The sequence below is a fragment of the Melanostigma gelatinosum genome (genome assembly GCF_949748355.1).
Source record: "Melanostigma gelatinosum genome assembly, chromosome: 8".
Lineage (NCBI taxonomy): Eukaryota > Metazoa > Chordata > Actinopteri > Perciformes > Zoarcidae > Melanostigma > Melanostigma gelatinosum.
The window spans coordinates 13514870-13638594 of NC_136641.1; the positions used below are offsets into that span (position 1 = coordinate 13514870).

General features: G+C 46.1%; 1 protein-coding gene across 4 annotated transcripts; it reads right to left on the reverse strand.

Annotated features, from left to right (window-relative positions):
- Positions 1-1369: 1369 nt before the first annotated feature.
- On the reverse strand, positions 1370-89702 carry rerea (arginine-glutamic acid dipeptide (RE) repeats a). 4 transcript variants are annotated; one of them, XM_079273830.1, is made up of 22 exons: positions 89469-89702; positions 71273-71771; positions 63020-63090; positions 37894-37999; positions 36234-36330; positions 34622-34726; positions 29548-29596; positions 28924-29048; positions 27808-27907; positions 27026-27124; positions 19455-19535; positions 9724-9886; positions 9519-9611; positions 8775-8974; positions 8372-8533; positions 8162-8275; positions 6698-8067; positions 5825-6047; positions 5008-5731; positions 3815-3985; positions 3518-3698; positions 1370-3439 (listed from the first exon to the last, which is right to left on the reverse strand). In XM_079273830.1, the coding sequence occupies exons 2-22, from the start codon at positions 71625-71627 to the stop codon at positions 3406-3408; spliced, it is 4623 nt and encodes a 1540-aa protein (XP_079129956.1). In that variant the 5' UTR covers positions 71628-71771; positions 89469-89702; the 3' UTR covers positions 1370-3405. The 4 variants fall into 4 exon arrangements, with proteins under 4 accessions (XP_079129956.1, XP_079129955.1, XP_079129957.1 ...); XM_079273829.1 differs by having other exon boundaries at positions 3815-3988; XM_079273831.1 differs by lacking the exons at positions 34622-34726; positions 36234-36330; positions 37894-37999; ... (1 more) ...; positions 71273-71771; positions 89469-89702 and adding an exon at positions 32310-32614 and having other exon boundaries at positions 3815-3988.
- Positions 89703-123725: the final 34023 nt, after the last annotated feature.

Consider the following 123725-nt stretch of genomic DNA (forward strand, 5'->3'; position numbering starts at 1 on the left):
GTCTGCACCAAACTGATGAATAACACTGGGAGAATACCACACACACAAAATACATTTAGTATCACGTCTCCTTTATATCTAATTCAGACACTGGATGAGGAATTCCACCCACAGCAGATTTGCTTTCTGTGCCAACACAGCTCATGTTGAGATAAACAGGGCAACAGCAGAGCTGAAGGAACACAGCTGCCTTCCGACTGAATGCACTAATAGCATGTAGGCTCCGCTCTGCCACCGAGCATCACTCTCTGCAGCAGGCAGAGCCAGTGGAGCGAAAGAAAAGACGGGAGGATGGAGGAGATGATGAGGCTATATGTCCGAGACCTGCTGCAACCGATACAATAACACTGCGAGAGCAGCACGAGACATATTGCTATTCAGACAGAGGGAGCGGATTCTTTGAGACCATGTATCCTGTGTGCCTGCCTGAGGGGTACACACGGTATTATGAAAGGGATTCGAGTTGACACAAGTCACAGTCGCTCCATCGCTGGTGTGGAGGAGGAGGAGGAGGAGGAGGAGGGGAGATGAATTATTCAACCAGCCGGCGCTGCTCGGCTCTGACGTCTTGTTGTGTCTTATGGGGAGGTGAAGTGAGCCGGCGACAACAGGCAGCACCTCCTCACAAGGCGGCCGTCACATGACAGCCCCAGGATGGAGCATCCAAGGAACCTTGATTTTCCCGAGGACGGGGCATCATTTCAGAGAGCAGCAGTAGAATAATAGCTCCCTCTCAAAATGACAGCCATCACTGCGGCACACCATCACAGATTGCTGGTCTATCACTCCCCCACACGCAGGATGAAATGACAGCCCTGCCCTGCTGATAGCAAGGCATCTCAGCCTGAGTAAGTGTTCCTCCTGGCTTAGCCTGGCTTTGATGTTATTATACCGAAGCAGTGCAATATTCGGCTCTGAGATTTACTACCTGCTGCTGGGGAGATCTCCTAAAGCTCGGTGTTTGTGAAACGGAGGAAATAGAAAGCTGAAATAAAATAAGAAACAGGGAATGCTTGATCTGCTCTGCAACACATTTCAACCGTCAAGCAAAAAACTATTATTCAAAATGTAGGAAGGAGTATTATCAAAACAGACCGAGCATCAGCTCCCCGCTCAGCGTGAGATTTACATTTCACATATGAAAACAAAGAAATTGGGGGAATCGAGGGTGTTTTGTTTCGTTCTTTGGCGTTCAGCGAATGAGCAGAGTAATCAAAATAGTTTACCCTTGAAACAGGATTATTGTGTCTCACGGCTAATGGGATTCAGCAGTCTGCTCTACCTCAGCATACAAACACGCAGTCAGAGAAGGAAATACGATGCATCAGAAGGCACGAAAAAAGAAATCAAGTCGCTTCTTGTGGTGTAACTTAGTCGTTTATTTTAATTCCACAAATTTTTCAAAAAAATTACAAAATACTCAAATGGAGAGAACACAGGACTCACAATTTTTCTTATTATTTCTACTTTGTTTACATTGTGTCATCCCATGGCGACTACTCATATATACAATAAGCTTCAAGATACCAGTATATATATAAATCTTAGCAGTCAGAATTTACATTCTGCTATTGCCGCTTTGAAACAAGAAGCTAAACCATTGACAACACTTAACATCAAAGGTTTTGGACACAAAAAGAGGGAGTAAAAGGCGAGGGAATCGTCAGGAAAACGAGGCAAAGATGATGAGGAGTACGTCGTCAGAAGAGAGACAGGAGGCGGGAGATGGCAAGACAAAATGGCGGGTTCTCGTCTGAGACTTTTTTGGGGGATATTTAAAAAGGGGGCATGAGTTTGATGTTGTTTGCAAGTGTTTAAATGTAAATTATAGTGCTCCAAGGGAAGATATGGTCACTTTTAAATGCAAGTACAGTTTCTTCATTTGGTTAAAAGAATTTTTTTTTTAAAAGCCACGGTTGTGTAAATGTCCATGACGGTCAAACAGTCTTAGTGCATGGAACGAAAGCGGAACTCATCATGACTAGAGCTAAAAAAAACAAAACGTGGGCTCATGTGCACTGGTATGACAGGTCAACACAACTTGTAACAGTCAGTGGCACACACACACACACCACTCCTGAGGCCCAGGAGTGTGTGTGTGTGTATCCCCAAAGAACCAAGGCATACAAAAACATTGTGAGGAAAACACACAGACGCTCACACACACACACATCGTCGACCCCCCCCCCACTCTAGTGTCACAGTGAACATTATTACAGCCTAGCTGGAGGATGACTCAGTCGGACATGAGCCCTGCAACAAACATTTTGGTGACTGCACCAGCTGGCGAAAAGAGGACAACCACATCACAGCTAGCACCGAGTCACAAGCATTCACACGTTTAAAACAATCCTGAAGTCCCGTTAGCCTCCTGACATCGTGAACAAAGTTAAAACCCAGGTCCTGGTTATTTAAAAACAAAAACCAGCAACTTGAAATTTTAAATTTCTTCAGTTCAGCCAAATGTGTTTTTGGCGTCCACATGTTTAAAATGATAATTAAAAATCATCCTCTGTCAAAACAAAAGAAAGTAATGAAATATAGATCTTTAAGTGAAAGCATGAAACCAATCGAGTGGAGCTCAAGGAAACTCTCTCAGTGCAAACTTCTGTTTCCTCTTTAGTCCACGGCTTCGGCGACGGCCGTGTCGCCTCTTCAAGTGTTTCAAATCATGAACTCAACGCCTTGAGTTGACACATTCTGGCAACCTGCTGCGTGTCAAAGGTGTGTGGATGAATGGATGTGGGCGTGACAGGTTTATGGTTTACATAGTTCATGTGGGACTAAATCTAACACAGCGACGTCAGAAGAACGTTACAACTGAACCACGACTCTCTCAGAAACTGCTCATATAATGCCATGGGGCTCCCCTCTGAAACAAGGGATAATGCTTCAAAACAATTATATTGGAGGTTGAAACGACTTGGTTTGGAGTCCACACCTAGTAATAATAATAATTATAATAATAATTATATGTTTATATATACTATTTACAGACTCAAAAAATGCCATGCTGTAGCTTTTCTCAAAATTATGAAAAACCTCCTACAATGTATTAAAATAAATGTCGAGTTTAAGATAGCACTTGTTATTTTTCCATAAACGGCTTGACCGGTCTTGTCCTTTTTTTTTTTCTTGTTTGTTGATAAGCACAGTGTCTTGTTCTAGCACCTACAAAAAAAATGTCAGGGAAGCTTGTCATGCAGGAGTCTTGAGGACGTTGTCACTACTGGCTAAATACCAAAGAAAGTCAATGTCTTGAAAAATAATAGCTAAAAAAAAACAAATGTCAGAAGAATTCTCAGACGATCCACTTGGCATTTTCCGTTCCTTCAAAACTGAATGAACAACTCTGTAACAACTTCCTGTGTCCTGCACCCGTCAGTCGCTGCCTCCCATGGCTGGTTACAGCTGCTTGTCACTCTCCTTCTTCAGCCGGCTGAAACACAAACGACAACGTATTAACATCGCATTTTATCTTCATGTTATTTAGCCCAACGTCTGTTGTTTATCTGACCTGTAGTAGTCCTCCTGGCCAGGCATGGGTCCTCCGTGCATGTGATGGTGTCCGTGGAGCCACTGCTGCTCCATGGCCAGCCTCTGGAGCTCAGCAGACTGGGCATGCATGGCCTGAAGCTGGTGGGCTGCGGACATTTGCGGTGGAAGACCTCCTTGTAGTTCTCGCGGGTATGGAGTACCTGGAGGAAGGCAGACGCACAAATGATTGGATCGTGGGATCTGGCAGAGCTCGGATTGATAGATCGGATGCGATGTTGCCGGTAATGAGAGACGATATATTGGCAGGAGAGCCTACCGAAAACCGGGTGGCGAAGCATCTCGTGTTCTTGCGGATGCTGGCCGAGGAGAGCGTTGTGGATGCCGCCGTGCGGGTAAGGGAAGCGAGCCAGGTGAGGGCCTCCTCCAAGGGGATCTAATGCCAGGGGATGGCCCCCGGAGCCTGGAGGACACACAAGACATTCGCCACCTTCTGGCGGTCAGAGTCTTAGGTTCAGGGTACACTCATTTTACGACGTCACAGACAGCGCATGCCACAGGCAACAGTGATACACAGCATAATATAATGTTACTGCTCTCAAGGTTGACCAAAAGAGTGCAGGGACGACTTCACTATATTTATCCACAGTACAGCATCTGCTGGCTCTGCCAGACGATTAATGAGGACACAATATGCTTAAATCCAGACTCGTATGTGAGTGTCGTACATTACTACAGAGACAAAATACGAGGTGGAATTTCAGATCATATGGTGAAGATGTTAATCTAGAAAAGATGGAAAAGGAATTATCATTAATTCAAAGTCCCTTCTGTTCACTCTGCACTGTTATGAGAGAAGTATCACATATCAGATGTATCATTGTATGTACAGACAACTTGATTCAAATGAATGCACAGGATACATGACAAATATTAATCTCCTTAAAACTTACACTTCAAAGTTCTTACTGTACATTATTTAACTTGCACATAACACATCAGGTGACCCTAATTATTAAGCAATTAATCCGTGGAGTGCCCCAAGGTTCTATACTTGGGCCTTTGGTATTTTTGAATTATACTATAATATTGACATTTACCAACGTTTTATATAAAGATATTTTTCTTATCTTTGTGCTGATAATACAGATCTCCCTTTCCGTGTAAAAATGTTTCAGTAAAAAATATCACACAACATCAGAAGTACACAATAAAACATTCAGAAAATGAAAAATCTTAACATTACTTTCCAATTTGCAAACTCTATTTACCAAATAAATTTAGGACAAAGCGACAGCATGTAGTTTTCCCAAAATTCATGTTTTAGAGTACAACCCTTAACGTTTATCAATTGATAATTAATATATATATATATATATATATATATATATATATATATATATATATATATATATATATATATATATATATATCGTTGTTCAATATGTTGTGTTATTTTAAGTGGTACAAAGGCATTTGCATGTATGTAGTATACACAGGGCTTCTCTGTACCTTGGTGAAGAGGATCTTGCTGGTGGAGGTGGAGATGGGAGTGAATATGCGAGTGCTGGTGGTGGTGCGGCGTGACGTTGAACATCTGCAGACGGGCGATGGGATCGTTGGCCATTGTGGCCATCCTCTCAGCATGGAGTCTCTCTGCAGCCAACCTCTCTGGGTAGCTCATTTCTGCCCGCAGGTGGGGCCCAGCAGCGAGGGCCAGCCGCTCACGCTCTAATGGGTTCAGGCCCGGATGGAAGGCGGCGAAAGGGTGATGGCCGCCCATGTGGGGCAGCGTGATGGCCCCATGCCGGGCAAAGTGCTCCATGGGGTTTGTGGAAGGGTGAAGTGTGTCCATCTCTGGAGGCTTAATCTCAAAACCAGGTTTCATCCTTTCCCTCAGCTCCCTCTCACGAATCTCCCTCTCTCGCATCTCCCGTTCTCGCAGCTCGCGCTCCCGCATGGCCGGGTCGGCATTGTACAAGCTGGGCATGTGATAGGCTAGCAGCGGGTCTCCGGGGTTGAGGGACACGAAGAACGGGTGGTTTCGGTTGCTGGGGGACATGACGTGGGGTCGGGCGTACTCGCTGAGGGTCCGCAGGGCAGGGGTGTCGGGGCCGATGTACGGAGGCACAGCTGCGATAGTAGTGGGTGGGCCGTCATAATGTTGACGCATGTGGGCGTGGCCAGCCATCTGAGCTTCACACATCCTGACCTCATGAGAGGAACTGGAGGCTTTCTGTGAGGAGACGATCGCCATGTTAAGTGAGATTTTAACAAAGCAAAAAATGAACCACTGGCAGACAAAAGGGAGACAAACAAAAGCACTTACCGCAGCTCGTTCGGCATCTCTTTCTCGTTCCCGCTCTCGTTCCCGCTCTCTTTCCCTTTCCCTCTCTCTCTCCTTCTCTTCCCTTAGTTTCTGCTCCGCTTCCCTCTTGGCTTTCTCCAGAGCTTCCTCTCGCTTCTTGGCCAGTTTAGACGAAGCCAGTGGCGTGAAGTAGTAATCTGTCCTGGCACACGAGTTGTAACCCCGGTCCAGGTGCTTGTAGAACCTGTGGTCATGGTAAAAAGATACAAAATTCAATATTTACTGATTCAATATTAAAATAGAAAGGATGTTACAGTTCATGAATTCATTCTTGTTACAAACAAAACAAATGAGGCTTGAGAGACATTCATGTTTGAGTCAGCCTGTGAAATGGCAGGATAATGTCCCATTAGAAGAACAGACAGCTTATTTTATTACCTAACACTGGTCCATTATTCACAAGGAAACAAACTCCCTTGGCAATCACTTTTGCTGCTATGTTGAGTATGTATTAAAACCCTCATTGCTATTCATTGGCAGTCTGAGAGCCACTTAAGCACAAGGCAGATACTCATATTCAGATGCCTCAGTTCACTCACATCTCCCTGCTCTCCATCTCCGATAATTCCTCGCCATGAGTGCCTCAGAGCTCAGGGCTAATTGTGGCTTTGGATGCCCGTTTTGCTGAGGGCATTTGATTTGTTGTTTACATCAAAGCCTTAAAATCTGAAGGCAGAGACTCTTTGTTGTTGGATGTGTTTGAGAGCTGATCAGCATCCCCAGACAAGACAGTAAGCAGCTCAACAGACAACTGATAAATAACAGCTTGCGCAGGTGTATGCTTTCCCCTTTTTACGGAAATGTTTGGGTAGAAATTGGTGTTTGCAGACATACCGTGCGGACTGGCTGGCGTGGCTGGGCGTATTGACAATGGTAGGCTCCGGGGAGGGGCTTCTCTGAGGGGGCGGCGGGCTCTCCGGCTCTTCCGTCTCGTCCAGAGGCTCCTCTTTGATTTGTACAGGTGGGAGTACTGGGCCCTGGCCGGCACAAGTGACAGAGGCAGGCAGCGGCATGGAGATGGAGGAGGGTGGCGCGGAGGAAGATGGAAGCTGAATGCCAGGCATAGACGAGGATGGGGGAGGGCCGGTCGGAGGTAGAACTGTATTGAAAGGGTGAGACGAGAACGGCGGCTGCGGTGGCCCGTTGGAGTGTGAGGCTGCTGCGGAGGGAGGCAGAGGAGGAGCCGGAGGAGCTTGGTGGCTGGCTGACAGTGGGATGCTCTGGGACTGAGTGAGAACTGGAGGCTGCGCTGGGGGAGGCTGGAGCTGCTGCCCCTGAGGCATGAGCTGTAGGGGAGGCGGGTGTGCTGATGGAGGATGGTGTGTGGATAAAGAGCTGAGGGGCTTGAGGGCAGGTGGCGGCGGCAGGTTTGAAGGCATCTGAGGGAATGGAGGTGCTGACGCGTGCGGTGGGTGTTTGTGGGACTGTGGGTTGGGCATCTGAGGGATGGGTGTGGTTGGCGGGGGCTTGATGTGAGGCATGGACATTGGGGCAGGGGGAAGGGGCTGCTCTCTGGGAGGCTGGCCACTCTGAACAGATGACTGGGATTGGGAAGGAGGAGTGTGCGGCCTTTGCTGTGACTGGCCACAGAGTGGCAGGGGCGGGACCTGAGACTGACCCATTGGGAAGCCCTGAAGGGGCATGGAGAGAGGGTGAGGCATGTGTGGGGGCCCAGGCTGCAGCGGATGTGGCAAGGGAGGCATCGGCCCATGATGCGAGCTGGGTAACGATTGAGGTGGGACTGGGGGGCCAGGAGGCGGAGCCTGAGTCAAAGGTGAATGTGGAGAGGAGAGCCTTTGAGGGTGGAGGGATGCTCCTGACTGGATAAGAGACATAGTGCTTGCCAGGGGCAGAGGCTGGGGAGGTAGAGAGGTGGAGGCCGCTGTGGGGGAGACCTGTGGGGGCAATGAGGGGGCTGAGGTTGTAGGCGGAGGCGGTGCAGAGGAGGCGGATGAGGTGCCTGGCTGACACTGGATGACTGGAGGGTGCTGGCTCTGCAGGAGCTGCTGCTGCTGGGCGGACGAGTCTGAGTCGCTCTCGTTGTCGCGGGGGCTGGGGATGCTCGGGGAGGAGCTTCGGTTGTCCTGGTCAATGTCTTTAGGATCGCTACTGAGCTCCTCGTTGATGCTGCGCCCATCAGAGCTCTCACCCTCGCCCTCTCCTTCCCCTTCGCATTCTGAGGGCGAGTCTGGCCGACTCAGCTCCTGAGGGAAAGCGGGGAGAGAGCGATGAGTATCATAACACAAGAGCATTCCATTGAAACACATCCGAACAGAAAAACAAAGAACCCAGACTCACTTGTGTCTTGGACTTTTTGGCGCTGGCCCTCTCGGGCTCCTCTGTGTCCGAAGCTCCCTTCTCTCGCTGCCGTTTGACACTCTTCATAGGTGAAGGAGCCTCCTCTTTAATCTTCTGTGGAGCCAAAAGCAGCAGAGCCATTAGGGTACATTTCACAGAGATACGTGCACAGAAAAGCAAACGTTTACGAGCAGTCTATGCTGCATTTACCTTGCTGGGCTTCTTCATGGAGTCCGTCTTGCTGTCTGTGCTGTCAGTACTTGCTGCGCTGGGAGAGGTGCGTCCGCTGGAGCGCAAGTCCTCGTTGGTAGGCGAGGTTCTGCCATCAGGACTGGCTGTCTGCTTCTTACGACCACTACGTAGCGTCGACATCTGATATAAACAAACAGAGTCAACATGAATCATGGCTAATATTGACTGAAGATGGTCCAAATCCTACTTTCTCTAAACATTTGTATAAAGCAATATTTCTGAAACAATGAATGTCACAACTCTCGCTGCACTACTTGTCTAGAGATGATAAGCTTTTTGCTTTGTGGTCTGGCTCAAGGGATAACTTTGAAGCTATGATTCCTGAGGGTGAAAATAGAGGGATAGATGAGAGTATGCGCACCGAGCCTCTGTTCCGTCGGGTCCTCATGCTATGCTTCCCGCTGAGTCCATCCTCTTCCTCTTTGACAGGTTTGAACATAAATGGCGGCGGGTCCACGGGCTTCTCGATGGGGGGCAGCTCACCGTACTTCTTGAAGTGAATGCGGCAGTCTGTGCACAGCAAGATGTTCTCCCGACCCCCGTGGTGCCAGTCCTTGGAGGCTGAGGAAAGCCATTTACAGTTGTGAAATAGCACATTCTCACAGGCAGTGAGAAGTACAAACACAGACATGATCTCAGAACTACAATAATATTGTTGAACACAGAGAATGCCATTAAGTAACTGTGTAGTTTAACATCTAATGAGATAGATATTACTTTTCATGAATCAATGATAACGTGGGACTCTGTCCTCCGCTAAATACTGCATTTACATTTTCAGTAGTGTACGAATAAGGTCTATAAGGGTTAAGTTATTAGCCACCCTGGTTGAGATGGCAGTAACCTAAGTGTGATCAGATGGGAGCGCGGCACTGGGAGCCAGCTGTGTGGATAGAGGGGTAAGGATAATGAGGTGGCCAGAGTGAACGCGCTGTGGGCTCGTGTCTGATTTGATCAAATTTGTCCCGACATCTTCTGATGGCCATCTGTCACACACAGTGCTGGGCGTGTGCACACCCGCACTGATCCTAATCAAGACAGGAATACCAAGGCGAGTCCATACGACCAGTACGAGTGACTGTAAGCGTGGAGCGTGACGACTCACTGGTAGTGAAACAGTGGCGGCAGGCGTAGCCCTTCAGCTCCTGTTCGCTGTCTTCACTGTCAAAGTCATCTTCACTGGCTGAGCTGAGGTCCACTGGAAGAGAGAGAAAAGAAAAAACAACACATTTCACGTGAATCCCTCCAACACCAGAACATATCAGGTCATCTCTCGTCTGGCTTCCATGGACGAGGTCAAATATACGTACAGAACTCGCTGGAGGGGGGGCGTGAGGGAGTGTTGACAGGAGTTGAAGCGGTTCGCGTCTTGATGCGACGGAAGACGGGCTGGCGGCGGTGTCTGCGGTGGGCTCGACAACTGGTTGCCTCGGGGGTCTTCTTCCAATAGTAGTAGAAGGTAATGAGCTCCCCCTGAAATGACAAAGAAAGGAAAATTCCGTTAAAACGGGACAAATATATCGCAAGAACACAAACGGGAGGAAGAACGAGGGGGAGGCATCACTTTAACTGCAAAGAGGTGTCTGAATTAAAAAGGTAAATGTATCCAAGTTGCTGGAAATAGTCACTGTGAAATATCTGCCGTTAGGTTGAATACAATATGCGGAAAATGCACATCAGCAGTCAGCGAAGCGTTTCATAGTGAAAGGCCGTGGAGTGGGCAAATCCATGCCAGGATTTGTGTCTGGCCGGGCATGTTTATGCTGTGGCCCTGTCTGTCCCGGGATTAGGCGAGGAGGCTCACTGAATGCAGGGATATTAGGATCAGTGCATTGGTGGCTGCCTGGGTGGCAGGAGCTTGAATGGGAACAAAAGAACATGTCAGGCAGAGCTTTGGCGCTACAAATAGGGAGTGAAATGGCTCCTCGCCCCTTCACTGGAAGAGTCAATTGAACTTTAATCAAACATTCGGAGGGGCGCGCTTGCCAGAGAGCGAGGCGGGTAAATCCGGTGTCCAAAAGGCCGCCAGGAAATCAATACCCAACTGAAACATTAACACACGCAATCATGGATCAGAAAGCACTTTGCTGACGCAGCGGGTGCATATTAACTGCCGCTTTCCGGCCACACTCATAATACACAAGCCGTGGAAATTGACGACAGGAGACGGGCACCGTTATGTAGTTTCCTGTGGGGCTTTGTCGCCGTTCTCCCTCACCCGTGGACCCTCACTTGTTGGCGGTCCTACGTCGGCTCTATAACAAATTCATGAAGGTGTGGTGCGATTGTCGGGGCGAGCAGTAAGTCACCTGTAATCTTCACAGCCCAGAGGGCACCCATCCACTGTCTGAGGTCTGTTAAACTGCTGTTCAAGACAGCTCCCAGGGTTTAATGGCTATCGATTGTTTTCCTTCGGCTGAGAAACTTGACATAAATTAGTCAGTGCATTGCGCTCTATAAATGCGTTAACATCAACAACTTAACATCTTCTCTCAAAATGTTCCAAAACAAACAAATGGCAGGAAAGGATATGATGAAATGGTGCACGAAGTGGCTATAAAAAGCTCTTTTAACAATAAGAGAAAATAAAATTGAGTCACGGCCAGTGATTTCAAAAAGTACAATATTCTGGTATAAACAGAAACATAAAAGGTAACTGCAGCTTTAATTTAGTATCTCATGAAATACAAAACTACTCGAGGCGAGTTGGTTTCTTTTTGTTTGCTGTGAGAAAACAAAGGTCAGGGATTGGCCAGTGTTTGCTCCTTGATCCCAAATGAGTATCTGACATTGAGGAACGAGTCAAGTCTTTCTCAAACACGGCTTTGATTGGCAGAAACAGCTCGACTCTGGGGGCTTAGGCTTGGTTAATAACATCTCCCTTCATGTGGTTCTTAGGGGGAAATTCATATCTCCCAGTGGCCGTAGGAGTCCGTCTTATCGGGCGAAGCAGTGTTGGGAACATTTACTGAGAGTAGCTGAGCTCGATGAAACCCTCTCAAATTTCAGGGTAAATTAAGGTGCTTGCGCCGTGTTATGGCAAAGCCAGCGCTCCAGAGCAAAACTGTCCCAAGCCCCACAGCTTGTGCCAGGGCTTTTTAAACGGTTGCAGATGAGCACATCTGGAGTACTGGGAACGATTCCACATGTGGAAGCTCAGCAGGGACAAATCAGTAGAACTCCTTTAAAATACAAAACAAAAACAGTCGGAGGAAGAAGGAAAGATTAACCATCTATTTCTGGAACATTTAAAGTCTATTATAATATTAATAATTTAGTTTTCCGCCATGGTTATGCCAAGAAACAGAGCAGCTAATGATATTAGATGATGATATAAAAAAAAAGCTCTATTACGTTGCCATGCGTTTGAGCTTCTATTTCAGGCTTGCAACAGAACTTTCTCGTCGTTTCCTGCCTCTTCAGCCTGGCCGGCCACATGGGCAGGCAGGGCGCAGGTGCTAACTGAGGGAAGGCAGGCGTCCTGATGTGAAATCTAATTGAAATGCGCAGATCAAAAGTGTCGAGTGGTGCCGAGCGCTGGCTCTGCTCTGCGCTTAATGACTGTTCTCAGCAGTGCCTCTCTGCCTCATCGCTGCAGGCTGACAACTGCGCGGCCTCAACAATAGCTTGGCCGACACAGGGAAAGGTCACCCTGCCTCTCCATCACTTACACTGTGTCAAGCACCGCTACATTGGGCTAGGGGCTAATGAAAACATTAGCCTGGGCTTTTGAATGGGAATTAACAGGTGCACCGATGAGCTGGTAGAGCCGGGTGCAAAATGGAAAGGTGAAAACTAAAAAGGAGCAGCTTTTATTAATTAATTCACTTGAGTTGAAAAGTCACTGCTGGTAAAAATAAATAATAAAAGCAAGAAGCAATGTGCTCTGGCCTGCCATTAAAATGCTTACGGTACTATAAAGAAAGCTAACTTTTTGTAATGCTTGAAAATATATTTTACTTTAACAGTTCATGAATGCATATTCTGAATACAGTCACACTGACAAAGTGTTGCTGAAGATTGAAGACTTTCAATGTGCGGTGGAGTGATGTCTACAGATGAACATGAGCATGGGATGTGGTAGAGAGAGGCTTTGTGCTGTAGATTAATGTCAAAGAGAGATTGACAGATTACATCTCTCAGCCCGCCTGCACTTCAAATGTGGTTCCCCGGAAGTCGCACATGTCCGACCTCTCACACAGACTGTGTACGTTTCTCTATCCAAGTCACTTTGTCATGCTGCCAAATGCCCACAGCAACACTTTAGCTTTCATCACCTTGTGTTTCTTTCCCACGATTAGGTGTTTAGCCGGCGAGTTTTTATGTACCGGTACTTATTGAGGCTGCAGAGCAAAGTTGGCGTTTCTAAATAAAATGAAGATGACAGTAAAACGGAAAACGTTCCACGAACCTGCATCTCAAAACAGCTCAGCGGTATTCGCTAGAAATTCATGGAAATACCTGAAACATAAAACTCGATAGGCCCTGGCCTCCGCACCGTAATTTCCCCCCCCAAGTGCTGTGAATCACTGAGAAGCGGTACAGAGTGTGCTGCCGCTCCGCACTACATGAGATAGTGACAACATAAGCTCAGTATTATTTGGCCTTTTAGACTGCTTCCATCTGCAGGAGCTTTCTTGCCAGTGGATTATCCGACAAGGAAAGGGCTTACCCTCCTATCACGACACTCAGGGCTACCATTCCAGTTATTGCCACTTAAAATGCTCGTCTACATACGTGTGGGTGTGTGTGTGTATGAGAGAGAAATTGTCGAAGGGTTCAAGATTATGGAAAGCAATGTCAACCATCCGTAAGAAACAAGTTCTTCATCATTTGTGCTCTTCTTCTAGTTATTGTAATAAGCATAAATTAATTAAAAAATAACCTGAACTCTAGAGTAATAGCTGAAAATTGTATTTTAAGTCCTCTGCTAGCATATAAATACAGTTTTAATATTTATCTATATAGATATAAATTAAGTTAGGAGGTTAAAGTGCATTTTAACCTCATTCAAATAAAATTTGATTTCATTAATGGCTTTGTGCACTTTGTAACAGAAGTCAACAGGTTTTGTACTCTGTCACTGAGTCGTAAACCGTATGTTCCCGTTTGTGAGGTTTAGACCGAATAAGGTTAACCGTGAAACCTCCGTGGACCACAGTTAAATTGCGTGTGGGAGTGCCGGTCGAGGCTGAGTGGGAGTGCAGGATCCTCCGCCGGGCTCGGTGGTCCTGTGTGCCGCCAGGGCTGAGAGGGTGAGGGCTAAACTTGTGTATTTACACCCTCATCCCCTCTCAGGCCCAGGCCTGAACAGATGGTTTCTGTTTTTCCTGGCAGATTTGTGACAGAGCCACAAAAGGCCCCTGCTTTGACACGAAGCCAAACGGTTAAGGCCGTTACTGGCAAGAGCAAGGAGGACAGAACAGGGGAGAGTTGAGGAGGGGGAGGGCCGAGTGTGCAGAGGAGAGCCGAGAGGGAGGCCGAAAGAGCCAGTAGAGGATAACAATGGACAATAGACATTGAATCAAACCACAACCCTTCCTGAAAAAAAAGAAAAAAGAAAAACCTCTGCAAATAAAAATCTCTGCTTAAAACTTAAGGCTCTTTAGCGGCAGCGCGCAGGGAGCATGTGATGTCTGGGTTCTGCTGGCTGATAGTGAGTCGTGTAAACATCCATTAGTGCAGCGTGAACCTGTGCTCCCTCCTACTTCCTCCACAGTCTGCAGCCGGAGGAGGGAGGACCGCTTCCCGATTAATTTCTCTGAGCTAAATCAAACCGTGGTTTAATTATGTATGAGCTTGACCCCTGGACTTGGTATTCTTCGCCGGCCATGACAGCTTGTACAGTGTATCGTTTCACTGAGTGTTTGACCGTAACTGTACGGGGCAACTCTGTACACGCTAATGTGGTGAAATAGGTCAGATTGGTGTTGGCGATGCCTGCTGGGCCATGTGACTCGTCCCAAAGTGGAAAAAAGCACACGCCTCCTTATCTTGAGTCTTTTGACATTAATATGTTGAACCATAAATTAATGTTATCTTTATATGATACAGATGACATAAAAATATTCAGTGGGAACTTGGAATATAAAAAATTATTCCAAGGTCTCAGGTGAATACCAGGTCACATTAAAATGATTTTCTCTGCTCTCTTTGGACTTTAGAGAGTTTTGGCGACTGAATAGTGAAAGGGCCTTGGCTGGTGGAGCAGAGTGCATGTGAAAGGCGGTTAAATGGACAGCCGTTCCCTGCTGCGCGGCGCCTTTCTGCTGGAGAATGACTGAATAAGCTCTGCTTTCACAGGTCAGGGATGCACATGCTGAAGAATCAGCACTCGTGTTTCTCCTGCTGTAAGCGCTTTTGCCAATGAAACCAGATTGGATGGCAACAGTGCCTTTTTTTTTTTTTTTTTTCCTTGCTGGAGGGCCGATCCTGCGTGTTCGGCTGATAAGCTAGTCCCTCAAAAACCACGACGTGAAGCTTACCAGAGAACTCAATTACACAGGGAGCTCCGGCTCTCCGTGCTCCATCTATTCGGCTGAAAAAAAGAAAAATGGGAGAGATTTTGCACCACACTCCGCCGCGCTAAATTGCCTGTGGTCTACTAAAAGAACATCAATACGCGCTGGTTGAGCTTCCATCCGCCGACAGCGATTCCATTGCCTGAACAAGTCATATCATTTACCAAACACCAAAGCTGTTCTGTCACACTACTGACAGCTGCTGCCAACTGGACCAGGCCCCTGTAGTTTGTAGCTGGTTTAATTAGTGTTTGAACCAAAGTATTTATAATCACAGTCATCCCCAAGGTTCTGGCTGCTGAGCTAAGGACATGGCAATGAATTCAATTTGACGTTTGTACAGATTGTACCGGGGCAAACATCTGCTGCGAGGTTGTGTTGAGAACACTGTTCTCCTGTTGGCCATCCTGTAAATGACAGGGCCTGTGGGGGGGGGGGGGGGGGGGAGATCAAGATGCTGCAAGAGCCGCTCAGCACATCACCGCCTGGTTAGTCTGAGTGTCGACACAAGCAGGGCAGCGTTTTTTAAAAACCAGACACACAGCTCAGGTCAGCCATATGCCCACAGCTCCTGGAAATCATGAGCGTGCTCGACAGGCACAGGGATGTTGTGCTTCACCTGCCACAGAAAATCACAAGAGGCTGCTAAATAAAGACACAAATGCTACTGAGAATAGCAGCTATATATTTATATTTGTTTTTATGATTGCTGCTACTTGCCCAGCTGTTGGAATCAAACTGTTCGCCATCGGAGGACACTTGTTTGACTTGTGACGTCAACAAAGACCAAAAACACACTGGAACTGCAACTGTTTTTTCCACCTGCCATAAACAAAGCAGGAACCAGCAGCACGAAAGTGTTGCTGTGAATCATTTTAATGTTTGAATTGTTCCTGTCCCGTAACTTTGCATGACTTGCAGCTGATGTTTTGCTGTGAAAAATGTGCCGAATGTTTCACTTAAAAACGGCAGCAGATTCATACAAACAAACTTAAAAAAATAATAATAATAATAAATGAATGTCTAAATTCTTCACTAATTTAAAAAGTAAGACAAAATCACAATTAGTTAAGTGTTTTGGTGCTAATGCAAATTCTATGCGGGTAACTTGAATAGTTAAACATGAAGAGAATAATGGAGCCTGGAGGTAAACATGAACTGATACACGTTCATACACACAGCGAGCCTTTGTTCTCTGCCTGTAAATTATTTTCCATTTCTTCATCTACTTTATTCGATTATAGTTGCTCTGCGTTCTAACGCGAAACATTTTTATGACCCATAAATACACAACACACCGATATCTGACTCTAAAGTAAACAAACGAGTTGTATTTTCATGCAATTTATAACTCTCTCATTGGCCACAAAGACAAGCTGTACTGAACACAGTGGCATGAACTGATTTTTTCAGTGTTTTATGTAATTCCCAAAATGGTTAAATAATAGCTTCTTATTTGCAAGTGAACTGCAGTACTTTATTCCACCAATAAAACGGTTTGGGCTCAGTCCTGTATGGAAATAAGGCAACACTTCCTAATTTGCTCTCATTTCCGACGGTCAATTTCTCCGTTCGGCTGCACAGCAAACACAGCTCGAGCCGATACAAATCTGCTCGGCAAATACTTTGCTGTTGATATCCTCTGTGCCCTTCTTGTGAAAACCCCTCCAGTGAAAAATATCAAGAGCAGAGTTATCTGCGAGCTGCCAGTTCAGCATATTTAGTTGTTTAAACACTGGAAGCAGCGAGCTCATGTTCCATGACGTCCCTCCCTTGAGTGAAGCAAATGGTGGCAGCGAAGCTAGTTGCAGACGGTCAGGCGACACACCCACTGCCCCCCCCTCTCCGGGCCTTTATGTGACTTTATATAAAGCATTCCTGAGTGCTAGTCGGGCCCGGTGTGTTTACACAGCGCTGGGTACTGGGTGTTTGAGCCGCGCTGGCACTTCAGGGGCAGCGCGGCTAATAAGGGCGAGCAGGAGGAACAGTGAGGGGCAGACACGCTGCACTGGACCTTCTACACTCCGGCTCCACAACCAGGACTTAGGGCAGTAACTCCCTCATTTCTGCAACATGCTTCTTCGTCTTTATACTGGAGATAATTGGAAAATCTTTGTTGTTTTCGAAGGACGTAAAATAGATAGGATTTGGGAATGAGCAGGTAGAAAAATGAAATGAGCTTTCCTCGGGTACTGACTCGCTCAGATAAGTCGTTCAGCACAAAAGCAAGTTCAATCATCAGCAAAAGAGTATTTTTTTCCCTGTGCGACGACAACCCAGGCTGTTTAGTGTCTCTATTGAGCTCACGCCCCATGTTGCCCCTTCTCCTCTCATCACGGCTACCCTCCCCATGCTCTCCCAGTCATTTTCCTCTCTTTTCATATGTTTAAAGGGCAGTTTATTTTCCATTTGTAGGGGGGGAAATGAATCTCTCTGCTCTGTGGTGTGGTGGCAGGCCTAGATCCTGGAGGAGGTCTATTACCTCTCCTGCCAAGTAGACTCCCCCTCCAGGTTGAATTACATTAATACCTCCTTTATAGCCAATCAACTGGACGAGTCGTATATTTCAAAACCAGTGAAAATAATTGAAGAAACCTCTGCGAGGGGGAAACCGTGTTCATACACTTTAATCTCTTATTCAAGAGGTTCAAATTGGTTTGGAGGAATAAAAAAACGTAGCACAAAAGGAGGTGACACCGAAGAGCTCCCGAGTAAAAATATAACATGATATTTAGGGAGTGTTTGAGGAGCAGGGCCGACACATCCTCAGCTCACAGCAGACAAGGAAATGAAGTTGTGGGAAGTATGACAAACACCTTTGATGTCTGTGTCAGCACTGCATCGGCACACTTCCAGCAGGAGCAGCCTCGCAGAAACGGCACGGTCTGCGCGGCTTTGTGAATCAAAACGCATATCTAAGAATAATTTTGCAGCTAAGTCAAAAGGTGTGGAGGACTTTGAAGCAACATGTGCATGTACAGCATGTTCCCGTTATTGACAGTTATAGTGGAGATCAAAAATAAAGCACTTCTCAGGCTCTTACAGTTCTACTTGTGCAGATATAATGAGACAAATTAAAAAGACAAACATTAAGTCTATGTGGTTGCTATGTTTTGTTTTCAACATAATCACATTTAATAAGGTTGACTGTTGTTTTTTTCCTTGTTAGTCCAGGATTCGACTCAGTTGTACCATGAAGAAAGTCACAGTTGTGCAGTAATGATTAACACATTCACACACACACACACACACACACACACACACACACACACACACACACACACACACACACACACACACACACACACACACACACACACACACACACACACACACACACACACACACACACACACACACACACACACACACACACACACACACACACACACACGGGAAAGTCCCATGTACATAAACACAATTACAACAGTTCCTCAAAGCACGGCACATTAAATCACTTTGACTCCTTTAATCAAAGGTATTTGGTCAGTTATCTTAAAACCACCAAGAAAGAAGAAGCACAATGCAACAACACACTCTATAATTGAATCCTGACAATAGTTAAGGCACAATAATCTGTGCTTCAAATGCAAACAGAAGAGCACAAATGTGGAACCTAATTCCAGGTAATTTACAATGACAGCAACTTATTAATAGTGTTACTGTTGAAGGCTTGTTGACACCAGTGATGTCAGCAAACAAAGGAGCCTGCATTTTTAGCTATGATCAGCTGAGAAAGAAAGAGCAGATTTTACATCTGGATTTATGTATGTGAATATATCTTTATTTTTTATGATAAAATAAATAATTGATTGGGCCTTCAAGAGAAAGGCATGTGTCCCCAAATTTGCCACTTTGAGCCACAAACTAAAATAGTTTCCAAAAAGAGATTTCCTGTTTGTTGTACACTTAAAAAGCTCCCACTGTAACCTGCTTTTTAATCCTTGAGGAAGCCATTGTGATGCACTTTGGAGTCAACTAAAAGTTGGAAAAAATGTAAAAAATAAAATGTGAAAAATAAAAAATCGAGTGCTGCTATAACACTTTAGCACAAACATGAGCTCATGCAGGCCAGAGACGTGCTGTAAACACAGTGGCTCACGTCACATCTGCACAACTTGTTTACTACTTACTCACTAACACAGGGAGCTAATTAATGTGCAGCTTGTAAGGTTTCAGTGGTGAAGTCTGTAAAGTACATTTAGCCTTTTCTGTTCTCAGGTATAACAAGATGTATTCTTTTTATTTTTTCAGACAGCCTGAAGGGAGATCTGATAATACTGCAGCACAGTTGTTGGCAGGCAGCACTTACTTCTTATCAATCAGAGCTCTGGTTAAAAACCAGCCATGCTCAAAATATCACACCAACAATGTTTCACTGCTCCTGTTTTCCATTAGTTACGAGCAAACCACACGCAGCTCATTTGAGATGTTTCAGTGCTATTAAACAAATAACACACACACACACACACACACACTGAGAAAAGTTCAACAGCACAGAGAGCTTTAACTCGTCTTACCGTTTCTTTGTTGGGCAGCAGCTCTTTTCGGATCCTGAAGAAGTTTTTGCCAAACTGTCTCAACCCTTTAATGAAGCGCTTCTGCAATTTTTCACAGAGGAGGAAAGAGAGAGAGAGAAAAAGAGGCCAGTTAGTATCTGTGAAGTCAGCTCAACTGTAACCGCATGAAGTTACACGCTCACCCCACGACAAAGAAAAGCATTGCTTTCATTCTGTTAGTCTGTGGTCAGGGAGGTTTGATGTGTATCTATAAATCTCTGTCGCCGTTTAAACTCAAGCCATGTCAGAGCAAAACAAGAGAGGAAATGACAAGTAAGGCTCGTCAGCTCATGTGGAGAGAAAATACAGTTTAAAAAAAAAAATCTGATCTAATATGAGATAACGGTTGACAGTGTCCACGTTGAATGTTTTGTGAGTGAATAGTGAAAAGTTTAAAGTCAAAGCCTAAACTAGCGAGTTGTAAAGCAGGAAAATGCCTCACTGTGCATGGTGGTTATATTTCAATTTTTTAACAGCATAGAAAACATGACACAATTTAAAACCAACAAATATAGCCTCGCCTGAGTGAATGGAGATGAACGGCATGATGACAGATATTGCTACTTCATAACACCGGATTCAATCTGACGTGAAAACTCAATGTGATCACACCACCTCGCGTCAATGACCACAAAAACAACAGCAGAAACAGATAAAATACGACAAAAGATGACCAACCTAAATGCATTTCTTCTCCTTTAAGAGCCACCGACCGCGAGCCATGGAAAGAGCGGAGGCTGAAAACATTCATAACCAGCGAAGCAGACAACCAGCAGATTTACTTTCTTGTTCCAGAGGCGAGCGCCGCTCCTCAGTGATCTCAGCCAACCGTTTCCACCAAGTAACTCCAGCGAAAAGCGGGGAAAAGTCCTCCGGGAGCACTGCGCGAATCTCCACGTCCAGCCACAGGTAAGAAGGACAAATTAGGGGGAAAATCCACAATGTCTCCAACGGTACATTGTCCCTTTTTTCCTCCTTTTCTTTTACAAGCAAGAAATAGCTTGTCACTCTCTGCTCTTCCACTACAAAGGGGAAGGCTTTACATGTGATCTTTCTGCAAGAGAGCCTCTGGTTCGCAGCAGGCTGGAAAACCCGGAGTGGATCCTGAGCTTCATGTGAGAGTCGGACACGACGGCGCACATTTCAGCGCGTTCTGGATCCTCTAACACTGCACGGGGGGGGCGGGGGGGGGCGGGGGCACTCAGAGGCACAAACTCAACTAGCAGCCAGCCTGAGAGGGAGGCAGGCTGAGAGGATTTGTGTGGACAACGTTCTCGGACATGGTGGAAGGAGACAAGCGAGAGGGAAAACTAGACATGGAGTCTCTCTCCCCAGGGTTGGGAGTTCATTTTCCATGGCATGCACGTTATGTAACCAGAGATTGTTTACACGCCGAGAGTTTTGGTGGGGAACAAACGGCAAAAATTTACAGAAGCAAAACACTGCTGTCATTATGGAGGGGGACATTACAGGCGAGAAAGACAGACCTATCTCAACAACAGGAAGGAATGACCATTATCTCCATTACGCAAACAAACTCAATAGTCTCGAGCTTTAGGGTCTAACGGTGTAATTGTGAGGGACACAATGTAAAAGCATAAGTCTGAGTTAAACCAGACTAAATAGTCAAACGTGACCCGACCACAAGCTAGATGTGACGGAGGTGACAGCCTCATCAGTGACATAATACAGCAGTTCATTTGCATTAATCAGACTGAAGGTGTAGCGGTTGATTAGCCAGTAGATGGAGCCGTCTCCAACACGAGCTCTACCCCCCCCCCCCCCCCCCCACTCCCCAACAACCTCCACCCATCTCCAACCACTGGAGGGGTTCAGAGCAGATTACCGTTTGGACTGTCAGTCAAACTGCCACACATGACCAGTGAGAACGCCACGGCAGAGAGGATCAACATCACGGGGGGTGATGACAAAACTAGGTCAATATTTACTTGAACTATTAGCTTTGTTTGTGTGCAAGATTTCAAGGAGGATGCAACAAAATGTGAATCATACTGAAGCAGTTAGTCCCGAGTACGACACATTTTGACAATGTGTCTTTAGCAGCCGTGAGGTTAAAGTGCTGCGTCTCAGCGTCGGCAGTAAAGGTGAGTACGTATTCTCACAAGAGGAAGGCCTTTGATTTCTTTCACACAGAGCAGGATTCTGCTGACTGAACCGAGTGCGATTGAGATTGAGATTACCTTCCTCGCAGTGACTGCAGGCCTGCTCAATAACTAGATCTGCCCATGCAGCCTGTGTGTCTGTCCTAATTATGTCACCTTAATTATGTTCCCCAACTGTACTATGTCTGTCCGTCCGCCCGTCTCCACAGAGGAGCCGTGTGCATGCTCCCCTCCCCTCTCCCTCTTCTGCTCCCCTCTCTCCCTCCTCCCTTCCGTTTTCTTTCTCTCGCTGGTTCCCTCCTCCCCTCTCTGCACATCGGCTCCAGTTTAAGGCTCCATTTCAGCTGCCTGGGCTCACTGCTCTCCAGCCCGGCTAATAAATCATCCGCCAATCTGCTCCCTGAATCGCTCTGCCCCTGCTCCGATTGCTCCAGCCCTCCGTTGCTAGGCAACACAGCGGTGGAGGAGGGGCTGAGAGTGTGCGAGGGAGAGGAAGAGAAAGGGGGGAGGGGGGGGAGGGGGCTTGGTGGAAGCGCTACTAAATGGCCATCCGCTGTGTAGAAACAACAGGCTTCTCTCTCCGAGTGTGTTCCAGAGAGCTGGCGCTTTTCACCCGCCCAGAGTTTCCTTTAGGAGACTAACAGAGCGCTATTGTGAGGCCGGAGAGGAGACATATAAAAGGGAGGAGGAGGAGAAGAAGAAAAAAAAAAAAAAAGGATTCAATAGGCCATTGTTGTGTGTGCGCACTTCCTGCTTGAGAGTCGATTGTTGGGAGTTGTAAAACCGGTTGAGATAATGCAGACATATGCACAAAGATGGTATCGCGATGACCAACGGGTGGCGCAGGCGTACACACACACGGGACATAATTGCTGCTAAATGTCATTCCACGACAACACTGACGCAAGACTGTCCAACCGCAAACAAAGCCACTTCCACTCAATATGGAGTCATTATACTTGACTTGTTGTTAAAAGATGACCTTTCAGAGCCTGCCATGTATAAACTCGGAGGGCCGAGGACAATCGGCCGGCGAGCCGAAAAACCAAAAGGAAAAAAAAAAAACACCCCCACACACACTGCTGTCTGCTCTGAAATATCAGTTAGTAATAAGATTGGCCACGGCGTGCAGAGAGGAAATCACAACATGCTAGAAGAAGAGTGGGGGAGACCGCAGCGGCAGACACTAGACTACCCACGTCCTCTTTGCACTGACACTACACATGAAGACAAACAAAATGCATGCAGACGTCAAAGGAGATATATACGCTTTGATAAGAAAACAAGACAATACTTTGCATTCACCATATACCGGTATATAAAAACACAAAGATCTTCTGCCAACTTTCAGCAGGCAGAGTAACGTCCTCTGCTGCTTTGCGCTTGCACCGACACAAAAGGTGACAGGAAATTCCAGCACACACCCATCCTGCTATTTGGTGACTAAACAACCCTAAAAAGCATTGATGGCGCTGCACCTTAAGGGTGGAAGAACAAACTGTTGACACTAAATCTCTACCGCTGCGGACGGAGCTCCCGCTGCAGACGAGAACAGCTGGAGTAAAGCTGCTCATCTAACTTTAATATAATCTGCAGCCTGCAGCGGGGGATGCGAGGCGACATGTCGTGTTTCATCCGCCCGCGGTGGTTTTGGTTGAGCAGTGTGTCTTAGGCCCGTAGGCTTTTGTCCGACCACTGGGGGGCCGCTACTCTCTGCCTCGCCCTCGTCTCCCTCCCTCCCTCCCTCCCACCTCTGTGCTGTCGGCGGCCTGCTCCACTCATCCATCAGCTGAAGACACAGCCGGAGATGAGCCGCGCCACGGCGCAGCTGGCTGAGGAATAGATCGGCCGCCATAGATCGACCGCCCTGTCTCTGACATGGCGACGCACAGAGAGACCGCTGCTGCTTTACGTTGTTTGTGTGGCACCTCCTGTTGGCCGATGCATTATTAGCACCACTTATTTACAAATCGGGGATGACAGCAGCTTCATGAGAGGAGACAATTTCATGATATCGAGTTTGCTTTGATGACCTTCACCCCGTCTGCGGGTAGGGAAGGTACAGAGGAGTATTTAAATACATAACTTATCGAATAAAACCGATGCATCTAATACTGTTGAGATTTAGGCAAATGATAGCTTGAGATCGCTGAAGGTGGGACAACAGACAGAACCAATGCGTCTGAGGCTAGGTGAGAATTTAAGGTTGAATATTTGCGTGAGATACAAGATATAATGTAGTTGTTGTATAAGTATATACATGATATTGTATATTTCCATTTTTTTATTCCTGTCATAAAACTTACAATAAAGAATCAGTGTCGTGGAAACTGAGGTGGATGAGTTAGGGTTAAAACGACATCTGTGTGTATAATATAAGACATTTTACAATTATAGAATGAATTAAAAAGAATGGATTTTTCATAAAAAGTATACAATACGTAACAATAGCGATGCCTGTGTCGTTTTTTGGTTTTTCATTGCAGTCTGTTCCACAGATAAATGATCCCAAAAACTTGATCCGCCACTTTAAGGATTCTACAATCTTTGATCCACAACTTTATTAATAACGTGAAACGTGTGCAAGCATTTAACCTAAACCATGTATCAGAGTGTCCACAGGAGTCCCCTAAAACTGTTCATTTATAATCTGTAAGAGGATTCATTTTAATTATCGAATAAGATGATTATCATATCCTGTCAGCTAATTGTGCTGTCATGCTGTTCAACAAGTGCTTATGTAGACAGGAGAACGTCTCAGAGCTGTAACAGTATTGCTATAATAAAGCATCAGCGGAGAAACATTGAACGGCAACAAACAGAAACAAACCGTCTGCTTTTCACTTCAAGTGCTTTTTGTTCCCGTTTTCAAATTGTTGCTGCTGAGGAAATCACACAAAAGAGACGGGAAGAGAGTGGGCAGTAAGCACCGAGCTTGCTTCTGATAAAACACAAAGAAGTGGTGTGATGTGATTACACATCTCAGACTTCAGAAACAACAGAGAGACTATTCCACGTCTGACTGTCTGCCCTCAATAACAGATTGCATTCCCCTTTTCTCTGTGATTAAATCAACCACTGCTCTACCCTCAACAGCTGCAAGGAGGTGAGACACAAACGGGAGAGTTTTCTGCTGAAATGGTGCTCGTTTTATATTTAAATCACTTGAGATTTTCCTCTGCTGTAATCTATAGTTATCACTTTACTGATCCATAAAACATGTTGAGTGGTGCTCACATCAAGGGGATGGATTTTCCATTTCTTAAAAGTCGTAATGATACTCTCACAGTTAGAAGGGGTCGCCTGTAACGCATCTCACTGAAGGGAAAGTCTTTTGTGAGCCGGCGAGAAGACAATCTAATTGAAACAAACACTCCTTCGCGTCGTCACTTCCTCCATCACAGCAGTGAAACGTCTTACAAATGATCATGGCGGTGGTCTTATGTCTCTGTGGGAGGTGTGTGGGGGCAAATTATAAATATTTTCAGACAGTTAGGGAGCTGCAACGAGGTGCAGGATTATGTGCTTCATGGCAGCAGCTGCAAATGGAGAGAGAAGAAGAGCGGTGGAGCGGGGCGAGAGAAGTCAAAGGGGCAAGTGACCCTGCAGACAGGCTGATTCTGTCATTTCAGCTCCGCCGCTGTCACTTTTATTCACATCTCTAAAGGAATGCAGGGGTGGGGTGAAAAAGGAGCAGGAAGGGATAATGAAGCTCGTCCTGGAGGGGATGAGAGGGACGAGGAGAGGCAGAAGGGGAAGGGGGTGATGAATAAGTGAAGAGCAGCGGGGCTGGTTTCCGTGAATGTGTCAAGGCTGGAGCTGCATTTACACCTGTCCCTCAAGGCTGCGGCGCTGAAAAGGCACAACTGGCGATCAGATCAGTGGGAGAGACGTGTCCTTGGCCGGCCAGAGTCAAGCTGCTGCTTCTCCGGGCTGTGCTGACCGCCTCCACCCGCCGACACGAGACATGTCATTTGTATACATTTGCTATGTTGTGGTAAACAGGCTAGACCAATGAATCCACCAGGCCAGTGTATCGACAGTGTATACCGTTTGTTGGCCGATAATTGACAAGAAATTCGATCACAGAAATGCTAAACTAGGTTGAAAGTCATTTAGATACTGACTGTAAAATGTCCCCATCAGTATGTAACATGGGCACAATTCTATAGAAAAACAAATGCGAGGGATCTGCATCAAGACTGCCGATATAGAGTTATTAGATTTTTCCACACATCAATAGTACCGGTAAATCATTACAGATGAATAACTCTGTAAAGCAACATTTTTCTCTCATTAAAAAGAGCCAGAAGTGAATTTCTGAAGCGACTGCTTCGCTGTCTGAATCGAGTTACAGCTCCTACTGTTGAGCCCCGACTGTGCTTCTTTGACAAGTGGTGTGTGTGTGTGTGTGTGTGTGTGTGTTAGACCTCCCATCAACACCCCTGGTCTCGCTCTGATCGTCTTCACACAGCAGTTGAGCTTGGCGCCAGCAAGCGAACACAAATGAAGGCGAACTCATAACTAGTCCACAAAAGGACGGCTGACTTAATTCGTTGTGATTGGCGGCGGTCTTGAGCTCTGGCTTTATTCAAATGTACCCATCATGTTCAATTAACAGACAAATACACCCATTCACTTCCAGTGGATCCGAGAGGCTGATTCAAAGCTGAGCAAAACACTGCCGAGCTTCAGCATTACCAAACAATATCAAAGTGGGGAAAATAAAAGGAAGATTCACAGGAGGAAAAACTAACAGAAGACTTTTAGTGATGGAGCCTTGTGTTTTCCTAAGATCTTCAGTCAGATCAGTCGGTTGTATTATGTTTAAAAGGGAGTGCGTGTGTGCACAAACATGTAGCGCAGTGTGTCATAAAGCATCGAGGCAAAAGCCGCAGCTCTGGGTTGTTTTGACACGGTGTTATTCCTCCTTCCTACCTGTTCATGCCGTGCCGTTTGAACAGGGAGAAGGGCTGCCATTTTCTGATTCGAGCCATTCAACAGCTGTGGTGAAAATCCACATCTAAATTCAAATGGCGGCGAACATTACCAGCCCTCAATCTTTTTCCCTTTGCAGACTTCCACACTCAGGGTTTATTCTGCGGGTGATAAACAGGATGCAGCTGCTCTTGGCCCTCGGAGGGGCTGGAAACTGACGAGTGTTTTTTTTACCGATGCCTTGTGAGCCCCGTTTTAACTCTCTCTCAACAGCTCCCTCTAAAGACACGAAGCAAGCTCTGACCGACGGCAGGTACCCACACAAGAAACACTGCCATCAACTACACAATACCCTGAAATAACTGAAACCCTAGCTGTTGTGTGCGCCGACTTGTATCTTTGAAATAATCATTTTCCAAGCAGGATGTCTTTGTTAATGCATTTCCAAAATGAGAAGCCCAGTGCGCTTACCACTTCATCCTCAGACCAGCACTTCTCTATCAGTTTGGGAACGGGCTTCTTCACCAGACGCTGGAGAGCTTTCCCTGCATCGTAGCTGCTCTCGTGAAGCTGAGGACGATCACAACAACATGTCAGCTCATAATTCACACACATACAGTAATTAAATAATTTACTAAGGTGCCACAAGAGGGACATTTTGAGCTGATTTGTATTGCAAAAACAGATTTTTTACATGGAAGAGTGGCTGCACCTTGTGCGAGAGATTTTAGAGCATCAGAGGAAATTCTGTGCAAAGAAACAGAGAGCCCACCTGGACATAAACAAAACTGCGACAAAGGCAATCGGCGTGCAGCTTTAAGCCCTGTGTCACATTCGATTGGGTGAAACAGGCAGCGCTGGAGCTCTTCCTCTGAGAATAAACAAGCATCACTCATTGGAATTGCAAATAGAGAGGAAGGTCGAGAGACAACGACCTGCCCGCTATGTTAATTTTCCAGTTTATAGAGTCGGAATATAAATGCCCTGTTTATGATGATTGTAATCTCCTTCTTGTGCTTGATTCCTCTGTATTCATTGTCAATGTGACAGACAAATCTGTCATTACGCCTAATGTATTGTAAACCTCTGAGGGTGGGTTCACCCGCGGGGGCTACTCTACTGGCTCAGGGGCCGTGTCGTTGCCCATCACTGCAGAGCTGCACCGAAGCTCGTGTAACAGTGGAGTCACTGCGATGGTTGTTTCTACTACGTGAACTTGGATTTAGTGTTTAGACCTGTTCATGGCTACTTACAGTGTTAAGTGCGTTTAGTGTCGTGTCATCTCGAGAGGCTGCTAAACACCCGTCTTCTGTTGAGCCTCCGTCGCACATCCCTGCAAAGGCAGCCATGCTCCTGTGGACACAAGACGTAAAACAGTCACATACACATGATGACAGAGCTGGTTCTGTACCTCTTAACTGACTTCAATGTCCATGTAGGGTTTCTCTTCTTCTTTTTCAATCATGTCTCATATCAGGCATTTTAGAGATGAAAAAAAGGGAGCAAATATATCTTTTAGAGATCCCGGATCATGTTTATTTTGCGGCCGATACTAACTGCCGATCGTTGATGATCCATATTGACAGATACAGCTGGTCTACACGGCTCCAGACTACAGAGTTTAACGCTCTGAAGTCAGTTAAACTATCACAAATTCTAAATGTTGTACTTTTACTTTGTTATAGTAAATTTCTATGCTTTTTTCTCTCCATAAAAACACAATTCAAATGATAAGGAAATAAAAGATTGTATTTTTATTGATTAAAACAAATCTTGTTAGTAGTTTAATGATGTATTATATTCTGCTTAGAGCTCGTGTTAGGAAGTTAAACAGCTCATAATTCATCTCTAATCTCTATTTATGTTGTTTTAAAAACATCTCCTTCAAGCTGGATTTAGTTTCTCTGAACACTACATTTTACGAGTTTACACATGAACACAACGATAAGCTATAATTGACCTTCTCCCAATACTCATTTTCACTGAACAGAGCCTGAACGCATCGTGCTACTAGCTCTCCTGTCGATCTAAACACAGACCGGCGACTAGAAAAGCATAAACGATGAATATTGGCGGATAACGATCGTCAGTAAAGCTGCGGTACCAACGTTAAACTGTGTAACTATGCCACTGCGGTCCTGCAGACGTGTTTATTGCTGATGATGAGTCTTTGACACCCTGATATTTGAGAGCACTGAATTTGAAGCACGCTTTGAGCAATACGGCGAGGGCAAAGCGACAGTGTGGGGTTACATCTTTTTGAAATAACTATCTTTAACCTCAGTGGTGATAGTTTTCCCTTGAACTTGTAGGTGAGACCTTGCAGCCCGGCCACATCTGAACCCCGGTCTCTCTCTCTCTGGGCTCACCTTGCGGCTCTGAGGTACATGAGAAGATCACAGTCATTGACCCCCGGCATCCAGACCAGCTCCTCGTTCTCGGTCACGGCCTGGCCACCGGGAGAAGGGAAAGGCTGCAGCTCGGGGAGCTTGGCCTAATTAGGTCCAGGGAGAAGGACAGATGGTGTCACACTACAAATAGCAAGCAAGCTTGAACAAAATATCAGCTTTCAACCCCGCTGTCAGACTGTTCACCGAGTGGCGGGGTGGGGACAAGTTATAGCCACAATGATTGAATATCTTAACACAACACAGAACTGCAGGACTCGGATGACTTGCTTTTTTTTATAAAGATAAAGCAGATCCTCCCCGGTAATATAAATAACTTACTGTAGTTTGTTGTTTCAAAGTAGTCACAGTTATTACACAAAGCTACAGCAGTTTCACGACAGCTCGGGCTGGCAGATGCAAACACTACAGTAAATTATCATGCAAACTTTATGTAAACTTTTATGTAAATGACACTTGTCCCGTTTAAAAGGATCTTGATTCCACCAGGGTTTACTGAAGAAAGTGTCATATATTCTATACATATTCACAATTGCTGTTTTATATTTAGGTACAGTTTTAGATGTGTGCTGTGCAATGACTCACTTGGTGACTGGGTCCCACTCGGATTTCCCCTTGTGTGCTGTTTAGTCGCCTGAGAAAAGGACAAAGAGCAGATTGAAACAAAACATTTACTTGGCAACATTTCAAAGCTGGCTGAAGGAAATCTGTCGGCATTGTGCCCGATGAATCGGCTGAACAACTGCACGCGAACTACAAAGTCACAACCGGGTGTCACGACCGACTGGAGCTTCGAAAGAACAATGTCAGAAAGTAACAATACGAGACCCGGGCGAGATCACAACACAGAGCGAGGGGGACGAGGGCTGCGTTCTCTATCGGGGACGTCTTCACATGTGTGAGAGAAAAACGTACACGATGTCTTATTCTGACACGCAAATAAAGCTTTCAGGAGAATATTATTGGGTCGGCTGCTCACTGCACAGCAAGCTGAGCGGAGCACATTTACAGGTCTGATATTGTGGATGCAGCAATAAAACAGAATCCCCTAACAGGAGGAGGAGATGGGGGTGTTGGGGGGGCTCTTGATATGCAGGGGCGAGCGCCTCTGCAACGGCTGCCGGTACAAATGTCGGTAGCCATGGCAACTGCAATTTAATAATAGTGTTTCCGAATCTCCAGCTGCAGCGGATTAAAGGAAATGACAAGATGTTCCCTTTGAAAAGCCTTTCCCTCTGTTGCCTAGGTAACAGCGCCAATTCCTCATACAGGCGAGCGCCGGGGCGGCCCAGAACCTGTCAGCGTGATTTGCACCCGGAGAAGCTCGCACTCCATCACGGAGACCCGGAGGGAACCCGAGAGGCCTCGGCCCTCTGGTCTCTTTACTGCCGTCCAACCACAGAACACTGTGACGGCTGCACGGCTGACCCAGCCCCCCCCCTCCGTAAACAGAGCTCCGCCTCCTCTCAGACATCAGAGGAGGAACCCTTGCTGTTGTGAACTATGGCTGACAGAAGCACCGGCACAGACGGTATGTATCGGCACAGGCCAAAGAAAGCAAACTGAATTTCAGCTGCAGCAAACGAGCCCGGGCGAGCCGGGATCGTCTGCTGCTCCATCATTTTGTTACAAACATTCTCAGCAAATAAAGACAAACTCTATGTAAAGCAACCAGAATTTAGCAGACTGAAAACCCACAGCGATGAATTGCGCTGATAAAGGTAAAATATGGTAGTTTCCTGCATCATCAGCACTTCAGATTAGATTCCTTAAGGTTTGATAACGATTTCACAACACTCCGTACTTCAAGCAGTGTTTTTGTGCCATTATTACGCTGAAAGTTTAGAAATCGCTTACTAGTGGCATCGCAGAACTAACAACTATTTCTTTGGATATATTAGAGACGAACGAATTATGAAACACAGAAATGCAAACCCTGCTTTTTAAAAACAAAGAATGTCTATACATGCGGAATGCATGTAGTCTGCTAATGAGAATCTGGTTTGTGTTCCTGCTGAGAAGAACTTGTACGAATGTGTCCCTGACAGCGTGCAGTCGGGCCAGGTCTGTTTGGCAGGAGGCTGTAAGGAAGACAAACGAGGACCTGTGCACCAGAGTGAGAACGGCGTCTTGAGGACCGTCATGTTTTTGACTCAGGCAAATCCTGAGAGCAGACGGTCGACATTCAGATGGAATGCAGCACGGGTCCTGAGAGAGGAGGCAGAATACAGATGTATCGCAGCAGGAAGCTCGAAGGAGTTTCCATTATGACTGCAGGTAGACCTGAACAGAAACAGCCAGCAGAAAGCACCAACACACATGTGGTGCATTCAACAATATGGCTGTGTAAGTAATATATGTTCAGCATATGTTTTAATGTCTTGCAGACAAATCTGGAAAAAATTTAACTCAGAACCTAGTGTTTTCTGATTCATAATGTAGATGCGAAAGGCAAACATCAAGCACTACATTACAGTTATTAGTATTAATACTGACTTCTTGTAATAATGTTTTCTCTCTCTCTAATAAACACAAAGGCTGTTGCCGAGCACAACAAACAATGTGAAACGTGCCCGGTTGTTTCAAGCAACTTCAGATCTATCTCAGCCTTAGCACACAGTGCTGCCAAATAATTACAGGCCTACTTATTAAACCCAAACAACAACAACAACGTGACAGTCTGGTCAACTGTGTGTGTGCAATCAAGGATAGCCCCGCCCCCTCCATCAATTCCAGCCAATCACGGCGCGAGACTGTGGCACACTGACATAATTGCCGCACAGCAAAAACAGACTCAACTTGATGGTATTTAACTAGCATGACGCGCAGCGTGTACACATCGCAGCTGGTCGCAAAGTTGCTCGAGCTTTGTGTGCAACAGCAGCACTGCTCCGTGCGCCATGTCGTCCCGGCTTGTAAACAGGAGCTGCAAAATGGAGCCAGGGCAACGTTAGCCTACACGGTGTCGTCTAACCGTCATATAAGCATACTTCGTGCACGTGCATTCGCCTGGTACCAGCGGTCTGCATCGCAAACAATGAGTTTATCTGGACTTTGAAGGCAACACATACGTAACGGTGCGATACAACGGCGTTTCCATTGTTGCAGCGCGAACGCGTAACGGTGTATGAGCTCTGTAATGACAGCCGGTACCGATTCTCCTTCTACTGGTGCACGCTCGCTGTCACGCTCCCCCCCCCCCACCCGACACAAACACAGCCGGCTAACACAACGATAGCGATGTGGAGTCCGCAAACATCACACGGGCAGGCATGCGGACTCGTGAAAACGAGACAACACTCGCGCGGGCGACTGAGAACGGCACGAGAATATGATCGCAGACCTACCTCCGGGGACTGAACAAATCGTCCATTTCTGACATCGAGCCCTAAAGGTTGGGTGGTGACACTGTGTGTGTAGGATGCTCGTTGAGATTCACTCCCCCTCTCCCACCTATTTCTAGGTGCTCAAAATGGAGAACCACGCATTCGCTCCGGAGAGGTATTCACTGAGCTTGTGCTGTGACCTCAGCCTGCGCGCACAGCGTCGCAAGCTCGGCTCGCTCCTCTACAGACACTACTGAGCATGTGCTGCGACCTCACACAAGCTCACACAGGCGCGCGGAGGCAGACAGGCACGCATGCAGGATACGGAATTCATCTCTCCTCGTATATCTACGCCATAATAAACGAGTGAAATTGCAAGGCTGCAGACAGCCCGCTCAGAATACCAAACGAGCGGAGCGGAGGAGGGAGGAGGGAGCGGAAGACTGAACGGGGCCCTGAAGGAGGGGGTTCCCAACTGGCAACCCTCGGAGCCAATAACAAGGACAGCCGTCACTGCAACACGTGAGACACTCCAAACACCACCAGTGGATTATTTTGTCACAAACACCAACTTTGCTCGCGCACATAAATGATAATGCTGGTTGTTCAATAAACCAACCAGCATGTACCACAAGTCTTTCATATATAAATTTCCTTTTGGGAATATTTGTCAACTATATAAAACATAAATGATACAACAGGTGAATAATGACATATACATGATGATTTGAAATGTTTAAATATTCAAATTAGGTTGGAAAAAAGATTGATATTTACTATTCTCTTCTAGCACAACAAACTACAATGCACTAACATTTTATCCAGTGCACTTTTGTATTTAAACAAAATATCTGCTGGTGCGTACATCAGTCGGTCTTCAGAGTTCATGACCCACAATCATTTCACATTGCTGAGCAGCTGTAGTAACAACGTGTTAAAATTGTGTAAATCAAAAGTACATTTTTAAAATCACAGGGAGATGTTATCAGTGCAATAGAGAATGTAATTAAAATGCATAAGAGAGCATACAGTATCAAACTAAAATGTAAAATTATAGCACTACAGTCATATTAAATTGCACTGATTACCCAAAACCTGTTATCATAATTGTTATCATTGATAATAATAATTTACAAAACTGAGCAATAATCAACAATGCCACTCGACATGATGAACCAAATGTAGTGTACGATTATTCGTGTGAGGTCAGGTGTGTCACAGCAAAAACGGTACAGGTGTCACTAATAACTGTTACTATTGTTATATTATTAACAATGAGTCTGTTCCCACTAAGTCGTGACATTGAGCCATCATGCACAATACAGGGATCCTGAAACTGAGGCAGCTAAACTAAATTCTGTCGTCATTCCTTTTAATCCACACCTGTGATTTTCATACTGTAACACATCACGATGTCTTCTGTGAAAAGGCCTTTCATCATAATCAAACAAGACCTAAAATACTATATTTTCATTCTAATCTTAATAATAGCGGCAAAGAAAGAAGTTAAAACTTGACGCGTAATTGGACAAATATCAACAAACGGCCCAACAATTAAAGCCACGGGGGTTTCCACCGGCTCGTTCCCCATAATCTCACCACATTAGGACCATTGTGTGTGCACTGATGAGCAGAGAGCGTCATTAGATGTAACACCGTCCAAAGACAAAGAAGCAGAACGCTGATGTCTACTGAAACATTTTAATGTTATTGATGCTACTGCCGAGTGATAAAAATAAATAAAATACCCAAATATATTGACTCAATAGTTTAGAATTTGCCTAGTGATTCCGTCACACATTATTTAATTCTACTTGGGATGTTGTATGATCATTTTGGTAATATCACTTCATAAAAACCCACCATATCCGCTCAGCTGTAAATAATAGCTATTACGGTATCTTAGTCACACTTAAATTGAACCTGTCATAGATTTAAATATAAATCTGAAACTATTAGCAAGTAAGTCACATGGACAGATCATGAATATTGTCTTTGATTTTTCAATTTTGATAATAAATTAATAATTTGAGTCATTATTCCAATAATTCAATAAAGCTAAATATTACCCAGTTAAACCTGAAGCTGCTCTTCTTTGACTTATGTGATGGTAACTCAATATCTGCAGGTTTTGGTTTTGCTGATTGGAAAAAAACAAGGACATTTGAAGGCATCATCTTGGGCTTTAGAAATTGTAATGGCCATTTTCTGACAATTTGTTGACAAAAAAAACCCCAATTTCAACTAAAATTGTATAAGAGTTGCAGAGATTTGACCCAGCATTTGTTAAGGAGAACGTATCGGTGGAGTTGACGTGACAGAAAGCTCCTCACCTGGTCTCGGGGTTATATCCGAGGATATAGAAAAAGGAGTCGATGCGGGCTTTGAACTCCCTGGCAGCAAAAATGTCGGAGAAATGGGAAATGTTGCATTTCCCCCTGTGAGAGAGAAGACAGGCTTTATTAGACAAAAACAAACTACATGACAAAATGATGGGCGAGAAGGAGCAGACGTGGGCCTAATTAGAAGCTCCGGGGGTGTTCGTCTATCGGAGGTGACAAATACAGCAGCAGGTATAGAGCAGCCTGTCAGTGCCTGCTGACTTTGCGGTGAGGCATCAAGCTCTGGCTACTGAACCCATAAACACCAGCTGAACATGTCAGTCCTGCCGGCGAGGGAGACAGACGCTGCAGAGATCTGGACAGGAATCCAACAACTAGCCAAGAGGGCCGAGTCTCTGACCACATCTTGACACCATTTCCTGTTTCCAGCACCCTGGTGTCGGGCTCTCTCTAAATAACAGATACCCCCGGCATATGGAGCTGGGCTGCCTCGTAGAGAAACGGTATCTTCCCCCCTCTGAACAGATTAAAAGGGAGCTAAGCAGGGACGTCTTCGGAGAGCTGCGGCATTACAGCATCCCACTGGAATTCCCTCCCGTTTATCTAAAGCCTGGAAAACAAGTCGAATCAAAGCGCCGCTGTGTGCAGGAGAAGTTGCAGCTAATTTGCCCTGAAATCTGTGGTTTCTGGGAGACACGGCTCTGACTGCCCGCCGCTGTGCGGCTCACAGATGGTTTTGCTTACAGAAAAGGGGAAGTGCGAGAGGTGGTCAGACAGGAATGAATGCAGAGGCAGGAACACAGCATGACGACAGAGTAACTCATTTCAGACCAAGAAAAGGATTACGCCTGTATTCCTTCCTGCCCACATCAAGCACGGAGAGAGTGACTGCCATCAGGTTTACTCTCGAGCCTCGTGTTCTGACAGGTGTGTGTATGTGGCAGTTGATGAAGAGCGATTTCTTTTTTTATGTAAACAGGTTGATACACGTTTCTCATTTATGGCTTTGCATTTTAACACACCTGGACTATTTATACAGCACCTGCTCACAGCAGTAAAGCATGCTACATCATTTGAAATCAATCCAATGTTCCATCATGGACAGCCGCTATAAACCCAACAGTTATGTAGGACTATTACTCTTTTGTTGCCACTGCTCGGATACATTGTCTCCTGAATGTGGATCACAGCAGGCAAGTATTTTTCCAACAGTGTTGCATCTACTAAAACACAGATGGTGTTCGTCATTAATCTGTTTGAGTATATATACGAACTTTGATTACAGGATTCATTGTACGACAGCACTAAACCGGTGACAGGAAAATATAATTTACATGAAATAGAATATGGATTACTTCAACTGATCTACAACCTGACAGCAAGTTTCCATATGTTTTCCATGTAACACAAATAAAACTTCAGGTAAATAAGGAATTTTCATGGCCAGAGATTACCGTTAACGCCACAAAGCACCACAAATAGCAGCTGTAACGGAGGTACTGTGCTATAGCTGCAAGTGTTGCAATGTTCCTGGATATTTAGGGGCGGACATGTTTGATAGGATTATAAAGCTCCCAGTGTGTGTGTGTGTGTCATTGTTTACCTGAGAGCAGCAGCATGATAAGTGTCCACATAGTCGGAGATGAAGAGCTCTCGACTTCTGACCACTGGGTCTGTGATGACCAGCTCCCGGCCTGAGTCTGGAGGAAGAAAAACCACAGTGGTACTGAATACATATCTACACAATATACAACTAAAGACAACTCATTCATCTATGACGAAGAGGGAACAGAGATGAAGTCGTTCTGAGTATTTTAACTCACGAATGGAAATCATGAGCACAGTTCTGCGTAAGTACAAAGTGCTTCTGCAGAGGTCCTATTATGCCACATAACTCAATAAAGTGTGGTCCCCTGAGGAGAGGGCCTGATGTTCAGTTCTCCAGTGAAATGACCCTTTGGGAGGGGGGGCTGGCACTCGTCAGTGACCTGATCTGTGGCGTGCCACACACCTTGTGACATAAATTCTAACAATGCAGAGTCCCTGCTGCAGATAGGAGCACAGCGCTGCAATGATGCAAACTTAAAATCAAGCCTTCCCTGTGACACAAGTGATACGTGGATCATTGTAGGAAAGAGGAAACAAGCACAATGCCCCGTTTCTCTCGTTGTAACTGTGACTGCATGTGTGTTTGTTCTCTGGTTACACAGCTGTTTTACACATTATATCACATGTATGTTGAGTTGACTGTAATCTGTGAGCAACACTGAGAAAAGTTCAGCCATAAGGGGAACGGGAGCTAATGAGAACAGCTAACTGCGAACAGGATCCATCAACAGGTGTGTGTGTGGTGAGTACATTTTATTTCTCACTAAGTTTGAATGGAAGCATTCTTAGGAGGAACAAACCAAATACAAAACCAACATGAAGCTGCACATTAACAAACGGGTCAGAGCAAGAACACCACTGAGTGCTTCCTGTCCTGCAGCAAAGTACAACATCAAACACGTTTCAAGTCAACACTTATACGCAAGAGTCAAAGGAGGGTTGAGAAAATAATTAACCAATCAGCCAAACTCGTTGAGGAGAAGCTCACTAAGGATATTTATATGTACAATATGTGATGGCTTTATTAATTAAGAAAAAAATCTTATAATAAAATTATTACATTTTAAGAATTTTAATTTAATATGAATAAAGAACAATATGTGTTATGTGGCTCAGCATGGGCTATTCTGTAAAATCCTATTACTTATTCATAAACAGATTACATATCTATATTTATAACAAGTCGATGTTGAATGTTAGGTTTCCTTCTCGTCATCAGGATTTGATATTCCGCTGCTTAAACAAGTGACCGTGCTTATGTTCCTGTAGATGTGTATGTGTCAGAGTGTGATGAGTGCACCCACACCGATGGTGTGGAGAGAGAGCTCAAAGGCCACATGACATTGCGGGTTATTAACACTTGACAGCGCTGCTGTCTGGCTTGAAGGAGTGTTACCCTGGGAACAGCGCCGAGCCACGGGATTGGCTCGGCCGCCTGGGACATCGGCTTCTGGTTTCTGTTTGAAATGCAATTCACAGCTAACGCTTATACCCCCCCCCCCCCCTCCGACATTCTGGAGAGATGAGGCAGGTGTGTGTTGGTGAAGGAGTGTTGTGTTACAGAGCCAGTAAGTGTATTGGCTTTCTGTGTGTGCGTGTACTGTATATATATGCACATGCGTGGATGTGTTTCAGTGAACAAAAGGCAGTCTCACCGTTCTCATTGTTGCGATCCTGCACCAGGTGCTGGTAGACAGAGTCGGGCACCTCTGACTGGCGGTAGTACCATTTCACATTCATCAGCAGATGGTCCCGTTTACTCTGCAACACAGAGAGACACACAGAGCGAGTGAGCAGGAGACAAAGAACGGATCCCACAGTAAGATAAACAGACATCATTTTGTTTGATTACCACGTCACAAACTGGCCGCTTGGCAAACAGCGACGCCGTGCAAGTGCACTGTGTATGACTCACGCAGGCTGATGCCAGAACGCACACGGAGAGACCGAGTCAATTAAAAAGGGATTGCAGAAGCATTTAGAGCTTTGATAAAGTAAACAGTGGGATGGCCGCTGGTGGAGGAAGTGTGGAGAGAGAGGAATCATGAGGAGGGGGGGGGGGGGGGGGGGTGGGTGGATGAGTGTTCAATCCTCTGCCTTCTCATCACTTCATGACAAAAAAAATACTATTCTATTAAGGCTTTTAAGGTTTACTCATAAACAGGCACTGTATCCCTTTATTGTGCTTTGGGCTTAATTATCTTTAAGTGCTGCCACCCACTGGGCTTTTGATAAAGTGCAAGTCAGCAAAAGTTTGTAATCCCTCGGATGACCAGCAGGTGACAGCACTGAGGTGAGAAGAGAGCTTTTCCAGGACCAGTCAATAAAAAAAACAGAGAGGGGGGGGAAGGGGGAGAAAATGGCAGAAACTGAGGCCAACGCTGAGGTGAGAGATGAAAAGTGCAAACTAGTGTTTTCATTTCATGTTAGAAAATATTTATTGCGCCTTCACATGAGCCCAACTGACCGTCACAGTGGTTTGAAAGAACATTAGAGAGACTGCTGGGCTGGGTGCTGGGCCATTCTGTGCCAGCCATTCTTATTAAGGGACTCTGCTACGCTGCACTGCACTAACCGACTGAGACACCTGCACCACCACTGACACCACCCGCGGGAGTAAAGGAGAAATGAGCATATGGGGGGAAAAATGGAGGGGGAGGGGGGGGGTGTCTCCGGTAATCTAAGACAGACAGTTTAACTTCCGCTCTTTCCAGGCTTTTAACTGTATCTGTGTGTGTGTGTGTGTGCAGGAACATGAGGTCAGAGTAAAGATATTTAAAGCCTTTAGAGTACATTGTTCGCTTGTGTCACTGGGGAGGAGGCTGAGCACACGCAGCCAAGCAAATCATCACCTCCCTAAACCCTCAAGCCCACCTCTGCTTTTCCCACTCTCTCCATTCCTCCCTCCTCTTCCATCTTTCTCATTCCAACCCTCCACCTCCGTTTTTTCCCCTCGTTCCTCCCTTTCTCCAACCTTGAGCCGGGAGGAGGAATGACTGAGTAAGTGAGCCTGGACGTGTTAAACAGCAGCTGGCACGCAGTCAGTCAGCTGCATTTACTGCTCTGAACGATTGTACACGAGTGTACGCGAACATCACACAAGCACACACTTTGCTTGTGATTCAACAGAGAGCCACCCCCCCCCCCCCGAGCACATAGAACTAGACACACCATGGGTGAAGAAATGTGTGCAATGACGTCATGCCCCCCCCCCCCCCCCCTCCTAGTGGCAGTTAGCCCATCCATCCCAACCTCTTGTCTATCCAGTGTTCAGCCACTGTTGCCTTCTAGACGAACAGACTGCCTGCCACATCAGAAGGAGTAGTTATCCGCTGCTTATACATAATAAATACTTTAAGGAGACTGTGAATGCTGCCTGAACATTTCATTTTCTGCCTGTAAGACCCAGAAATCAAAGGGATTTCATGAGATCTGGAACATAGGGTCTGATGCTAAACAGAAACGCACAAGCAGGCAGAGACGCAGACCCACACACACACAGGTTTTACACCTTAATTCATGAGCCCGCATTATTTTAAAGCAACCGAACGAGCCAAAGCACCGAGCGAACGTTACTTCGGCTGTCATCAGTATCCTCGTCGCTACAAAGTAGCCGTCGCTCTCACGAGCAGATTGCTGTTTAGAAGCTCACAGCGGCGTTAAGCCCTCTTCAGGCAAAAGGGGGAGGGAGGTGGAGAGAGACGGAGAGTGCAACATATGGAGCACGTAGTGGGAATGAAGCATAGCTTTCAATTATCACAATTCTATAAACACACGGGGTGGAAAGAAAATGAGCCGATAACACGAGGAGAAAATTAAGGGGAATGATGGACTGCTCAGACTCGCCATACAAACTCCTGGCTGTATTGTCTTTCTATTGTTTTTTCCTCCTGCCATAGAAAATATCAGAGAGAACATATAAGAGGGACCACAATGCTGAATTGATTAGAGACATTCCACGCTGCCTGTAGAGAGCCCAGCCCCGCACAATGTCGGCCATCTTTGTCTGTCCTGCCAGAGGCTAAACATGGCCCTGCCCTCCCTCCTCCTCCTGGGCCCTAAACCCTGGGAATGTTGCTCACCGCGGAGAGGCCAAAAGACTTACTAACCCATTACTGAGGGAAAGAAATTAAACAAGAGGAGGAAAAAAATATATCGTGCAAGGAAGCAGAGCAAAGGAGACATGGGGGGCTGAGGAGAGAGAAAAGGTTGGATTAAGGTAGGAGGAGCAAGACCTTCTCATTTCCTCAGACTTAAAATTACAACTATCCTCCTGCTTCACTGAAACCTCCCAGGGTACAAGGCCACCCCTTTATTGACTGAGGAGATATAAATCTGAGAGTCATGCTTTGGGGCTGAGCACAATGGCACCCCTCCTCCCTGCAGCGGCTCAGCCTGGCCTGTGGCATTCTTGGGTACACTCATCAGACAAGGGGCGGGATTATAGGAGGGCACTCAAACGGTTATATACTGGGAAATATTGTAAGAATTTAAAGTATATTTCTTTCTTGGTGTCTGGTTTGACAGTTATTTAGGTTGTGAGCAGCACACCACAAAGGTTGTCCAGTCATGCTTTGACTCATGCTACTTGATGAGCTGGTTTCTTTTCCTATGTACATCTTTTGTCGACACTATCATGGTTTTTATCATCAGTTTGTTTGTAAACCTAATGACCTTGTTTGTTTTATCTTGTTTATAAATACAGATTATTGTGATCATTGTAGAATGAATCCGAACTATATCACTGCTAATACAAATAAAAAACAACCCAGTGCATTCATCACTGTTCTTAAAGCAGCCCGGACAAGCCAGGCATTGTGTGAGTCGGTTAATTCTCCCTCCGACTAGCTAAAGGTGGCTGGCCCCTTGGATCCATAATGGCTGTGCAGCTTTCTTTGTGTGGCTGCATGTGTGTGCAGTCAACTCTGGCGCTGGGGCCCCTGTGTACGACCACACCACTACAAAGACCTGGGGAATGAAGGAAATACAGAGGGCAGACTTTCCTTTTAACCACAACAGGCTTTAAATGTGAAAAGGAACCCGGCTCTGTTAGGCGTACACGTAAACGATGGACTGAGTGCGGGATTAATTCCATGTTCTCAGCTAAGAGAGTGTGAAATCAATACAGTGCTTTTCATTTCAAAACCCAACGACAACACCAATACGATTCAATGTTGGGGAGAGTGCACAGCGCCGGACTTTCTCCCACATCTGCTCGCTGTGGCCTTTGCAATGTGGTCGCCGCCTTGCAGCCGAGGCGAGCTGCGACAAAACCGAGAGAACGTTGTTACAACCTGTAACCCTCAAACCTAATACCCCATTGGTCCTCCTCCCCAAACTGTAACACTAGAGCTTTGCTTTCAAACAAAACCAGACCCTCCCGCACCCACACGACAGGCCCCCAGTGCACCTCGTTAACAGGAAACCTCTGTTTATTTTCCCTGCTTTTCAAACACTCTCTTCTTCCTCCGCAGACCCTGTTAGAGCCCCCCCCCCCCTCAATGGTGACATCAGCAGCCAGGATCTATGACTTCCTTCAGGAGGTGGCAGCCAGAAGTAAGGAAGGAAAGACAGATCCCAAACACACAGACAAAGGAGACAGCAGGGAGGGAGGGAGGGAGGGAGGAGGTCAAACAGACAAGAGCAGCAGCAGCAGCTCAGTGTTAGCAAGGAATGTCAAGCAGTTCAGCTAGGCTAGCAGGCTGGCTGAGCTAACGGCTCAGTTAGCTAACGCCCCAGGGCCAGGGGAGGCTCAAGCACAGTGGATCGCGGCTGGTAGTGGTGTGACATTGACAGGCGGGGCCTCAAAAGTGGCACAGAGGGCGGATTGTGGGAGGGTTCACCTCGCCAGCCGCAAGAGGAGAGAGAGAGAGAGTAAGCACAGCCAAAGAACAAAAGGCTGATTGTGGCATTTGGAGGCAGAGATGGGGATCTGGGAGGACTAATCTGCTGCTCCGACATGATAAGATTAGCGAGAGGGAGGCAGGAAGGGCTGGCTGGGAAGATCACACGCACTCGCATAAACACACACACACACACAAAGATGATGGATCTGATTGGAAGGCTTTTCCACTCGGCTTTCCCTCTTCCTCATTTTCCTCCTTTCTCTCCCTTATTTTCTCCTGCTCTCGCTCAGACAGAGATTTCTGCCAGCACACCAGCACTCAATAAGCACTTCCATCTGGACGACAGAACACTCACATACTCAAAAACTGCATGTGTGTGTGTGTGTGTGTGTGTGTGTGTGTGTGTGTGTGTGTGTGTGTGTGTGTGTGTGTGTGTGTGTGTGTGTGTGTGTGTGTGTGACCGTAAGCTGGCGAGGTACAAGAGATCTGCTGTGCTAAAGCAATGCACAACATCTCAGTGACTGACAAAGGAGGATGTTAAAAAGAAATGCCAGCATGGTGCGAGAGCAAACACATGCATACAAGCCAATGCACTCTCTCTCTCTCTCTCTCTCACACACAAATAACAGGCTTTCAGGATAAGCACCACTATTCTTCTCCCAACCTTGCAGTAAAGCGGTGCAGACTGGGACTCTGTGTCAGAGGTAAGAAAAAGCGCCTCTAAATCAGGCTGTCAGCGCCAGCAGCAGGATTCCACTCTGCAATCCTCCCCTCCTTATGGGCTTCACAGTGAGCACTTGGCTACATGGAGGAAAAAGGAAGGGTAACCTGCCCCTCAAGCCTCCGTCTCCAAGGCCCATACAATAACAGTCAACAAATGCTGATTACAATGTTTGTGAGGAGGAACTGCACACAGCCTGCCTCCCCGCCTGGCAACAAGAACGAATGGAGAGAGGGTGTGGGAGGCAGAGGGAGGAGGCGAGGTGAGTCCCAGCTGCAGTGGTGGTGCTGCTGGCAAGACCTTTGTGCCGTGCCTACACAGGGGTGTCTCTCTCTCTCTCTGCCTCTCTTTGGCTTGACCTCTTTGGATATTAAATCAGCGCCCTCTGCTTTGAACACACTGGGCCCATCTGTCAGCCCGGGTCCATATTGGATTGGATGAGCATTAGCCGTTTCAAAGTGGGCAGATTTGCTCTTGTTGCTCTTTGTGTGTGTGTGTGTGTGTGTGTGTGTGTGCCTTTGAACATGAGCGCCCACGCCTGCCTTAAATTTAATCACCCCCCCTCCTTTAAGGAATCGAACACACATGCATAAACCCCTTTACGACGGACTCGCTAGTCGTGTCGTTGTGCAGATTGTCGACACACAGCGACACTTCTGAGTGATGTTAACGGGTCCTCCTGTCATCCAGGCAAAATAATGAGGGATGGTGCAGAGGAGGAGAAGAAAGAGGAGAAGGGTCGAGTCACGCGGAACTCACAGATGATACCAATCAAGACCCGAGGGCTGAGGGCCACTACTGGTGGATCACACTGACAACCACAGGCACACTCTACACACTGGAGAGTCACAAGCACCGCACATGACTGCTGCGTCTGAGGTCTCGCTCATCCTCAACTGTGTTTCACCCCCATGCTGATAACAAGCAGGGGCTGATTGCACAAGTCTTCGCTTCATCTCTGCTTTCTTTCAAATCGGGTCCCAGTGGGAGCGAGTAAATTAATGGCAGAAATATTAAGAGAAATGCATGATGTCGACCACGTTGCGCTGCTGGGAATCGAGAACGCCAGCCTCCGCTGCACGCTCCATAAAACAGCCGGCTGTGTCCAACTTAAATATTTGTCTTTGCCTCCGACGCTCATCTGCTGCACGCCGGTTCCAGCCAAGAAATGTAAGACGATTCCAGGGATGGTACAGAGAGCAGCACCATGAAAGGCAAAAGGAGAAAAAAAAACATCCACTAATGATGATCATTATCTGCAGACCACAGGCACGGAGCACCAGGGACCTGACAACTTGTGTTCAGTGATTTAAGCTACACACAAATAAACAGGCACTTCATTTTTTTTTTTTTTCCTCTTGTTTTGAGAACACTAGCCGGGTATAGACTAGAATGCAGATCCAAGTGAGACTTCAAACATAGGCTGTGCGAGGACAGATGGAGGCTGTTAGAAGAGCTCATATCTGGGTGTTCAGATCATAATACCGATTTTATTTCCCAAGCCCTCCCTCTCAGCCAGACGTACAGTTATAGCCTGCCAGAAAACATTGTCATTTCTGCCTTCAGTCTTTCATTTAGCTGCTTCAAAGCCATCTCGCTTTGATACCTGGCTTCCTCTGTGTGTGGGTGGGATGTTCTCTTGAGAGCAGATACTTGTCTGGTCTCAAGGTAATACCCATGAGTCAGGACTCAGAGTTAGACAAACACACACACACACACACACACGTGAGAAGACTGAGGAATACTGGTGTTTTTGGACGACACAGGCTTCATTTGTGTTGCGCAGTGTTTCAACAGCCTGGTGTTTTGTTTGGGAGGCTGTTTGCCTGTGATCCATTGTGTTAGCTCTGCCTTGTTAGCATAGCCTGGAGACCTAATGAGACATCTTAGTAATACTGACTGGACGACTGCTGTGTAGGAAGAGAGGGGAGACTGCTCACTGACAGGGTTGTGCAGAAAGGATATGAATATTAAGCTGTGTGTGTGTGTGTGTGTCACATTGGACGTCTGCCCAGCAAGCTTATCCAGACTCTGCTTGTGTGTATATGAGTGTGTGTGTGTGAGTGTATGAGACTACCAGCAGCAGCCTCCTGAGCAGGACATGGCAGAGAAGGAGTTGTGGGCTGATTGAGCACTTTAATGGAAGACAGGAAATGAGAAGGCTTGCCTCAGCCAATGCTAATCAGCGCACACACACACACACACACACACACACACACACACACACACACACACACACACACACACACACACACACACACACACACACACACACACACACACACACACACACACTAGGGCTGGGCGATATGGCCTAAAAAAAAAATCTCCGATTTTTTTACAAAAAATCCGATTCACGATTTAAATCGATTTTTTCACCCCAAAATTTTTGCAGATGACAGAAGCTGTTGAAAACAATTTTTTATTTTATTTTGTGATGATTTTCCCAAGTAGGTTGATAAAAATAAAGTGCAAACAAAACCTGAACATTGTAGAAAGGTGCCTGTAGTATACAAAAAGTATTTGGTCACTCTTTTGTTTCCCTGAATCATTTAAATATAAAATTAAATTAAACATAACATTAAATGGCATTAAATAGTAGCCTTCCATTGTAAACAACTGTGCAAATGTAACTTTTTACAGTAAGCTTTTCTAACTGAATACACTGATACAAACACAGCATGAAATAAAATGTATGCGACCCTTTAACATTCACATTTTCAAAAGTGCAACATCTGATCTAACATCAACATAACATATTTTGCACAGTAAATAAGTGCATGTAAACAAAATCAAGTGCATTCACAACATAACCAACAGTATTAAACAGTAGTGCATGTTTTTTCTAAATATTTTTTGCCAGGAAGACAAGCCTTATCTACTACCTCTGGCTTCAGGCATGCACGGTGGCATGTAACAATGCCCCCCCACACACTGAAAAGCCTCTCAGTAGCTGGCACAGAGAGGTATTTCTTTGCTAAAGTACTTAGCCTTGGAAAGTTAAGTTGGTGACGCTTCCACCAGTCAAGTGGATCGGTGTCTGGGTCAACCTGCTGGACCACAGGTCAGTTGTTGCGGAGTAGAATGACATCCCCTCCAGCTCCGCAGAGATCCTTTGGCGTGTACTATTGTACAGCCGAGGCAAGGCAACGTCAGAAAAATGTTTACGGCTTGGTAGCACGTATCTGGGGTCCAAAGCTTTGAGAAGGTGAATAAACCCCGGCTTTTCCACGGTGTATATGGGCACCATATCTTTTGCGATATACATCGCGACTGCATCCGTGATGGCTTTCCACCGGGCACTCTTCTTCTCATGCGGAGTACAGTTGGTGAATGTCTCCAAAATGCTGGGTTGTTGTTGTGAGGTGGCGGCGGCGTCGCTTGTGCTCCCGCGGTCCTGCTCCCTCCTCAGGGCAACAACACTTCTCCCACTCGGCAGCATGCCTCTGTTTGAGGTGCTGCATTAAATTTGTTGTGCTGCTTGATTTTGTAGCAATAGCTTTTAGACAGACCTTACATCGTGGTGCTGTTTGTTCTGTGTCAGATGACACGAACCCGAACCATTTCCAGACCACCGAAGACACATTCTTCCCTCTCTTAAGAACGAGAGCTTCACTGCTGGCCGCCATTGTTTTCGTTTGTAAACAATGCGCACGCACTCTACTACGGGAACCCAACGGGGGGGAGGGGTGGGGGCGATTTTCTCGATTTTCAATAAAACACATCGCCTTAAAGCACACATTCGAATTAATCGATTAAATCGATTTATCGCCCAGCCCTAACACACACACACACACACACTTAATTTTCAGGCTTACGTGTAGGTTAATGGAGTAGTAATACGTGTGCGAAGCAAATACGATTCATGATATGTGTGTGAAGGGTGGACAAGTTGTGTGCGTGGAGTACAACCCAGTCAACGACTCACCGGGGAGTCAGAAAGGTGTTGTGTGTTAGGATGTGTGCCACTTCAAACACTGAGGGGGTGTGTGCTTTGAGAGGGATGATAGAACAGAATGTGTATCTATGTGTGTGTGTGTGTGTTTTTGAGAATGCTTTGGAGGTCTTCTCCATGGAAGAGCAGCTGTCAGGCCATGAGAAGAGTGTCTATGGGGAGTGTGTGTGTGTGAGAGAGTGACATAGATACAGAGAAATCTAGAGGCTTCTTCTGTGTGTGTGTTGCTCTGTATGGTCAGCACACATCGACACACAGCTAATAGGAATATTTATGATCCTTCTAACACACGCGCCAAAGCTCATTTCCGCATACATACACACACACATACATGCAACCGTTTCTTTGTAAGAAGAGAAACAAACACACACACACACACCCACACCACAGGAGAGACAGGAGTGGCGACACACAGTCGGAGATGGAGGCAAATAGGAAGCGAGGAGGAGGGCAAGCATGCAAAGACAGATCCTAACGCTGCGCGTGAAACCGGACAGACAACATTGCAAAATGGCCATGAAGGGCCGGTCCCACCGTGAGCTCAACCACTGATTGAATTATATGCTTCTGAAGATCTCCATCTCTCCACTCTCTCCTCTCTATCTCTGCGTCTGAAGGTGACCTTGCCTCGCGCTGACACCGGCCCTATCAGTAATACATCATGTAAAGCTGTGTATCAGCCAGATGCCGCACTAGCTAAGCAGTGGGTGGTCTGTCATGGCACGCTTGCTTTGTACAATATGCAAATAATCACATGCAAATGACCTACCAATGTGTGTGACGATATATCAGTGCGGATGCAAATGCGGTCGGCTATCAGACGCGTGTGTGTGGTAAACAAAAGATTTTAAGTTACAGGCCTCTCACCAAATACAGTTACAGCTCACAAAATCACTCACAGCAACTGCAGTTTGAATGCTGAGGAAGAATGTGATTACGTGTGCACACACACACACACACACACACACACACGGGCCAGAAGCTTTAAGCAGCCTCCTGCTGTGCCGCAACAAGAGATGTATTGTAGACAACACAGCTGCAATAACAAGGCTGGCCCACTGCTAGAAGGAGTTGTACTGCATGACTCCCAGTCTAGACCGGTTATAACAGCCGCCATATTGAGTTTCATTTGAAATGTGCTTCATCTGACCTGAAATTAAAGTCCCTGTGAAACAGCATTTTTTCCGAACATGTTGCTTCTTTAATTCAATCGTGACAAAAGTACAAACCAAATCTGGTTTCAGTTAGCACGGCCAGAGGCATTTTCAAAATTGATGGTTACGGTTGAATTGTTCACGTCTCTGTGATAGTAGCATTGATTGATCCTCCTACGCAATTAACTCACCACTAGATCAAGGGACGCTTTGCCTTTTGTTTAGCTTCAACTGTCAAGCGGGTGTATGGTATAAAAGGATGAGCTCATGAGGCAAAGAAACATAAACTAAGTCAATCATCGGAATTACAAAACGACAGCAATGGAAGCAAACCATTGTGTTTTAATTAAATATAACTGATTAAAGTTCTGAAACTAGAAATGGTGTAACAGCAAGATAAATGGTTTGGGGAGGTAAACATTATTAAATGTGGTAAGGCAGAAAAAAGAAGGAAACACCATGCACACCCGGTTGCACATTGGTCAACGTTGAGACACTCACTCACACACACACACACACACACACACACAGATACAGTTACAGCGCAGAGAGGGAGAGAGAGAGAGAGAGCGACAACAACAACATCTCCACTCTCTGCAACTGAGGCCCATCAAAGCCTTCTCCACCCATTTATCTGTGTGTGTGCCTGTAAATCAAAAGGCATACTTTGAACATGCACACACACACACATGAGCAAGCTCAGACTGCATTTGCTTTGTGCAGCAGCATCCAGGGCTGGGCAGGGGAGGTAAAGGATTTTGCTGTTGACGAGGGAATTACTTGCCTCAGCTCACTCTGTCAGGGAGGAGAGGGGGATGACTGTTTACCCGCAGTGAGTGAGAGAAGGAAGGAAAGACAAAAAAGAGAAAGAAAAGACAGCGAGGTCACTGCTGTGTCTGAAAACAGTGCTTTCTTCTCTGCAAGTCACCTTTTGCTTCACTTGCACCCTGCCGCCACTACTGAAAGGTCACTCACTCTCTCTCTCTCTCTCTCACACACACACACACACACACACCTCTACCTCTGTCTTTAAAAATGTCTGTACGGTGTGTTAGATAAGAGACCGGGTCAATGTAATTCGTTATAATGTGCGTGTTCAGGACAAGATACTACACACAGCAACAGTGGAATAAATGCACAAACACATTCAGAAAGCCACAGAGGAAATCCAAGGAATGCACCCCCCCCACACACACACACACACGATCTGTGCATCCCAGTGTGACGGTATGGTTTGGCGGGGACTTCCTAGCGACCACAGAGGAAGTGTTCGTTTACAGTGCACAGTTCAGTTGTCTGCCATCACATCCTGTCTCTCCAGCTCTAAACGGCAACGCAAAGCCTGCACGGCTCAGCCCGGTCGCTGCTTTGAGGTTAAATCAAGCAGAAAGGAGACACGGTTCACCATACCATGCAATCTGCATCCGCGTGAGATTTGGTACCGTTCACACGACAAAGCACAAAGAGAGAGCTCTACGCGCGGTGGCTTGCGTGTGAGTTTCTGCCGCCCGATTCTCGCCGTTCCTCCTCTGTGGCAGCGTGATTGACATCCACCTGTCCTTGGGTGGATGGTGATTAGGTGTTCTTACAGCTGGCCCCTTTGTAACAGAGTGGATACTTGTAATAGATTGTGTGTGGAGAGCGATATGATAGGCTGATGATGGAATGATCCAGCTGACATTGACTAACAGCCTGTGGAATACAACAGGGCGGGGTTATTGATGACTCTCTTAAAAGGCGGGTATCATTGCCATGGCAGCCCATACATTATCAACCGTGCAGCCCCGCCCACCGTCGGCGGACCTGGACCAATGAGTGGGCGGCTGCCGAGCAAACAATCCCCAGCAGTGTTGGAATGGTTGAGGGGGAGAGGGGAATGCTAAATGTGCCACTTCATCTGGTGATTGACACAAAGCCTCTTGTTTACCGGCGCCACAGAGATTTGCATCTTTTTACCGCTGCCCCTCCCTCTCTTCTTCTCTCTTATTTCTGTTCTGTTCCCACAATCCTCTCTGTTTGTTACACATTGCATGAAGTGGATATTACCCCACCCTGCTGCTATGATATTGATCAGCCTCCCCCCCCCCCCCTTTCTCTCTCCTCTCTTCATAGCCCACTGCATTGATTCCACCTCTCCCCCTGAGCCCACCAGCTAGCAGTGATTAAACACGCTCTACACACACACACACTAGAGTCTGTGGTCGGGGTGTGTGGATGTGTAGCCTTGCTTTACTTTAAAGGCTATAAAGCTCAGCGGCCGCTGCACCAGCCCTGTGAAAACACTGCTTCTTTTCATTCAAGGCAACCAATGACTGCGAGCTTAGCATGACATATTACCATCATAAATATTTGTGTTATAGCATGTTAGCATAGCACATCAGCAGGCTGGCATACAGCCCGGCTGTGCTCGGGTGGTTTTTGTCAGGCCGGTGTTAAAGGTGGCTGTGGTAAGGCTTGACAGGTGTGCTCCAGACACCTTGTGATTCTGTGCAGAACCACACAGCGCTGACACACACTCCTTATAAGGGCCTGCGGTGTCCACAAGCACCAGACTAGCAGCTAAAAGCTGCACTAAAGACAGAGCGGTGATATGAAACAGCATAGAGTGGGTGTCAGTGCTACATAGACACAAGGCTTTTCCAGAGAGCTAGGTGAGTGAATAGCTTCATGGCTATTTCCTCAACAAAAGCTGAGCTTGGCTAAAAACGTGCTAGCAGCAGGAGCTGCCGCCTCATATGCACACACTTAGTGTTAAGTAAGTTAATTAGTTAAATACCTACCCTCTCCTGTTTACCAGAAGGCAGCACCTCTGCTGACAATAGCTGGAGTGCGAAAGCTTTTGGATGAGGAGTCCTTGCCGATGAGCTAACGAGGGCTCACAGCCTCACTGCCATTTGGCATTTAAATATCATTTTAGCGTGCAGCAAACAGTTTGCACCTAATCCTGGCCAGTTGCTGCTGTGTCCCCGAGTTAAGCAGGAGTCCCAAAACAGCCGTCCATGCAAGAGCAGGGCTGTCGTATCGACTCTGTAAAGAAGCAAGACCTCTGCATTTAGGCTTAATGCTGAGGTGGACTGGATGTGACTGTTGATAAAAAGGGTTCTACAGCATGTAAAATGTTAACGGCCCAAACAAAGACGAGGGGTGAGAGCAAGGACAGCGTGATGGTGATCAATAGTAGTAATCAATATTCTCCCTTTCACTGTTTGAATTAGTGTTTGTATTGCGCTGCAATATAACCTCTTAGACAGACTCAAAGTGACTTTATTTCAGTTGTGTGATCTGATAAACAGAAAGTCTTAAATGAACCTGCATGAAACACTGAATTAGCAGCTTCAGATAAAGCTAAAGCAGTGCTTTGACAAATAAATAACATGTCTCATTATCACTCACACGATGTCTCAAGCCCCATCCATAAAACCCTAACGATCCAGGGAGGCATCTTTGGAGATGGCGTTTTGAGCCAAAAACTGCTACATGAGACAGTCAGCCATCTGTTAACAGCGAGCTCCATCAGTCCCCTACAGGTCCCGTCACAAGTCTGCAGCTGGAGGAGTGTAAGCACAGGTTCCACTGCGGCACACGCGATGAAGAAACGGGCTGTGCGTTTAGAGTAAGTGTGTGTATCTTGGCTCTGCAGGGAAGGCGAGGACGAGAGGCCTCTCACACCCATCCGCCAACTCCATTACCCAATCCGACAGGGCAGCACATTAAATCATTCCATTTCACCTGGAGAAGAGAGGGTGAAGGGAGGAGATGGTGGGAGGGAGGCGGGAGTCATTGTTTCCCCCCCACTGTCCTTTCTAGCTGGTGTGTGAACCGATACGGACAAGCCCACGTGCTGGGCAACCATCAGTAATGGGCCAAAATCAGCCCCCACCACCACCACCACCCCACAATGCCTTGAGGCACAAGATTCATCACAAGGGCCAGACAGTAGAGGAGAGGAAGAACAGAGAAGTCGGAGGGAAATAATGTGGAAGAAGGTGAAGAATGCCGTAAGATATGAAAAGAGCAAATGATGGGAGCCTATAAAAGAGTTATTCACCCTCAGATGGGGAGGGCATTATGGCCATCTATAAATGGGCTGTTAAACTCAACAGCCCACGGTTAGCTTGTCGTGACGCTGCAGTGAAAGTCTACACAGCGGACTGTGTTCGTCCTACCATAAACACTCAGCCAGAACCATCTGGAAGAAAAAAATAAAAAATAAAAATGCTCAGATTATTTCAATTAGCTCCGGAGCGAGTAAGATGAGGAAATTATACAGCACGTGTCACAAAGCTCCAAATATAGATAGCCTCGCACGGCAGCGGCCACGGGGATAGAGGAGAAGCTGCTGGAGAAAAGACACGGGGATTTGACAGCTGTACCAAAAAAATAAAAGGGGGGGGGGACTAAGGGGAGGTCTGTATTTTCTTAATCATTTCATTAAGATAGTGCTTAGGCTAATTTAACAGTAGGCTTAATAACGCAGACTTTTCCTCCCTCTGCTCACAAGCGTTAACTGCCTGCTGGAACAAAGGCGCCTCTGTTCACAAACACAACACTGCCAAACTGTTAAGTACATTCCTATAAAGAGAAGAACAAAGAGCGTTTGAGCGTGGCGGGAGCAGAAATGAATACAGCCACTGAGGGGATCGCACAGCTCAGCCCTTTGATGCCAGGAAATGTCTTCACTATCACAGATAGTGTTTATGCGGCTTCACAGTGCACGGTTTAAGATCCAGGCAACAATGAAATCAACTGGTAGTGGCATAAAATCTCAGAGGTATGTGCTGCGAAACAAGCAGACGAATTGAGGAGACGGTAGAGACTCGGGTGGTGGGGGGGGGGGGGTTACACAGCGCAAGAATAATGAAGTGTGTAGTGTTTTTGTGTGTGGTTTTGAAGTCACGAAAATGTACAAACACCTATGCACAGAATAAATGAAGTGTGTGTGCATGTGTGGTGAAGCGTCTCCAAGCCCCTCCCCAGCTGTGGTTCCCCCTCGGCCCATGTGATCCATTGGCGGTGACAAGACAGGCAAACACAATTTAGACCGGCCCATCAAAGCACGCGCAACACCAGTCGCAGCCACTGCAGGCGGACATGTGACGCACCGTACAGAAAACACACACACACACTCCTCTTGTGTCCCAGGGAAAAAAAACAGTCCACATTTGTCATCGGTCAAAATCTAGAAAAACCCACCTGTCCTTTTTTAAATGTTACATATTTTCTCTGCAGTAACTGAGATACCTTTTGTTCTGCGTAAGGCGAGGCTGTGCTGAGTAAATCTTTGGGGATATGGTGCATTTTACGGTTCAGAGTAAAAATCCTGATTTAACAGTAAAAGCTAGAGCTGTGAGCCCTTCAAGACTCCCATTCGTTGGTTGTGAGGCCCCTCCTGTGTCTAAATCTCGATTGCATGACTGATAAAACTCTTGTTCTTTGGTTTGGAGGTTTAAGAGACGGTTTCCTTGTTCATGTTTACTGACTGGACGGCATTGTGCTGGCGCGGTGGCACACGAGAGCTCTTAAACATGAGTGATATTCCCCCCCTTTCATGATCAAAGCATGAGCACATGCGAGCCGGTTGCGTTGCATTAGATCAACAAGCGCTCAAAGATGGAGAATAGATGAAGCTAGTTGGCGAGTCAAGCTGTAGTACACGCACAAAGTCAGGAGGTCTGTATGAGCTGCTGGAGGTGGCAGCCCGTGGTGATGTTGCTGTTGTTTTAAGGGCCGTGTGAGGCAGCGGGCTCCGAGGTACAAAGTGTCGACATTCCTCAGACCTCACAGCAATCCCCCAAATTTCCTCTGCTCCTCTCTCTGCCCGATGCCCTTGCTCCTTCTTTCCTTCCTCGCTGTGCTCTCTCTCGACTGGTGAGAGTTAATTTGCACCATGTGTTCTTTAACGGAGAACGAGAGGGGCCCTGGTAGAAGCGTGTGAACTCGATACCACTGTAAATCTCCACTTCCACAGCGGTACCCTCTTGCCCCTCCTCCTCTTCTCTCTCTCTCATTCTTTTTTTATTGGCTTGTCACACATTGGACAAGGTGGAAATTACACTGAGCTGAGCCGCGAACCAGTGGCAAAGCCCGCCAGATACCCACTTAAGCTGAGAGAGCGGGGAATAGTGGAGGGCGGAAAGGAGAAAAATAACAGCAGGAGGGAAGTGGAAACGTAGAGTGGGGGCGAGGACGGGGAGGTGGGGTAAAATTAGCCGTCCATTTTCAAAGCAGAGGCCAATCCAATTAAAGCTTGACCAATCCACGCAAATGTGTTTAGTGTCTGGTTACTACACTCAGCGCTGGGTGGCCTGGCAGAGACGAGAGACTCTGCTCTGAACACGATACTCCTGAGAGACACACTAAAGATGCACTGATTGCAATTTTCTTGGACTATTCCCATTTACGATTTTTCTTAAATCTGACCTGCCACTTGTGATTTTTGCTGATTTTAATTTCCTTTCTAAGAACTATACTACTTGACAGCCCAGAGCCGTCGCGAAAACTATTTTAAAAGTCAGTGTAAACGTCAAAAAGTGTAAATGTTATCTTTTTACTTTGTTTGTTTGCATAAAAACACTTAATTCAAAACAGTAGGAAATAAACGATTGTATTTTTATTTAATTACTTGCTTTGAGTAAAAGGAATAAAATGTTGGCATTGGTAGTTTTAATTATGTATTATAAGCTACTTAGAGCTAGTGTTAAGCACTTAAACAGTTCTCTAATATCTATTTTAGACTTCTGTGAATACAGCTCCTTAAAACAACTGCTTTTACTCAAGTTTCTCACAAAAATAATTTGCCAAGACTACATCCATCACATGTTGACAGTGTTATAATTGAACTGTTATAAGCAGGATGTGCTGGGGAGAGACTCTCAATGTTGGCGGAGGAGCCGGTCACTGATTACGCTGAGCTGCACGCACGGGAACGAATTACAACACAATGAATGTCTGATTAAATCAGTTCTTCCACAAGTTTTTAAGGTTGTTCTTCAAGTGCTTACTTTGGACTTGCAGCTGTGACTAATTGCAAGCTGAAGAACTCCCACACTGACGACATGTGTGTGTGTGTGTGTGTGTGTGTGTGTGTGTGTGTGTGTGTGTGTGTGTGTGTGCGTGTGCGTGTATTTTTCGTTACTGTCTGTGTGCCGACTAGAGCTGCACTACAGAAATTACGTCACCAAAAGGTACAGGCAACAAACTTTAGGCCGAGTAATCTCTCTCACACATGAGCACGCATATGCAGGCTGACAAACACACACACACACACACACACACACACACACACACTCTCTCTCCCACACACACGGACAGAGGACAGGAGAGAGAGAGAGAGATAAGCACCTTCTCTTTACATGTGTCAGTCACCTCTCACCCGTCAGTCGGTAAGAGAAACAGATCTCAGTCAGATATACTTCTGCTTTATAAAGTTGCAGATTGTGTCAGAGTAAAAACACAAACGGCTGCTGTTGCGGCCATCGGTCTTGAGCCCCGACAAGCCTGTGCATTAAAACGGTGAGAGGAGAGACACCAACAACAATTCAAGATGTGGAATTTCCCTCAAACTTGCAGCCAGTATTTCCAAATGTTGTATTTTACTTTTCCATAAGTGTTTGAGAGATGAAGACCAAAAAAAATCATTTTTATTGAAATGAAAAAAAGTCTACAAAATGTGATATAATCACATCACATAAATTACAGCAATAGCCCATACATTTGCTTATATGTAGGGCTATAAATAATTGTTGAGACACACACAGTGCTGAAGGGCCTCATGTGCAGTTCTCTGGTATCTACTGTGGAAACCATCGAGCCCCAGTGATTGTTAGACACTATGAGCATTTGCATACTTCAAAGGACCTTTCAACCTCTAATTTAGTGTGCAACCCCCTATGGAGGAGTCGCCTGTTTCCATTTCAAAGGCAGACCTGGTCGGGTCATTTAAAAGCCCCTGTCATTATTTTTCATATACAACGACCAGGTTGGGAGTCCTGAGGTTCTTTAGAGCTTCAAATATACCTGCTTTTCTTGGCGTCTTTGTTTTACCACTTTCTCATCAACGCCGGAGCGCAGGAAGATGTCTCTGCCTGTTTGTTCTCCTGCTTTAAAGATAAAAATGCAGTGCTCCATGCCAGAGCGCCGTGGATTCGCTTCAGATGTTCGTCAAGAGTGGGCAAAAGGCTTCTCTGCTGAATAATTTAGCAGTAGTGGGTCAAAGAGGTGGCTATTGATTGAGCTTTTAAAGAGTCTTATGAAAATGCTACGGCCGCTAGCTAGCCCGGCCCTTCAGCCCTCCCAACCCCCACTATCCACAGGCTGCACCCTCTACGTCTGGGAAGGTAATCAGCACTCATAAAAACACACACACAGAACCCCATTTTGATTTCAGTCCGTCTCTACCTCCCATCTTCTATCCGAGAGAAAGAGAGCATCCCATTGGCTGAGCACATAGTTTCCATAGCAGCATTTAGCTAATGCACAGGGAGGGCAGTGAGGGTGAGAGAAAAAAAGAGTTATCTGTCCAAAAAGATGAAAAGAGGGGGATACGGGGGAGAACAGAGGCGAGGAGCCAGGGGGGAGGGGAGATTTGGTTTTATACCCACAAGCAGAGCTGAATACAGCCTCCCTGCACTATGTTGTTATCTCAACCTTCGCATTTGTATTGCTGTATTTATTCCCCACTGCGCTCTTGTGGACAATCAATCATACCTGCCTCCCCAAAGAGAGACAGAGCTGTGTAGCCATTTGAGAGACGCGTGCCTGTATCCATCCGATTTGAGAAAAGCACAGCGCTTGCAAACCGACACCAGAGGAGGACTCGCGCTCGTCAGCCTCGCAGATTGTGTCCGCTTAAGAAACATACTCGCACAGAAACAGCAGCTGCTGCACCGAGTGACCCCCGGCACCTCAGCTAACAGACCTAATGTTACCACAAAGAATGGCATTTATAGCTCTACCTCAATGAAATTTCAAGTGTGCCGTGGCTCTAGAGGGGGGGGGGGGGGGGTGCATACCTCATCGAGGAGCATTAATCAACACGGTCATAATGGGGAAAGTCACCTGATAGTGCCAGAGCAGCAGTAAAAAAAACAATCTTTTGCTCAGTGTCTGCTCACAACCAACTGTGAGGGGAGGAGAGCGAGCGGGGGGGCTATTTGTCAAATAAATGGGAGGTAATCTGAACACGATTTGATTTGTTCACATTGAATAAAAAACACTCCGCTTCTCGTGTTAACCTGCTGCAGCCGAACCACAGTTATAAAAATCAGCAGCAATTTTCTGGTCTGTTTTCCCTTTCGTAGGTGAGTGACAAAGAACATCCGTTCAGGGTTTAGCAGCCGTTATGCTGCGGTTCTATTGCTTTAAGGCGGCTACTCAATGGGGAACATTACAGGCAGAATGCTTCAATCAAACAGCTCTCTCTCAAGAGATGGCAGCGGCTGCTGCTCTACTCGATAAATATTAACAAGAAGTGCGACTGATGGCGGTGCTCACTGATCCATAATTGCATTTCAAAATGTTCAATGGGGGGGAGGGGGCGGAGGGTGGCCGTGAAGGGAGAAACGGGGGAGATAAAAAGAGGGAACTCAGCCTTCTAGGCAGTGACGAGACACAAGTGATGCCCATCTAGTCAACCTTCTGCAATCATCTCGACGGCTCGGCGCCAATCGGAGACGTTTTGGTGGAGGAGACGCAGCGGTTGTGCGTTACAAGCTGACGTTCCTCCTTTCATTGACTCCCCGCTGCATGCATCACAGCGCACATTGTGACTGCAGCTTTACAGAAATCTGAGGGAGGATCAGAAGGATGCCAGGGACCTCCACTTACCAATGCCACATTGTACATCAAGTGACATGTTTTGCATTGATTCTGAATGAGCGCAGACAAGCTAGCCGCAAGCTAATTAGCTAGTGGATCTCATTGTTAAGCTAATTCTCAGCACTTTGGATTCCATTAGGACTGTACTCTGGGTCCACAGAAAACCTAATAACTGCTCATGTTGAGCATCCATATTTATGCACATATATTTGCATCTTTATCAAAGATTTTTAATTATGGGCTTTGAATAGGAGGCATTTTAAAAGGGTTGTATGATAAGCAACAGCTAAAGGCATCAAGATGCAGTTGTCTGGGATACAATTAACATTTGGTGTGTGTGTGTGTGTGTGTGTTTACATGACTACAGGGAAAGCTATGCTGTTAAATCCATCCAACACAAATACGCATTGTAATACACATGGACAGTGAACATGATCTGGTTACACATTGAGAACTACATGTTCATAAGTAATAAATTACTTTTTATTAGATGTTATTATTGTGATCTTTGAAGGTGATCACATCAAGTTAAACATGTATCTTTATAATATAACATGAAGTGTAGGAGATTTTAATATTGCACCATTGTTTTAAGTCTGGATTGTACTTAAATAAATACAAATAGATAAATTAAGCATCATTAAAACATAACTGCAAATTATAGTCCTAAAAATATGTTTCAATACAAAGTAAAAATGTAGAAAACTGGTTTTAATCATTTTATTTCCAAACTATCTGCTAATTAAGTGTTTGGGATTTCCCCATTAAGCAGTTCAACACATTTTAAAACACAAACGAAGTGACATCTTTTCCCAACAACACCAGAAAAGTCCACCCGTCACACGGAGATTGTGTCAAATAGTTCCTAAATGCAGCTCAGTGCACGCGGCTGGGTGAGCATCTGGGATGCATGTAACAAATCTCAATTGCAGCCGAACTTCATTTCTAAACAAATAATTGCAGCCGATACTTTTTTTGTAAGATTATTTATTATTTTTACGTAAATTTGAAAGTTCCCAGTTAAAAGAGTTAATATGAGTAAAGGTTATAGAGAGTGCTGGAAGCCCAAACAAACACACTCCATCAGAGCACATTTTCAAGTGCACACCTCTCAGAGTGCAAACAGAGCACTAAACCTGGAGATGGTTATGACCTTACACTGTGATTTTAAACTGATGCCAATATGAGGGACACAACATGATAATCACTGGATACAGCACACAAGCACACACACACACACACACACAGATTATATGACAAAGAAAATCCCTCATCCTTTTAAGCTGATCAGGCCTGCAACATATGAGCTGGACTCCTGGCACGATAATTGCATTGTACAAGGCATCTAATTAAATGTCCATAAGCAGGGAGATCCAGAGATGTGTGTGTGTGTGTGTGTGTGTGTGTGGCAGAGAGACTGGGTGTGTGTGGGTGGGTATGTTGGCGTACTGGGCTCCTCAATCCTGCGTTCCCAGAGGGAGAACGCTGCAATCACTCCATTAGTGAAGGAGGGAGAGAGATGGGGACTCTGGGAAAAAGCAGAGGGAGTAAGGGAGAGGGATGTGGGGAAGGGAGGGAGGGAGGACAGAACACAGCTGACTTGGCCAATAACAGCAAATGAGGTTAGATACAAGCAAGGGGGGGGGGGGGTCAATCAGCGTCGAGGACATGGACACAATGACTAGAACATGGGATGGGAGGAGGGAGGGGGGGTGAGTGACAGCTGATAAAGAGGAGTGGGGATGAGGGGGGGGATGAAGTGTCGAAGCAGACAGATGAGAGTGAGAGAAATAGAGACTGAGGAGACAATCTAGGTAAGAACAGCAGGATGGATCGGTGAAGCCGGGCTCAATGGCTGCAGATTGTCCACAGCTCAGTCCCTTATTGGTTCTCTTCTCAAAACAACACAGAGTGTGTGTGGAGTGATGATGCAGATATATATGCATGTTCATCACATAAGTTGCATGTCAACACAATGACACACACGCACACACGCACGCACACACACACACACACACACACACACACACACACACACACACACACACACACACACACACACACACACACACACACACACACACACACACACACACACACACACACACACACACACACACACACACACACACACACACACACACACACACACACACACACACACACACACGGCAGGCTGACTGCATTACTCTCATCAAATATAGATTGTAAACAAATTACAAGGTCATGGCACCGGGTGTAAACTGAAACTAGCCCTTGTGGGAAAACACACCGGAGGATTGTTGGCCCGTAATTGACCTGATTGATTACATCAGAAGGAAGAAAAGACACATTTTGCTGACTAGTTCTGTGTGCATTTGGAGCAATAGCTGCAATTCTAGTCCCTGATTCACTTAGATTTACCTTTAACGTTGAATGGTTCTATCATACGCAGTGTTTCACTTGTGGTGCCACCGTTTTAATGCTTGAAATATGGATCTCGTCTTGTAAATCATTTTAATTATTGTTGTTACATGTTAATATTTAAACATGGGCATGAAAGATAATTAACTGGCTGCATTCCGATGTTTTGCTTCCACCCCTGATTTTGTTTAATACCGTTAACGGTTAAAATGGCCTCCTACTGGCCACCTCTGTTTCTAGGCAGACATTTTAGGGGGAAGGGCGGAGACTGAAATCCATATGACTGGATCAATATGTCACAGAGGTCACAGTGGGCAGCATTGTTGAGTAAACAAACTGGGGAAACTAAATGTTCAAAACGACCCCAATAATGCTGCAGACTGGAATTTCTTTTTTGCATGTCTTATTAATGAATGACTGCGCCGTGTGTACAGAAGCATTAAAGAAAGAAAACAACACACATACATTGCAGCATGTCCACTCCGTGAGAGGACAAAAAGATATAGAGACACGGAGAGGCAGGAAAGATTGATAGCTGCATTCAGGATTTCTATACACCGCTAATTGGATTCACAGGCCATTAGATAAAGTACACGAGTGAGACTGAGGGAGGAGCCACAGAGAGCGAGAGCGAGAGAGTGAGAGAGCGAGCGAGAGAGAGAGAAAAAAAGAAGAAGGGTGTGAGACGGGCAATATTGATGAGGTTGTTTGGTTCGGGACCAATGAGATTTCCTCCCCCTCTGCTGCGCCTCCGGAGCCCTGCTCCCCCACACAGAGGGGAGGGGAGGGGGGGATCGATAATTCTTACGGCACGGAAGGGTGGGGGTCGGAGACAGAGGCAAGCAGGGATGAGAGGACAGGAAATAAAGAGAACAAGTAGACGTCTGATGCGTGCCGCACTTCCATGGATCTCGAGTCGCTTGTTGTTTCTCCTTTTCGATATATTGTGGCAGGAGAAGGAAATGAGATTACGCTGACCATCATGTCCGACTAAAGAGCAGAAAGGTCTGTGCCCTAGTATTGAGAGCACCAACGTGTGCAATTGTAGCCTGAATCAGCTATCATCCTCAAATAGGATTTAGTGCTGGTCTAGTGAATAGAGACCATCGCTAACACACACACACACACAGTGCCAATCTTTTGTGATTTGTAGCCCAGCGACAAAGTGAGCTTGTTGGAAAATGCTGTACTTATTTAGAGAGCCAGCAGGGCTTGTTGTTCTAACATAGGAGGACATGGGTACAGTCTGCTCAAACACATACAGGCATGCAGATGGCTCTTCATTAATTACAGATGGATGGGGGGGGGGGGGGGGGGGGGGTGGGTGAGTGAGAGAGAAGAGAGTGGGAGACACAGAGAGAGAGAGAAAGAGTGAAGAGAGAGAGAGGGGTCAGCTAATGGAGCCAGTATTCTCTCCCCCTCCCTGGACAATCTCTGCCCCAGACCTCTTCTGGCACTCTTAATCAAGGTGCAAGTGTATGTGTGTGTGTGTGTGAGTGCGTGCACGACGAAGGGGTTCCTGTCGTCCTCAGCACTCTCTATAGCAGCAATCCGATTACAGCCCTGCTGCTGTGGGGTCCGGCTCTGCTCTCCTCTGCAAGGCCTCCAGCTCACCCTAAAAACCCTTCTTCACACAAACACTGCCCTTCACGCACAAAAGTATTCACACATGAAACTTAAGTGCCAACACACCCACCTCAAATACACACACACACACGCATATATACATACAGACACTAGTCCACCTTCTCCAGAAGTGTTGTGGGTGGCCTCTGAGCTGACCTCACATCATCGCCCTAGCTGTTGGCAGCCATTACTTTGGTCCCCTGGGGCCCGGCCGCCCCTCACCGAGCCTTTTGCACTCTGCTCAGACAACCGATCTGTTAAGAGACGGGCGATGCTCGCTCCGGCAGGGTCAGGTGCCGCTTCATTTGGCAACACAGACCCATCACTTACATATTCCAGCAGCCTTTGCTACATTAAATGCACATCACTGCAAAGTGCTCCGCGCTCCATATGTGGCAGATGAAAACCGGACAAAGGACCAATTAAAAACAACCGACTTCAGGCGGTAGGTTCGCATTTGGGGAACTTTGTGACCGGCAAATTTCCGGAGTCAAAAGAAACACTTGTTTGGTAGCAATGACCTCTAATACAGCACTTCAAGATCTTATATTGATTTAAAAAGAAGGTAATTGGAATGGCTTGCAGGTAGCTGTAAGCTGTGCAGTGTGTCATTAGAGGAGTACGGTGTAGAAAATGATCTAACTGCATTTCTTTCTCCTCAACATGAATAAAGACAGATCTGTCGGGTGAACTCAATATAATCCCCTCCCCCACTTTAGCAGACAGAGAATGCAGTGTGTGAATATCAATTTGTCTGTGTGTGTGTGTGCGATACATTTTAGGTATCCTATTGCAGAGAAAACAAGCGCCACTTCACTAAACTGACTGAGCCTGATGAATCAGCTTTTCTCAGTGGCAAATTAAAAACTCGTTTCTTTCTTTGTTCAGCAAAAGAGGCAATTTGGCCACATTAGGCTGTAAAAAAAAGAAATCGATTCAAAACTGGTGATGGCCTCCTTCATTAAATCAATTAAGTGCATCGACAAACATCTTTATTTCCATCACAAGCATTATTACACTGCCAGTGGATAGCAAAGGTGGTTAATATTCAAGCCGGGTTCTCTTTTCCACATCACCCTTTAAAAACAAACTTCCTGATTTGTAGTCCGTCCTCATCAGACTACCACAGTGCACCACAAATGTGCAACCCTCCACCTGTATGCCCTGCCACACGGGGTGGGTGGGCGAATCAGCGGCGACCCTCAGTGCGAGGACACGAGGGGATAAAACAGCACAGACAGGAAGTGAAAATGTACTCACCAGCTTGAAATCCTGAATGCTACAAATGAAGTAGGGAGTGTTGGGCCGCCGACTTTCAATGTACACACAATCTGCAAGTGAGAGAAAAGAAACGAAAGAAAAGTGAGCTTGGCAGAAGATCTTCCCAAAGCGTTCACGTTCTATGCAGACAGACTCGGTAATATATTATTTTGGGTGCCGTTACCTCTGCTGAAAAGACATTTTTCTCCTCGAGTCAAATTCAATTGGAATGCGAGTAATAGGATTAAGGACTTTTGGAGCGCTACAAGGTTCCCTTTCCAAAGCAAACATTACACCCAAGGGGAATTATGTTATTGTTCCACTCCATTTATACACCAGTGAGTAATACTGACTTTAACCCCATTCCACGAGTCAGCACTGTAACGCGGCCCGACAAAAAAATGACAATTTCTGTCACTGCACTGATATATGCCAAGTTAGCTTTGTGTTAGCATAGCGGCGGAATCCCCCCCCCAAAAAAATTCACCTTCTGTCGTCTCATGTTTTAAAAATGTTGCCAAATGACATAACCCTCGAGTGTTAAACGCAGCCCCCTCACAGTGTGTGTGTGTGTGTGTGTGTGTGTGTGTGTGTGTGTGTGTGTGTGTGTGTGTGAGGAGGTGGCCCTGGCCCGGCTGTGCTGTTAAATTGAATGTGACTGGTGGTATGGCCGGGTCGCGAACCCTCATCTCCTTAACAAAAACATTCACGCTGCAGAGGACAAAAACACACAGCCACTTCTGTGGGGAAGAAAGGGAGGAGGAGGCGGGGGACACGGCTAATGGTTACGGCTAAGCCTGGCACAGTACTTTCCAGAAAAACAGCCAAGGGTTAGAATTATTAGAGGGAAAAAAAAAAGAGAGATTTGAATCCACAAAAGGAAAATTAGCATAATAGTCTCCCAGTCACCTTGCACTTTTGCTTTTAGCTGCAACACACAAAAAATAAAAACAGGAGTGTGATCAAACGGAGAAAAAATAATATATATTTATTTTGGCTTAAATAACAACCAGTAAAAGACAGATCCTGCTTGCTCAACTGGGCAAAGCAATCAAAAGCCACAGACACTTAATTGATTGGAAAAACACACCACACACGTAAAAATTGACCTTCTGCTCAAATGGAAGCAATGCAACAAGCTATGTCGACTGCTTCCGCGGCTGGCTTTGCCTGCCATTTGGTGCAACGGAGCGTAGCACTCACGCTCGCACCAATGAAGACAGCCTGTAAGCTCCGAGTCAAAAAAGGTAAGACGTGCACAAACAACGCGCACTGCTGCCGATCATTTCACCAAAAACTAACGCTGAGCAGAAGGACTACGCCACACTTTCCCAAACAAAAGATGAGCGGCGAGCTTTTTTCTCTCCAGTGACTGATGGCACCGTCGTCTGTTATTTATTTGTTTGTGTCAACAGAGTTATCGATCTGGCTGTGGTTTATCTTTCCGCTTACAGAGCAAAAGAGGGGTGGCAAAGACATTAAATGGCTCCGACACCCAACACACCATTTGTAGAGGGGCTGGTGTGTATGAGTGAGACTGTGACATCATGGGCTTTGTTTTTTTTAAGAGGCTCTGTGCATGTGTGTGTGTGTGTGTGTGTGTGTGTGTGTGTAACCCCAGGGTGGGCTTGTTATCTGCTGTGGGCTGAATGAGCTGTTCTAAGGGGGGGGGGGGGGGGGGGGGGGGGGTTATCACCCTCGCTGGCTCTGAGTGACGCATTATATCTCTCACTACTGCCCTCTTCTCCTTGCTCCCTCCTTTTTCTCCCTCCTCTACACCATCCCTGGAAGTCATTTACAAGATAACATGAATGAAAATATCCATCAGTGCTATTGTGTGATCTGTGAGCAACACAGTGTGTGTGTTGAGAGAGAGACAGAGATGCGGGAGGAGGGGAGCGAGAGGGAGGGAGTGGGGGGAGGGAGGGCCGAGAACAAAAGAGACTAATCTGAATGAGATGACATGTTTCGGAGGAGTCAAATCGGGGGAATTAGGGTTTAGTGTCCCTTCACCTCGTCGGCACATTCATTTAGAGGGGCCAGATCTCCGTGTCTGCCCCCCAGAGCACATCAACAGGCGTAAAGAACAGACAGCAGGAGTGAAAAAGATAGGCGGTGGGAAGGACAAAAAAGAGAGAGCGAGAGAGAGAGACGGGGATCTAGTTTAATCATTCGCAGACAGCGAGCGAGTCTATTCTCCGAACGTCAAAAGCACATTTTGAATTCATCCTAAGCACTAAAAGTTGACTACCTCAAGGGCATTTCTTTGAGAGCGGCTATAATACGATTCCCAATGAACGTGGGAGTTAAAACCCGGTTAATGCTTCGGACTCTTCCCGCTTGAACCAAAAAGGAGGCAACGGCGCTCAGGGAGGTTGGGTGGTGGTGGGGGGGGGGGGGGGGGGGGGACGCGGTTCCTCCGGGGTCTGCCGGGCTTGTTAAACATTCCTGCCATTTTGTGCATTTGGAAGTAGGTCTCCTCGCTCAAGTGGGGAAGTGTAAAGGGGAGGGACGAGAGGTTTAGCTGTGGAGGGGTCAGTGTGGGGGGGATGGGCCCTTCTCTTAGAGTTGAAGTGTGTGCTCGTTGGATGGATGTGGCCTTCGCCGTAGGAGGGAGAGCCACAGCAGGGCCTTTGTAGTAGAGCGCTCTCGCTCCCTTTGCAGCTGTTAAGTTTAACTTCTTCTACTCGCCTCCACCCTACAATCCGCCGCGCCACCCACAAAGACAGAGAGCGAGGGAAAGTTCAATGCTTTTGACACACGGGGGACGTCATCGTGAAGATACTGAGCACTGCGCTGAAACCTGATCCTGCCGGTCACCGTTTCTCCAATTACATTGTCACCGCCGAGTTTAAGAGACATAATATTCATTGTTACCTCGTGTGTGACACACACACACACACACACACACACACACACACACACACACACACACACACACACACACACACACACACACACACACACACACACACACACACACACACACACACACACACACACACACACACACACACACACACAGCAATTTACTCAGCTGTAGCTCATTGTTCAGCCAGCCATTCTCTAATGGCTTCCACGCATGCCTAATCTAAAACACATCTAGCCTCAGCAAAAGAGCCGTGTCCTTCCCTCTCTCTCTGTATCAAGCAAATAAGATGATATTTAATTTGCTGCAGCATTTCAGCAGCATGGGGGGGGGGGGGGGGGGGGAGTCCTTAGATAAAAATCAGCTTGGCTTTCTTTTACGAGCCGCCAACAACGGAAAAGTCTTAACACAGTCATATATGCCAATGTTTTGTAAACAGTGATTCGGGGGGGGGGCTGTGGAATGAGATCAGCTAAACACAGTAAGACGATGAGCACATTTTGGGACACAAACAGGCTTATTAAATCAAGAGGAGCATTTGTCTAAGCCGTGTTAGCAGGTGGTAAGTGTTAGCCATAAGGCAGGACGCACCTGCATTGTTAAAAGGGGTGCTCGGCTCAAACAGGGAACGAGCACACATGCGCAAATGTACACACACACAGCAGAGTAGTGCACAGCTTTAGCAAAGCTACCCCCCCCCCCCCAAGAGCGTACTGATCCTAAAATTAAATTGCACAAGGAATGCAATAATGGAACCACAGGGGTGTGAGGGGACTAGAGGGCCAAGAGAGCTCTGGCGAAAGAGGGGGAACTGGTGTCATTACTGATCCAGCACAGACCGCTCTCTGCAAGGAGGACCAGCTGATGACCAAGTCAGCCTTGGGCCACTTCCTGCTGGGTCAAGGCCTGCAGGCACCCAACTTCCCTTCCTTCCTCCATCGTCATCCACGAGCCCAATAACGCTCCCTTCCTCTCACTGGAGAGGCAGTGGGTAATACCTGGCAAGCGATACCATCGGCTTTCTACAATAGGACAGGCCTACAGCTGACTGGGCTCCTAGGGGAGAACAGAGGCTCTTTGACAACACCCCCCCCCCTCCTCCTTTCCTCTCCCTCCCGGCTAGCCCACGCTTTCTCATTTAGCAGTCGGCAGGTGGTTGGATTTCACTAAAAAGCCCTTTTCCCAGAGTCTCTAGCGTGGGGAGAGATGGGTGAGCAGAGAGGGCTTTTTGTTAAAAATTGATATGTTCAGTTAGCGACAGGCTACAGATTCACACTGCTATGTTTCAATGCGAGACGACTCCAAGGGCTTGTCCCTCATGTTAGCCAAACTGATCTGCAGCTCGTCTTTGTGGAGCAGGGGATGCGCGATGCTAATCCAGCTCCAGACCGCGGTGCAGAGTGACCCATCTGACCCATAACTGCACCACATTAGACAGGCTTCTCAAGAGGACCCGTACTGAAAACAGACCTCCGTTGAATGTTGCATTCCTATGAAGGGAAATTCACTTCAAGTAAAAAATGATTGGCAGTTCAAATGTATACCCACGATGGAATTCTGTGGGAGGTACCTTACGTTACAAATCACTTTTAAAGGCACTGAATGAAGGGTTCGCACAGCCTTTTAAGAGTCAAATCCAAGCACTTTAAAGGTACCTAATCCAAAAATGTCAAGACTCTTGAAGCCTTTATCCTCGCATCTAAATTGTTTGTGAAAAATAAAGTTCCCAGAATTCAATTATACCCACATCAATCAATGAGGATTGACACTTTGCCTATTTTATCATCTGTTTACATTAACTTTGATGTTTTGATTAGGATTATTCAACGCTTTCATATCTCCAGAGTAAAAGGCCTTTACCAACCGGCGGCGTGAGGGAAAAAACAAGACGCGAAAATGTGAAATGCTCGCCTGCAAATACTTTGCATCAAAACTATTTATACCGGCAGCGATGCAAATCAGCGACAGTTGCAACACTTGTTCAATAAAACTTTATTGCTCGTGGCAACTCGTTCGGTTATTTTACTTTCTCCTGTCGGGTGAAGGGGGTCCGCTCCGAGTCCAGTGTGTAACAAACAAATATTCATGTCAAATGCTGAAATGTTTTTTGGTTTACATGCGTGGTTGTGTAGATGAAACACCAGATTATGTTGAAAATGAAGCATTTTTAAACAATTATATTCAAGTTCAATGGTTATCCCGCTCTACATGTGTGTGTCAGACACACTCCTGCTGCACAGCTTACTTTGTGTGCGCACACACACACACACACACACACAAGGGTTCTGTTGTGGCTGCGGCAAGAAGCGGCAGCTGTCCAACTCCCCCAACACTCATATACACAAGGTGTTTTTGTCAGACTAGCCTGCAATCTCTCTGTATTATACGTATTATACACTGCTCGCCTTCTACGACGACATGATTCAATCTCATCATTATCGTAGGGTTGGCTGTGGCAGCCATGTTGTGTGACATAAACTGCGGTAGAAGGGCAGAAGGAGTGGAGTGGAGGAGGGGGGGGGGGGGGGGCAGGTGGTTTCCATTAGCTCTCTCCATTTTAAACAGACTAACCAGCCAGTCAGTTAGGAAGGAAGGAGACATGCTATGGCAGCCAGCAGCCAAGCAGAGTCCTGCTGCAGTGGAGAGCCGGGATGTGGACAGTATTGTGTCTTTGTGTGTTGCAGGAGTGTGCTGTTTTACAGATAGGCACTGGCTCTATGACTGGCAAAAGCATGCCTTGTTGGTGTGTGCATGTATATAAGTCGAAGTACACTTGTGAGCGTGCAGAAATGGTGGTTATCAGTGACCTGTGCATGCGCGTGTTCTTGCTTCTGGTCTCCTATTGATCCCTCTATGGCAGTGTGTATAATCTCCAGAGAGAGGATCTATACTCTGGGGCGGGGTGGTGGACGAGTGTGGAGAACAGGCTGTGGAAGGGTTTTTTCCGGGGCCTGGGGAAAAGGGTGAGAGCTCAGCCATAGGACACAGATCAATTTGGCATGTCTGTTTGCACCGTTCACCCCAGCAGCCCACCACACCAGTGGCCTGGGACAAAGTCCCCCGGCCACCGCTGCAGACACACTCCTCCATCCTTTTTTTTTTAAGCAGTGGCAGAGCTGCAGTTAGCTGCAGGCCCACCTACTGGCCCGACTGCACACCCATCCAATCGATGTGCACTAAGCCGCCTGAACCCATCTTCAAGGGATAGAGAGGCTGAGCAGAGAGATTGGGAGGTGGCTGCAGATTGGGAGTGTGCAGACGGCTTCACTACTGGCGTACCTATTATGTCTTATGTGATGACACGGGCCTGTATGTTTTTCTAAAGCTCCCTGTGTCAAAAGCAATCAAAACAGCATTTTTGGTTCACAAATTCTTTCTGATTCTGCCCCTCTTACAGTCACCGAGTTCTTCTCTCTCCCCATGTCTGGGGCGGAGTAAATCCCTCTCCAGGGGTGGTTAGTTTTACATATTGTGTGTCACTAGACGGATATAAAAGGATTTAACATTTAGTAAAGCATAATCCATCGCAGGCTCTTTGTGCCTGCCTAAGCTGCATGCATCAAATCTGATTGCAAGAAGGCTGCTACCAATGACCAAGCAGGAGGAAAACACACACACACACACACACACACACACACACACACACACACACACACACACACACACACACACACACACACACACACACACACACACACACACACACACACACACACACACACACACACACACACACACACACACACACACACACACACAGCTTATCACTTGAACAATGAGCAGAGGAGACAGCAGGTCAGTTGCTGAGGTGGAGGATCTTCTACATTGACAATAGGAGGTAAATTACAAACTAGTGTACTGGTGCTGGGCCCACCGACGACCCAATCCTGGCTCATCCCTAATCTAAAGCAATCTAACAGCAGCAGTCTCTGTGGAGGGAGGGCTGGTTGTGACACTCGAGCCGCTCTGTTCTCGACCTGTCAAACTAATTGAGGGAGAAGACAGGAAACATAAATATTCCCCATCAACCAGACACTGGCTGTGCTTGTGCACTCGGATGTGGAAATATAAATATTCGGCAGGGCTAATCCACTGAGACGGTCGACTTTGTTTATGTGCCTTCTGAATGTTTCATTGATGTGACTGACTGCTTCCGTCCCCCTCTCTCGCTCCCCCCCCCCCCCCTCTCCGCATGGTTAAGTATGAGACAAAGCGCTGGTGCTCTCTCTATTAAACATGAAATGCGGCGCAAAAAATGCTTGAATGGAGTCTGTTGCTGAGAGTTAGAGAAACAGAAATAGAGAGTGAGACTTGGGTTAATGCTTTCTAGAGGTACTTGTACTGATACCGGTGCAGACAGAGATAATTTGGCCGACAAGATTACGCAGCTAGACGGTAAGTGTAGGGTGGGGAGGTCTGGCTGTTTCACTGCACCTACTTGAAGTTGTCTCTTTGGTATTTGAAAAGGAAAGAAAAGGGAGGGAGTGTTTGGGTGGATGTGTTTATGGGCAGGTAGTTGGAGAAGACAATAACAATGCAATGACAATAACACACTGGTTGTAATTTCCTACCCCCCCCCCCCCCACACTACTTGACCTTTTGCTAGCTGCTAGATAAACGGAAAGACACGGGCGGCAATGATTCAGTTTGCAGTGCGGATAGCAGCGAGCAGCATCTGAGAGCACACTACTCCACACACACACAACTAGCTGGTCTGGCTTCCTTCCCGACAGTGAGTGTTGACATCCCCCCCCCCCGCCCCCTCTCTAAAACAACCAATTTCTAAACAGTAGGTGAAAGAGAGGCCATGTTTACAGCTGCGGAAAAGGTTGGTTCTCCTTTTAGCCTCGCGCATCAGACGGAATAAAAACACGCTGCAGCGTAGCTCAAACATCTCCACAGGAAACCAGAGTACCTTTCGGCCCCGGAGGAGATCGCATACATTCAGGGAGTCAGACGGTGTTGGGATGAAATCATTATCGTGGCTGTCGTCACTATCACATCATCCAGTGAAGCACCACTTTGCTTTATTGACTTAAGCCAAGACAAAGCACAGAGTGGGTCAACTTGGAATTGATTGTATGATGTATTGGCCTCTAGCCCGAGGAAGTACTTCTGCTGTTCGAGAGTTGCTACTCTGCACTCCCTCAGCAGCTTATTGCAACAGAGATGACCGCTTCTTTCTGAACAAAGGAATTCATCTTTGATTCAGTCAAAATGTGTCTCAATTCTTCCCCCAAAACAGCTGATTGACAACAAAGTGGGATATAGTGATTGTGATGTTAAACTGGGAAATTGATTGATGGAGATGATTGATGGAGACCATGCAGATGAGTGCAGCCCACCCGCATACCCACTTAAGATTAGCCGTGACTAGGACTTACCTCCGGGTCTGTAAACAACATCGTCTTCCGTGATGAAGGACGTGATTTCTCCGTTCTCCGTGCGCTCGTAGCGCGACTTCCTCTTGGGCGTCTTCTTCTTGCCCTTCTTGCCGGCCTCCTCGGCCGTGCCGCTTCCTCCGCCCGTGCTGCCGTTGTCGTTGTCCTCGTCCTCGCTGTGGTCGCTCTCTGCATAGTTCTTGGCCCCGCCCTCCAGCGTACAACTGCGCCGGGGCCTGGAGCTCTCGCTCTCCCCGTCCTGCCGGCGGGACTTACCGGACGGCTCTCTCTTGTCCCGGTCCCTGTCTCTGTCCCTGTCTCGCTCTTTCTCCCTCTCCTTCTCTTTGTCGGCCGTCATGATCCGCCACGTGCCTTCCTCAGTCCTCTCACGGCTGGGCCTCCGTGAAAGGTAGACTGTGAGCCTGGGCTTCAGTCTTCTGAATTTACCAGTCAAATCCAGGGAAAATTTGGCCACACCAACAACCCCAGTGTTTCAGAAAAGCTGTGGACAAGAGGAGAGGGGCAATTAGCATAACTCATTACCCTTATAGTAAGTAAGGAAGCAACATTTTCTAAGTAAAAAGGTTGTTTTTTTTTGCTGGAGGAGATCTTTTGTGGTGGAGAAAAACAAGATTAGCTCCTAGAGATCAGGCAGCTGTGCTGACTCTTCTCAACATCACAGTAATTATTGGCACTCCCCTCCATGACCATGTATACTCTGGAGAGCACCGAGTAGCTTTATCAAAGAACAGAACCTCATAGCTTCCTGCTCAAGCATATTTTCATTCTTTCAGAAAGGCAGTAAAACGGAGTTATTAAAGGGCAAAAGAGTGGAAAGAGAGAATGAAAAGTGCTACATGCACAGTATTTGTAACACAATAAGCTTAAGGGGAGTCGTAACTGAATACGCATAGAGAGGTAGTGCTGCATTGAGGATGAGGCTGGCAGCCAATATAATTTCTCGGAGATAATGTGTCGAGGGGCTTTTCGGCACAAGACGCTGCTTGTCGCCTTCAATGGGAGAGAAGCAGCATAAAACTCAACGACTAGCTTTTCTGCAGACCATCTGTGATGAGGCTGAATTTTACTCATCTGTGTGTGGCAGTGTGTGTGTGTGTGTGTGTGTGTGTGTGTGTGTGTGTGTGTGTGTTTGTGTGTGTACTCTGGCATATTGGACAGCACCCCAACCCTCTGCCCGTCACCGCTGTGTTAATGTGAAGTGACAGCTCTGGAGGGAAGAACACAGCAATCCACTGGGTAAGGAGAGGCAGAGGAGAGAGGCTGAGCCAGTCATTTGCCGTGCCGGGTCCACTGCCAGTTTCTACTGTTGTTCACTCAAAAAGGAAACCCATCTCCCACTTCCTCATGCCATCATGAAATCCTCCGTAAACAGTGAAGTGGGCAAAAGCTGGAGCAGCACGCCGTCTGCACCACACTGCCACTACACACTGCGCCTACAAAGGAGGCTTCTCATTTACTGCCAGTGTTTACACCCCCCCACTGCAACAAATTAACTAGAAATAGTTATTACAGCCCCCAGAGGGAGCAGAGCAGGCAATCAGCGCCCGCGTTACCATGGTGGTGATAGCAGGGTGGGAGAGGGAGAGTGAAAAATTAGGAAGGGGAAGAGGAGATGGAGCCAGGTGAAGCAGACTCTGCTTCGAGTGGAAATTATACAGCGTGTCTGCAAGGGGACGTGCGTTTATTGTAAAGGCTGGAGAGAGAATGGGATGTAAAGAGTAGAAGGTAAGAGGACGGTGGAGAGGGTTTTAGCGTGCACACACACACGCACGCACACACACACACACACAATGAAGCGTGTTTGACAACGGCTCTCCTCAGCAGCGGGTGCCGTCATCTCACGAGCAGACACCAACTGACAGGGCAGCTGCTCTTGTTGTCGGCTTCAACACAAACACCGGGCCTGATTAAACCGCAGCCTCGTCACAGCCCCATTAATCACCTAATGATGAGTTACCACGGCGACCACTGGGCCACCAGCGCACGCATATGCAGGAAGCACATTAGTGCGCAACACAGAGGATGCAAGGGCTCAGGGAAGGACACACACACCTCGATGCGGATACACACCTCTGTCGGTGTATGCCAAAATACATACTGTGCCCCCCCCCCTCCCCTCCTCCTGTGGCCATATCCAGCAGCATGACTCGGAGGTGTGAGGAACATGAAAACATCGATGAAGGTACCATTTGATTGCACAGCTCTGAATCCGGGGAGCTACCACAATCCGTGTGTGAGCTAAGCAGCACTACTCCCCTCCAATCAGTAACATAAGCCTCTTCCAGCGAGAGCAACCAGGACCCTGAACTGTTGCAAATGGAGGGCCGGCCCGTTCTCCTTTGATGTCGTGGGCCGCTGTAAGCCTCTATAAGTACAGTGGGTACGGAAAGTATTCAGACCCCTTTATATTTTTCACTCTTTGTTTCATAGCAGCCATTTGCTAAAATCAAAAAAGTTAATTTTATTTCTCATGAATGTACACTCAGCACCCCATCTTGACAGAAAAAAACTGAAATGTAGAAATATTTGCAGATTTATTAAAAAAGAATAACTGAAATATCACATGGCCATAAGTATTCAGACCCTTTGCTCAGTATTGAGTAGAAGCACCCTTTTGAGCTTGTACAGCCATGAGTCTTCTTGGGAATGATGCAACAAGCCTTTCACACCTGGATTTGGGGATCCTCTGCCATTCTTCCTTGCAGATCCTCTCCAGTTCCGTCAGGTTGGATGGTGAACGTTGGTGGACAGCCATTTTCAGGTCTCTCCAGAGATGCTCAATTGGGTTTAGGTCAGGGCTCTGGCTGGGCCAGTCAAGAATGGTCACAGAGTTGTTCCGAAGCCACTCCTTTGTTATTTTAGCTGTGTGCTTAGGGTCATTGTCTTGTTGGAAGGTGAACCTTCGGCCCAATCTGAGGTCCAGAGCACTCTTTTCTTCCAGGATATCTCTGTACTTGGCCGCATTCATTATTCCTTCAATTGCAACCAGTCGTCCTGTCCCTGCAGCTGAAAAACACCCCCATAGCATGATGCTGCCACCACCATGTTTCACTGTTGGGATTGTATTGGGCAGGTGATGAGCAGTGCTTGGTTTTCTCCACACATACCACTTAGAATTAACGCCAAAAAGTTCAATCTCTGTCTCATCAGACCAGAGAATGTCATATGTCTTGCACTGAGGAGAGGCTTCCGTCGGGCCACTCTGCCATAAAGCCCCGACTGGTGGAGGGCTGCAGTGATAGTTGACTTTGTGGAACTTTCTCCCATCTCCCTACTGCATCTCTGGAGCTCAGCCACAGTGATCTTTGGGTTCTTCTTTACCTCTCTCACCAAGGCTCTTCTCCCACGATTGCTCAGTTTGGCTGGACGGCCAGGTCTAGGAAGAGTTCTGGTCGTCCCAAACTTCTTCCATTTAAGGATTATGGAGGCCACTGTGCTCTTAGGAACCTTGAGTGCTGCAGAAATTCTTTTGTAACCATGGCCAGATCTGTGCCTTGCCACAATTCTGTCTCTGAGCTCCTTGGGCAGTTCCTTCGACCTCATGATTCTCATTTGCTCTGACATGCACTGTGAGCTGTAAGGTCTTATATAGACAGGTGTGTGCCTTTCCAAATCAAGTCCAAACTGTTTCATGAAACACAGCTGGACTCCAATGAAGGAGTAGAACCATCTCAAGGAGGATCAGAAGAAAAGGACAGCATGCGAGTTAAATATGAGTGTCACAGCAAAGGGTCTGAATACTTATGACCATGTGATATTTCAGTTATTCTTTTTTAATAAATCTGCAAATATTTCTACATTTCTGTTTTTTTCTGTCAAGATGGGGTGCTGAGTGTACATTAATGAGAAATAAAATGAACTTTTTTGATTTTAGCAAATGGCTGCTATGAAACAAAGAGTGAAAAATTTAAAGGGGTCTGAATACTTTCCGTACCCACTGTATCTTAACAATCTAGGTGCTATTAGCTCACATCTGGATACACTTTACACACAACTGCCTCATTCAAAATTTCTGGATCTCCAATTACATAAAAAAACTGCCCGTACGGACATGCGCTTGGTCATAATTAGTGTTCAAACTTTCACGAGTCGCTTAACAATACGTCTACGGTTCATTTGTTGCACATCAGCAGCTGCAGTGTGATGCAGATACATGAGCAATCTGAAGTCGAACAAATTGAGGGAGTAAAAAAAAAAAAAAAAAAAGGAGCGATTCAGTGTGAAGTAGCGCCACCGTGGCAATGAAAAGTCATAATGTATTGATGGCTGACAGGGAGGAGAAAGAGAGAGAGAGAGAGAGAGAGAGAGAGAGAGTGAGAGTGGGGGGGGGGTTCTCCACCCACAACCCGGGAAACAAAGTGCTCAGTAGAAAAGCAGCGCCGGCTGCCTGGCCGATGAATAACACTGTGAGGGGGCAGGTGAGGCTCGGAGCTATTACACATCAATCACTGGGCCGGGACCCTTTGAAAGATACCAGCTGTCTTAATGGAAAAGAGAAGGGGGGGGGGGAAGCAGTGGCTGGAGAGGTGGTTGAGGGCGTCCCAGCCAACGTCACCTAATCCACCATTTACATTACTGCAATGGAGTCAAGCACTAGCAGCCAGTGGGGCCCTGCTCAAATACATTTCTCTTTTCCGAAGCGGTAGAAATGAGACCTCTGGCCTGAAAAACCACACAGTTTGTGGCTCGATTAACACATCATCCCCCACAATGGCCACACAGCAGGTTTCTGTTACTAAACACAGCTTCTTTTTGGTTGTTTTTCCACTCCCGAACAGCCTTTAAAAAAAAGAAATCCCATGTTTTATTCATTCCAATCACTCTCACATTTACCCAAATCCTCGTCTCTGTAGTTTTAAATTAAAACATGTCTACGGATAAACATCCAAATTAACACGCTTCGCTTGAGTACCTATACAGCTCTAGGGTTTCTTTTTTTTTTTATCCCGCCAAATTTTTGAAATTGAATATCTTGGATTTAAAATTCGCAAAAGCTGGACATTTTATTCAAACAGCATTTTTATTTTAAATAATAGAGAAACTAGAATTTTCTACATTAAATGCAAAATTGAAAATAAAGACAATATAACCAGCACAGTGATCCGCTCAGTTTTGGGTGAGAGAGAGAGACGGAAAAAAGGTCATTCATGGCATATTCAATTGGGGAATTATGAAGTAGCAAAATGTGATTGGCAAGGATTTAGGGCCAGCTTTGCAGAGGGATTGAATGAAATACTCGCGTGAATACAGATTAGAGGAGAACAACGTTAGCATGAATATACACAGGGTTATTAACAATGAGGGCAACTCAAGTTGATCCGAATAAAGCAGCCAGATCCTCGGCAGTGGACAGATCCTAGCTGCGGTGATGCGGAGCTGCAGCGGGTTTTCGTCAGCTCCAATCCATTACTTGGTGCGATCTAATCTAAGCTGCCATCCAAAGGCCCCTAGAAACAACAGCACAATGAAAGGCTCAGCTGGAGGCGAGGGGGAGGCCACTTCATAAGGGATTCTCTGTGGTCTCTGCACGCCGCCTGCTTTGTCTTACCTGGTGCAATCACGGCTCGCTTTATTCTCCGAGGCACTCTCTGTTTTAGCTCACATTGGCAGGGCAGAGACACTTGTCTGCTCCACTTGTTTTTCAATTCACTGATGAGTAACCGCATCTTTTTTTCTTCTCTGCTAAAGCTGTGCTCACAAAAGGCTCTATTTTTAGTCGGCATCCGGGGTTAGTTTAGTCGGTAAAAGCCGTGCTCGAGAAAAGATAACTTGGGGCTTTCCAACATTTAAGCCTGCCTAGAGACTCCAACGGTAAAAAGGCTGCTGCACAAGAGCAGATTCTTATGGAAAATGACACCGTGTGCAACATTAAACTATCACTGTCTCAAAACATTAAGAGAATCTATTAAATCTTCCAGCATAGACTACCGTCTTTCTGTAACGTAAACCGACATCCACAAAGACAAACATATCCTCTGTCCAACATTCCACAGGTACTTTCCACCACAGACACGAGGATCAGACTGTGTGCTCCGGGGCCTAAGCCTCTCCTCCATCGAGTCAAAAAATCCTCCTCTAGTCCCCGAATGGGCCCTGAGGGGGCGGCTCCACAGCCCGAGATGTCCATTATGTACAGGGTCTGTGAGCAGGACTTCATTTCGCAGCCTTAATACCAGTTACTTCCAGACACGGTCTCCCCTCTCGGTCGGCCACGTTTTTGTCGGGCTGAAGGCCATTTCGGCAGCTCCGACTGCCGTCGTGTTTAGACACAGCTCCTGAGGGAAATGCCAGGGTTGTCCATTGTCACCCTTTTCCCCTCTTCCTCTACACGAGGCACTCTTGAGAAATGAATAATTGTGAGCGGGGCCCGGCAATGGACCTCTCCCAATGTGTCATTGATAAGAGCAGCAGGGGAATGTGAGGTATGTGGCGGCAGGCACAGCGCTATCATGAATGCGTCTCTTGATTGAGTTCCCCGGTAGATTTGTGGGCCGTGTGAATAAAGTGCCTGATTTGAAAGGATTTCTTGTGTCTTTCACCTCTCGAGAGGCACTGACGATTCAATTTTTCCGTGAATTATGCTGTTGTAATGGAAATGTACCCAAAGGTAGAACTGAGGAGAGGTGTAAATAGGCACTGGGGACACATCCAACCCTGACTTGCACTTAAAATTATTGGTGTCATACGTGTGTCTTCAAATATGTATCTCTATAAAAATGGAGCAGAGCTGTAAAGGGGGGGGGGGAGAGTTACATGACACTTTCATGTCAGATGTGCATAGAAATGATTTTTTTCGTCTGTTAGAATAAAAGGACTCTTGAGAATTTTTATATTTGCGCACTCAATCATGCACCACTTGCACTGATATCCTGCAATCAACCCCCCCCCCCCCTCTTCCTCCAAGATCAGCGCAACGATTGCATCCATCAGTTCAACTGCAACTGGTCGTCTGAATGAGCGTGGGTGAGGAGGAAATGTATTCATACGGTTGCCCTACATCCTCCAGCTACTCTAATCACTGTGCCACACAGAGTGATGTGCCAACACAGAGGAAGAACGAACATAAATAGATGAGTGACAGATAAGACAGCTCTGAGGTTTCACACAGACAGCGCAGACCGGCGGGGTTACTGAAGGATGTCTTCGAGAACAGCTCCCAAAAAAACAAAGCCATTAGGTCAGTACACAAAACCATTTTTTCCGCCTAAATTATTTAGCTGTGTGTCGGCAAACTCTGCTCCATTCTCGAGCAGATGGTGGGAGGAGGAGGATGATTGGGGGGGAGGGGGCAATCCCTCCATTCAACGTCTTATAATGATCCGAGCCAAAAAAAAAACACCTCCACCTCTAGATACCACAGGATGGTATTACCTCTAATTAGGAGGGGCTATTATTTCACATGCAAACGCCTCTCCTCTAACTACCAACTGCCACCCAACCATCACCATTGGCTGTCATTACGAAATAAATACATCAAAAGGATTTATTTTACGCATAACATCTCCCTTTTTGTTTGTTACCCTCCGTGCTAATTTCAGCATTCTCGCAAACCGCGCAGCCATAACTCCCGAGTCAATGTGTAACACTGTAAACAGACGGCCTGAGTGAACGTTCTCCAGTTGGAAATGTGTTTGTTCAAGGAAAAAAGGGGGCGGCTTCAGAGAGCAGCCAGCGGGGGGGGGGGGGGATATTCAGTGTAGCGTTCAGCCTTGTCATCCACCATCTCAGTGGTGTGGGCCGGTGATCCTAGGCGGAGGGGAAAGCACCCTCTGCAGTGCGCATGGGAGAATAGTATGAATCAGGAGTCTGTAGGGCCTCCGTGCAGCGAGCCACGCTGCAGCCACAGACGGGGCTGTGTTGTCAATATTGCCTGATTCTGGATGCGTTTCCTTCTCACTCATCAAAGAGAGAGAGCGAGAGAGAAAAAAAACACAGCTTGGGGGAAGTGGCCAGGAGTGATGAAAACACTGCTGGAAACAAGCAGGATCAGAGCTTCCATATCCTCAGAGGACAGCTCATAAAACATGCAGCAGCTGGGACTCTTACAGCAGTGGCATTTAATGCACCCTGCCACAAACACACACACACACACACACACACACAGGGGCCACACACATACACAGGTTACAAATACACACCGTTAATTTAAAAGAGTCTCAAGGAGTCAGGCTTTACTACCTGGACCACAAGCGAATACTTCAGCCTATCTAAAAATACACGCCGGCTACGAAAGGTAACTATTTTCCAAAAGCATTAGCAGTGGGGGGGAGAACAATGGGCTTTTGGGAAAATATGAGAATAGAAACTGGATATTACGCAGCGTGCTGTAGTGATCCTCAGATTAACTCTGCCTGTTCATGTGTGAAATGGAGACTTGTTCCCCGACTGATAGTGTGCTGTGCCTCAACCAAACACAAGCTGCATATTTTTCATCTTTCCAAACACCTAGCGACTGCAATATATTGGATTACATATTGCATCCTTCACCCTGCAACAACGACACATTAGAAATACCGCCCGACACTGGAGTGCCTCGGTAGCCAAGTGGCTACAGCACATTTAACTGCAACGTGCTGGTTTCAATTCTGGCCTCAGGACCTTTGGTGTAGGTCATGCACCCCCCCCCCCCCCTCTCCCCCATTTCTACACTGGCCTCTGTCAAGTAAAGGTGAAAATGCTCCCCATAAAATCTTTAAAAAAAATACCAGCCGACACAACATATCTCCAGCAGACTACAGGCCCGTTGACTCTGTTTAAACCGAAGGTGAATGCAGCCGGCTGTGCGGCTGAGTTGCTGTGAATAAGCCTCAGATATTCTTGGAATGTTAATGTTTGGCTTTGACCGTGGCAGCCTCGCCGACTTCTCCTCTCACCACCGGGCCATTGTGATTAATGACAATGAAAACACAATGTAGGTCTGCCGGTGCCAATAACACTCACAATACAGAGATCATCGCCTGAACGATAGGCTTTCTTTATACAACTAAATAAAAACTGAATAAATATATATATGTACTGCTGGAACGACTGTTTATACTGCACTCAATTACCATGACACAATTGTTACCTAATCCCATGCTTGCGGTGTGATCTCCTATGCATGAGCACGCCATATGCTGTGCTCATGCATCGGAGATCAGCCTCTAGCAGTCTCTGAATGGAAATCTAGGAGGACACCTTTGAGGAGCTACAGCCTTGTTAAAATAGCATCCCGCCGCATCTGCAAGCTTATAAAAAGGCACTGAGAGCATATTCACTACAGTACAGCATTCATCTAAGTGTACACACACACACACGTGTCAATCTAAAATGTGTAGGCCATTGACACGCACATTTACAAGCACACACATACGCATATAAACAAACAAAAAGCTGCTGCTGAGCAACTGTATTTGCAGTGCAGGTCAGACTATGTGCTCAGCCAATAAACGGCGGGAGTGTAATGTGCCTCGACCTTCTATCTTTCTTTCAGCAGCTCCTTACATATATTGCTGTCTCCCCTCATATATCACCCGGGCAAATGGCGCCCTTCACCCTGCTCCCTCCTGTGCCCCCCCCCCCCCCCTTAAAAGGCTGAGGGGACATCTTTGCCTGCTGTACTCAACTGACAGCCCTGGCAGCTTCCTCACTAAGCACAAGGGGAGGAGGGGGGGCAAGGGGAGTCGAGGGGGAAATGCTGCAATGAATAATTATGTTTCATAACATGCCCCATCCCCCCCACCCCCCTCCTTTATTAGCATCAAACAATAATTAATGGGGAACAAGGGGCACTGAAGAGTCCGCTTTTCGCTTTCCAGAACAAGAGGGTCAATATGCCCTTCAACCCTTCTCTCTCTGCTCGCCGTCAGAGCGGGAGACACCTCATCCCTCTCAAAAACATGCTCGTAGCTTATTTATGATGCCAGTTGCTCTCTGCTGGAGAAAAAGCAGCATTCCTGCTACACTCAGCATAAAACTGGCCGGATCACTTTACGCAGCGGTTCACTACTTCCGTCTCCACACCTCTCCTCAACGATTCAACAATGAATACGAAATGCCTCATAATTGGCAGCTGAAAATACGGGCGCTATTGGACGCGTGCTTGACTTGATTAAGTTTTTGTTTCATGTAAAAAAAAATTTAAAAAAAGAAGAAATCTCTGATCAGCAGTAGCAAAGCCAGTCCTGATCGAATTAGCTTTGCACTAAGAGCTCCATTGATCTTGGCACTCGTCTGTGCAGATGAGACCCGGAAAGGCATCTGGTAATCCAATAGCAGGGATGGGGAAGTGCTTCAAGGACTCGGCCGTGTTTACCCACCTATTTCCTACACAAAGAGGGAAGGCGTTAGCGCACGCCGCTCACCGGACTTGATTGGAAGCCACCGGGCCTTGGGAGCTCCGGCAAAATGAATAAGAGTCGCAATGTGACCAAAAAAGCAAGGTACTTGAAAGCTGAAAGTAATTGCTTTCGCCATAGCTATCATGCAATGAGTAAACAGGATGAATCAAGCGGGAGCCAAGATCAGTTTTTATATGAGCTGTGCGGTAGCATTCAAATCCTAACCCAGGCTTCACTTCATAATCCCAGCCACAGATCTAACAGCAAAGCTGACAGCATTTGAACAGGTTCTATTCACTCGAGTGTGACAGTGTGTGTTTAGGATAATAGATGTAGAGGGAATCTTTCTTTACACCGTGATAACTTCATTGCGGCGCAGCATTTGTGCGAGCCTTCGCAATCAGTTTTGCAAGACATGAATGACATCAAACAAGAGCTGTTTTGCTTGTAGAAATAGTTCAAGTGAAGTGCGCCTCGATAGCGTCGCTGTCGTGCATTAGCGCCGTTTGTAACACACACACACACACACTCGTAATCCATCAAGGGTTCACGAGTGAATGCCCGATAACCAACTGAGTGCGTTTCTCTCCTTCATATCGCCGCAGTAAGAGCAGAGCGAGAACTCTTCAGCGACCCACAGACACACCGCAAACACACACTAATAACCATACCACACTAATAACCTTGGGCTGTCTACCAACCCGGCGACTTCACGGAACAGTACGGGCTCTGAATAGAAGCTCCGTTTCTCACCGGCAGTCAGTAACGGCTCTATTTCAGCCACCCCCTCATTAAATATTTATCTTAGCAGAGTTTGCCGATCACACCAAGGTGATAACCATTAAATAAATTAAATCTGGGGGCTTTTTGTCGGCCCCTCACCCCCACCCCTCCACTGCCACGATAAAGACCCCCTTTTCCCCCAAAATGATTATCTACAAGTGTCCCTTTAATCAGCGCATGGCAGGACTATATCCCTCAACAACAGTCTCAGAGGAATACCTTTCTCTGAAGCCCTATCCGGCCGAGGATCTCCTTCACTGACAGCAGGCTGAGTGAGTGGGAGTGAGTGTTTGTGGATGAAAGACGTGCTGCTAACCCGCTACGGTGTCCTCTCCCAACCACCTCAGAACAAAGGCCTCCATTTTGAAGTGGAGTTACGGTGCCGCGGCGCTCTTACGGTCCTCCGTTTGCCGTGTGTCCTATTGCTGTCTGTCCTCTGTGTTAGGCCGGGTTTTTTTGTTGTTATGCTAGCGAGATAAGCCGCTGTTGTGGGTGGCTGGGTGTACTACAGCAACCAGTGTACTGCTTGAGTGCCAAAGCTGACAGTCTGTGGGAGGGATGGTGGGCGTTATAGATCACTTGGAGACAGATGTCCAGTGTTACCCAAACGCTGACTCAAACACCCCCCCAAAAAAACCTGTGTGTTTGCAAACTGCTTCCTGGTTGGTCTTCAGTTGATCTCTATCTGGCCAATAAGAGTCCACTTTATGGTAGCAACCTTCCTCTTTGACTGGCTGAGCGGCGTCGTTCTTTATTAAAACACAAGCGGTGGAAGTGTACTCTGCATCCGCCTGATAAATATTACAAGCTGTCTTGTGCAGGCAAACAAGCAACCTGAACTCAACACCAGGCTCAAGCAAACAAAGAAAGGTGAGTGTTGAGTGAATGCAAAAAATTTTTTTAAATGAATATTGCGAATGCCTCTGGAGAACAAATGACTGACAGGGCATTGGCAAGACACGCCATCATTGTCTAGCATGAACACGCCGAGATTCTCTTCTGCACTACACAAGTGTCACACTCCAATAAGCAGAATCAAACCCTTTGAGCATCTGTGGTCTCGATCTCTCCCGCCCTTTGTTTTTAATGCTGCGCCGTCACAGTTGATGATTTCCTCAAGATTTCTCACATACGATGATGCATGTTTGAGTTGCAAAGCTGAGCGGACACAGGCCGGTAAAGCAAACCGTTGAATCCAAAAGAGTGTCTGGGCAGAGCTGGGGAATATTAACTCAAGAGCAAGGTCGATGGGATGAGGTATCAGCACGCTGCCTTCTAGTTTCCTCTGGTTTACATATCTGGATTGTGCAGTCATCCCTTTGCAGAAAGAATCACCGCCAGCAAAAACAATTACACCCCCCCACACCCCCCCCCCCCCCCCCGAGCCTCTCACTGACTGCGTCTGCTAGACTTGACAATCAAGCCCATTAGATCATTCCGTGAATTAAAGCTAGTTAACTAAAAGCACTGACACACATCAAGAACAGTCATTAGCCTGTCTTTTTAGCATAAAAAAAAACAGGAATGATTTGCCGGTTCGTAGAGATCATCTCCCTACCTGCAGCCTGGGGGGGGGGGGGGCGGCCCTTACAGTCTACTTCATTATTTTTTGGAGGAACGAGGCCGCTGATGAATGCTGTTGGGTTAAATGTGAGGTGCTCTCTCTCTGTGACCGGGCTCCCCCCCCACACACACAGCTTTAAGCTGCTCGTCTTACAGACAAAAGAAAATGGAGTAACTCGCCAACACTGTAAATACGGATAAATCTCACTCAACTAAGCTGTAAAATCAAAAGTGGAATTGTTGGAGTCCCACGCAGCTGCACATTCTGCAGCGAGAAAGCTGTCAAATGTTGGCTTTTTGTGGATACTAGCTGAGCTGACAAGTGCCAACGATACAGCGTGAGTGATAAAGACATTCACTCCTGCTTAGAGAGAGAGAGAGAGAGAGCGAGAGAGAGAGAGAGAGAGAGAGAGAGAGAGAGAGAGAGAGAGAGAGAGAGAGAGAGATTTTCCAGATGTGATGGTCTGCAATGCTCCAGTGCTTCATTACTGGATCGAGACAGGCTGTTGCTGTTTCTCCCCCCCCCCCCCATTTGCGTTGCCAGGGTGACAAATGAAAAGCAGAATCACCCGCACAACTAATCAAATGAGTGAGTGACAACAAGTCAATATTTTCTCATTGTGTGGACAAAGCAATACATCTGCACAATAACGGGGCTGTGCTTCGAGGCTTAGGCAGCGCTCGACTCGCAGCATTATGCGGATAATGTGCCAATAATCCGACTCGGTGCGGCTGTTGAGACCGGTGCCAATAAAGAGGAAGGTATCAAAAGACAAACCTTTACCGAATACGGGCTAAATTACCGACTCAGCAGACATTGTCTAGACTCCGTACTTCAGATAAACATACTCTGCAACGTGATGGCCACGAGCCCAAATAAAAAGAAAAAAAGAAAAAAAAGAAGACGACAAAACTGTAATTGGACATTGATCTGTCGAGGTCTGTGGATAAATAACTCATCCTAAGAGCAGCCATGAAGAAAGCACCACCGTACGGAGATGTTAGAGAAAACGGTGAATCGAGGAGTACAAGGACTCAGTAGTATTCACATTCTATCCATTCTGCTTGAATTCCTTGGGGCTCATTTGTCATTTTAAAAAGACATCTTATTACGAAAAAAAACCTGACAATTAGCTTGCTTTTGATTACATCCTTGAGAAAAGAAAAAAGCCTCCCTAAACACAAAATGGAGCGAACATCATCTCTACAAGCCTGGATAAACACAAGCAAGATCAATGGGTAAATTTATCAGCAAATATTACCATTCGCTGCCTGGCGAGTAATCATTAAGGAACGGCATCGATGCATTATTCATCGGGCTAATGTATAATTCAGACTTAACAGCAGATTTCTATGCATAAATAAAGCTGTGATACATTCAAACACATTAAATGTTTACTTGCTAAAATAGGATGTGAATGCGCAGCGTGAGCGGCTTCCCTGCTGCCGTCGCTCGACTCTCTGCGACCGTTGCCGAGGATGCAGAGATCCATGTGGGTACTGCAACATAGACTTTGACAGCCCCACTCATCATTACACATAGACTCACTGGACACAGGCTACCCCATATACTTATATGGTGGTGTGGAATAAGCTGTTCCTGGAGAGGTGATTGTTTAAAATCGCATGGAGCGTCTGGTTTCTTTGTTGCACGCAGGAAATGAAAATCAGGATTGATCAGTAAAACCACACAATACAGCCTTACAGCATTTCATGGAGACGTGTGCGCTGTTGCTCTATCTCCCCCGGACATCGCCGTGCGTGTGTTTAAACATCGCAGTGGGATTGTGAGGGTGTTTCTTGTTGAAGTGCCAGAGCCGGTGTCAGAGGGACAGTCAACAGGGAGGGACGCACAGACTCCATCTGACGGCGTTCGGAGCAGGCGGCACTGCGGGGACCGCCATTCCACTTTACCATGCACTGAATTAACGAGGCCAGATGTCCCCCCCACTTAACATGTGTGAAAGTGCCCTCCGATGGGCTCAGCTGCTTTAAGGATGTACAGAGAGAGTGTGTGTGGGGGGGGGGGGGGGGGAGTTGAGACGGGGCCTATTTTCAATTATCCCAATTTCTCACTCGTCGTTGGTTCCCAAGCTTTATGTTAATAAAAGATATTTGGCCCTTCTACGTGCACACAACAAATTAGATGGAATTTTCTATGAACAATCAACGTACCCTCTGGGGCAGTAGTCACCCAGCAGAGGGTACTACCTCCTTAGCACTGCTTCATGTGCACTATGTAAACATGAAACAGTGGCTAACACGTTCTAAACACGTCACTAGTAAACCACTGTCTGCAAAGACAACAGGGCAGGAAGTGGCGAGCCGGCTCGTTCCAAATAGAAATGAGACCCGTCTAAAGAATCACCAAGACCTGAAGAGACGTACCATTAAAACCACGAGTCTGCTTTGGTGTAGGGGGATGGAAATGATAATAACAATGGCATGGAAGCCATGGCCTCTCGTTGATGTTTTACGGCTGGCTCTATGACCAGGTGGCTCTCGCATTTCTGTGTTGTTGAGGTCAGAAGTGAGAGTGTGAGACGAACATTGTATGTGGCTGAGATGCAGTCGAGCCACATTCACACAACCAAAAAGCCAGAGTTGTAATTTACCTGAATTTATTCAATCAGCATCTTTTCATTTTGGTTTTTTAAGGGGTCAAACATCACATCTGTTTCACTTATGCAGCTTATTATAATAACAATTGGGTCATTCCTTTGTAATTACAATGGATACAGTCGAGTCATTCAGACCATTACCCCAAAGGAAAAGATATCAAGACCCCAGCAGACTCACTCATTAGAAAGACAATTAAGAGGCCCGCCAACACTGCATCAATTACAATTTCTCAGATTCTTTATGCATTACATCATGCCGGTAAAAAAACAACAAACAGACAACCGTTTGCAGTGTTTTTCTACCAGCAAAAGCAACTGCCATCATCCTGATACAGGGAGGGGGAAGGGGGGGGGGGGGGGGGGCAGAGACGCAGCGTGGTGCAATCCCAGTGAGGGCCATCATGCGAGCAGATTAAATAACGTTTTTTCCAATGCCCTGTCAAACATTCGGTCGCCTCTGCGCAGCCTCCCTCCATGAAGCATCTCTCTCTCTGTATGGTCGGAAACAGCCTCTTTGATCCGGATATCGCCCCTCAGATTCCTCAGAGGTAACACTCGTACACGCGCCCGTATGTGAGCTGAATGTTTACTAGCTCTCTGTACCTTGTCAGCATTGAGACTCGTGTTTATAAAAAAGGGGGGGGGGACTCACAACGCTACCACGATTCCCATGGTTCACATGAATCAACAAACGCAGACTGCGGACTCAGACCAAATTGCACATCAGATTTCATTTCCCACAAAAAAAGGCGGTATAAAGCACGGCAAATAGAGATGCTGTGACATGATACCGACAGCAGTACGGTGGCGCGCATAATTAAGATTAAGACTGCCGTTGTCTCATGTGATAGCAGCCTCGCCGTGAAACCTTCAGTGTTATCTTCCCAAACAAATCCCACACTGCAGAACAACTCGGGCTCTTGTGTACAACTCCATTAAGAGGTCTGACCACTTCCTCTTTCATACACTCCACAAGTAGTGAAACTAAATGGATTTCCTAACCTCTGTGGAAGGGAGGAAGATGTCATTTCTTAATGTGTTCATAAGCTATGCAAGTTTTCCCACATGATAGTGCATGTCACCCATATAACCAAAAGCACATCATCATCTAGTTACTTTTTCAGAGACGGGCCCAGCACTCGATTCAGTGACAACCAAACAGGAAAAACATTTATGGTCTAAAAGCTCCACCAGAATCAACCACAGACGGCCTTTCACCTGTATGACTGGAATGATCCAACCCCATTTTTTTTCACGCCACCATGTTTTAAGCTAATATGTGGCAAGTGACGGCTCCTGAAACCCATCAATAAAAAGGGAAACAAAGCTTGTCGTCTGTAAGATCTTCACACTCTGTCAATGATATCTGAATCAAAGATCACACAAGTTTAGACCGCACCAGCTGAAAGTTCAGCAGTGTGAGTTAATAGTGACAAAACACAACCACTGGTAACTTTAACCATTATTGCACCTAAAATATCTCCCATTCAAATGTCCCCTTTGTTCCAACAATCATTCATTATCTGCAGTACTTGTGCCCCACGTCAGCACACGCAGTGTCATCCCACTCAAGTGGATTAATCACATCTGAATCATTAAGCTAGAGGTCACTTCGCAGTTAGCAGGGGGAGGGGAGGGGGGGGGGGGCAAAACAAATGCCACAGGAAGCTTGGCATGGTGGAGATTAGCTCCTCACAATTAGCAATGCAACATCTGAGTCCTTGTAGTAGCTCGGTGAAAAATAAATGCAGCAGGGGGGGGGGGGGATTTCAGGAAGGGATTGTTTTTATATGGCGGAGATTGAAGGCAATCACTGCTTCCCCCCTCAATTTGTATTTTGTTTCAGGGCAGATGCTTTTCTTTGAGCTTGTGTGGTCACATAAGCAGTGGAGTCAGCTTCTGACTGGAGTCACATGAAGACTTACTTTGGCCAATTTTACAGTGATTGAAGTAAACAAGCCCCCCCGCCTACTACAACTAGAAAACTTAGATAAGCTGCCTTTCAGACAAATAACTGTAGTCTGCTTTCAAATCCAAAGCTGCCCCCTCCTAAACACACACACACACACCATCAGCCCCCCTTGCTCTTTTCAACAACAGGCACAGATCTCACCCCTCCCACAGTGAGAGCTGCATGTGCTTGGGCCAGAGTTCATAGCCTCTGGGGTGCTCTGAAGGGGGGGCGGGGGGGGGTCAAGTTAATTTGATGGTACTTCAACAGTTTGCTGGTTCAGCCGGTCACCCACTAAACATTTTTTTCAAAAACACTCTACTTATTTCCATAATTAGTCCAATAATCAATTTATTACACGGACAAGGCTGTAAACCCAACAGCCAATACTTAATGTGAAACTTGGGGAACTCCCACTCGTCAAGATGTATGTGCCACTGTCTCATTAAGATCCATAGAAAAAAAATTGCAACTTTCCTTTCCTTAACTATTGCTCGAATACACACGCGCACAAGTCGTTTTGTTTGTTCCTTTGATGCCTGTTTCCTGGGCAGCAACGTTTCAATGTGAGCTCTCAATTAGTTTACTTTATTGTTCTAACTTTCAAACCCACGAGCTGCTGCTACAGGCTGGCCGGGTCGTGGAGGTTGCCATGTCTGCTCCACAGTCCACAGAGAGCCAAGTTTTACAACAATGCAGCCAACTTTCAGCACTCAGAAACATTTGACTCGAGGTCGCACGCGCTTCCTACTCCGGGTATAAACACAATTAGGACACTTTTAGCTCAAAGTGTGAGGGCCACCACGCTTTATTCATCACTCTGTCATAAATCCCGTTTCTTTTATCAGCCACACATTGCTCTCCCTGCCCCCCCCCCCCCCCAAATCCTCCTCCAACCACAACAGTCCTGCAACCTTTCCTTTTTTTATGTGACTACTCACCCGCCAGTCTGGAGATTCGTGGGAGTCCCAGAGACTGATGCAAAACAAGTTGAAAACGCGATCCGTGCCCAAGTTGACCCCCGAACTTAAGCAAGCTGGGCCAAATCCATGACCCGGGACAAAACGAGACGAACACTTTTTAAACCCTCGTTTTCTTCTTCTTCTTCTGTTTTAAAACCCGCACGGAGGGGCTCGGGCGAGCACTTGCTTCAACAAAAGACGGTTTCACTTTACTGGTTTACTGTTCGCGTCCTAAATCCTCGAGCAAAAGACACTGTAACGTTAGCTAGTCCCCCCCCCTCGAAAAAAAAGGATCTTATTCCCTTTGGCCGTGTTGTTGTTGCTGTCGATGATAGTGTCCACATGAAAAGTAACACAGCGCTGGTAGTTGTTTCGAGGGGTAGGAAACCAGCGAGCTCGCCGTTTACAGGCTCCGCTTCCTTTTTCCACACACACGCGCGCTCTCTCTCTCTCTCTCCCCTCCTCCCTTCTCTCTCTTTCCTATGCACACACTCTCCACGCTCTCTCCCTATCGCTCCCTCCGTCTCTGTAACCCCCCCCTCCTTTTCTCCTCCTCCTCTTCAGCTGTTCAACAGACGCATCCACATGGCTGACCTAGTCTCTTTATCCAGACACTAGTGAAGGAGAATTACCCGGCCACACTCAAAAAAAAAGAGAAGAAGAAGAAAAAAAATCGGAGCGAAACAAAAACATGGACTGGATTCAAACAATCGTCAGGGACAAAAGGGTGGTGTGGTTTGGGGGGGGGGCACCAATGGGGCTGTTGATTGATGGCAGCCCCATAGGGAAACCGTGTGTGTGTGTGTGTGTGTGTGTGTGTGTGTGTGTGTGTGTGTGTGTGTGTGTGTGAGACCGCATCAGGAAGCACGGCAGCCAAAGTGGTTCGACCTACTACCATCATCAACCGATCAATGGTAACGCTTATGGGAATGTGACTGAAACACTAAAGGAGACAATGAAATGCAGTGAAAGCGAGTAGTAGTGCCTTGTTAATAATGCCTTAATAGCACACAGCATGTTTTCTGTGTGTGTGTGTGTGTGTGTTCAACACGGCAATGGCACGTTTTACTGATTAACACACAAATAAATGATGTTCTGAAATACAGGTGGCGGATTTATGTCGGAAAACATTACGCGTCTGCGGGAAAATACATAAGAGGGAAGCTGCTGAATGCTGATCAGGCTTGTGGACCTCATTTGCATTTTTGGGATAATGAATTAATTAGTCACCCCAACCATTAAAAAGGCAGAAACAAGCGGGGATGATCATGTGAATAGTCCGTTAGCAATATTTGGGGGGACTGATTTTAATGGCTAGCCTGCACATCACATCTAATATGATGATCCTGGTTATTTTCTACAGTCTCTGTACTCATTTAATGGAACAAAATATACATTACGGTTTGAATCCTCTTCATCTCAATGCTACCAATGACCTCACACACGAGAGGAGCGTGAAAACAAAGATGGCCTGCATTAAGTTCTAATTAATAGGATGATTTTCATTTCACAGAGCGAGTGGCTTGACACATTTCCATTGTTTTAAAACGTGATATTGGATCCCTGTTAAAATCCAATTAACTGAAGTAAATAGTTTGAGCGTTGGGTCCCTTTCCCACTAAAGCCAAAACACGGGCAGCAGGAGAGACAGGCAGTCAGGATCAATAGCAATTGAGTTGAGGGTGGTGTGCAGGGGGTCTTTCATTGTGCTACAAACCATGTTGGTTGTCTTCGTTTCAATAGCAGAAGGTTTGGGGTGGGGTGGGGTGGGGTGGGGGGGGGGGGTAACAAAGTGCTGGTAGAACCCTTTCCAGCTCCTGAGGCAACTGTCCCGACAAGTCGTACTCCTCCTCCACATAGTAACCCAACACCACGGCAGCCTCAGCTCCTCCCGTATCACAGTGTGTATACATTTCACAACGTCAATGTTTATGATATTTACACTCTGGCCACCCCCTTTACACAAACATCCAGAGGATTCAGGATAAGGGGACAGACATGCACACCTCCCTGGGAATCTGATGCTCAATCAAAGCATTAAAAAAAGAAAGAAAGAAAGAAGGAATTCAAAGATAACTCAGGCTACACAAGAATAAACCAGCCAACGTTTTCAGGAGGTTTGAGGGGCTTAAGTCTGGGCCCAGAGAGCGGTGAAGGGTGAGTGCAGTGAATCCTCTCTGAAGGCAGCAAAACTGGATTGGCTGGCGGGGCAGGCTCCCCTCCCCTGGCAGATGAGATCCCATTATCGGGCAGACGAGAAACTCCACCTCCAGGATTTCACAGCTCCTCTGTTTATCACAAGGCTCTGTCAAGTTGGGCACCATTAACCGATAATGAAAGGAGACAACCGGTGCAGTTACAAGCAAAGCACTCCACATTCTACAGGCCGAAGCATGTATCTGGGAAGCTGACTGTGTCTATTCAATTCTGTTCGGCATTCAAACGGCCCATCACAATACCTTTTTTTTCCTCCCCCCTGAGCACCCCCTTCTGCAGCTACAGAGCCTTCGATCCCGACGGAACAAAAAACGGTTTACTCGGTGCCTCTTTATGAATTCAGAAGAAACTAAATCTAACAGAGCTGAGCACTGCTCGAGAGAGAAAATGACGCTTTTCTGCCACAGTCTTGTTTCCTAAAGATCATTAAAAGAGAACAATTCCTTGTGAGAGCTAACAAACCCAGAGGGGTGTGTGAGGAGGAGGACGCCGCAATAAAGCAAAACACAAGCTATCATTTTGAAATCTGTTTTCTTGGTCCACATCAAACACAATTAGTGTGAGTGTTGCTGAACAAAAAGACTGCGAGACGGCCACTGAATTAAAAGGCCAACATGGCCCCCTCCTCCTCACCCCTCCCCGGTCTGACCACTCCATTTATGGTTTATAGGGTTCTGAAGCCACTTGCGCTCATTAAAAATGAATACTTAACAAAAGCTGTGCCTGCCACACACACACACACTGTTTGCTTCAGCCCGATTTCTCCACACTGGAGGAAAAACAAGTCACTCGCAGGCAGCAAACACCGAGAGAAAGAGAGAAAGTGCTTCGGCGATACAAGCAAGTGAGCCAGTAGCTGAAACAACACAAAAAAGTTACATGGATGACTGAGCCAAGCCTGTGAGAGACTTGGCAAGCCTCAGAGGCCCTGGCCTCTTAAGCACTCATATCTAGTAACTTCATTTATTACATTCACCAGGGATGAGCAGACAAGTCGAAGGAAGAAAAAAAAAAAAGGGATTGAGAGAAGAAAACAGACTTGTAAACCAAAAGGAGGGTTAGGTTGTGGTGGTGGTGTGGGTGTACTTCAGAAGCTCCACTTTAACATGACTAAAGCTCTACGGTGTAACAAGCTAACTTCCCCGCTGCCAAAACATAATACGAGGAGGAAAAAAACCCAAAAAACGGATGTGCTAGATTGAACCGTAGTGAGGCCATTTTACCGTTCTCGGGTAGGCATTATCGACAGGAGCTGTTCTTCTCATGTTAAAAAAAACGCAAACGGTGCTTTTCCAGATGGGGCTTTAAAAGCAGCGACTCTCTCTTCGCCACACGTACTAAACCGATAAAGAACAAAGACTCTGTGTGACTGCTGCTTGAAGTTACTGTTCCTCATGCTGACGGCAAGTGCTGATAGGCCTCCCCCTTCTCTGCTTGCAGGCAAGCAAAAAAAAAAGAAAAAAAAGAAAAGCTGACTTCAAATCATTCATTGCCCCTTTTAGCCTTCATGGATTCTTAAGAGAGCGCTTTACAAGTTGGGGGAATCCAAAGGGAAAATAGGGCCTTACAGGACTAATTAAAACACAGACTTTGCCTGGAGGGGGTTTGGAGAAGGGGAAGCAATAAAACAATCCTCTCCAATCACCCAACACACGAACTCAAGGAAATTACTCAAATAAATATGGTGAACTACGCTTGTGGATACGTGTAGATTCAAGGACTATTGCGTTAAAAAAAAAGAACATTCAAGAGAGGAATAAAAGACCTTTAAAGAAACGAGGTCGGACATTTCTCTGTACAAGCAAAAACAGCCCAATTATGGTGACAAAAGGCGAACTGAAAATCAAGACGTCCTATGGAGTCAATACAGACAGACAGCTAGTAATTAACCTGCGAGCCTTTGTTTGCGATCATTAACACAGTTGTACAAATGTGAAAGAAGCCAAGGAATGGCATTTCACTTTAGGCAATCATTGCATAGCCACATAGCCATCTTGTTTACATAGCTATTCACAGTCACATTTGGCAGCCGCGCAACACTGAAAACCAAGACACTTGTTGGCTACATATGTCTAATCTCTTTGCCAAGCTACACGAGCTACTCAAGAGAGTGAAACTTGCTTGCAGCAGCCATTTGGTGAAACTATTGCGTTTTTATTTTTTTTAAATGAACGTACGTAAACCTTATTCCAGACGGAGGTGTCGGCCACCTGGCAGACAAATTGATAAAAATGTTATCGAGAGGAATCACAGCATTTACAGTAGAGCAACAGCAGAGTGCTCATTTGCAGGCTTTGACACAGTATACGAGCAAAACAAACAACTGCTTTTAATAGAAGCTCCCACTGTCAACAGCATTAGATCCCCGGCTTGTTGAAATGAAGAACGAAGCTTAAGGGAGACGAAGGCCGGCATGTGAAATGCTTTATGAGCCAGAAAAACCAACTCTGTAGGTCCATAAACCCACATATAGAAAGTGAAAAGAGACAAACAAGTTGCACATGTGTAATAACTTAGATATATATGTGAGTGAGTGAGTGAGTGAGTGAGTGAGAGAGAGAGAGAGAGAGAGAGAGCAGGCTGTGGCGAAAAAAAAGAGGAAGTTTACATTTCAGGCAAATCCCTTTGTGAACAAAAACTCAGCAAGATAAACAAATAGTATGTGTTTGAAGCTTAGCTCTGGAAGCAGTTAGTAACATTCTATTCCAGTGGGGTGAAAATGTGTTTAAAAGTCATCAGCAGTCAGCAAATGGAAGCTCCACCATCATATATATATATATATAAGAGAGAGAGAGCGAGAGCGAGAGAGTGAGAGAGAGTGGCGGTTGGGGTGTGTGATTCCTGTGCGGTTACTGTCTCAAAGCTAATCTGCTCAAATAGCCAGTGACTGCTCCATTTCACACAGAGCACATGGCCGTCTCACCTCCATACACTGCCACCATATGGACAGAGAGCGGAAGTGCAGTTTCATGCTGTTGCTGTGCTGAAAAGAGGAGGCTCAGTGTGTTTATATATATAAGAAAAAAAAAAGAAGAAAAAAAAAGAACTCCCTACACTAACATTCATGACATGCATGTTAAGATGCTCAATGTGGCGCAATGGCCCACAAACCTGGACTTCTTCCTCCAGCACCAAACGCTTATTCAGAAATCAATTACTCTCTTCTGGTCACAATCGGCTGCTCTCAGTGTGCGCTGATGATTCCACCATCTAGTTTACAGATAGATACACAGTGAGAACTAGAATACGCACATCCTTTATACGAGATTCTCAAGTCATTCAAGCTAATTCTTTAGATCTTGAATTTTTCCATCTCGCTTTGCAAACATTCTTTTTTCTCTCTCTCTCCAATTTGGCACGAATTACAGCAGAGAAGGAATCCCAAAGGCAAACGCACCGTCAGCGTGTCAACACGGGGTGCGGCGAGAGAAGGACGTGTTATTGAGAAAGACAGCCCACAGACTGGGTGTTGAGGTCGCGTTATGAGATTGGACTGTTTTATTGGGAGCGAATGGGTAGAAGTCTGACCGCGTGCAGTCGGCGCAGACAGTTGGGAGATCAGTGCCGAGGTCAAGAGGAGCCACTTAGCTGTGCTTTGGCCTTCCAACCCCGCGGCGCTCAGACTCAACCGCTCAACCGTGGGAGTAGATAAAAAGCTTGGCAGCAGTCTCGCAACTACAGACGGCTACTAATGCACGCAGGCTGTATTTATGGCTTTTAAAAAAAAAGGTACAAAATGGGAAGCTTGCTCATTCGCCAGAATATATATTCCGTTAGCCTCACTAGTGCAGATTCCCAAAGGCACTACATCTAGGTTCTTGCTATGAACAAACAACGCAATAAACAATCCACACTAAAAAAAACGACACCTCTCTCAACTCAAAGTAAACCGTGAAGGTCATAGATTTCTATCATCACTATAATTTGATAAGTGAGTTGATGAGATTCAAACTAGATTTGATGCTGTTTTTTTCCTTCTCCACTGCACATTATTACAACAGCAATGAGACAAGAAGAATAGCCGTCCCCTTTGAGGAGATAATGTGCTGAAATCTGAGAATTATATGTTCGGTGTCATCTATGATTACATGGCAAGCCCACTACTCTTTGTCTTTTATTGTTTGGACTTATGAATCAACTGAGCATGGAAAAGTGCTTCTCATTACGCTGTTGTGGACACACAGAGAATTGCTACTTAGAAGTGGAGAGCTGGAAATTCTGCAAATTGCTTGTTTGGATGCACATATTCTGCATAATGCATGGAGCATCTAACGGATAATAGATGTGTGTGTGTGGTAGGAAGTGAGTATGCATGTAAAATAAAGCAAACAAGTGGGAGAGACTGGGGGGTAATGAGAGATAGGCCAACGGCGTTGCTATTCGACAGAGAGCAGAGCGGAGAGCTAACGTGCAGCATGCTAACTGTCGCTGTATAAAAAGGAATACACAGAGGAGGCTTTGGTGCAACATTAGCTCCTTGAGACAAGCGTGTGGAAGAGGGATGGATGGAGGGAAAGATGGATGGGTCGTGTGAGGGAAGGAAAGGGAGGGAGTGCAAGCCAGGGCACTCTCCCTGTTCCTGCATACATCAGCAGCAGGAGGGCAGGGATACGCGGAGGCCACAGCAAGCCAATTACCAAAACTCATTAAGTAACCTGCTAGTCGGCTTTGAACTGCAGCAGCCCCCCCCCCCCCCTCTCTATATATATCGTGACTGGATTCTCTGCTGCTGTTCTGGAAATTCAGACAGTCGCTGCTCTGACTCTTCTACAAGCATAAATGGCGGGAGAGGAAAGCATAAATGGCAAAACAGTCATCACATTTTCACATGCCTTCATTGGAATTACAAGTGCAACGCAGGCGTGAAGCAGCGATGAAGGTGAGATAGATGGATTGGCGGCTTAAAGACATCCCGTTGCCAACGACAGTATTGCACCGGTTGCAAAGGAAGGAGAGAAGGAGGATGGGGGGTATGTATAGGTAACCCTAAAATATAGGCAATAATGCATCCCGACACAAACGTGGGTTAACATGAGTTAGCAGTTGAGGGATAAATGAATGCTGACAGGCTTGAGCTGTTCTCTCCACTGGAACAGAAAGGAGTGGGAAAGATGGCAGCGAGGAGGAGGAGGAGGAGGAGGAGGACAGTGGAGTAGACGAAGCATAATGAGGGGGGGGGAGGAGAGGATGATGATGGAGAGAAATAAGGCTGAGAGCACCAAGGGCAGGTAGAGAACATGATCAAGGTCCAGTGGGTGTGGAATAGAAACATTTTGGGGTAAAGGAGTGTGAGGTTAGGGCAGAGGCACCGTTAGTCAGCGCTGCAGTGTCACGGAGAATTGTTGACTAACCTTGACTGCATTCACCTCCTAGCTCACACTGCCTCTCAACAAGTATTGACACAACGACAATCTGCAAGAGAAAAACTGAAGGGGAAGAACAGACAGACAGACACACACACACACACACACACACACACACACACACACACACACACACACACAGAGGATGGGGGATACAAAAAAAAACATAAATGATGTGCAAATGGGACAAACGAGGTGATAACAGCTTGACAGTAGAGGTGTATGCATGGGTAAAGACAGCAGAGCCATATTTTGCATCATGTTGAACACACGGTGAATGTTGCCATTGAAAGAAGGCGCACAAAAAATTTAAATCATACCCCTCACAGTGCAGTTAACATCGTCAATGAGGAGATTGTGAGCATTTATTCTCAGCCAGTATTCATTTCCCTCTTCTCAATAAACCTCTCTGGATACACACAGATCTAGGCACTCATACCTGCTGCACACACTGTTAAACACACACACACACACGCACAGTAGTCCCCCCACCACCACTGAACCTCCCCCATTATCCCATGAGCCCTCTCTTCTCTGCCGTGCTTGACAAGAGCTTGGAAATAAAAACATCACAGCTCTGCCTCGCAGCACCTGTTCAATAACATTGACATTTCACATTCAGCATCCGCACACCGGGAGATTCTCTGCATTTACTCTCTTTAACACCCAGAAACGCACGCACACACACACACACACACGCACACACACCATCAATCTGCTACATTTCAATGCTAGCATTTCACTACTGCACAGACTGGGGAGGTGTGTGATGCGTGTGCATTTATGTCGAGCATGTGCCTGCAGCCATATTCATGGTGTAGAACAATCCAAATGAATTGAAATCTTCATTTTGTGGAAATAGTGTCGAGCAGAATTGAGTCCTTTTCATCAAAACATTGCAGTTAAATATCATCAATCAATTGCTCAAGATGTTCATGTTATTCAATGGTTTACCACTTTGTGGGTTGGTTGCAAAAACCAAATGGATGAGGATGATTTCGGAAAATATTTCAACATGGTGTAGAATACATATAGAATAGAATAGTGCAGCGGCCTATGTGCTTGTTTAGTGTGATAGTATGTAGCTCTGAATACTATGAGGATGACAACATTTAGGACATCTTATCGACAAGATAAAACGATGAGCGACTCATGAATATAATACTGCAGAGGAACATGTGTAGGATTTGTCTGAGCTATTTTTCTTAAAAAGGGAGGTTGCGGCTGGTTTCCTAATCAATTATTTCTTCGTGGCAACGCTGGTACAAAACAACATCCCATGATATTTACCAGATGCACAAAACGATACTATGAACTCGTTATTATTCATTCCCTGCTTCTGATGCAATATGCCTCCCTTTTTTTGAATTTGGAGATAACGCCAGGTGTGCGTTGAATAAAAATCCAAGCATCTCCGTCCGTGCAGCCTCGGCACAGCGAGCCGAGTACACTGTCGAGAATAGCACCCAGATAAGCACATAACATTCATACTCACGCCATGATCAAATTCAACCAAAAGAGGATTTCGGGGTCATAGATATTTGATGTTAACATTTGGCTCAAATTTTCTTTCAGATGCACCGTGCATGCTATAATACATGTTTTCATAGTTGGCACCTGGGGAAAAAGATGAAATATGCAGCGGGCCATAGCGCCAGGGCTCAGCGGTGTCACCAGGTGTGGCCTAACCTGAGCGGCTGAGCGGGGACATCTGTTTGACGGCATTAGAGCCATCAAGAGCCCTGCCATAACCACAGATTAAATGGCAGTAAATCTGAGGATTAGATCCGCGTATGAATAGCTCACATTGATTTGGAAATCCCTTCAGTAACTGGAATTTCCACAGGGACAGACAATGTGGCCATCAAACACCCATACACAGGGACTCATCTGTCTCCAGTTGTGTTTTTTCTTCTTTTTTTTTTTAAATCAGTCTGTGACAAACCAATCGCATAGCTCGGCCTGGAAGCCGTATCCAAATGGCAAAAGGCATGCAACATCATTCATCAGACGACCCATCCATCCTGTCTCTCCCAAAAGTCACCACGGAGCAACTAAAACACGCTCAACAGGCCTAGAAACGTCCATTCCTATCTCCTAGTGTGTGTGTGTGTGTCTGTGCGCGCTCATGTGAGAGCAGAATCCCTTCCGTGCTCAGCGAGTTGAGGGTTATTCTATGTGAGCACTTTTGGGGTGATGTGGATGATGACAAAGACAAACATGGCCTCTCCTCCTTCAGCTGCATGCGCTCACACACGCTCCGGCCCCAGAGAGACCTTTCTGACGACACGTCAATCCCCAAATCCCGCGCTGAAACCTCAATCCCCTTCCGACCACCATGTCCGACCCCTGGAAGCTGGCTGACATCAAAGACGAGCTCTAACGCTTTCATGACTTCAGTCCGCCTCTCAGTCTGTCAGTGTCTCTGGCTGTCCACCACATGCGCGTCAGGAAAAAAAAGCCACTATTTTAACAGCAGCCCCATGCTAACCACTTCAAACATCTCCATAACACAACACCAAGAAGCTAAAGACAGCATCTTCACTATTCCCATACTGTAAGAGGGGGGTGATAAGTGCATTAGGATAGGAGCAATGCAATGAATCCAAACATTTGTTTAAAAAAAAAAATAGAAAACAAATACTGCAACAAGAAATTTAGTCCAAAAGGAATACCTTTTTGATAACGTGATTCATTAATCCATAAGTGCTGCATTGGTCATTATAGCTGACCACCTATCAAGCGACTACCTGGTGATTACTGTGCATTTTGAGGAGGCTCCATTAACCTTTGAGACAGTGTGGAGGCTGCAGTGTCTAGCCAAGTTGAACACTCTCCTTACTACCTCAGAGGAAAAGACTCTGGGGAGGTGAGTGAGACTGAGACAGACAGAGAGAGAGACAGAGAGATACACAGACAGAGAGACCGACAGAGAGAGAGAGACACAGAGACAGAGACAGAGAGAGAGAGAGACAGATACTGAGACAGAGAGAGATACTGAGAAACTCAGTGCGACAGTAGAGCAGCTCCTGTTAGGTAAGCACATTGAGCCGTCAGGCCGGCACATTCATCAACACACAGAATGCCAGTCAGCAGCACCAGCAGGCTTTGCTGCCTCTCTGCTGCGGTACTGTTACTGTGGTGAGGAGGGGGGGGGGGGAGCTAGAGTGACAGGGAGGCATGAGCAAAGCAGATTTGCGTTTGGCAGTACCAATGATTCTATGTATGGCTCGGGTGGTTTTGACTAGCATTACCACTGTGCTAATAGACCGGTCATGGGCTGCTAATGATGTCATTACCATACATGCGCTGCAATAGTCTGGATGCAGGGGCGCAGCCAAGATCAATGGACAGCAAAATCTGGATCAATTGATTAGTGTGCCGCTGTGAAGCTGCGAAAACATATTTTGCGCACAGTCAATGTGTTGTTGGATAGGCCGTGAATGAATTGGGTCCCTGCCTGTTTTCGGAGTGCAGCATCCAGACACGGGGTTCTGCGAGTGGACCCGTGCCACATGAGAAGTGAGCCCAATTGGCAGCGCTGATGAGCTTCCTGCGCTCCTCTTAAATGTCAAGCAAACCCACCACCAGTACACACACAAAGCTCCAAATTAGGGCTAAAATGACTAACATTCCCTACAAAGTGAAAACAAATGAACACTTGTGAATCATTTCTATTATCCTTTTGTCATTGTCAAAAGTCACACCGCCTCAATATCAAAGCGGTTTTGTTTGGAAAGCCATGTAACCAGCAACGAGCCCGCGGGTAGAGACAATGTGTTTTAACTGACATGCTGTGCAAAGGCACATTGCTTTTGTTCAACACGCACAGCAAAGCATTTCGAGGCAATAAATGCATTGTTGTGTAAAGATGGAAAAGTATCATTGGAGATTAGACTCTTCCAGTAGCTTTGCATTCATTTTCCTATGACTTTTACAATCTTAATCATGAAACATACGACTAAGGTTGTGTTCTTTCAACAAAGCGAGTTCGAATTGGCATCAATGGGGACACATCTTTTGTTAATAAGGTTCTGAAATATGCAATCAGTGACATTTGTCTGTGTAGGTGTGACTAAAGAGAAGGTCTGGTCATTATCAGACTTTGTGTGCTCTGATGTTTAATTTAGACCTGTAGCCATTGGTCAATTTAACAATTAGTTGATCGACAAAAGAAATAAACATTAATTGTCACGATAGATTTTTAGCAAATGGGTTTTAGCTTTTCAATTGTGAAGGTTTTCGTGTTTTCTTACTCGACTACAGTAAACGATTCAGTTGAATTAACACCTCTCTCATAAAATGCATCTTCCGAGCATCACAAAAAGGAGCCATTTATTGCAGCGCTATCGTATTAGATTGTATTATATTTTACAGATATTCATTCATCGTGTGCACCTTCTGAACAGCGTTCATGTTTGGATCATAAAGCGCTCTCATCTTTTCCTGCGACCGACTCGGTCTCAATCACGACAGTAATTTGAGAGCAGGCTGATTGTGTTCGGAGGCAGCTGATTGCGCTGATGAGCAGAGAGCTACCGAGGTGAAGAAAGTGGGCCATCCACACTGAAAACAATAATGACATCACTGACAGGCAGGGTGATATAAGGTTGTGAAAGAGGCTTTTTCACCAACGATTGCCCCGTCACCCTGTCACGCATGCAAACTGGCCCGAAACAATCCTGTTTAAATGAATCTCTAGTCCAACCTTGAGATAACAGCACTGACAACCGGAACACTTTTACAGTGCAGCGACACTAAATCACATTTAAGTGAGGCCAATCTATCCTGAGGGTTAAATCTATTTGTGTCTTGAGGCAGCGTGATGTAAAATATTCCGGTATACAAAAGGCTAATGCAGGTAAATCACACCTCGTGGACTTGAATGCTTGACACTAAGCTTCCTGGCACACTAGCTGGCTCGAGTGGGCGAGAAATGAACCCAGTTATGTGTCCTGACACCGGGCCCTGCTCCCCGGCAAATACAAACATGCCTCTCACTTACTGGCTGCCGGGGGCCCACAGCCCCATACATCAGCATTATAAAGGAGCCTCGGCAGCCTCAAGGTCAGCTCAATTTCCTCCCGCCGTTATGAAGCATCAGATTCACAGCGAGAGAGGGGGGCACCCACACACATGTTAAGAAATGATTTAGGGAGCGAGGGAGGGAGAGAACGAGAGGGAGGGAGGGAGGTGTGGAGTGTAAAGGAGAGGTGGCGTGTAATACAATGGGGGAACTGTGACAAATCACCAGCAGAGAAGCAACCTCTTCTACAGTAAAGATGTGAGCGCGGGCATTTGTGAGGAAATGGAGAGAACATTAAGCCTACTTGCTCATTCCACCGCTAAGAGAATATAGTCAGTCTGTAGTATAAGTAATGGGATGGAACAGTTTTTGTTTAACAAGCCGATTCCACTTGTGTAATCGCTCAAGTGTTAAGTCTGTGAAACTACAAAGCAATTAGGCCGATACCGAATTATTGTTTCGGGGGGAAAAAACGTGAATACGATGTTTACCATTTACTGTAATTAAATTCTAAGCTGCTACACGGGCACGACAGCGACCTCATGCAAACTAAATGTCTTTTTATTTTTTTAGATCTGGGCCCATTCATCACATGCCCAAGCAATTTGATAAATTACACAGAAGCATGAAAGCTGATCATTTGCGTGGCAGAGAGTTCTCTGTGTGTGTGTGTGTTGCCTCTCTCTTTCTGAGCCGGCAGTCATCCTTGGCTGCCTCGCTGGCTGAGGTTTGACATCTTCAGCTAAGAGCCTGGGGAAATAACAGCAAATTCACTTAATGGCACCACCTCATCTATTCCTCATACAGAGGAGAGGAGAGAGTTCCTTGAGGTGTTACAAAATGGCTGTGTGCTCTCGGCTGTGCTGCCCGTCTCTCCCAGCCATGAGGGGTGCAGGTGTGTGGGTAAACACACAGACTGCATTGAGATCCATCACCGGCCGCGGTCAGCCACCAGCTGTAATTTGCAGTCAACTCTGACCCGTTGCGAAAAAGCCAGCCCGCCTGTGCTCTAGCTACAAAGCTTTTTGTGGTGACAGCATAATCTGGTCCTGTGTGTGTGTGTGGTTGTATACGGGTATGTGTGTGCGATGATCTGAACGTGCAAAGACAAACATATAGAGACCTGAATGCCGTGATGCTGTGCATGGCTGCAGGTACGTGCATGCATGTGTAAGTAAGCGTGTGTGTGTGTGTGTGTGTGTGTGTGTCTGCAGGGAGAGCTACAGAGCCAGAGGTGTACTGGCCACACTCCATCTTTGCGTGAGGTTTTGCAGAACAATCCAAAGCAGCTGGGAGGGAGCTGGGCCGGTTTGCACTTGGATAACATCTCAGTGAAACAAGCAGGTGTGCTATCAGCGCAGCTCGCATCCCCTCAGGGCTATCCTCAGAGCCTCTGACCCCAGCGTGGACGACGTCTCCGGGCCAGCAACACGGGAAGAGCAAGACCCCCAAAAAAAACATGCCGCTGCACAACGTTTCATTCCAGCAGCCCGGAACAGCTCCGCTATTATTCGTTTTACTAAAAGTGGCTAAAAGTGCAGTTTTTCAGTACTTCAGCCAATTGAGACGATTAATTATGAATGACCACGTAAATACACTTTTCTAAATCACTCTAACCGGAATACTTTCATATTCAGAGAAAGCACAACCACATTAAGACACGCATTCATTCAACAGCATTTAAAGATGCATGTACACCTTAATGGAGTGATGTATCACGGTCAGAGCTTTGACAGGATTTTAAAGAAATCTACCTGCTTGATAAAAACAGGCTCTACCATCTGACTCGGCTTTAAAGCCGCTGCAAGATGAAGAGTACAAAGCTCAGTGTTATTCCAGAAGCCACACAAAAAGGCTTTCAAAGAGTAGCAACACGACAGAGAGATGTGGTTTAAAGCTGATTACGGGTAAAAAAACTGATGTTGCAACATAATGCGGAGGAGGCGTCTCAAGATATTTATTCGACGAGGCCGGTTTGCGTGTAAATGGGAATTAGTAACTCACAAACAGCTAGTAGAACTACGTATTTAGAATAAGGTCAATTGTAAAATTGCTGCATGTAAATGTTGGTAACCGAATCACAACCCTGGCTGCAACTATACATTATTTAATATTTATACAATTATTTTCATTGTCAATTAATCGAATCTGCAATATTTTTTTCTCAATTATTCACTTTCCTAGAGTCTGAGGTGGCAGTCAAATAGCTTTTTAGTCGATCCAACAGTCAAAACCCAAAGATGTTACGTTTATATGGCGAGACAAGAAGCTGGAGCCATCAAATGTTTAGCAGCTTTGCTCAAACATTACTTGTCGATTACCAAGCAGACTGTTATAATCTAAAATGAGACCAAGAGGATGTTTTATCCAGCAGACATGTTCTCATTACGGAAAGTGTTGGGCCAGGAATTCAAGGTGCGAGACACCACGCTATCGCCTCTCAACGGATCGCAACACGAAGAGGGCGAGACAGCGAAAGTGCTGACAGAGCGAACGGTGTTTACCGGAGGAGACGAGGCCATTATATAAGCTGCTCATTCACAGGGCAAAAGAATCTATTGCTGGGGGCCACACTGTGTTATTTGCATCCATTTCTAGCAGTGGAGTCTGTCAATAGAGCAGCTGATAACAGCTGAATAATATGTATCAGTGAGTGCAGTGGTGCTGGAGGGATGGCCGCCTCCTGTGTGCTTTCCTCTTACATAAAGCTCTCACTCTCCTCTCCAATCTGAGTGAGTGGCTTCCCACTACTCGGCTCCCCGCGGTTAGCTTGTCAGCAACCTCTCCATCTCTCCCCCCCCCCCGCACCTGACACCGCGAGTGTTCTGTCACCCACCTCTCCTCGCCCCCCTCTGGAGAAAATGTTCACCCCCACCCACCCAGCTAGCTCCCAGCAGCCCCTGGGGCACGGGACAATTAAAAAAAAAAAACGAGGCAGGAGCTCAGTGGAGCCGTCATGCTGAGTCTCATATGGGACCTTGCTTGTAATGCTGCAGCGGTAGGGGGGGGGGGGGGGGGGGGTTGGTGTCGGAGCCCAAAGAAAATAATACGGCGTGTCTGCTGTGCTTGAGATCAACATTCACTGGAGTGCGAGGCGATGGCAGCATATCAACACACTGAAATGCAGTGTGGCTGGAGGGATATATTTGGCCTTACAGTATTCAGACTGTATTGTCTGACACACACACACAGCTACATTCTGGTGTCAGCCAATTACAAGCTTGCCCTGACTGCCCTTGACTACACTCCCTGTCAAAACCCTCTGCACTGTCTTTTTTTGCTCCTCCTTCTTTCACTTTTTTTTTTCTCCGTCTTCAGGGTGTGAAATATTTAGCAGCCCCATCTAAATACACCTTCAGGCAGGTAAGTAGCAATGTGTGTGTGTGTGTGTGTGTGTGAGTGAGTGAGTGAGTGAGCGAGCGAGCGAGTGAGTGAGTGAGAGAGAGAAGGGCTCGGTGTAATATCTCATCAACATTATTAAATCATTTCTCCCCTCGGCGGTCTTGGCTTGTGTTATTTCACAGTCAGGGTTCAGTGGCCTCGGCTCCGAGGGTTGAGTTTGGCCGCTTTGCAAGCAGAGCGCCGTGCTAAGCAGGTGTCGGGAGAGTTTCCCCTCAATTAAGCAAAGGTAAAGTAATGCCTCTCACCATGGCGGCGCCATGAATACATTAGTCTTGCTGTCACCACGGGCTAGAGCATCGAGACGCGTGAGGAAGACAGACAGCCGGTTGCTACAAACGCCGCTGAAGCCGATTAAGCAAACTATAGCACGAGGATTGTATCGTAACCAAAGGCTTATTTTAGATACTAAGCACATGAAATGGCCTACAGATATGATCTGAAAAAAAGGAATTTATGTGGATGAATACATCAACATAATAAATTCTAATATATACCAAAAAACTGAAAACAGTGCAGTAACATTTTGTTCTCGAGTTGCTGGGAGTTCGGCTAATGAGTTTGTATTAGATGACAACGGATCCTTGTGTTCATTAAAGCACGATGAATTGATGCCGATGAAATGAGCGTGACCCACAGCCTCAGTGAGAGACACGGCCAGGAAAGACAGATCTCTCTGTTAAGTCTTTGTCGAGGAGAGACTTCCGAGAGAAAACGCTTTTTTAGAAACTGAAATCAATTCTACGATTATCTGGAAGTGGCAAACATCTGGGAAATCAGTGGCACCCGAGACAAGAATAAGCTCCTCTCACTATATTTCTGTGAATACATGTGACGAGTGTGTCGTTTGTACGTTTGTTACTCGCCAATTTGAGAAATCAAAAGCAACATCAACACTTATCTATTCACACCATCTCAGTCAAATAAATAAATAAAACTGCTTTCTTGACATTTTTAGCCAGCACACCACAACCAACCTTTTATTTTACTTCACCTGACAAAGCCAACTGAAAAAGAGGATTATAAATATGTCAACAGTCACTATAATGCCGTCTTTACGTGTGAGTATTACAGTGTGCCGGACAGGCTTATTGAAAGGGGCTGATTGATGGCTTGGATGTCCACCTCTTTCCCTGATGAGACATGTCAATGTAAAGACACATGAATGCAGCAGCCTGTCCTCCATTTTCTCCTCCTCCTCCCTTGTCAGAGGCAGGCAGAATGACGCAGTAAATACAGATGCTGTGTGCACCGTAATTTTGGGGGCCCCACTGCCTTTTATCTGCCATGACAGCCTCTGCTGCTGTCGAAATCAAACGCGCCAGGCGCGAGGAAAAAAAAAAGAAAGACAGAAGAAGAAGCTGGTTTTCCCTTTAATAAACTGCCAGGCAGAGTAGAAAGGGAGGCACTCAGCTTTGCTCGGCTAAGCAGCGGCTGAGAGACAGAAACGGGGGGGGGGGGGGGCACTCCTTCAGGCATTAGCTGGTATTATGCCGCGCACGCAGGCGCAGGCATCCAGCACTTTACCGAGAGCCGGTCGGTCAGCGGGGAGTGTCGGGCGCTTGGCAAAGATACGCAGCCCTGAGATGAGGACTAGGAGAGAGATGGTGGGCAGCACAGTAAAGCACCTGCTCCCCCCCTGGACTCTGAACACAGCGCCTCCGAGCTGCCAGGGTCAATTAATTACATCCGTCTCTTAACGCTCTCCATTAGGATAAACAGAGAGAAGTGAGGAGCAGTCTGACAACATGGAAACCCCCCCAGCAACACGGCTGACCAGCTCCTCCTCCTGCTGATAAATCATCTAAGGACGAGGCTATTTTATAATAATATGGTCACATGATTGTTATAATAATAATAATAATAATAATAATAATACACATTGCCCGGTTACTGCACAGCAAATGTGTAGATTTCCAGGTTTTTCTTCATACTTTTTGTTTGTGACGTTGGTCAGCCAAGATAACACATTTCATGATCTTACTTTAAGATGTGGTATGTTGTGAAGAGAAGGCTAGAGACTAAGTTAGGACAGCCTCATTCATCAGATTAATCAGAATATGGACAATGAAAATAAGATTTAGTTGCAGCCTTGTTCAGCAATGTAGAATAGACATGTCTCATCTTCCCAAATTCTCCCAGTGACTCATTCTGTGTGTGTGTGTGTGTGTTGGACAGAAGGAAGAGGTGCTGCTGCTGCTGCTTTGGATATAGACAGCTTTTTGTTCTGACCCCACAGCTGTCACTAGCATAAGAGAGCCAGTTACTGGCAGCACACATAAGCATTCTACTTTCTCACACACACACACACACACACACACACACACACACACACACACACACACACACACACACGGGGCGGGACAACAGGGCCGGGCTTTAGGTGCCAATCCCTAAATACCTGGTTCCGTGTTTAGGCTCCCGCTCCACCACGACGCCCCTAACACCATTAACGTTCCGTCCTTATAATCCAATTATAAGCCATGTGTATCCACATCAATCAGCCATTTTAATTTGAGCCCGTGGTCTTCTTTATCACCATTACTGCTGCAGTAATTGAGGCAGCGCTATGGAGAGGCCGTGCAGTTTACCTCCATCTGGGAGGTCAAGAGGAATGCAATTGGTTGACAATGATTATGCTCCAGCTGATTAGGCGACGGGCTACTGCTGAATATTTAGCACTGATTAGACTAAGCCCTGTAGAGAGCCATGTGGCTCACAGACAAAGGGGACGAGCCACAGGGCAGAGAGAGAGGAGGCTAGCTCAGGCAGGCTATCACAGATCTGGAATGGCTGGATCAATCACATTTTTATGTTGCGTTTAGCAATATAGATTTTATGACGGTATTATTGAGCAGTTTTTGGGAAGCGGAGAAAAACAACAGCTGTGAATAAACATAATTAGGTTTAACCAATGTCCCATTAAATTAACACTTTTCATTGGGACAATTATAGAGGTGAAAAACGGGCTACGAATAGATTTATATGTTTGCCTGCATGACAGGAAACAATCCATACAGCTCAGTGGGTGATGGCGCAAAAGGAGAGACGGACACATTAATAAGTAATACACCAAATGGCTCCTGTAATCCCCTGGTGGAGATGTGACAATGTGACCGGTCCAAGAACCCCACTCTGTTGTATCATCACCCTCCTCCCTGAATGAAGGCTATTCTTGAAATGCTTAAACATGCAGGGGGGGGGGGGCTAAATAAATCACCGTCTGCTGTTCCTAGAGGGACAAAATAAGATGTGTAAAGAGGACGGCAAAAAAAAAAACATGTTTGTCCACCTTGGAGCCAACATGGAAAGGATCAATAATGCTTTAATTACTCCGGTTCATGTTTATGAAATGCAATAATCATTCACTAAAGATGCAGACAGCGGCAAGCAGGCGGCCGGCCGGGCGTCAAGGCTGCGTGCGAGGGCAGGAGAGAAGGGAGGGGAGGACTGGCGTAAATGATTCATGGTTTGATATCTCTGCTGTATAATGGGCTCCTCCGGGGAGCTGCTGGGGCTCCACTGCAGCAAGCGACTGACTGACTGCCTGGTTGGATGGCTGCCTGCCTGCCTGGCTCGCTCAGACTCTGCCACCGCTGCCTGATACCCAAGATTAAAAAGCCTTGCCGACCATGGAAAGCGGCTCAGTGAAAACAGAGAGCAGGGACGTGCACACGCACACATAAAAGGAAGCGACTTGATTCAATATCGTCTGACAAAGTATCTTCTGGGGGCACGCAGGAAGGAGGGGAGACGAGAAAATATCAAAATCCTTCTAGGGAGAAAACATTGGCTGCAGAGATACTTGTGACAACCCCCCTCCCCCCCTCCCATCATCCTCCTTTGCCAGCCTATCACCCCCCCCCCTTACCTCCTCCCCATCCATTGAAAGAGATAGGGGGGAAAAAATGAAGAGATTAAGGTTGTAACGTGTTGGGCTAATCATAACATAGACAGTTTAGTGCCATCTCGCATAATTAAATGCTTTGCACTAACCACCTAATGCATACTAATTAGAAAAAATCCACTCCTGGAGTTGGCAGACCATGAAGCTCCCCGCAAAGGAGGTGCTCGTTTCCCTCTCTGCATGTGCCCCACCCACACACACACACACACACACACACACACACACACACACACACACTTGCCAAGGAGCAAGGTGCGAAAGGTCAGTCTGTGGACTTGAAAGAAAAGGTCAAGCATTATTACAACATGACTAAATAAACAGGCTGCCCCCAGCTAAGCGACGGAGCGCTCCGAGTCTCCACCAGCACCTACACGCCGTGCTACCTGCCCGTCTGGCATCCCCTTGTCTTTATCCGCACATCCCTCCAGCTCTAAGACAGCTGACATGAGGATTGTCATATCCTGCCTGGATTCTTCTCCCCGCCGGCTTTATTGCTCTCTTCCTCCTGAGTCACAAACACACAAGCAAGAGAGAAAGGGAAGCAGGGCTGCTGGAGCGTGCTTTAAAGCACATCAATATTAATTGCAGCAGTATGCTGGAGTGATAACATGAGACAAGATGCTCCCTGTGAGGGAGCTGGGCGAGAGGCAGCCCCGGCTTTGTGTTCGGCAGCGCTACTCATCCGTCTGGATGACCGTGGTGAGGCTGCAGAATGACAAGCGTTTCATCTCTGAATCGCTTGTTTTATATTAGAGGGGGCCTAACCTCGCTGGCTGAGGGGGATTTGTGTTTGCGAGTAGTTACTGTGTGTGGGCGTGTGTGTGAGCATAGACGTGCACTGGGTGATAAAAAACTAGGCAAGATGAATTATTAGGCTAGATCAACAGCAGTAGACATGCGCTTCAAATAACACAGAGCTTAAGCGCTGCTGCTTTTATCTCCCCTACTACTCCTGGCTTGGCTACCTTTTATGTCCTCCACACTGAGCTCAATATTCTGAGAGCAATGAGGTCTGCTAAAGATGTAAATAACCTGCTGTCCTGGGGAGAGAACCGGCTTTTTCAGTATCGCGGAGTAAGAAATACAAATCGAGGCCCATCTCCACCTCTCAGCTTATTTTTTCCTCCCGCTGCAGGAAGAGCAGGTGACCGTAGGCATCAACAGATGACAGCTATATCTCCACAGTCCTCCATTTGTTTTTACCTCACCCTCTCTCTCTCGTTTTCCCCTCTTTTGTCAATTGCCAGTGAGAAACCTGACGCCTCACAGTCGTGGGTTTTTGCTGTATGGTTTTGTGCTTTTTTTTACCCCATTTCCACCCCGAGTCTCATCAATGCCCAATTACCAAGTCAAATCAGGTGGTGCTGCAGAGATTTGCAGAGAACCAGGGATGCAAGCACAGAGACACACACACACACACACTAGCCTGGGAGGTTTTTTTTCACCAGCAGCTCCACGGGATCAGGAACAGGGCGAGGAGGTGAACGGAGGAGAAATCACTGCTGGCTAAATGCTGGTGAGTGGTTTATGGCTCAGGGGGGCAGAGACGGAGATGTGGTGATGCATCTCTCTGACACTCCTTCAGGCGGCTGACCGGATTGTAATCTCCTGGGTCCGCTAGTCACACATTATCCTTTCTCATTTCACGAGTCGCAAACAATTAAAACACGGCGGATGATTCCCATGACCCACAAGCTCCGTTTACTCCTGCAGTACAAACAAAATGCACACAAATGTAAAAAAAACAACCACTTCCACGCCCCCCCATACACCCACTCGTACGACTGCATTCCTAAGCCAAATTCCCAGAGAAAGTCACACGTATTTCTCACTTTCATCGGCTTTATCTCTCCGCAACAGCAAATACAAGGTGGACGAGCCCTGTGTAATGTAAGCAGCCGCTGACCGAGGAGAGAAAAGGGGGGGGGGGGGGTTAAAGACGACCTTTTTGTTTTCTCTGCCTGTTGTCATTCTCTTCACAGCAGCAGCTGCACAGAGCAAGACTAAAAAACAACTCTGGGGAAGAGTCATGCAGAGGGAAAGAGAAAGAAAAAATGAAATAAAGCAGCACTGAGCTGTTTTTTTTCATGTAGAGATTCTCACAAGCTTGTCGTTGATTAGAGGTAAACACTTGAGTGCTAAATACAGAGGGAACAAGGAGAAGGGGGGGGGGGCTGCTGGTTCTCCAAGGAGAGGCGAGGGCTGCCAGAGGTGGCGGTGAACCTCTTCCTTGTGACAAAATGAGGGAAATTTAAAACTCCTGCAGTCAGGAGTATTGTTCGGCTTTCATTACACCGGGTGTGCGTGTCTCTGCGCTTTGTGCGTGCATCCGAGCGCATGTTCACGAGGGTGAAACGAAGCACCACCTTACTCCGCTTTCTACATTTGGGTGTTTTTGCAGCGGGGGCCGCTGGCTTTGTGCCGAGCAGATCCTTTGATTTGGAGAAACTCTGACGGCGCTCTCCTCACGCTCAATCACAATCATGGGATCTGTGCACAAACAAGACATCACCATCTCCCGATGAGAGACTCGCGCAATAGTGCCGCACTATATCGCGCCGCTTAAAATGAACCAGAGCAAATCAAGAGATCCGTGCTCCGCTGCTCACCAGACACTTCCACAAGCACTTAATCAAGTAGTCATCAGTAACAACCCACTAATGTAGAGCTGAGGAGGCAAAATAAAAAACATTTTGGGGGGGGCTAGAGTGGAATAAGCTCCTCTGTACAGAGAACCAGGCCTCAGCCATGCTATGCCAAATAGCATTTTACTTCATTTGAGAAGGCGGCGAAATGGGGAGAGGAGGAGGAGGAGGAGGATTTGGCATCCTGGTGTGCCGCTATGCCCCAGCTCGGCTAAGTGACAGTGATTCCTACAGTGAGTCGATTTGCTGCTTTTGAGTGCCTGGAAACTTGTCGGGCAGAGTGCTCGCAAGGGAAAAAGATAGATGGGAGAATTGGGGGGGGGGGGGGGGGGTGGACCTCACCTCACCTCTCTCGCTGTCTTCCATTTGTCTGTTCATCCCTGGAGGCCTTTGGGCTGCTTGGTACAACAAAGAGGGGGGGGGGGGGGGGGAGAAGCGACAGAGAGAGCTCTGCGGCCATCCCCAGACAAAGCGAAAGCAGAAAGGACAAGTTTACAGGTAAATAGTGAGAGGCAGCTGGCTGGGAGCCGAGGCGGGACTCAGGTTTCAAACAATCAATCGCCGCTCACTCCACAACAACAACACAAAGACGGGGCTCATTGCACAGCATTCACTTCCCTGAGCATCTCTTATTCTCTATTGAAGCTACTTTGCGGGGAGCAATACATGACCAACCTGACTGTGACATGTTCACGTACAAATATCAAGTGTGCAAAAGAATATTTAACTGGCTATTAAGTCCACGATTGATCGCACAGTGCTGTTAGGATATGGGCGGTTTCATGACAGGAGTAATTTACCACGTCGCCGAAAAGGAGCACTTGAAGATGACACAGAAAGACAACTTTATAGAGCGATCTCGTGTGACGTCACAGTTTAGCTGTCGGCCATGTTGGAGTACACACAAAGCCACTGGCATGCACGGCTGAGTCGCATAACCTATCGATCATGGTGAACTTTTGTGCTGTCTTTGGTTGTGGCAGCAGAGCTGATAAGACAAGAAATCATTCTTTCGTTTGCCAGCGGTCATTACACATCAAGGAAATGACACGAAGGAGCTATCCAAGCGACGTCGCGAGAAATGGCTGTCACGCATCTCTCGAGATATAAAGGAATGGAATTTGGCGTACACTAGAGTATGTGCGGATCACTTTATAAGTGGTAAGAGACTTTATTTATAAATTAGTTTGTGAACAGTATTTAATAAAGGAAATATAAATGAATCCGATAAGACTACTTCGGTAAACTTGTATTTCAATGTTTATTACAAACTGTTTCAGGTAAACCCTCTACTCTCCAAGATGCCGATAATCCAGACTGGTCTCCGTCTCTAAAACTTGGACATGAGAAGGTTACCGAAGCTTCATCGGCCCGTGACAGCAGTCGGTACCAGAGACGTGTCGAGCGTGTACAACAGGCGAAACACATAGATGCAGCCTCAGCATTGCTTGATATGAGTTTAACGTCAGATCATTCATTCATTCATTTATATATATATATATATATATATATATATATATATATATATATATATATATATATATATATATATATATATATATATATATATATATACACACACACACACATATACAAACACACGTGTCTGTTTGCGCTGAGTAAACATTGAATATTGCTAAATATTGGACCAGATCTGTATATATTTACACTTCCAATGACGAGATGAGAATTCTCGACGACCGTTGCTTTGACGTCTCGGACCCATCCACTGACCAACTGATTATAAGCGTCGAGCCCTTTGTAGCACTCCAGCTCGTCTTTTGTGTAAGGACTGGGGGTGTTCACGAGATACGTGTAGATGTTGGCGTAGTTTACCGATGGAAGATAAGTAGGATCGGCACTGAAACCATCTGCACTCATCGTATAGGGATCCAAATTACCAATAACCTTCAATTTGGCCAGGTAGCGAACCTTTGATGCACTATCCAGTGATTCAAAGTATGGTATTTTCGCCGCACTTCCTTGTTTACTCGCCGCCATGTAGGATCTGTATGTACTCCAACATGGCGGACAGACCTCGTATCTAAGGAGATCGTGACGTCAGCGAGACCACTCTATAGTCATCTTTAAAAAAAGGGATCTATGAAATCAATGGGAGGAGATCAATGCCGTCTCTCCCACTCTCTCGCAGCACTTTACATAAGCCGCAATAAGCATCACAGAGGCCATCATCTAGCTCACCGATTTCCTATGCAGGACTCCCAGACACCTCCAGGCTACAGAGCTCCTCTCACTCCATCAGTGCAACAGTCACATCCATAACTTCACTCACACGGAAGGAGGAGGAGGAGGTATGGAAAGAGAGGAGCTGAGGGGCAGAACATACCTCAGGCAAGCCAGAGCCAGATAGAGAGGGCTGGAAGGAAGGAAGGAGGAGAGAGATGGAGAGAGGGAGAGGCGGCTAGCAGAGCGTCTTCATTAGAGTATAGCAGCTAACTGTGGCACCGACTAGCCGAGCGCTGGAGTAAGAGCCGCTCATCCTCTCAGTTAATTAGGATTTCTGCTGCTTCATTTTGGGGCGAGGGGACAGGAAGTCGGAGGCTTCATTGCCTTTTATTTCCCAGCCAACCGGCCCGGCTGCCTCTCTGCCGCTTTATTAACAAGAGATCTTGCAGATTTACAGCTTCGCAGCAAACATCAATTTCAATAATTACAAGAAAACTGTTAGCGGGGACACAATGAAAAGCTCTTGCACACACACACACACACACACACACTTTCTTTTTTTCTCTCCAACGTCACCACTCCGACGCCCCTCCCCTCCTTCACAGGATCTAATTTCCATCGATGTACCCTTTTCATGATTGCGTATCATAGAAAAAACGTGAAAACACACACAGGCGCGGATTGTGCTCAGTCACACTTCCAACGCTTTACAGCCAGCCCTGGCCCGAAGGGCAAAGCAAATACTGTGAATGTCACATTTACATTCACAGCTTATAGCCTTCGCGTCGTCACAAAACAAAACAATAGCCGGTTTCTCTGTGGAGCAATTACAGCCGGCTAAACGTGGAGCTCGTCACAATCAGAGCAAAACACCTCGTCGAAAAGTCCTCATGCCAATTAATGGGATAAAACATCTTCGGAGATGTATGGCATTACAAGAGAAATTCCTCTTTTTAGCTGTATTTTTTGAATATACATTGGCATTATGCCTAGAATTAGAGATTTTACCACTTGACAAAGTGCATGTGTGAAACTGAACCAAGTGCTGCTCTCTGACAAAATAAATTGGGGGAGGGAAGGAATAATAGAAATCATACTTTAAATAAAAATGATTGTATTCATTTGAATAAAATCAATAATTGTGTTGACTTGCTGTGTGTATTGCCTTCCTGTCGTCTCATCTCGCTCGCTAATGTTTCTTTCATGAGCCAGCCCACTGCTGGTGACATTATAGCTTCAGCACTTCCACGAGTCCCCGATGGATCGGTGAAAATGGTCGGCGTGAAACACAATTAGCACGGTCCATATGGCTGCTGCTGGAGGAGGAGCAGGAGAGCAACCATGTGGTCCTTACAGAGGCTCGCTCTTTTGTTACCTTAAAGATCAAACTGTTGTCATAATAATGGGGCCATTTCCATTCTGCTGCTGCTTTTTTTTGCGGCGCCGCACTACTTCAACAGATCCTCACATTGTGGAATCAAATTGACCAACCTTGGCTCATAGCCTAATCAATGAGCTCTTTCATCATGATTAATGGCTCATATTGAATAACGGGGGGGGGGGATTTAATGCGAGAGGAGCGTTACTTCCTCATTTCAGCGCTCGACCCCATCGATTGGTTAGAAAAGCCTCTTTTTTTGACCAGTGGAATGTGCTGATAAGAGAGCGATGTGTTCGACCTATGTAAACGGAGCACAGAGGAAATGATTTACTGTGCTTTGGGCGCGTCTCATTCACTGATAGCTCTGTATGCCCTGTCTGACAAGCATTTTCTTGCCTGGGAAACGCAGACACCTTTTCCTGAGTAGAAGCGAACAACAACAGCTTGAGGCAACAGATTTATTACAAATTGATCTATTAGATAGCACTGCTGTGCTTCGCTGTTTTATCCCTCCTCCCCTCCCTCTCTCTCTCTCTGACAGCCTTCCCCTGATGGTAGCTAGAGTGTATAAGAGTTGAAGTGCTACAGTGGCAAATCTAAACCCAATCCTCAGAACTCATTTTCTCTGGCTGCAGGAACTGGGGGTGTACGCCGCACAGAGACAAGATGTCTATCCTTAAATCTACGGTCCATTCAGCGCCTGAACTGAAGGCTCAATCGGTGGGCCTGCAAGGGCGAGCAAGGACACGGTTTACCGGCGGCGCCGAGTGGAGATGTGCCACAATGTCACCGGGGTCGTTTCCTTGCGGCCGCATGAACCCCCGAGCTCGCCGCCGGCTCGTGCGCCGTCTCTCTATTAAAACATCAGTCACAGGTCTGAGGCTCTGCAAACACACTGTGCCTCATGCGCAGTCACGACATCAGTCACAGGGGCCACAGAGCACAACCAGCAGCACGTCGTGAAAAGACGCATGTATGATTCGTCTCATCCACGGTGTTGAAAATCAATGTCCTACACACAGAAAAGAAAACACACACATCACCAGCCATTACACTTGAGTTAGAGACAAAGACGTACGCTTTTCTGCACAACAGACAACCGTTATTGACACGTCTATCTATAAAACAATCAATTCAATCAACTGCATCATTTGGACTTGCTAATCCAGGTGGCTCCCCGTTTATTACAACACAGTGACTACCTTAATCACTGTGTCAGGAAATACAATAGTTCTTAACATTGTGTCTGAGGCGTTATTTAGCCATCATTAAATCGCTCAACGTTGCTGTGTACATTACAGACTATGACGTGTGGCCTTATGCTTAAGGTTCAGCTCAAACAGCAGAGGTCAGGTTATGAAGCCTCTTTAACAACACAAATCTGGACCGAAAAATACCGCCGTCAATAGTAACAATATCGCGCCGACAGAAAGCTGCACGGACTCTATTGTGCTGCTTTCCTTTAATCACCTCCATCTTTCATCTGCGCGACAGAAGAAGAAGAAAAAGAGCGCAGGGAGAGAAAAGAGCTGTTGGCTTCCGGATGGTTCGTGTTTGTGTCGCTGAAAAACAAGGGCATCATCTGAAGACGTTGAAATATTCTAGGGAGAGAGAGTATATGTCTGTACAAACGTCTCCGGGCAGGCAGCTGCAGGGGGGTGTGCACAGTAAAACACTGGTATGCATTGTTTGCGTTTCTGCACTACTAGCGCCATGCCGTGTCATTACATGAGGCAATCTCTTACCTAATCAGCACTGACACACACACAGCACTCCGCATCTCTCTCCCCCTCTCCTCAGGGGCCAGCCAGCTGATCCTACACCATTTAATTTCCCTCCTTTACTGAGATGGCAAATGGCTGACTGTTACTTTCAATTCATGCTTTTTTGGCACTGTAATTGAGTAAGTGCTATTATTAGCCTATCTTGCCCAAATGCTTAAAAACCAAAAAAAACGTGTGCCATCATCTGCATGATATGGTGTGTGTTTTAATGAATTATTAGTGAGGGTGACGTGAGACGTCTAACAATGTGTAAGACTCCCAGATATTGGACACAAAAGATAATCAGCTTTGCAGTCAACTACTGTGTGTATTCATTGCTCTATGTTTGCTGTGGCTTCACAACTCTTACAAATGTCAGCCCCGCCTCCAATTCCACTTTACACACACTCCATTGTACAACTCCTCATGTACATAAATCACAGACGACTGAGATGTGGTGAGTTGCAACACTTTGCAGTCTCAGAGCCACGTACAAAATTGAACGAGGAAAATATGGAGATAAACTTGCTGTACCTAAGACCTGCCAAGAGACTGGCAACAACAGAAAAACACAACATGCCTGATCAGTTAAGATGTGAATCCAACGCCAAGCCGGCCCAATAAGACACAGGTGGCATTTTGCAGGATGACGCGAGACCGAATTTGCCGTGGCTGAGCTCACAGGACAAAAAAAAAAAGAAGCTGATCTGATCACATCTAGTACATCAAATACCACCGGCAGTATGTAGCGAGACAGCTCACGATTGTTAACACGGAGAGCGTTTGCCGATGCTATCTCCTTGGTACAATTGTGGAGCAGGCAGAGCTAGGCCTGAATCAAACAAAGATGAGATGTGATGCAGCAGGCTTGGATCTCCTCTTATGAGAGGTGAAGGGAAGCTGTCAAAGAACACAAAACACAACCAGCATTCTGCCTCCTCTGACTTGCCGGGATAAGCCAGGAAGAGGAGGAGGGGGCACATTTCTGCCAGTGTGCCCTGTGCGTGTCAGTCCAATATCTTAAAACAACACATGCAAGGCTTTGCTACAACCAATTACCCAGCTCTTGGCACGGGAACTGAAAAACATCTTCGGAGAACAATAAAGAGAGCTTGGCTTGTTGTGCGTGCTGTCAGTAAGTGCTGACAGATTGTTATTTTTAATGAATATACAGCACTTGAATGGCCCATCAAGAGGTCTTTGAGCGAACATCGCTCCTTTGTTCAGGGCATTAATTTTCTATGTAATAGCCAGATATCTTCCAATGAAACTGATATCTGTTAAAGGAAAAAGCCAAATCAGTGGATCCACCCGCTTCCCCCTATTGTGTCGTCTTTGCAGAAGCTATGCGTGGTGACTAGAATCTGAATGCAAGGCAACACACTTTCTGAACTACAAATCTGAAGCATAAAGATGCTTGATTGTACATCATTTGCTGCGTTTGCTCTGTCAGGCAGGTATTTCACTGCTTACCTACCACCACTGCCAACATAACTTCATACTGTGTATAAAATCCGTGAGAAAAAGTCACAATAAATCCAGCTAATCCTCTTTATTTGAAACAGAATAGCCTCGCTGAGAGTAAAATGCCACTTTTCAAAACACAGGCTTGTTACACCGATGACGGGTTATAGCACCGTCTCGTACTGCAACATAATCCCTCAGTATGAAGTAGCTCTGAGACTAGACTAGGGGGAAATCATCTTTCGTGACAATTCATGGCAAAAGGAAAGACGTAGTGACGGCATCTTGGTGAATCACAGCGAGATGCCATTCGAGCGCAGCATGTAAACACCGAATTCCCGAACATGTGTATTGACAAATTATCCGACAAAGAGGTGTCAGAGTGCAGTGAACAGGGATTTTCCTTTTAACAGTATCTGGGCCCTCCATTCACCACATTATATTACTCACAGAGAGCTATTACTCAAACACACATTAGTCATTAAAAGGGAAATAGCGGGGTTATTACACTTCTCTTATCATTATTCTGCTGCTACTACAGCCACCCGGCTAGATTAACATTCGATGGATGGGGTGTGTCATTGAATATGTGAGTCAAAGTAATTTTACCCACTGCTGCTCTTGATATCCCAGTCAAATTGAAACACTATAAAACACCGCTGACCGCCTCTGACCCCCTGAACTACAAGATAACCTGATAATGCAGATTTTAAAAAAGGACTTTACACAGTCATATACAAAAAAAAAAGAAAAAGGACACCACAAACGTTCCGTTTTAAACTATTTTAAATGATCCTATTGGCTGAAGCTGAAAAATGATCTTCCTTCAAAAACTATAAACCAAACATCGAGGTGCTTTTCTGTCAGCGCTGTGCTAAAGTAGTAATCAACGTATAGCTCGTAATGGCAGACCTCTGTAACCTAACCCAGCAACTTTACAGTCCAAGTGGTAGTTTAGGAAAACCTAAATCACAACCACAAAGCAGCTGGCAGCAGGAAAAGCCAGCAAAACATCAGATGAGCCATATGCACGACGTTGTATGGAGCTAATAAGGTGTATGAAGGAGCTGCCTTCGTCACAACTGCAGTGACGTAATACATGATATATGCAGCAACAAACTAAAGCGGATTGAATACATTTTGGTGTAACAGTTGTATTTGCTCAACGTAAGAAAGAAATATAACCTGTTGTTAATCTTTTATTTGTAGAAATATGGGTGTATGCGTATGTTTTCCTACTAAACCCTCTACTGCTAAACAATAGCGTGTGTAACAGACATTACATGATGCGTTTGTGAACTTTTTGCAGTTCAGTGGCCTCTCTTTTACACAGTCATGTCATTATCAGGAGGCCTGAGCAGGTGGCAATGACTGAACCGATAGAGTTGTGGTGCAGTTGACTGCAAAGTACCAAAACCTGTCCATGTTAGGTCGTTTACAGTCAGTGAACATAATGTGGTGTCGAGCACGTTTATGTTTCACAACGCAACGCTGTCAGGTTATCTGATAATGTATGAAAGATGTTCTTATAATCAGCCTAATGTTGTGACACTTTGACAAGTAAGGAAATGCAGGCTTTGATGTCAACACCAAATTACATTCTTTCAACTGAAAGACTGAAAATAGCTTTGGCATTTATGGAGCAAATAATACGTCTCACGCCTTTGATCACTGTGAACAGTGTATATATTCATTAGTTATGGTGACGTCCACAATTGTGCAGGGCTATGTAGCCTGTAAGGCACAAGTCACAAGTGGGGAGTGAGTCATAAGCCCTCAATAAATATAAATCACTGGCTATGAATGGCTCTGTGTCAAGTTACAGACACTTACATGAATAGAAACCATCGTTGGAATCTTGTTTATTGGACAGATTATGCATGGTGTGTGTGTGACTGTAGTGTATTTGTAACTATTTTCAAACTTACAATTCATAACAACTTGGACTAACCTCATACAAAAACGCACTGATAAAAACATAAACACAGCAAATATCCCTATCTCTGTACATTAAGTGGTCTCCAATGTTACTACTCAGATGTTTTCAACTACTCAAAAGGTGGAAAGTGTTCATGCCAATTCTGCTGAATCTATTTGTTGACAAATCTCTCCCATGAAGATGTTACAAGCCTTGCATCTTTGTTTCCAAAAAGTCAACATGAGCGTGCCGTTATCCAGTGCTAAGCTTTCTTTAAAGACACCCCTGGCTCGTAAATAACCACACACTATAAGCTAGATAACAATAATTGAGCACAAGTCAAGCACACAAAGACAGCAAGTTAGCTTCGCCAGCTAACGTATCCTAGAGCTAATGACAATAGCTGAGTGGGCTCAGGCTACTCCCTGGAACAGAGCTACTACAGTGGGGGCGGGGGGGAGGGATTCAAAATGAGAAAACGTTTACTTGTGAGGTAGCGTAATGCAAGGGTACGTGCACGTTGAAACCACAAAGCATTTAATAAAATGAACTCATGTTGTGTGTGTTGCATGTGCACTGTGCTAACCGGTGTCAACGAGCTGTTTGTGTCCAGACATTACACTGCTCCTTGCTGTCCAATCAGTGCTAGTCACTGGCGCTAGCCGCTAACGTTAGTCCATGGTAACCAGAAAGAGTAAGGGGCAAACAAGTCTCTCAGCTAACTAGCTAGCGGATGCTAATAGGCAAATTAGCCAAATAGCTAGCGAGCAAGGGTGTACGTTAACAGTCCAATGTCTACAAACTATTCCTTTGTATTTGTCCCTTTCTTGTTCGTTTGCTGGTGAACGTTAGAGGCAAAAGAAGACGGCTGGTTGAAGCTCACAGCACTTACCTTAAAGGGCTTGATCTACAACATCTGTGATTTGTTTGATGAGAGGCTGCAACAACAAACAATAGCAGCAGCAGCAGCAGCGGGGCAATTAGCCAACGTTAGTTAGCCAAGTGTCGCCACTAACGTTGCACAGAGTAGCACAGCAGCTGCATCGCCACCTGTATATCTTCTCTTATGTACGTTAGCTATAACGGAACGGAACCACGTTTAATATAATGCTGTCATGAGTGATGGACTTGAGAATGAAGAGGGAGTAATCGTAGCCGGAATGCACTGACTAGTGTGTGTGAGGGGCACTCAGCATGACAGCATCCTTCTTCATCTTGGGGTGAGAACAGTTGGGGGGTTCTCAAAGTTCAACCGGTGAAATATCGTCACCCACTGGCCAAAACTGGGAACATCCACACAGAGAGAGATAGAGAGAGAGAGAGGAGGGTGGACGCGTGGGAGTCCTCGGGGTGTCTATTCTGTAGCAACACTTGGTCTATCTTCATCCTTATAAACCTCCTGTGATACTGCCAGACTATATTTAGACTGTCAGAGCCAAGAAGAATAGAACACAATCGAACAGAATCTCTCTCTCTCTCTCTCTCTCTCTCTCAGGAGATTTGAGTGTACTGCCGTATTGAATATACAGTAAATATGCTGGATGTGTTACATTATAAGGCATGCAGTAAACAAGTGACACAATTAGCGGGAATAATATGACAGAACTGAAAAATATTTGATCACAAAATAGAGTAGAATAGAATTCCTTCATGGGGAATTAAATACATCGGAACATCAGATTTTAACACCTGGCACAAGACAACACTGCTAAATTGATCTGAAAAGAAGGGTGTAATAACACAATTATAAGATGAACAGTATGAAATAGATTATTATCTGTGTTGGGAGATTTGAGTTAACTGTAGTATTGAAATGGCATATATTTACATCAAAGGACTATTGTAGTCAAATAACAGAATTGGAAGACAACAGTATTACAAAATGTAACAATATCTTGTCGCAAAATAGAGTAGAATTGAATTCCTTTATGGGGAGTGAAATACAAAAACAAGCACATTTTAAGACCTTCACAAGGTAATAAAATTGAAAATAGGGTATTTTATGACACATAGGAGCAATGGCGAATATACAGAAAATAGCATATATTCACATTAAAAGGCCTACTGTAAAATAACAAAACTGTAAGAGAACAATATGACTGTCGCTGATCACAAAATAGATTAGAATAGAATTTGAATGCCTGACACAACTGAGCAATACAAACACTGGCCATTATGTTTTTAATTGTTTGAAAAACTGTCCATATTTGAATGATTCTAACCCCCTCTAACAGACGGGAACTTATTGTATTGGCATACAGAGATTAGAAATGATCTGCTTCATTAATTCGTTTGTTTTGTGTTAAATTAAGCTGCATTGAACACTGAAGCTAGCAGCACTTATATTCCTAGTGAAATAATCTTTTTCCAACTGAAACTGTTGCGTTTAGTTAATGATTCAGCCTCATCTCATCATTTGTGTTTTTAGGACAAATCTCTTTTGGTTGAAAAATACTTTCAGGATTTAGTTAAACAGGTAATTCTTTGCCTCAGAAATAAGGACAGATTGTATAATTTAATTGTTTCCCTCTTTGGTAGTGGAGGCCTCATTTCAGCACCAGGAGCTGTCTTTAGTGTGGCCTGATCAATAATCGAATAAGTAACAGTTTGCTGATGATTTTAGGAGGAAAACTGGTGTCGCTTTTCTTGACTTTATATTGTTATATCTACAGAAACCTGCTAATACGTTTTGATGAAGCCCTATAAAGTCATCTTTAACTGTCATTCTGGAAGCCCTCTGGCTTCTTTTTTACATGTGTGAGGAGCAAGTCAGTGAAGTATACCGCATGAATCTGACCACCAGATGGCGCAGGTCTCAAGGAAAAGGAATCAAACATTGCAGTTTCATAGAAAGTCGTGTATTAAGGTTGTGAGCCAAGCAGTGATAGAAATGAACAAGTAACAAAGATTTACTCACACTTTTAAACTTTCTGTAAAAACCTTGTCTATTGAAGTGAGAGGATGTG

Bases quoted from the DNA above. Each gene is read 5' to 3' on its own strand.
- rerea (XM_079273829.1), bottom strand. From the start codon at position 71,627: ATGACGGCCGACAAAGAGAAGGAGAGGGAGAAAGAGCGAGACAGGGAC. The intron at 27,125-27,807 runs GTAAGTAGCCAT...GATCGTCCTCAG, and splicing joins CACTAAACGCACTTAACACT to CTTCACGAGAGCAGCTACGA. The intron at 8,534-8,774 runs GTGCGCATACTC...TGTTTATATCAG, and splicing joins CCCGACGGAACAGAGGCTCG to ATGTCGACGCTACGTAGTGG.